This window comes from Microcebus murinus, chromosome 3 (assembly GCF_040939455.1).
Source record: "Microcebus murinus isolate Inina chromosome 3, M.murinus_Inina_mat1.0, whole genome shotgun sequence".
Lineage (NCBI taxonomy): Eukaryota > Metazoa > Chordata > Mammalia > Primates > Cheirogaleidae > Microcebus > Microcebus murinus.
The window spans coordinates 110,300,022-110,444,200 of record NC_134106.1 but is presented as its reverse complement, the minus strand read 5'-3'; the positions used below and the strand labels follow the sequence as shown (position 1 = coordinate 110,444,200).

Below are 144,179 nucleotides of genomic sequence, written 5' to 3'. Positions count from 1 at the left end.
TATGAATTGTGCTGCTATAAACATTCGAGTGCAGGTGTCTTTTTTGTAGAGTGTCACTGGATCATTTGGGTAGATGCCCAGCAATGGGATTGCTGGATCAAATGGTAGATTCACTTGTATCGCTTTAAGGTATCTCCATATTGCTTTCCACAGAGGTTGAACTAGTTTGCAGTCCCACCAGCAGTGTAGGAGTGTTCCTCTCTCTCCACAACCATGCCAGCATTTGTTATTTAGAGACTTTTTGATAAAGGCCATTCTCACTGGAGTTAAGTGATATCTCATTGTAGTTTTGATTTGCATTTCCCTGATGATTAGGGATGGTGAGCATTTTTTCATATGTTTGTTGGCCATTCTTCTGTCTTCTTTAGAAAAGTTTCTGTTCATGTCCTTTGCCCACTTTTTAATAGGGTTATTTGATTTTTTCTTGCTGATTTTCGTGAGTTCTAAGTATATTCTAGTTATCAGTCCTTTATCGGATACATAGGATGCAAAAATTTTCTCCCATTCTGTAGGTTGTCTGTTTACTTTCATGACTGTTTCTTTGGCTGTGCAGAAGCTTTGTAGTTTCATCATGTCCCATTTATTTATTTTTATTGCTGCTGTGATTGCCTTTGGGGATTTCTTCATAAACTCTTTGCCTAGGCCGATGTCTAGGAGAGTGTTTCCAACATTTTCCTCTAGAATTCTAATGGTTTCATACCTGAGATTTAAGTCTGTTATCCAGCGTGAGTTGATTTTTGTGAGAGGTGAAAGGTGTGGGTGTGGGTCCTACAAGTGGCTATCCAGTTTTCCCAGCACCATTTATTGAAAAGGGATTCTTTTCCCCAGCGTATGTTTTTGTCTACTTTGTCAAAGATTAGATGGCTATATGAGGATGGTTTTATATCAGGATTCTCACATCTGTTCCACTGGTCAATAATCCTATTTTTGTACCAATACCAGATTGTTTTAATTACTACAGCTTTGTAGTATAGTTTGATATCTGGCATATTAATGCCTCCCATTTTGTTTTTGTTGCCTAGAATTGCTCTTGATATTCGGGGTCTTCTTTGGTTCCATACAAAGCGTAAAATTATTTTTTCTATATCTGTGAAGAATGCTGATGGGATTTTAATAGGTATTGCATTGAATCTGTAGATCAGTTTGGGTAGTATAGACATTTTAATGATGTTGAGTCTGCCGATCCACGAGCATGGAATGGATTTCCATCTGTTTACATCCTCTGCTATTTCCTTCCTCAGTGTTTCATAGTTCTCCCTGTAGAGGTCTTTTACCTCCTTGGTTAAGTATACTCCTAGGTACTTTAATTTCTTAGTTGCTATTGTGAAGGGTATTGAGTCTTTGATTTGGTTTTCGATTTGATTGTTGTTGGCATATACGAATGCCTCTGATTTCTGTGTATTGATTTTGTATCCTGAGACTTTGCTAAATTTATTGATCAGTTCCAGAAGTTTCCTGGTTGAATCTTTGGGGTTTTCTAGATATAATATCATATCATCAGCAAACAGTGAAAGTTTGATCTCTTCTGCCCCTATTTGGATACCTTTAATTCCACTTTCCTGTCTGATTGCTGTAGCCAGGACTTCCAGTACTATGTTGAATAGAAGTGGAGATAGTGGGAAGCCTTGTCTGGTTCCGGTTCTAAGTGGGAATGCTTTCAGTTTTTCCCCATTCAGTATGATGTTAGCTATGGGTCTGTCATAAATGGCTTGTATCATTTTTAGATATGTCCCTTCTATGCCTATTTTCTTGAGTGTTCGTATCATGAAAGGGTGTTGAATTTTGTCAAAAGCTTTTTCTGCATCTATTGAGAGAATCATGTGGTCTTTGTTTTTGCTTCTGTTTATGTGGTGAATTGCATTTATAGATTTGCGTATGTTGAACCATCCCTGCATTCCTGGGATGAAGCCCACTTGGTCATGATGGATTATTTTTTTGATAAGCGTCTGGATTCAGTTAGCTAAGATTTTGTTGAAAATTTTTGCATCTATATTCATTAGGGATATTGGTCTGTAGTTTTCTTTTTTTGTTGGATTCTTTCCTGGTTTTGGTATCAGAGTAATATTCGCTTCATAAAAGGTGTCAGGGAGGTTTCCATTCTTCTCGATGTTGTGGAATAGTTTCTGCAAGATAGGTATTAGTTCTTCTTTGTAAGTGTGGTAAAATTCGGGTGTGAAGCCATCTGGACCGGGACTTTTCTTTTTAGGGAGATTTTTAATTGCTGTTTCTATTTCAGCTGTTGAGATTGGTCTGTTCAGCGAATCTATTTCTTCCTGGTTGAGCCTAGGGAGGCTGTGTGTTTCTAGAAATTTGTCCATTTCCTCCACATTTTCCAGTTTGTGTGAATAAATATCTTTGTAGTACTCATAAATTATATCTTGTATCTCTTTGGGATCGGTTGTGATATCTCCTTTTTTATTCCTGATGGAGCTTATTAGAGATTTCTCTTTTCTGCTTTTCGTTAGCTTAGCCAGTGGCGTGTCAATTTTGTTTATTTTTTCAAAGAACCAACTTTTTGTTTTGTTAATCTCCTGAATAGCTCTCCTGTTTTCAATTTCATTTAGTTCTGATTTGATCTTGTTGATTTCACTCCTTCTGCTGGGTTTGGGGCTGGTCTGTTCTTCTTTTTCCAGCTCTTTGAGTCGTTTCATTAGATTGTCTATTTGTGATCTTTTTGACTTTTGATTATAGGCATTTATGGAGATAAACTTTCCTCTCAGAACAGCTTTAGCTGTGTCCCAGAGGAGTTGATAACTTGTCTCTCCATTGTCGTTTTCTTCATAGAATTTTTTTATTTCCGTCTTGATTTCTTCATTTACGAAGTAATCATTTAGTAGGAGGTTGTTTAATTTCCACGTTTTTGTGTACAAATGTGAGTTTCTGTTAGGGTTGATTTCTAGTTTTATTCCATTGTGATCTGAGAAGATACATGGTATGATTTCTATTTTTTTAAATTTCTTGAGATTTACTTTGTGTCCTAGGACATGGTCAATCTTAGAGAATGTCCCGTGAGCTGATGAGAAGAATGTGTATTCAGTGGATTTGGGGTAGAATGTCCTGTAGATGTCAGTCAGACCCAATTGTTCTAGAGTTTTGTTTAAGTCCATTATTTCTTTATTAATTTTCTGTTTGGAGGATCTGTCTTGAGCCGTCAATGGGGTATTGAAATCTCCAGTCATTATGGAGTTGGTATTAATCCATTTGCTTAGATCTAGTAAGGTTTGCTTTATGAAACTGGGTGCACCTAAGTTGGGTGCATAAATATTTAAAATTGTTATCTCTTCTTGTTGAACTGTGCCCTTCACCATTATGTAATGACCCTCTTTGTCTTTCACTACTTTTGTTGGTTTAAAAACTAAATCGTCTGAAATTAGAACAGCCACACCAGCCTTCTTTTGGCTTCCACTTGCCTGGAATATTGATCTCCACCCTTTTACTTTTAGTCTATATGCATCCTTGCAGGTTAGATGTGTTTCCTGAAGACAGCATATACTTGGCCTGTATTTTCTTATCCATTCAGCCAGCCTATGTCTCTTGAGTGGAGAGTTTAAGCCATTCACATTTATTGAGAGAACTGATAGGTAAGGTAAATTACTGTTCATTCTCTTGGGTTGGATGTTGTTGCTTTGATTTCTCTGTTGAGCCATAGAGATATCTGGCCTTTAATCATTGGGTGTTGGTTTTTTTGTTGTTGTTTGTTTGTTTTTTTTTTTATATATTCGTGAGTTTCTATTATGGTGTTCGATGTGTAACACTGTTTTGAGAACTTCTTGTAGGGCTGGTCTTGTCTTGGTGAATTCTCTGAGGCTTTGCTTGTCTGGGAATGTCTTTATTTCTCCTTCATATATGAAGCTTAGTTTTGCAGGGAATAGGATTCTAGGCTGGGCATTGTTTTGTTTCAGAAGAGTGAGAATGGGGCCCCAGTCTCTCCTTGCTTGTAAAGTCTCATTAGAGAAGTCTGATGTTATTTGAATTGGCTTTCCTTTATATGTTACTTGCTTCTTTTGTCTTACAGCTTTTAGAAGGGCCTCTTTAGTTGATACTTTGGTCAGTCTGATGACTGCATGACGAGACGTCCTCCTGTTTGCATTGAATCTCCCAGGGGTCCTCTGGGCTTCTTGAACTTGTATATCGAGATTTTGAGCAAGGCCTGGGAAATTTTCCTCTATTATATCTTCAAAAAGCTTGTCCAGCCCCTGAGTGTTGTCTTCCTCCCCTTCGGCCAACCCTATGACCCTCACGTTAGGTTTTTTCACATAATCCCACAGCTCTTGTAGGCTTTGCTCTTTTCTCTTGTTTCTCTGCTGTATTTCCGTGACTGATTTATTTAATTGGAAGGTGTTATCTTCAAGCTCTGAGATTCTTTCTTCTGCTTGATCCACCCTGTTCTTGAGACTTTCCACAGTATTTTGTAGTTCCCTGAGTTGATTCTTCATCTCCAGGACTTCGGTTAAAGTTTTCTTCACTGTGTCAATCTCTTTGTTGAACCTTTGTTCCATTTCTTGGAGGTTTTTTGTGTTTTCTTTGTTGGTTATTGAGTTGTTGTTGCAGGTCAGTGAGTGTTCTTATGATCCACATTCGAAATTCCTCTTCTGTCATTTTAGTTGCCAGGTTTTGGTTGTTGTCTGTTTCTAAGGGGCTGGTGCTCCTCTTTGGGGGTGTGTTTTCCGTTTGTTTCTTCATATTTCCGGAGTTCCTTCGCTGATTTCTTCCCATTTTGCTCAGTTGTTGTTTCTTTGTTTTAGGTTTTCGTTTGGATATTCACACGTCTTATTTATTTTCTGAGCCAGTAGGTGGAGTTGCTCTCTGTCAGCAGCCTTCGCTGGGGTGGTGTCTGCAGGTCTCTCAACCCGCTAGGGATCCAGCAGTCTGAGATGTAGAGGAGGGGAAACAGCTAATTACCCTACCCCTCCTGCTGGTCTCCTTAATTACACAGGTGGGAATAGATGGCAGGAACTGGAGCAGTTCCTCTCTCAGCTCCACCCCCAAGGTGGGGCTAGAGACATTGGAACTGAAGGCCCAGCTCCAAGTCACCAGAGTGTGTGGGTAGTAACGTCTCTCTGTCTTGTATTCGCTGAAGCCTGCTTCCTACAAGGCTCGGCTCTGCCCAGGCAAACTCCAGGGCCTGGACACCGAGCACAGAAGACCTGTGCAGACAGAGATTAGCCAGAAGCCGGCAGGCCCGTAGCCAAACCCAGGGAACCCCGTCTTCTGTCTCTTTAATTGCACAGGTGGAGATAAGCGGTAGGAATGGGAACAGTTCCTATCTCAGCTTTGCCCCCAAGGCAGGGACAGAAACTTTAGAGCCAAGGGTCAGCCACAAGAAACAGGACGGTGGTAGATGTAAAGACGCTCTGCCTTATAGCAGCTAAGGGTAACTTCCTTCGTGGGTGTCTCCTGCCAGGCAGGTTCTGCACTCTGGACACAGAGCGTGGGAGACCTGTGCAGTGAGAGATTGTCCTGAAGCCAGACCCACCAGGCCCCTTGTTCTGTCTCTTTAATTCCACAGGTGGAGATAAGCGGCAGGAACGGGAGCAGTTTCTATCTCGGCTCCACCCCCAAGGCGGGGATACAAACTTTGGAGCCAAAGGCCTAGCCCCAAATCCCCGGATGTGGGGGTCCGTAAAATATCTCTGCCTTATAGCCACTGAAGGCTGCCTCCTGCAAGGCCCAGCGCTCCACACTCTGGGCGCAGCTCGCAGGAGACCTGTGCAGGGTGAGACTGACCAAAAGCTGGCAGGCAGTCAATGGGACCCACCTGTCCCTGCCTTTTGTCTCTTGAATTACCCAGGTGGAGATAAGCGGCAGGAATGAGAACAGTTTCTATCTCAGCTCCGCCCCCAAGGCTGGGGCAGAGACTTTGGAGCCCAGGGCGGGGCACCGGGTCGCAGGAGAGTGTGGAAGGCACCCTTTCTCTGCCTTAAATTCGCCAAGGGCAATCAATCTCCCCTGTAGCTCTGCCCCATCCAGGCAGGGTCTACTCTCTGAGCACAGAGTCAGTGCCGCTTGTGCAGCAAGTGACGGTCCAATATCAAATTGGTGGAGCAGCGGCGCGTACTGGCGCTTCCTCTGCGCAGCCTCTCCAAACCCCGAGCGCAAGTCCGCGCTGGAATGCCGAGTCAGCGCCGGAATGCAGGGGCGGAGCGGTGGTGCCGGAGGGGCAGAGGGAGGGGGGTCCTAATGGATCAAGGAGTCTAACTTTGTGCACTCTGACCTCTCAGTGCTATCCCAAACCTCCTCCAAATCCAAAGTCAAAGCCTCCTGCTGTGTAAACTCCCCTTACTCTTGACCTGGGAGTGTTCGGCAGGGCTCTGGTTCCTGCTGCGCGGAGAGCGGTTGCTGCGCGCGGACCCTCCCCCGCCTTAAACCGTGGCCCGTTGTGTGCTCTGGCGAACTCAGCGCGTTCCCTACTCTAGTCTCTTCTCCACACAGCTTAATCCCGCGCTGCCACTTCTCACCAACTTCAGGCACCTCCCGGCCTACGTGGGAGTGGAGCTCGGTGTAGGAGGGGTGTTTCTCAGCACCGGTTAGAGGCTGGCGCCACTGCCCGCGGGCAGCGGCTTAAGCCGCGCCTCGCTCCCTCCCTGATGTGTGCCTCCGAATCCCCGAGTTTTGCGGAAGAATGATCGGTTCACCTTTGCTTTAGGCTGTAGATGGTCTTATCCCTCTATTTCCTGTAGAGTGTCTGCAGGCTGGCAAAGCTGGTCTCGTGGAAGTGTAGATCGCTGGAGTGTGGCTATCCGCTTTCTTCACTATTTGCTCTGGGAGCAGAGAGCCAGGAGGGCACCCCTACTCCGCCATTTTCTCCTCCAGCAGTCTCTTTTTAACAATCAACTCTTCTGGGAACTAGCAGAGCAGTAGCTCACTCCTTACCACGAGGGCAGTGCCAAGCCATTCATGAGGGTCTGCAGCCAGAGCACAGACACTTCCCATTACGCCCCACCTCCAACAGCAGGGATCAAATTTCAACATGAGGTTTGGGGGGTCAAATATCTAAACCATAGCAATGCTGCTTCAGTCAAAATTCAGCATTAACTGCATACCACATTGATCACATCCCTTTTTAATCACCCTTATCATTTTGTCAGCAGAGATGATAGTATTCAAAGAACAAGACTTTGGGAAAAGAAAAATCTGGACTTAACTCCTGTCTCTAATTATTAGCTCTTGCCCTTGGAACCTTTCTTCAACTTTTCTGACCTTCAGATTTCCTCATGTGCAAATTGGAAATAATGACTACTTCTTTGCTTTAAGTAAAACTACTGATTTAAATAACAAAAGAACAATGCCTGACCTAAAGAAAGAATTGCAAAAGTCTAAGTTTCATCACATTCCCAATTCGAATTGCCGGCAGTGCATGTGGCTGTCTGCTGGAACGACTTGCTCTTGCACTTCAGAGTCCAGATGAGGAAAAATTGAGGAATTTGTTCACAGCCTTTTTAACAGAACAATCCCACAGTGCTCTCTCTCTTTCAAACTTATTCACCATCTCCCTATTATAGCGTAATAGTCATTTATCCCATGTTGTAATGTGTGTGTCTTTTTCATTAAGTATCCTCTTTTAGAGTATACTATCTTTGCAAGTGACTATTAGGCATCCTCCTGGTGTTCCCATTATTTCACCCCGTACCTTGAACAGGGAATTTAAATATGTATTAGGAAATGTGTTTGGTTGTAGAAACAGATCTCATGTTTTATTGTGCTTGTTTTATTGTGCTTCACTTTATTGGACCTGGAAGATAATCATGGTTTTTCATAAACTGAGATTGGTGGCAATCCTGCTTTGAGCAGGTCTGTCTGCACCATTTTTAAAATAGCATGTGCTCATTTTGTGTGTCTGTGTCATATTTTGGTAATTCTCACAATTTTTCAAATTTTTTACTGTTATATCTGTTATGGTGATCTGTGATCAGTGTTTTTTTTGTACTATTGTAACTGTTTAGGGAAGCCACTAGCCGTGCTTGTGTACAACGGCAAACTTAATCTGTAAATGTCCCGTGTTCTGACTGTTGCACCCACTAGCTGCTCCCTCAGCTCTCTTCCTCTCCTCGGGCCGTCCTATTTCCTGAGACACAGCAATATTGAAAATAGACTAATTAATATCCCTACAATTGTGGTCCTTATGTAAGGAAAAGTCACACATCTTTCACTTTACATCAAAAACTAGAAATGATTAGGCGTGGTGAGGACGGCATGTCAAAAGCTGAGATGGGCTGAAAACTAGACCTCCTGTATCAATTAGCCAAGCTGTGAATGCAAAGCAAAAGTTTCCGAAAAAAATATAAGTGCTGTTCCAGTGAATATATGAATGATTTAAAAAAAAGTGAAAGAAGCCTTATTGCTGATAGAAACAAAGTTATGAATAAATGATATAAATGCAAAATTAAACCACCCACAAAATTCCTTTAAACCAAAGCCTAATCCGGAGCAAGGCCCTAACTCTCTTCAATTCTGTGAAGGCTGAGAAGGGAGAAAGCTGCAGAAGTTTGAGGCTAGCAGAGATTGGGTGATGAGGTTTAAGGAAAGAAATCATCTCCACAACATAAAGCCCCAGGGGAAGCTGCAGCAAGCTTCCCACAAGCGCTAGCTAAGATCAGGACGAAAGTGGCTACACTAGCAACAGACTTTCAATGTGGATGAAACAGCCACTATTGGAAGAAGATGCCATCTAGTGCTTTCACAGCTCGAGAGGAGAGAAGTCAGTGCACAGCTTCAAAGGACAGGCTGACTGTCTTGCTAGTGGCTACTATAGCTGGTGACTTTGAGTTGAAGCCAGTGCTCATTGACCATTCTAAAAATCCTAGGGCCCTTCAGAATTACGCTAAATCTACTTTGCTTATATTTTACAAATAGAACAACAAAGCCTAGATGACAGGACTCCTGTTGACAGCATTGTTTACTGAATATTTGAAGCCCAATGTTGAGACCTACTGCTCAGAAAAAAAAAAAACAGATTTCAAAATATTATTGCTCATTGACAATGCACCTTGTCACTCAAGAGCTCTGATGGAGACACACAAAGATATTCGTTTCGTTTTCATGCCTGATAACACGGCATTCATTCTGTAGCCTATTCACCAAGAAGTAATTTTAACTTTCAAGTCTTATTATTAAAGAAATATATTTGTCAAGATTGTCGCTGTCATAAATAGTAATTCCCCTCATGGATCTGGGCAAAGTCAAGTTGAAAATTTTCTGGGATGGATTCACCATTCTGGATTCTACGAGGAACATTTGTGATTCATGAGAGGAGGTCAAAATATCATTAACAGGAATGTGGAAGAAGTTGATTCTAAAACTCATGGATGACACTTTGAGGGGTCTAAGAATTCAGTGGAGGAAAAAACTGCAGCTAGATTAGAAATAGCAAGAGAACTGGATTAGAAGTGGAGCCTGAAGATGTGCCTGAATTGCTGCAATCTCATAATAAAACTGGAATAAGCGAGGTGCAGTGGCTCACGCTTATAATCCTAAGGACTTGGGAGGCTGAGGCAGGAGAATCTCTTGAGGCCAGGAGTTTGAGACCAGCCTGGGAAACATAGCAAGATTCCATCTCTAAAAACATTTTTAAGCCAGGCACAGCGGCTCATACCTGTAATCTCAGCACTTTGGGAAGCTGAGGTGGGAGGATCATTTGAGCCCAGGAGTTCAAGACCAGCCCGAGCAACATAGTGAGACCCCATCTCTACCAAAAAAAAATTAGCTGGGAATAGTGGTTCATGCTTGTAGTTCCAACTACTCAGGAGGCTGAGGCAGGAGGATCTCATGAGCTCAGGTGTTTGAGGTTGCGGTGAGATATGATGATGCCACTGCACCCCAGGCTGGGCAACAGAGTGAGACCTTGTCTCTAAAAAAAAGAATAAAAAATTAGCTAGGCATTGGGGCACACTCCTGGAGTTCCAGGACTCAGGAGGCTGAGGCATGAGGATCACTTGAGTCCAGGAATTCAAGGCTGCAGTGAGCTATGGTTGCACCACTGAAGCCTGAGTAAGAGTGACACTCCATATCTATACAAACGAAAACAAATACAAATTTGAACAGATGAGGAATTTGTTTTAATGGATGAGCAAAGAAAGTGGTTTTTTGAAATGGAATCTACTCCTGATGAGGAACTATGAACATTGTTGATATGACAGCAAAGGATTTAGGATATTTATGTAAACTTTATTGACAAAGCAGGAGCAGGGTTTGAGAGGATTGACTCCAATTTAAAAAGAAGTCCTACTGTGGATAAAATGCTGTCAAATGGCACCACATGCTACAGAGAAATCTTTCATGAAAAGAAGAGTTTATTTATGTGACAAACTTCATTGTATTATTTTCAGAAAGAGCCACCTCAATTCCAGGAAGAGCCACCTCAATTCCAGAAAGAGCCACCTCAATTCCAGGAAGAGCCACCTCAATTCCAGAAAGAGCCACCTCAATTCCAGAAAGAGCCACCTCAAGCTTCAGTAACCACCGCCCGGATCAGGCTGCAGCCATCAATATTGAAGCAAGACTCTTCACCCGCAAAAAGATTACCACTTGCTAAAGGTTCAGATGATCCTTAGTAATTTTTAGCAATAAATTATTTTCTATTGAGGTATGTACATTTTTTAGACAATGCTACTGTACACTTAATAGAAACAACTCTTATATGCACTGGGAAACAAAAAAAATTCTGTGAATTGCATTTTTATAATATTCACTTTATTGTGGTGGTCTGAAATGAAACCCACAGCACCTCCAAGCTATGCCTATATATCAGTCACCTGCCTGCATGTCTCAAATCGGGAGGATATTCCATTTGAAACAACACATTAAAGGCCAGTGCATCCCTAAGTCCCAGGAGAAGACTACAACCTGTTTGTAAATTAGGTAACCTATTTTTCTCTTGCAGTAATAAATCTGTGTATCTGCCATGGTTTCTATAATAAGGTTTCAACATGAACTCCTTGTGGAAGAATTGTCACTAAGGAAACAAATTTTAAATTATTTGCAAACAGAAACTCTCTTTGAAAGGATCTACAATTTTAAATTTCAGATATCTTTAAATAAATACTAATCTCAAAAGATGATTCATCCAATGACCTGGAGAAAATTAATTGGTAATCCAATACTTAAGTTTTTCACTCTTCTGAAATATGCTCACAGAGGGTGCTAATCAAAAGTTTTTTTGTTAATTCATTTTCTACGAATTTTCTCTTTACTTGTGTCAATTCCAATATCAATTAAAGATGGAATTTCTACAGGCTAATGTCAAGATTAGCAACATTTTAAGACTATGGCTAGGTTATTGTGTCTTTTGATGTATAATGGCTATTGCTTATTGAGGAAAGAAATTGGTAAAAGTCAAACAAAGCATAAGAATATAATTCTTTTCAAAATCAAGTGACATAATTCTAAGAGGAAATATGATAAAGAGTATTGAGATTGCATGCCACTTAGAAAATGTTTTAAATTAATGATTAACATGAACTAATGTGTATTAATACCTATATATGCAATATATAATTCCTATGCTTACGTAGATTCACTTAGGTCCTACTATGGTTAGTTTATGCTAGTTGAGAACATTTTCCCTGATGATTTTGTCAACTACTATTTTCTTCATTCTCTTGGCTATCTTAATTTATTCATTTTTTAAAAGCATTAAATATCAACAATAATGATAATAGTACCATTTAACAATGTCACTATTATTTCTTTTCTTGTTTTTTTTTTGTTTTTTTTTTTTTACTTTTTTTTTAAATGGGAACCTCATCTGAAACAGTGGAAGGCCATATATAGACATTCATTCTGGAATTGGTTCCATTTGTTGTTCTGCTCACTCTGGATGCAAGTAAATGGACTGCCTGATCCAGATATTATTCTTAACAGTATAATGATTATTTGATGGTTATTGGAATCACACTAAAGAATAAACCAAATTCAATTTAAGAAATCATTAACTTTAATATAAATCTATTTTAAACAGACTACAAAATAATGTACAAATTCCATTAGAAATCCCTTCTTACTTATGAGTTGATAAAACCCATAGCCATGACTGCTTAAGCAATTGGTTCTGTTCTTGATCTAGCACTTTGTTTTATCAGCTTTCTCTTGTTTATGTGTTTGTTCCCTGCTTTTCTTCAGTTCTGGTGATGGTCCCTGTGTCAGGTTAGTAGAGCTTAGTCTCTTGTAATTTCCTCTGTTAGGAGAGCTCAGTCAATGATGTGCATAGTTTCATCAAATACTTTTCTAATGCCCAGCTATTCCTATTCACATTTTCTGCTGTACAATCTGTGCAGATGCTGGAAGTGCAGCACTCCTCCAATTCCTCAAAAGTCCTGGAATGCCTGGCTCTGAAATGCCTTCTTCACTGTGAGGATGGCTGTTTTAAGAATTCTTGTGTTTCAGAGCGGAAAGGACATTGTTGAATACATTCCCACTGCTTCTTTTCTGTTATCTACTATAAAATTAACTTACCTTTTCACCAAGTGTTTACTAAGCATTATTATATGTCAGACACTGAATCAGATACAAAACATGTAGCAATAAATCAAATAGAAATCCCTATCTTTATGAGACATAACTTCTAATGGTTAGGATATACAATAATAATTAAAGAAGGATTTGGGTGGGTGGGGTGATTAGTAATTACTGTACTGGGTGTTTTCTCCCTGTGCTCCATGCAGACTTACCTGCTGTCATGTATTGCGTAATAAGCAGCATGTTTCTCCCTAGCCTCAGGGAGGAAAAATGGGGAAAAAAGCTCTTGATTCCTTTGATGTCATAGTATATTCTTACTTCAAGTATATTTGCTGCAGTGAAAAGTCACTCAACTTGAATCTGATAACTACCTGTATCAAAATCATCTGCGATATTTAAATCAGGATCTCTCGTTGCAGGGAGGTGAGCTCACGGGGCCTACATAAGGAAGCACCTGACCAGGTGAATCTTGTGCACGCTATTTAGGGGAGGTAAATGACTTCAAAAGGACCTTAAAGCAATAAGGGCCCTGCCCTTGGCCTGCACTTTAAGATGCCTTTCCCTGCTGGGTAAGGAGCTGAACTCTCTGGGAAATAATCTGAGGCGGAGCGTAGGACGCCCTTATTAGGCAAAGCCCTTGTGATCAGCACCTGTGGGAGGAAGGCGAGATTGGATAGAAGGGAAGTCGGCTTCCATGACAGCCTCGGCCCACCACAAGGGGACTCTGGAGCTTCAATCACTGTTGTTCTGCTTCCTGCCTGGGAAGGATGAAACCCTGGGCTGGCTGCCTCTCTGGAGCCCAGGCAGTCTCCGGAAGTGCTCTAGACACACTCTGGATAGCCAGGGATTCCCTGCTCAAACAACTCTCCAACCCACATACAGGACCTGTGAGTCCCACTCTTCCCCGGAGCTGACAGCACCGGCGGTGTGCGTCCCCTGGAGCAGGAGTGGTCCAGGTGCGGCTACTCACGCGTGTTGGCAGAGCTCACAGCTGGGTCTGCCGTTGCTCGGTGCTTGTGTTCAAGGACCTCCCAGGGCTGAACTGGGATGGGAAGGGCCTGGGGCAGGCTGCCAGGCCAGGAGTCCAAAACTTCTCAATTCAAATGTGGACTTCAGGGTTGTCATGTGGAGTTATATGTCCAGGAAAGGTGCCAGAACATATTTTATTGAGTACTTTACTAGCTTGATTTATAATGTTTTATTATTTAAAAACATGATTTATGGATCCTGATCTTTTGCCCCATTCCCTGCAAATATTTGCAGGCCATATAAAAGAGCTTCCTGTGATGAGAAGAAAATAATATATTTGAAATTCTTTCTTTCACTTGTATTCTTTAAGTTATTGCTGTTCAGGAAAGGTACTATATTAATGGAATACTTACTCTGGAGGAATAATCTATCAAGTAGAACCAATGTAGACTTCCAGCTCTAACCTGCTAACTTAAAGCAAAGAGATATTTGCCTTCTAAATATTAATTATTCTGACTTAATTTATATCATGAGCCATGTCTGACAGGTTGGAGGACTGAGAGAGGCCTATTAATAAATATTTCCAAGTGCTTCCTAAGTAATTGTCCACAGAATTTCCCCCAACATTTGGGTTTAGTTTAATGCTGCAGGATCATATTTGTGCAGAGTGAGAAAAATAGAAACAGTAAGATTATATTTCCCCAACAGAGCCCAAGATTTTGAGTTGAGAAGACAATGCCAATTCCTGAGTGGTGACCTCATCTTATTTTTTAATGATGATGATTTCAAATTTGTTTACTTAAATCTCAATTTTTAGGATAAAATTTCTCATGTTAGGACATTTGAAAACACTACATCAGGCTGGCATGGTGACTCACACCTATAATCCCAGCACTTTGGGAGGCTGAGGTGGGAAGATAACTTGAGGCCAGGAGTTCAAGACTAGCCTGGGCAATGTAGCAAAATCCTGTCTCTACAAAAAGTATATAAAAATTAGCTGGGCATGGTGTCACGTGCCTGTAGTCCCGACTACTCAGAAAGCTGAGATAGGAGGATTACTTGAGCCCAGGAGTTTGAGTTTACAATGAGCTATAATCAGGCCACTGCCCTCCCACCTGGGTAGAATTGAGAGACTATGCTTCAAAAATATAAATAAAATAAATAAAAATAAAACACTACATCAATTGAATATGAAACAGGATAAAAAGAATATTTATAATTTCTTAAAATTCTATCATCCAGCACATCCACAATTAATATTTTAGTGACTACTCTTACAGATAAACATACACATAATTATATCTATTATTTTATAAAAATAAGATTGTACTATATATATTTTTTCAATCTTTACTCAAAAATATTATAGACATCTTTCCATAAATATATATAATAATGTAAATATGCATTATTCTTTTTAATTGCCATATAGTATTCCATTATATAGCTATAAATGTAGCTTTTCTTGATTATTTTCCAAATGCTTTAGAAAATATATTTTTCTGATTCCAAGTAACATTTGTGTCAATTTCAGTAACTTCATAGAGGAGAATAGAATAGCTAAAAATCTGGTTTTCAAAGCATCTTTATTGGTAAGATGCTGGATATTTTTAAACATTACTTTATTACTTGTAAATATTTTATTATACTATAAGAACTCAGATGAATTCAATTTTTAGTTATAGGCTGGTAGTTTTTCTATTCATTTTAGAATTACTAAAATGAATAGAAAGTGTTAATAAAACTTCTTTTTTAAGTGTCGAACTTACTTCTGGGCATAAATCTTAGGCTGAAGGGAATTCTTGCTAAGTCATCACATTGAATTCTAAAATAAAGAAACCACTTAGACAAACAAATTGAGTAATTTTTTGGTGCATAGAAATTGGTGCTTTATGTTCATAATGAAAGAGAAAAAAGTTCTCATAATCAAAGCTTTTGTAGGCATTGTTTTGTCATTAGCTTAGAGTCAAGAAAGTAACTCATTATCTAAATTACTGCTTGGAAGAAAAAATGCAAGACTATACTGAGATTCAGTAAAGATCAGAAAATGAAATGAACTTGGTTGAATTGTAAGTTACTTTTGACTGTTTTTCTTCTTGCAACCCATTTTTTCCTCATTATAAAAATACTAACTTCACTGCAAAAATGTTGGCTCATTAACATGAAGTCACATCCATCAAAAGATTTAAATTACACCTGCATAATTATTTAGCTTTAAATATGCCACTTGTAGCTGTTTCAGCCAGCTATTTATTTCAAATGGAAGACTGTGTGAATGGCCCCTCCCCATAGAACAAGCGCCCCGGCCTCTGCTCCGTCTTCAGGGAGTCGCTGGCGCGGTGCAGAGAAGCCGGCCGGAAAGAACAAGGCACCTGTGGGCACCCGCTCTGCTCCCTGCGGCTCTCGGCTACAACGTCTGTGGGCTGCAGTTTAAGAGATTCTGTAGTGTTTATAAACGGTCTTTTGGTTGATTTCCCCAACGTGCTGCGATGCCCTCCAGACGACCCACCGTCTGTAAGCCGCCGCGCCTGCCCTCGCCTTCCAGCCCAGGCGGAGGGGGGGGCGCAGCCGTGCGCTCTGCGCCCGCGTCTGCGTGCACGCGTGGCCGGGCGGTCAGCGCGGGTCCCCTGCCCGGCCGCCGCCCGCGAAGGTCGGTCCGGTGGGGCCGAGCAGAGCTCGCCGCCCACGCCCGCGACGCCCCCCACCGTGGCCCTCGTGGAAACACTGTCTTCCATGAAGCCTAGGGCAGGAGAGCGCAGCAGCGGGTGAGCCAGCAAAGCTTCGTCTGTGTTTCCAGCTCCGCCACCGGCGGCATCGCTGCCCGAGCTCCGCCTGGCCACCACGGGAAGCTGTCTTCCAGGAAACCAGTCCGTGGTGCCGAAAAGATTTGGGACCGCTGAGTTAATGACTTCTTTGAATTCCACCACTGCTGCATCCCATTGCCTGGCTGTAGAATGATCACAGTACCTGGTTCCAAAGCAATGACATCTGCCACCTGTGGTTTCCCCCCAGCCATGCCTTTGGGATGGAGTGAAAGCTCACACTCTGCTACGCTCGCTAATCTCACATGTCAAACACTAACCTGAACTCTGCTTGTGTTTGCACCATCCCTTGCCGATTATTGGACTATTCATGCAGCTTAAGTGAGGCTTGCAACCGCCCTTTCTACAATCTTTGCTTCTACTGAGTCTCTGTTGGCAAATGTTACTAAAGTTCAGCATTGTTACACTTGAATCCCCTCATGTTGTGAACAATACCTATGCAATAATAAATATAATGGATAAAACTAAGTACCTTATTAAATTTATGATTAACAAGTTGAGAGTAGGACCCCGAAATAAAAGAAATCATGTATTTGTCTACTTGTTTGGGCTATGTTGATGTGTTTGTGTTGTTTTTAGGATGATGAGGAACAGTTTCATGGAAATCTCCCCAGAATGAGAAAATATGGTTGACAGAAAAACTGAGTGCTTGGGCAACCAAGGTGGTGGCATGAAGTCAGGAGGATGCAAGGGAAGAGATACGGATGTGCTGGTGAGAAAAAGAAGTACCACAATGGACAATACTATGCATCTATCCTTGAGCTTTTCCCCATTGTTTTCTCTGGCCAAAGTTCTGATTAAATCTGTTTGGAAATCAATTGTATTCCAGTAAGAGTCTTCCATCCTCTGCAACTAGGTGACTGCTGACCCATTTCTAGGAGACTGAAATTTTAGTCCGTGAAGAAAGTATTGCACAGGACTCCAGTACTGCAAGGAAAGAGATGGAGACACACCAGCTGCATTCCGAACGGTGACACTGCTCTCGCTTGTCTTGCCCAACTGGGTTCCTGGGAGTCTGCTAGCTCCTTTCTCCCCTGTCCTGGAAGTTCCTCCTCTGAAGACTCTGACAAATCCAATGGGAAAAGCCAATTATACATGTATATAAATTAGTGAAGGTTGGTTGTTTTTGGATCATACACTGCTTTTCTCCTTTATATTATATCTTTGTATTCTTCTGATTTTGTGTAATAAGCATGTATTTATTCATCTGTAATCATAAAGATTAACATTCATTGAGAAAAAACTTGTGCTGGGCATTATATTAAGCAATTCAAATTCATTATCTTATTTAATTCTCACAGTAATTAGGTATCATTTAATTTCAACTTAATTAAGGAAAGAGTCTTAAACATTAAGTAATTTGTTCAACATCAGGTAACTAAGCAGAGTTGGACTTGAACCCAGTTCATCTAATTCCAAGCCAAATTCAGTCCCTAAAATGTCTCAAATAATTTTAAAACTTATTTCTAAAAAGTAAGGGTTTTAGACACCTCAAATTGTTCATTCTCTTTATCCTCATACTTGATCCTAGTAGAAGTATGAGAATACCTGATGTGTGATACTTAGTTCTGCTTTGACTGGTATAAATGGGCAGAGGTGTTGTGGGTATTAAAGAAACTGTTTAGGCGATGTCTTGAGAAACGCTCATTAGAATATGGCTAGTGTATGTTGGGAAAGGAGAGCTCAAAAGGATGCAACTAGTAGTTGTGACTTCCTCTGCACCTGACCCACCTTTAAAGCACATATATCTGCTTCATACAATGTAATACTGCAGAGCCATTAACTATCATATTTCCATATCTGAATGATGTTACAAAATTCTCATAATATAATGTTACTATTGAATATACAAGGAAAAATTTTAATATGACAGGTAGGAACAGAAAAGACAAACAAGAAAAGCAATTTAACCAGAAAAAAACAGGAAAATACTAATTTGGAAGCAGAAAATAACAACAAAAAATGAAAAAGAAAACAAATTACCATTAATATCCTGAGAGAAATAAGAGATATTGCATCCATAAAAAAGAATACAGTAAAATGAAAAGGATAAATTCAGAGGACAAAAGAGGCCTTGAATTGCGGAAATATAATGGTAAAATGAAAGACTCAATAGGAGATTAAAGGATAAAGTTGGGGAATACTGCCAGAAAGTCGAACCAAAGACGAAAAGATGAAAAAAGAGAAGAGAGAGAAGAGAAGAGAAGAGAAGAGAAGAGAAGAGAAGAGAAGACAAGAGAAGACAAGAGAAGAGAAGAGATCCAGAAAATCTCTCTTAGAGATATCAGAAATAAAGAACAGAAAAAACAGAGCACATGAAGTCATCAAAAAGTTCAGGATTATTTTCAAGAACTGAAGAATATGAATTTTCAGTATTAAAGAGCTCATTTTCAATGTCCATAAAAATAGACCTGACCCAAAGCAAAAATGTAAGAAAAAAATGAGTTTCAAGAGAATATTCTCTAAGCTTTGATAAAGAACTAGTGAGAAGAAAAGGGTTATATAGGAAAAAAAAAACAAGCTACAGAGAAACCTTAAACATCCTGAGGACAAAATATTTTCCAGACATGCAAGTCTAAAAACCTCCCACATATCCTTTCTTGAGAAGCTGCTCGGAGAAGCCCTCCCAAAACAAAGGAGGAAATCAAGTAAATGGAAAACATGAGATACTGAAAAGAGGGCATACATGAGAGAAACAAAGAAAATTTTCATGATGGTGGTGGATGGGGGCTCCCATGTTGACAATTGTACTTCAAATATGGAGGCTACCAGTCCAGATCAATGCAAGTCAGTAAATAGCCTCCAAGAGTGAGTTCTAAATTGCATAAAATGCAAAGAGTACCTGATGCATTTGAGTATATTAAAAATGTTTTGGTCAGATACAAGAAATTTCTAATGAATCAGGATAATGGCCCTTAACTTCAAAGTGTTTGATATCTAGTAGGGAAGTAAAGAAGTTTGATTAAAAATTAAAAATGACCTTAATATATAGTTTCACATGAAAAGATGGTAAAAGAAGAAATAAAAACAAATAAAAATAGCATGGGAAGAGAAAAAATGTCACAATGAATAAGAGATGGGAAAATCCATAAATTCTATTTCCATATTTGACTCTGAAAGAATATGATGCTTTTCAAAAATCAAATTTATTCTCAAAGATGTTCTATGTCAAGATTTCCAAAAGAATTTACTGTAGCATTTGAATAAATTTCAGAAGAGTGCCAAGCATGCTTTGGGCAGTATTTGCCGTTAGAATAAATGTGCAAAAGGACTGTTCAAATGAGGGGAAGCATCTGGATAGATTAGGACAGGCATGTTTGCTTAAGAAACTGTCTTACCCATCTATAGTAAATAATATAAAAATAATGGAATCCCAGAATTTTAGAGATGATATTCAGTAGATTGATTTCCTCATTTGTTGAAGGGGAACATAATACAATCAGTTTCCATAACTTTTATAATTCACTCAGAACTCTGAAGAAGATGCATGTAAGAGCCTCAATTAAGAAAAACAATTATCTCATTTCTTCTATTCTCCCACCTTCAAATTCTAGAGAAGGATGGGATGTGAATGGAACTACATCTTAGAAAAAATAAAAGATATATATTTTACATTCAAAAGATTAGCTACGAGGCAGAACATGTTACTAAGCTGTAGAAATCACAGTAGATATTTTGCAAATAATTACACATCAATTATTTAGTAAAAATAATTTTATAGCACGGACATTTACCAAATCAAAGAGACAACAAAATCATAATTAAGACACAGTCTCCCTCTAGAAGTTTTTAGAAGATGATGATATTTTTATATCAGTAAGGTAGGTGATAATATTTTGTTTGCTTCACATTATGACTAGAAATGAGCACATAAACACATTTAATGAAAGCCATTTAACTATTTAATGAAATATTTTTTTTATAGAGACAGCCCACAAGTTTTCCAGTCCAAGGACAGTGTTCCTTTTATCTAAGTTAGAATTCAGGATTAGAGAATCCCTTGCGTTTGTCAAGAAAGCACTCAAATTTCTCACATTTTCTTCAAGAGCTATCTACTAGGTAAAGCATGTTAAGTCATGGGGAAAATTCAAGCTCTTATATGAATATCAGCTCTTAGTTGCCTTTCTAGATTTTCTACATAACTGAAGAGGAAATGGAAAAGGAAAAAAAAACTGAACACAAGCCAAATTTCTTCTTTGTACAATACTTCTAGAGTCAAGAAGAAATAAAGGGGAGAGAGAGACAATGTATTTTCAAAAGATAGCATTTCTGCCAACTAATTTGAGGAAAGGGTGCTTGTTGTTTGTCTTTCTTGAAAAGAAAATATTAGAAAATACTGGAGATTAATGCAGACATCCACAATAATTCGGTTCCCAAATAACAGATTTGGGAAAGTACAAAGAACTAAGAGTTTCTGAGTTTAAAAGCGCCCCCATGTGGAAAAGAGCAATCATTGCCATCTCTTAAAATTTCATTCCCTTTGCTTACTATCATACTTGTACCTTGGGATTTAAGAGCACCACATGTACTCACCATCAAATTGGTATTGGCTGATCAACACTTAAGTGCACACATAGCAACAACATTCATCGGATGTCGGGCAGCTGAGAGGGGAGGAGGGCATGGGTATATGCACACATAACGGATGCAGCGCGCACCGTCTGGGGATGGACACGTTTGAAGCTCCAACTGGTGCAGTGAAAAGGCAATTTATGTAACCAAAGCATTTGTACTCCCATAATATGCTGAAAGAAAAAACAATTTTTTGATGAAAGCTGTGCAATTAATCATGCCAACAAAATAACTGATTGTTCCTAGCCAGTCAGCTTTATTTGATGGCGCCACTGATAGGTGCGAGCTACAGATTCAAAGGAGCACCCTTCTGTTTCTCGCCGCGTCCCTAACACCACAGTTTCCGCACAAAGCGGAAGGTAAGTATGTCTGAACTGACAAAATCATGATTGTAAAGTCATATAAGCTGGAACCCTAAAGGCACATTCATTCTTCTTCTTCACACTCGGTATCTAGTAGCCAAGTCCCACTGACTGCACTTCCGACATTCCCTGAGTCCAGGCCTGCTCGGTTTTGCTGCCTGGAAGCAGGCCCAGGCTGTCTCCCTCCGGCCACTGGCCAGTGCCCTGCCCGGGCCAGCCTGACCCGGTGCTCACTGCTAGCAGACGTATTTTACAACAGAAAACTGACTGACTGGCCTTCTGGCCTTTAAAAAAAAGTGCGGATTGGTGGGTCTTCTACTTTAGTGAAGAGGATGGCACATTTTCTCCTCACAAAACAGCTGTAAAACTTAATAAAATATTTTAAAACAAATATTTCAGGACTATGGAAATCAGTGAATGGTATGAGCTAAAATAATACCTTTCCAGTAGCTGTCAAAGCTTAATGTTCTAGGTGTTTATGTTGGTGAGCATTATTTGAAATAATTAAAAGAATAATGTATGAATGAATTAAAACGTCAGGTTCCTATTCACATTTTTATGAATGTGCTAATCTTAATATATTTGCCCATGTTTTCATTAGATATACTTTGATATTTTTAAAAAGATACAAATACTTTGGTGTTATTGTTGTTGCTTTAATCTTCAACACCTAGGTTAGCAAGAAAGCATTTAAAATAAATGAAATTTTTGTTGACAGACTCAAATTATTTTTCTTTTCTTCCTACCAGATCACAGTTCAAGGAATAAAATTATTTTTAATAATAGAAATTAAGGCTAGATTTTTAGTAAATTATTACTTTTATGTACCTTTTCACAGTCCATTGTAATTGAAATAAATAGAAGCAGGAAAAATTTTAAGCTAAAATTCTATCAGAACTAATTAAATTTATTCTGATTTTATTCATGAGGAAAAGAAGGCAGCTTGGGTATTTGACATTGAGAATTCAGAGTGTATACATTTTGAGAAATTCTTTTTAAATTTTCTGTTTTATCAAAATTATGAGCAATTAGTTTTAAATATGTATGGTGAGGATTGAGAATTGAGTAGAGGAATGAAGCTTTTTTCCATTGCAGTAATATAAAAAGACTTCTCATTGTTTTACTTACCTCATTTCTGCTTCCTGTTCCTCAGTTAAGTTATAATTATTATACAAAGATTGAAATAAACTGATATTCAGCAAATTAGGGCAATAGTCTACACTGTTATTAACATGATATTTAGCAAAAATGTTTAAAGAATTTTCACATCAATATGCCAAAGCTGCGGACAGATATGTATGCTGCACAGTGGCAGCACACTGCTAACCGGTGGGGTTCCTCTCTCCCCACTTCAACAGTCATTCCAAAATTAGCTAGGTTTTAGATATGCATTCTTACTTTTGAATGTATGAATAATTGTTATCTAGTAAATTGAGTTGTTTTTCCTTATGGAAAAAATATTTTGATAATTAAGAACTTTTTGCTCTAGGCAAAAGTTTAATATATATGTATTGTAACTGATGCAATTTGCTTATTTCTCTATCTCATCAAACAAGCTATGCACACCTTGAGATCAAGCACCATATCACCAACATTTAATAAACATCCCAACACCGTGAATTTTAAATAAATGTTTGCTAAAAGAGTTAAAGAGCAAAACTAAGGAAACGGATAACTACGTGGAGGCTCAAGCATAGGAACTAACCAGAAATTCAGTCCTTGTGCGAACTGAGTCTATGGTCAGAGACTGAACCCATGCAGATGACTTAAAGTGAGGGCAGGTGGGCACCTCTGCACACCGAAGCCTTGGAAGGCACCATACTGATCATTTAATGTAGATTATTTCAGTTTTGTTTGTTTGTCAAAATTCAGTCATTGGCATACTCGGTGCCTTTGCCATATTTGCCTAACTTGCATACACAATTTTTACTTAATATTTTTATTTAAATTGTCTCACATTTTACTACCTTTATTTTATTGGAAACTTTGGATCTTTACTACAAATAGGAAATTCAGTGTTATGTTCCAATATCACACATTATACTTAACCACTTTGGTACGGTGCTCACCGGCAGGGAAGCCTCGCCCTCAGCCGGCACTCCCAGTCCGCACGGCGGTCTGTGCTGCGCATTGACCGCGAGTCCGTTCTGCTCTCGTGTGATGAGGGAAGCTGGAAAGCACTGACAGCTTGTTCTACTTTACGGGCAGCTTTACTTGTAACGTAAATCAGAATAGGAACATATACATACATGTTTTTATTATGTTATTTTTAAATGTTCACAATTTTATTTTAATAAATGAAAAATTTAAAAAATATCACTGCTGTCGGCTAAAGTCGCTGTGCATGGTCATCTGTGGCTGTCGACTACAGTCGAGGATCATACCGAAGTGGTTAAATATAGTGGAAGTGTGGCTTTAGCTAATGACGGTAGGTAATTAGGACAAATCCTCCCACAGAGAACGAGAAAAGCTAAACAAGATATTTTTTAAAGTTTATTCAATGCATTGGCAATCTATCAAGACAGGGAAGAATTTAAAAGACAAGATCTGGAGGAATATAGAAAACCAGAGTTGGGTTTCATGCCTACAGTCACATTTTTTTGCCTATAAGTAGTTGTTCTGAGATACTTAAGAACCAAGCAGAGTCTTCAAAATATTTGCATGTCTAAAGAGAAAAAACAAACAAATTTCAAGGCTGGACATAGAGAGAGACTAGTAAAATTTCAGACTTTTATCATCTGAAATCTCTGTCCCTAGGGAAATGGCCCCACTCTGCTCACTTTAAAGAACAAAATTTTGTTTGACCATGGTATTTCTTCCCTCATCCAGATGTGTTCATCCACATCTAAACCTCAATCACCTCCTGGAAAGACTACTACTTTCTACTTTTCTCACACTCTAACCCCAGTTTCTGTGATATGTCTAATTTGATACGTAGAGATCCTTCACCAAAGAAAATTTAGAATTATAGTGATCTTATTAAGAAGGTTTTTTAAATTTTATTTTAAGGAAATATGAGAGTACAAACATTTTGGTTACATTTTGTATCTTTGCCTCTCCCTAGCAAGAGTTAGAGGTATGCCCTTCCCCTCCACAATGCTCACTGCATCCCTCAGTTGTGAATCTATCCCCCAAACCCCGAACCACTGGAGAGCACCCCCACCATGTGAGCACCATAGTGTTTATCAGTCAGTACCAATTTGATGACAAGTACATGTGAAGCCCATTCTTCTGATCTTGTGTCACCTCGCTTTGGATAATGCATTCAAGCTCAATCCAGGATAATATAAGCAGTGCTAGATCACTGTTGTTTCTTAGAATTGAATAATATTCCATTGTATACATATACCAAATTTTAATAATCCACTCATGAATTGACAGGCACTTGGGTTGTTTCCACGTCCTTGCAATAGTGAATTGTGCTGCCATAAACATTTGGGTGCAGATGTCTTTATTATAGAATAGCTTATGCTCCTTTGGGTAGATGCCTAATAATGCCATTGCTGGATCGAATGATATTTCTATTTTTAGCTCTTTGAGGTATCTGCAAATTCTTTTCCACAAAGGTTGCACTAATTTGCAGTCCCACCAGCAGTGTAAGAGTGTTCCTGTCTCTCCATATCCTCACCAGCATTTGTTGTTTTAGGATTTTTTGATACAGGCCAATCTCACTGGGGTTAGGTGATATCTCATTGTGGTTTTGATTTGCATTTCTCTAATGATTGGAGATGTTGAGCATTTTTTATATGTTTTCTGGCCATTATTCTGTCTTCTTTGGAAAAGATTCTGTTCATTTCTGTTGCCCATTTTTTGATAGGGTTGTTTGATTTTTTTCTTGTTGATTCTTTTAAGTTCTAGATAGATTCTTGTTATCAGACCTTTATTGGATGTATAGAGAGCAAATATTTTCTCCCATTCTGTAGGTTGTCTATTTGCTCTAATGATAGTTTCCTTGGCTGTGCAGAAGCATTTTAATTTGATCAGATCCCATTTGTTTATTTTTGTTGCTGCTGGGATTGCTTTGGGGGTCTTCTTCAAAAATTCTTTGCCTAGGCCAATGTCTGAAAGGGTCTTCCCAACGTTTTCTTCTAGGCTTCTTAAGGTTTCATGCCTTAGGTTTAAGTCTGTTATCCATCTTGCGTGGATTTTTGCAAGAGGTGAGAGGTATGGATCCAGTTTCATTCTTCTGCATGTAGCTATCCAGTTTCCCCAGCATCATTTATTTAAAAGAGATTCTTTTACCCATTGTGTATTCTGTCTGCTTTATCAAAGATTAGATTACCATATGCAGATGGTTTCATTTCTGGACTCTCAGTCCTGTTCCAAAGATCAATGTCTCTGTTCTTGTGCTAGTTCCAAGCTGTTTTAATTATTATTGCTTTGTAGTACAGCTTGCAGTCTTAAAGACTGATGCCTCCCAGTTTGTTCTTTTTACTTAAAATTGTTTTGGCTATATGAGGTCTTTTCTGGTTCCATACAAAGTGAAGAATTATTTTTTCTAGATATGTAAAGAATGATGATGGTACTTTGATGGGGATTGCATTTATTCTGTAGATCACTTTAAGTAATATTGACATTTTAATGATATTGATTCTATCTACCAATCCATGAATAAGGTAGATTTCTCCATCTGTTTATGAACTATGAAACAATTTTAAAAAAAGAAGGTTTTGATTCTAACAAAGGTTTATAGTTTTTAAAAAGTCATCATGGTGCATACACTCTGGACATACCTCACCCCAAAACAGGCCCTGAGGAGAATCAGTTGTCATGTGAGACGATTACCTCAGGGAGCCCGTTACAATTTCCATAGGCAAAGTAAAGCTGATTTCCTCAGGCAGGAATGGAAGTGTTTTTCCTGGCACAAAAAACTTGGCAGGGGATGTGTTTTGAAGTCTGTTTTTGTCTTTGTACTGGACTTGAGCAACAACATCATTTGGGTTTGTTTCTCTTCTCTTATTTACTTTCCTTTATATTTGGTACATGCACCTGTATTTGAACTGTCAAAGACTGGTAATGTAGCAAACATAGCAGTCCTTAGATGGCAGCACAGATTAATACACTTTCCATAGGCAGTTTTTTTCCCTAAAATAGTAGGTTACACCTTGAGAGAATTTTACTTTAAAGTCCCAGGAACTCCATCATCTTTTATTACATCAAAGCCACTAGGCATTCTTTATAATACTCTGAATTCTAAACTTTAGGAGAATAAAAGTGCACAATGACTATATTGATCAATGAAGAAAGGCAATTAATTTTAAAAAACAAAGAGGAAACACCACTATAGCATCTGTAACAGCACAAGGATAATGCAGTTCTGCAGTTTGTTAGTCAGTCTATTGGCTGGCAGGAGCTATTTCCCTGGCAGATTCAATTATGTTAAAGGTAAAATATGACATCCTTTTAACACATTTTATATCAATTCATCTTTCTCTGTAATCTTGTTTGGTCTTTGTCATGTTCTAAATAGTTCTGCAGAAAGACTTTAAACCACTATCTCCATTTACACTGATTCATTTTCCAGGAAATCTCTATGCTGTCTCTTTTCATTAGAAAAGAAATGACTAACCAGTCAACCAGCAATTTTTAGTGTCCTTGGCAAGAAAACAGGGTGACTTCGTTTTAATAAAGTCTGTAGGAAAAATCACCTGCACTCTGAAAACAAATTTATTTCAATTCTTTTTATAAAAAAAAAAAGGGGGGCCGGGCGTGGTGGCTCACGCCTATAATCCTAGCACTTTGGGAGGCCGAGGCGGGCGGATTGCTCAAGGCCAGGAGTTCGAAACCAGCCTGAGCAAGACCCCGTCTCTACCAAAAATAGAAATAAATTAATTGACCAACTAAAATATATATATACAAAAAATTAGCCGGGCATGGTGGCGCATGCCTGTAGTCCCAGCTACTCGGGAGGCTGAGGCAGGAGGATCACTGAGCCCCGGAGATTGAGGTTGCTGTGAGCCAGGCTGACGCCACGGCACTCACTCTAGCCTGGGCAACAGAGTGAGACTCTGTCTCAAAAAAAAAAAAAAAAAAAAGGAAAAGAAAAAGTAATACCACTCTCCCAATTGAATCACATTGGATTCACCTGTGTGAATTCACCTGTGTTTTTAACACCTGTTAAAAATATGAAATCCAAATCACATTTAAAAGAATAAGTAAGTCAAAATAGGAGAAAGATATGCATAGGAAATAACACAGAGGACCCACTTGTTTGTTATTCATGAATTATTAAGCAGGTAACATTTTTCTCCTTATCTCAACTTGTTAGGCTATCCTTCTGCTTTTTCCTTTATCATCGTCATCAAAAACTAATTGGGAAAGTTGTTCTATATAGAATTGCTTCCCTTTTTTGGAAAAAAAATTAATAAAAAATACTAAAGGGGTATAAGAGATACAGATATTCTAAGAATCATTGGTCTAAAAGGAAAGACTTTCAGACACATGATCTCAAAGTAGTTGTGGAACAAAATCATCTGTATTCAATTAGAGTATTTTTATCTTTAAACGTAAAGACCTGGGTGGTGCTTCCTGGCCAAGATGATGTCTGAGCTGGTGTCCTCAAGGAGACACTATGTTCGTGTCTCTGAAACAGAAAACTCCCCAGGCTTGGTGGGTGAATCTGGATTTTACATTAATGTAGTTCTTTACAGTTTATAATCTTCCTCTTAAATTATTTTATTTAATCATTGAATCCTCACAATAAGCCAATAAACTAGGTACTATTGCCTGTGTTTTTAAAAAGAATTTATGCCTTTGAAAAATTTGGTATCTTGTCCAACCTCATGCAGCATTTACCTAACTCTGAATCCCATAGATCTTTCTATTAGAATAAACTTACATCTTAGAGGATGTAACTCGTGCAATGCTTCCTTCCCTTAAAGAAGTGAGAATCTATATGTGTTTAGTATAGACTCAAAGATTTTCACAGTCTAAAGGAACTTATTTTATGGAAAAATTAAGAGAGGCCCAGATAGATAAATTAACATATAATAAACAACCAAGTAGTGGTAGAATCAGGACCAAAATTCCATCTTCTGATTTTCATTGCAGTGCACTTACCACTAAACAATTCATGCCTTATGATTTTATTGTTCATAGATAGTTCCACTATGATACATAAAGAAGGCAGAAGGTAGATTCAAACTAATCAATTCGGAAGAGAAATCCAAGGAAACCAGTGAAATTGGTCCAAGTTGTAAATTGATCCCAGCCAATATGGCCCTTGGCAATTGCTGGCTTCACCTTGGTATCACAGCATCCAATCTTTATAGGTAGCTATGCACTAATGGCTCTTTTCTGGACACCTACCACCAGGTATCAAAGCATTCACTAGAATGAATTTCATAGATATACAAATGTTTATTAACAAATAGGAGTTAAGAGAGTCATGCGACCTATTCCCTGAACTCAATGAAATTCCAGTTCGCTGTCCTTTCAAATTCTTTGACCATGCTTTGCATGAAATCTTTCCTAGATACAAATGTTAAAATGTGCTATAGACAGGAATCTTCTTATCTGTTTGCAAGCAACAGGTAACCAGATTCTTTCAAAATAGTGACTGAACACCAGACTCCTTGGGAAGAAAAATCCGGAAGCCTCCAGGAACATATAGACTGCAGGGGTCACTGTGTAATTGCCAGTGTCTCTACAGTGTTTCTAGTCAATTCACAAACCCTGATCACTACTCATTGCATCAATGAAGCCCCCTTTGCAACATAGTTAAATATCCTGTGGTGTGGATTAGGGATAAATAAACCAAAATTCTAGAGCAGCCATTTCTATAAGTATGTGCAGGGTCTTTCAAATGGTGGCTTAAATCCTCCAGAGAGTACGCTATTGAGTCGAGTAATTAACCATATCCTCTGAGAATTAACACATGCATTGTATTGTCTATAATGACATGTTTTATAGTGCATAATAGACTACGTAACAAAGAGATAAAACAGTATTCGTGGGTGGAAATACACATACTCTGATTTGTGAAACCCAATATGTTGCCATTCCCTTTCTCTCTCTCTCTTTTCCTTTTCCCACTTAAAAAAAAAAATCATTCTCAGAAAGTTCTACAGCTTAAATTTTCAGACATGCAAAAATCTATCCAAATGTGTTGAAAATGATCATCTGTGAAAAATGATTTTTAAAGATTTTTTAATCATACAACATTCATTTATTATTATTCTAATAAAAATTTATGGGAAAGTCTAAATAATGGTGAGAATTCAAGTGGAAAAATATCATTTGTTATTTAAACAAACTACTGATGTTAAATAGTGATTATTATATTAATCATTATTGGCAGACTTTATAGAAGAAGGCAGTACTGATGAAGCCAGATCATTTCTAAAATTGTGGACACTGTATAAAAATCAGCAGCTGAAAACCTGGGAGGCAGGTTGGAACCCAGAGCTACTTACTCAGAATTCCTTAGATGAGTGCCATTAATTTGTATCTTTAAGTACAAATTAATAGCTATAGTACAAATAGGCTGTAGCTGATTCCAGGGTACAGCCCAAGTAGGGAGACCACTACTAAAAATATTTCTCCTTCTTGGATAATTTTCCCTGGATGCTAGTACCTTGACTACAAGTATGATAATAAACTTCTCAATTTATACTGACAGTATTTGCAGAGTCTCTTTATTATCTTTTATTTTAGACTAGAAACTTTCCTATACCAACAGAAAGAAAGTGCTGACAACAAGTCAAACCACAATGTAAAATGAATTACATAAATTTGACCCAAGAGTTGCTTTAGGCAGAGGTCCCAACTCACTGTATGCTGACCACATAAGTGTTTTCTTTGAACTACAAAGAGTTCTGTTTTTGCTTTTAAGTTAACTCAGTTGCAAACATTTCAAAGTAGCACATAAAATAATTTTTCCATTCTCTTTTGAACACCAGTTGAAGATACGATCCCACCAGGGCCACTTTCTCCAATGGCAACAGCAGATGTGTCTGCACAGCAGCCGTCCCGTTGGGAACGGGCATACTCCTAGGGCCTCAGTCTTCCCGGGCCTGTGTTCAGTGCTTGCCCATGGGGCTTTGATTTTATGATCCATGAGTTAATCAAATCGCAGGCACACAATCAGCTAACTAAATCGTAATCTAAAGTAATTAGAGCTATGTATATACAGCAATGTAGCAAAGTCTCAGAACCATAATCATCAGAGAACAAAACAACCTGCAAATAAGTACATAATGATAATATTCATGCAAATTTTAGAACAAACAATGTTCTACTTTTTAAAAAAGTATACATTTGTGTTGTTTTTGGATACATGCATAACTAATAAATAATAATAATGAACATTGAAAGAGACACACACTAGTAGCAGGATCATAGGAAAATGACCACATCCTGTCTGTTTATTTTCTTTAAGAGAGAGACAGAAAGAGGGATAGAGAAAGAGGGAGAGAAGTAAACAAGTACAATAATATGCTACAATTTCACAGATCTAGGAGATAGTATTTATCATTTATTTTTATAATTTTCTATATATTTGAAATGTTTAATAGTTAAAATTAATATATGTGATTATGATTCTAGAATAAATTCATTCTTCTACATTAAAAAGGTAGTAAAATACTTATCCAACAGTGAGTAAATAAATGTCACTCCCTTCTGTTACCATGCTGGTACCGTCATCCGCAGAGTCTGCCTATAGTCTGTGTCCCTGCCAATTAAACCCCACACTGGGTTGTGCTAAAAGATATATCTTTCTACCATTCCAGGTCCCTTATGTTAAATATGCTCAGTTTTCATTTGAAACTCAAATCAGAAGTGCACACTCCAAAGAAGACACCATCTGATAAGCTTCAGCTATTTTTGGCTTTTATCAACACCAGAGGTTTGGTTAATTAACAAATGACTGTCTGTGGTGGGTTGTTCTGTTTCCTGAAGGAATAATGAGCTCCTGGACTTTAGTTGCTAGTGAACTAAGATGTCATATGTTTCACTAAATAATAATTAATTACATCTTCTAGTTTCCAGTATGGCATGTAAGGATCTTAGAAGTCACCACTCCATCCTAACAAGTAAAAAGCTAACAAACTGAAAAATCACCAACTCTTCTGAGACCTGTAAGAGAAGAGAGGTCACAAGACAAACTGCTACCTTCCAAACTGGAGAGACAGAAAGGCAAATACAGAGAACCCTAAGGTACTGGAGCAGGAACCAGAGCAGAAACCCAAGTGGGAGCCAGTGCCAGAGTAGGAAAAACTGAACTGTAATTGAAAAATTGCTGGAAGCTTAGAGTGGGAAAGTCTTAGAGTTAAAAACTCCAGGGGGAAGTCTAGTCTTGGGGAATGGCCCACACACACACTTTTTATGTCTTTACCTCCAAGAGATCAACCAGGTTCTCACAGTGAACATCAGAAAAAATCTCCTCCAGCTTCCACCAGGCGTAGAGAGGAATTCTGTTCTTTACAAATCTTAGCCTCAAGTGAAACTATTTTACCAGAGGCTGATCTGGTGGGGTTTTATAAGAGCCTAACAGACATGGAGGAAGGGAAATACCCAACACTGGTCCTCTCTCGCCTTCCACATGGGGTACAGGAAATACTTAACTCCATTGCCTTTTAGCCATCCTGTCCCTCCTAAAGAGAGGATAAAACTGAGAATCACTTGTGAATTTCACAGCCCAGGGACACAGGCTCACTACAAGACTAAGACCTAATCACAGTACTATAGAATGCTCACCCTCATCCTACTCTTTACCAACACAACACTAAAGTCCTGTTTACCAGAGCTCCTTTTATAAACTACACCATATCCAGTTTTCAAAAAGAAATTACAAGGCATACTAAAAGGCAAAAAAAACCGCTGTAAACAGAGAAAGCATCTGAACCACACTCATAAATGGCAAGGATGTTGAAACTATCACAAAGGGAACTAAAAATGGTGATGATTAATATGCTAAGATCATGTAAGGACAGGTGAGTAATGTAAGCAGAGAGATGGAAATTCTAAGAAAGAACCAAAAAGAAATGCTAATGATCAAGAAGAGTTTAACAGGAACAAAGAATTTTTTGATGGATTCACTAGTAGACTGGACATGGCTGAGAAAAAAAATCTCTGAACTTGAAGATACATCAATAAAAACTTATAAAACCAAGATGCAAAGAAAAAATTTTTAAAAATGGTACAGAATATCTAAGAATTATGAGACAACTACAAATGATATAACATGTGTAATGGGGATACTAGAAGGAGAAAAAAAGAGAGAAAGGAACAGAAGAAATATTTGAAACATTAATGACTGAGAATTTCCCCAAATTAATGTCAGACATTAGCCCACAGATACAGGAAGCTCAGAGAACACCAAGCACTATGAATGCCTATAAATATTCATTTAGGTTTAAAATTGAAGGTAAAAAATAATCTTAAAAGAAATCAGAGAAAAAAACAGTTTACCTATACTAAGCATGGTAAGAATTACATCTGTCTCATCAAAAATCATGCAAGCAAGAAGAGCGTGAAGTATTTAAAGTGTCAAGAGAAAAAAATCCACCAACCTATATTCAATAACCTGCAAAATTAACCCTTTGAAAGTGAAGGAGAAATGAAGACATTCTCAGACAAACAAAATTAAGGGAATTATTGCCAGTGGACCTGCCTTACAAGAAATGTTAACCACTTTAGTACTGCGCTCACCGGCGCACAACCTCGCCCGCAGCCGCACTCGCAGTCGCTCGGCAGTGTGCGCTGCGCAGGGACGACGCATGCGCTTTGCTCTCGTGCGATGAGGCACGCTGGAAAGACTGAAGCTTGTTTTCCTTTACAGGCAGCTTTACTTGTCATGTAAATCAGAGTAGGTAACATATACATATATGTTTTCATTATGTTATTTTTAAATGTTCACAATTTTATTTTGATAAAGGAAAAATTAGAAAAGTCATATCACAGCTGTCGGCTACAGTCGCTGTGCGCGTTCACTGTGGCTGTCGACTACAGTCCATGCTGGTCCCAAAGTGGTTAAAAGAGATTCTTCAGAGAAAAGGGAAATGATATAGGTCAGAAACTCAGATCTACATCAAAAAAGGAAGAGCATTAAAGAAGGAATAAATGAAGGTAACACAAAAACTTTTATTTTTATTATTCTTAATGGGTCTAACAGATAACAGTTTGTTCCAAATAATAATAGCAACAATGTATTTGATGATTACAGCTTATGCAGAATGAATGACAGCAATGATAGAAAGGGTGGGAGGGTGGAATTAGGCACATTTTATTATTATAAAATACTTGTACTATCCACAAATTGGAATGATGTTGTTTGAAAATATTAACAGATTACTCTGACCACTCTTGTTCAATCTCTTTCATCTGTATCAGAATGCCCTCCTAGCTTCTGGCCTAGATGGAAAACATCTCCCTGTCCTCTAAAACCTTTGAGAAACATTAGTTTGTCTCCTATATGAAATCTCTCTTGGCCATCCTTCCCAATTCACTTATCATGTAGAAATACTTTACCTTCATTTCCCCCTATTGTACGTAGTTGTCTATATTAGTGCATATTCTCTGTATTGCGTTTATATTTTGGGACATACTACTCATCTTTATACCCAAGACATTACATATATATGATATCAAACACATATACAAGATATTATTCTTACACTGCTAAGATTCCACTAGGGTTTCTTAAGGATACCTCTTTGAGACAGCTGCCAATGAAGTGCTAGATACAAAAGCAAAGCTCAAAGCCCAGTTGCCTGAATTATGAAAAGTGCTACAATGATGATTTTGGTCATCAGAGGGCACCACTGACTCAGCAGCAGGTTCTCAAATCTAAGACATTTTATCACTTGATATGCATTTAAAGTTCCTTGACTTATTCAAAAAAGTATTTATTGAGCTCATACTATGTGCTAAGCAACTTTCTAGGTCCTTGGAGATAGAGCAATAAATAAGAGAAACAGGGTCTCTCTCTCTTTAAGCTTGTTTAGGTTTCATGCAAAACTGAGGGTGAGAAACAGCCTAAATCCTGATAGCTTTAAGAATCTAAGCTTGCCTAGGTTACTTCCAGAGTGGGAAACTGGATTAGCTTTCAGTTCTCCTCAGTCACTTAGTCAACAAATACCTGTTAAAAAGCCTACTCTGTGCTATATTTGGGTTGAGCACTCAATAGTGAACAAGACAAGGCTGTCTTAGCTTTCATGGAATTTACAATATAGTAAGGAACACGAAATTTTAAAATGTCCAACTGCAACCAGTGATAAAAAGGAAAATAAATCATAAGGTGATGTCACAGTATACAATAACGTGACCCAATTAGTTTTTAGAATGTAAAGGAAGCTTTCCTAAGGAAGGGAAATGTAATCCACCAGAACCACCACCACCCAGAAAGAGGATGAGTAGAAATAACTTGAGAAAAAATTTCCAGGAGGATATTCTAGAGAGAAGTAACTAAAAGAACCCAGTTAAACATGGCATGATATCAGAATGAGGGAAGAGCTGTCCAGTCACAAAGAGAGTTTGGTGTAGAATCGTAGCTGCACAGGAGGCTGCACCTACTTTTCTTTGTCTGTGGTGATCTGGTACATGTCTGCTCATCTGACACCTGTGTAGTTTAACCTCAGCCTTACAATATCCCCAAGAAAAATCTAGAGCCATAAAAATTTGAGACAAGACCTCGAGTATCACTGACTAAAATATAGTAAATTTCATTAAGTTTAATTAGAATAAGACTAGCTTTGGACCTGTAACAAGCTACGTGGTGATACACATGATTCGTAAATATCCAATAAAATAAAATTTATGCAAAGAGTCAAGAACAAAGATGCATAATACACCGGACAATTCAAATTAGTTCCATTTTAAATGAGAATGGCAATTAATCATTTCAAAGTTACTGGAAATTAGGGGTAAGACCAACGAAAAACAAAGTGCTCTCCTGTAAATGAGGGAACAAAGCTTGAGATTTTAGGTATATTTAGTTGGCTTGTTGAATGAAAGAAACAATTAAGTTTGTTATAGTTTTGCTTTTTAAAAAAGTAGATCCAAGAGGTCACCCCCTTGTAAATGGGGAAGTCTCTGTTCTAGACAAAACATTAAACTTACCTAATTTTTCTCATTTGGCTTCCTAGGAAAATGGTTTGAGAAGTTGATGAAATAAAAAGACAAATTAAAAGGAAATATAATAAGAAAGTATTTAAGAGAGCTGGATAGAAAGATAAAAGAATGCCAAAAATATATGTGGAAAATAGACTAACTGTACATATAATAAATTAGTAGAATTATTATTCATCTATTGAAGAGCTACTAAGTGCCAAATAGTGGATTAGACCTTGAAAAAATAATGACAACAATTTTAAAAACTAATAATATAGGCATTTTGTCTCTAGTATGTTATGGATTTGATAAGGGCAAGAAATACAAAAAGAACCACAATGCAACATGAATTTTAGAATCCAGGAGCGTATACTCTAAGGTCAGGTATAAGGGGAACCTAATATGAAGAAATATAATACAATTATTTTTGTCTATTTAGCATTTCTTCTCCTTCCTTTTTCTGGTGCCCAAATACCTCTTTTCTGGGGAGAAACTATTTCATGTGGTTCTATGGAGGCACAGGGATATTTTTGTGCTCAAAGACTAGCCAAACAGGACTCACAATGATATCAGTTCAGTGGTGATCACGCAATCTAAGCCAAACTAATTTACCTTTATATGGACATTTCTTCAAGGAGTATTTTGAAAGCCTATCCTTCCACTGAGGTTATTAAGTTTGAAAAATGCAACTGTAGGGCTTCAGGTAGCCACTTGAACAGAAAAGATGATGAGAGAGAGAATCTGAAGCATCAGTATCCCGCCATGCCTGAAATCTGCAGGATCCCATGACTACCAGGAAATTTAGTCTGAGGTCATTTTTCCCACTTGCAAGTGAGAATAATTCTGACTTATACACAGGATATCACTATATTATAATCAATTGTTTGAGTGCACATTTTTTAAAAATCTTGAATTTCAATCTTGAAAATTTTGCTAAAGAGTAAATTAAATCATAGTATCTGCATTAATAAGCTAATGAATTCTGATTTTTTGTGTTGTTGGTTAAGCATATCTAAAATAGTTCAGAAACACAAAAAGAAAAGCTAGTTTACTAGATATCAGACTACTGACTGGACTTTGGGGATTACACAAACAACACAATGGCTTCTCTTGGTTCTGAGGTCATGCGCGTGCCATATAGATAAAAATACATGAAGGAAATAAGATGGATTAGTGAGTGAGTGTGGAAAAAGAGAGTCTAATTTAAAACCCATTATAAAATTTACCTATTAACAATTAGAATGCTACACATTCAGTTATAAGTGTGTCTTAGCGGACTACAAAATGGAAGAGAAGTTATGAAGTGCTTAGCTCCAAGCACAAAGCTGCTGGAGATGACAAGTTCATTTTAATATTTGATTTGAAAATCTTGGGCACAGCAGTACTAAGTTAAGGTGCAAATTAAATTTTTCAGGAAACAGGAGAAATGTACATTTTAATTCAATTTCCCATGAATAAAAGGTTATAAAGTCCCCACTGGAGGAGAAGCATCTTGGTTTCTCAGCCTAAATTTCACTTGGATGGTTTGGAGGAAGTCATAATGTTCTTCTCTTTTTCCTAATTTTCTTCTCCAGTTTGTGTTAAGATTCTCCCCTGCTGTCTCAGATGTTGTCAGAAGGACTAGCAGGACAGAAGCTTTATTTAAAAAGAAATCAGTTAGTTACAAATGAGACCAGTGAACCCAAGGCATGAGCTACATGTGACTTGGGATCAAAGGTAAAAAGCCTTTAAAAGGCAGTTCCCTCCAAGTTGACCTGCCCAGCTAAGTCTGGGCTTGGACTTGCACTTAAACACAATCTGAGGGGGGCTGAGGGGATGGGTATATTCACACCTAACGGGTGCTGTGCACACTGTCTGGGGGATGCGCTTGAAGCTCTGTCTCAGGTGGGGCAAAGGCAGTATAGGCAACCTAAACATTTGTACCCCCACAATATGCTGAAATAAAAAAATAAAAATAAATAAACAAACACAATCTGCAATATTTTGCTTTAAGAGATTTCAGTGAGCCTAAAATGAAAAGTAAACCCCTCCACCTTTAACCAGCCAAGGGTAATCAAGCCTTTTCTCCTGATGTACGTGTAGCTAGTCACAGTTTGTTCATGTTCAAGTTGTAAGATAAGTGTTGTGATCTGACAGAATTCACTGGTTAAAATCCTAACTCCCCAGGTGATGGTATTAGGAGGTGGGGCCTTTGGGAGGTGATTAAGTCATGAGGGTGGGGCCCTCACATATGAGATTATTGTCCTCATGAAAGAGGCCCCACTTGGTGGCCTCTTTCCACCATGTGAGGTTAACAGTGCAAATATGGCCATTTATCAACCAGAAAATGGCCCGTGTGAGACAGTGCGTCTGTTGGCACCTTGATCTTGGACTTTCCTGTCTCTAGAACTGTGAAAAATAAGTTTCTGTTGTTTATGAACTCTCTAGTCTAAGGTATTTAGTTATGGCAGCCTGAACAGACAGAGACAACAAATAATGAATTTTAAAAAAAAGTTATTACCAAATCTATTGCTGCTGCAGTGAATGGCCGTATCCCATTCCTGAGAAACGCATAGGCTCGCACATGGCAGACCGCCATTCCATGTCCAGTGCATCCCGTAACACAATGAGCGTAAAGATGCATAAGAGCTTGCAAAGAGCACTAGAAGGAACAATGGCATTAGGAATTAAATTTTCAAAGGCAAAATATCTCATTGATAACTGTGATGAGATTGCAGAGTGCAAGTCCCAAAGCAATATCAACTGAGAAATTCCAGGATCAGAGGTGAGAGTATGTAGCTTGTGCCCAGGACCTGGGTCTGTCATATTGCACCTGTGTCAAGTCAGTCCACGCCCATGCTGAGCTTGTCTCCACAGTGGGAGGAAGGACAAAAATCAAATAAGACTGAGAGACTCTTACATGGTGCATAAGAAGTGTCCGGTACACAGGGACTGATAGAAAACTGAGCTCCAAATTTGTAGGCAAACACTAATCACTGCAGAGAATTTACACCATACATTTTATATATTAATTCCATTTGCTTTTATTTTACCTTTTTTGGACACTTCCAAAACTTATTTTTCTTTGCCTTGAAACACGCAGGACTCTATAATGTTAACCAAATTTATAACCAAAAACAAAGGAAAAAGAAAGCACTATAGATAATACTGCACTATATATAGTATAGGAAGGGGAGGCAAAATTCAATGTCACATATGATAAACAGAGAAAAATTTACATTTTGATGTGTTTAAGATACTTGGAATTCTGCCAATGCAAACCTCCTGGGATCAGGACCCTCCTCTTCCTTTCATGATCAAAGACATGTAATATATTGGCAATATCTTTCAGAATTTACCTTTATATTTCATTTTTATTTTATAGACACTTAATAATTATTTCATAATGTCTGAAATGTTTATAGTGAAGTTTTTATTACATGTGTATAACTTTATGTAGAATATATGTATGTATACATAATTTATGTACAGAGATAATTTAAATATATATATGGGGAAGAGAAAAAGAAGGTTGATGCAAACTTTATAATTTTGTACTCTGATGGAAACATGAAGTTGGTGTTTGTATCATTTAATTAGTCTAATGCATATCTTAACACATTATATTAAACAGAAAGTCAGTTACACTTCAGTAATGACACTGTTCTCATTAACAATGATCCAGAGAAGAAATTATACTTCAAGTTAGTCTATAGCTATTCCTAGCATTACTCCAGGATTTTTGCATATTTAAATATTTATGATTGGTTTATAAATATTTATAGTTTAATAACTCCATGTATTAAAAGTAAATGAAAACCTCTATAAATGTGTACTAGAATTGATCAATTAAGTAAATGGATGGCAGGTGGTAGGAGCAAGATTTCTGACTGTTGTAGTGGGAAGTTATAGATAAGCAAGGGGAGGAGGCTGGAATGGTCTACATGGTGATGGATTAGCATTGGAGACTTCAGTCTAAACTCGCTTGTGTTTAACCTAATCTAGATTCAAATGGTCACATACGGAAATACATATAGTTATGAGTATATACACACAGGATAGTATATACACACGTATCTCCTGGGCTTGTCAGCTGAGAGAGCCTAGAAGCAACAACAGCCCAGTGGCAGTGAGCACATCTAATGCTCAGATCTTGGCTGCTAATGCCATTCTTCAATAAAGGAAACCAGGGCTGCTTGGATCCTTGCAGAATGTCTAATATTAAGACAGAAAATACACAAGATGAGCCTAGAGCACTGGAGTACTTTTAGTGTCAGAAATTAAGAAAATGTTAATTTAAAAAAAAGAAAGAAAGAAAGGAAAAGAAAGGCAAACCGCCCCACAACCACACTGATGGGAGAATGTGACAGGGACACAGGAGCCAACTGAGAGCACTCCTAATGGCCAACACACTCCTGAGGGAACAGTTTGAGCCACGAAATAAAGTGGTATTGGATTATAACCCAAAGTATAAAATATGTACCAATGAGTATGTACGGATATTACAAATGATCTACTAAACAAATAAATGAGAGTCGACTATCCCACACAGAAGAATTCCAAATACTTGTCTAGATATTCTGCCCTTAAGGAGGCTGACCATCACTCCTCACTGTACACGGTGTGTAGGAACTGTTACGGGTTGAATTGCATCCCCACAAAAACGTCATACACTGAAGGTATCATAGCACCTCAGTACCTCAGAGCGTGAGCTTATTTGGAAGTAGTTCCAATGCATATGTAATTAGTTAAGGTGAGGTCCTATTGGAGTAAGGTGGGCCTCTAATCCAATATAACTGGTGTCCATAAAACAGGGAAATTTGGACACAGACACAAACATGGGAAGAACATTGTGGGAACCTGAGGATAAAAATTGAGATGACAAATGAAAGAACTCCAAAGGTTGCCAGTGAGCTATCAACACCACGAGCTAGCAGGAAGGCCTGAAACAGATTCTCCCTCACTGATCTCACGAGGAAGCAACCCTCTGACACTCGGTCTTGGACTTCTAGCCTCCAGAACTATGAGAGGATAAATTCCTGTTGTTTGAGACACTCAGCTGTGGCATTTTGTTATATCCAGCCCAAGCCAACTAATACAATGACTTGCTTCCAGAGAGTAAAAAAGAGAGGGGGAAAAAAGAATAACTTTGCAGTGAGAAACTTGACAACCATTATCTCAGCCAGAGAGCAGGGTCGATACCCACAGGGTGAGTCACACACGTGTTACGTGCCCTTGATATGATGCAGTGACAAAGGCAGTTTACCTCTGTGGTCTTCCTCAAGACAAATCCAGTCTAGTCATGAGAAACGTATCAGAAAAATTTCAATTAAGGGACATTCTACAAAATGCCTGACCAGTAACCCCAAAACTGCCAAGGTGACCGACATCAAGGAAAGTCTGAGAAAGCTGTCACAGCCAGGAGGAGCCAAAGGAGAAGGTGATACCAAAATGGAATGTGGAATTCTGGATAGGACACAGCAATAGAAAAAAGACATTGGGTTAAAATAAGAAATTGAAAAAAAAGATGAATTTTGGTTAATGCTGTATCAATATTGTTAAGTGATCATAAAAATGTATAATATTAATATAAGATGTTAATGATGGAGTAAAATAGGCATGGAGTATACAGGAATTCTCAGTATTAGCTTCTCAACTTTTATGTAAATCTAAAACTTAGTTCTAAAACAAATAATTTATTTAAAAAAAGATTTAAACAATGGTTCAGCTCCTCATTTAGTAGTGTACTTAAAATATATAAGACAAAGTACTGTAAAATATAGGTCTATTTTATAAGGAATGCAATTCACAATAATCCCCACATGCTCATAAAAGTTAAATGTGCACATTAAATTAAAAAAATAGCATGACTATAAATTGTTTATGTAAATTATGCAGTTCAGTGAGTCATAATGTATATTTCAAACATAATATCCAATTTTTATCCCATTAAAAGTATAACTAATAAATAATTTTCCTCTATCAGTTTAGTAGGAATTATGATAACGTTTGACATATTATCCTTAGACCGTTACATAAACCATCTGTGGCTCATTTAATTTCAATTGAGCAATTTTTTATGTTCTATGCTAAGGACTTAAAAGAAAATAAAGGAACAAAGTCAAAGATTTGTCAGTAGTTGTTTTTGTCTTCTGTATCACGTGCAAAATCGAACTCGCCTGGGGACCTGGTGCAGAGCTGTTCTGCCATTTCTTGCCTTGTCAATTTCAGGCCATTGCTTCTCAAAATCAACATAAGACAAGATAGACCATTTTTTTAAATAAAAACATCTGAGGCACTAAAATACCAAGTCATGCATAATATATAGACTTTCCCATTGGGACAACACTTTTTAAAAAGAGATTAGAAATATTTTTGCTGAGAATTCTATATCTGGGAATAATTAATTACCGTCTTGCTTCCCATTTCACTAGTTATTAGCATGTATCTTTTATTGTTGAATCAACCCAGTTCCATTCTGTGGAGAACTGTCACTCTGAGAGTTTTTGGATAAGGAATTTATTATAGGAAGTAGATTTTACACAATTGTGAGAAGCACTGGTCCCGAAGAAGGATTCAGTCAGAGATTGAGTCACCAAGCAGTCAGTTAGAGAGCCATGTCCTCCAGCCTCAGAGATGGAACCACCAAAGGGGAGTTTGTGGAGAAGGCTGGGAGACACTGGTGCTTCTGAGTAGCTATGGCCTGAGCTGGCCAGCAGATCCAGAAGTAGGAAGAATAACTGAACATACAGGAAGCGTCCCTGTGAATTTCTGCCACCTCATCCGGCTGGGAAAAGAACTTCAGAGAATAATGGACACTACTATATTTCTGTTTTCCACATTCACACAAGTGCTTTTTACTAATACTAACCTGAAATCATACAGGGAATTATCACTCTTATCATAATTAATTAACTGCAGTGGGTCTTGTACATCCTGTCCTTGTAAAAATCACATAATGCTATGAAATGTGTCTGTGCTTGAAATCTTTTAGTCTACACATATGCAGGACTTTGTTAGAATACTGCTTTGGCCATTTGTGTACCATATTATCCCCTTTGTTAGACAACAGAATGGACTTAGACCAATGATATTTTAGTAAGAATCCCACAAAATGAGGTTTCACGATGATATTGCTTGACAAAATGCTCTCGTCAGAAAAGAAAGAAAGAAAATAAGGGGCAATAATGGTGCTGTATGATTATGCCTATGCCTGGGTAGAATCAGCAAATATATTATACCTGGAGACCAGGCCTATCATGGAGTGGAAATACTGATGGATAGATAGGGCAGAAGAGACAAAACCAAACTGGTAGTCTGGGGTTAGAGGTAGAGGCCAAAAACTCACAGAACACAAGTGAGCATTAGACCACCGGACTTTGGAGTCAGGATAACCCTGGCTCGGACGCTCAGCTCGCTGGACTCTGGTCAGTGATTCAGTCCTTTTAAGCCTCACAGTTCTCATTCTGTACTTGAATACTTCTAGTCAAAAGAGAAAGTACTTCAACAATTTTTACGAGGAATAACAATAATAAATGTCTATGAAAACTCAGCACACAGGGCCTGATACACAGTAAGTGCTCCATAAACATTAGTTGCAGGAAGGCAGAGTTTTTAATCTGTTTTGTTATTGCTAGATCCCTCAGCTCCTGGCACTGCTTACTAGCTTTTTAGATTAATTAATTAATTAATGGATGCTGCTTGCATTGCTGTTCTTGTATTTGTTAGTATAAGATCCTGCACAATATTCATAAGGAGAGATGTCATGAAGTTTGGTTTGTTTTTGAATTTCCAACACACACAGACATATATAGTTCTCAAAATGTTTAAGGAAGACAGATTTGGTCTTGGGTTTCCAATATAGCAGGGGTCTCTACATTCTGAATTTGACCAAGAGAACCAGTCTTTTCTAACATCCTCATTGCTCACCAGCATTTTTTTGCCCCACAAAATCTTCACATGAAGATTTTCTTAAAAGCTTGTAGTGATCACTTCTGATTTCTGCTTCTGGCCTCAGGCACTGTAGCGTATGTTTGCTGAACAAAATGCAGTTATTTCCCAGAACTACTTTATAACATTTGAAGTCATATGTCATACTGTCTTCCTTTTTTTCTTCTTAGCTCCTAGGAATAGCAAATGCCACTGTTGTTTCCTGTAATGTTTGCAGTGTCTTGCATATAAAGTAGGGACTAAAGTGTGCCATTTCAAAGGCTACAGCCATTTCTAAATTCTAGGGGGTGAATGCCAACCTTGTGCCTTTGTTCCTAAAGGGGCCTCTTTGGTGACCCTGTTAGCCATGCAGATAAAAGGCAGTGCAGAATCGACAATGCACATGCTCCAGACCAGGCTGCCGACAATTCTATTTAAGCATTTAATCATGTAAAGTCTCTATTTACTTTGAGTTGAGTTAGTCCTGCACAGATTATTATTTAGTTAAGGCATATTGTTTCCTTCTGGCTGAGAACAGGTAGTGAGGGTGAATAAAGAGCTGACAAAGGATGAACTCATCCCAAAGAAAGAGAATCAGGCCCGAATAATATGGAAATAAGCCAGCAGCTGAGAAAGACATGTCCAATGTCCAGAGAACGTGAATCAAGCGAATAGCCAACACGTCAGAGAAAGAAACTTATCAGATGGCCAGTTTCAGCCTTTCCTTGTCTACATTATAATTCCTTTCCCTTTGACAGAATAGACTTTACAGCCAGACTGCCTGGGCTTAAGTCCTGAGTAACTTATCACTTGTTAGTTACATGTCCCTGGGAAATTTTTATAACTTCTCAGTGCTTCAGAGTCTTATCCATAAAATGGAGATAATAATACAAAAACCATAGAATTTATGGGGTAATTAAATGAATATATATTTATATATACATATATTAGAAATAATATTATTAGAACAGTGTCTAGTTTATAGCAAGTACTGAATAGGTGATTGTTATTAATATTATTACCAACCATATTTTTATCCTCAAGGGTTAGTAAAATGTTAAGCATGAGAGCATTGTAATAGCTGTGTTTAGGCACCTGTGTCCTTGCTTTGGGCTGCTCAGAAATGAGAAGTGGTCATGGGAAAGCTGGAGACAGCCTGTAAGAGAGAGAAAGAGATGACAAGGAAAACAGGATAGATTTCTAGGACATGCAAGGAGGGATCTCAGAAATGCGTGGGAAAAGAACTAGAATTCCTACAATTTTCCTGTCTGGGAGCGTAGATAATGGTTGCATGTATATTTAAAATATAGGTTGAGTATTCCTTATCCATAATGCTTAGGCCCGGAAGTGTTTTGGATTTCATATTTTCTTGGATTTTGGAATATTTGCATATAAATAACAAGATATCTCAGGGATAGGATCTAAGCCTAAACATGAAATTCATTTATGTTTCATATACATATCATACATGTAGATGGAAGCTAATTTTACACAATATTTTTAATAATTGTGAGGCCCACGATGGAAGCCCACGATGAAGGATTTCTAGGAAGAAATTATGATAACAGTGACAATTTCTGATGAACCAAAGTTGATGTACACTGAACCATCAGAAATTGTCACTGTTATCATAAGTTCTTCCTAGAAACCCTTCGCCGTGGGCTTCCAGGGCACCACGCTGTCCTAGCATGTCACAGGCGCGATGGCAGAGAGGGACTTCTGAGCATACACTTTACACAAAAGTATCAGGAAAGGATTTTCTGAAGTATTTAGGCTGAAAACTAAAATAGGAGAAAGAAGAAACCAATAAAAATCCAAAAGAATAGTTTACCAGGCATGGGGAATAGCAAGGTCAAATGCTTTGCAGAAAGAAAAAACTGAATGTAGTCGAGGCACAGAAGGAAGGCCAGTGTGACTGGAGTTTAGTGTGGCAGGAGAGCAGTAAGACAGGGTGCAGGTAAGAGGCAGAGTCCGGTGAGGCTCAACTTTAAAGGCAAGGGTAGAGACTGGATTGTGTTCTAAAGCAAGGAGAAGCCACCCATAACTTTTAAGTAAGGAAGTGAATTCATGTCTTTTAACTTAAAAATACCCCCAGAGCACGCTGGTTATCACTGAAGAAGGACTGTTCACATTTCCACAGCCATTCTCTCCACCTGTGCCCTGAATCCCACCGGCCTTGCCTGTTCCGGGACTTCACGCCAGCATCTCTCCCCTCTTTTGAATCACCACATTTTCATCTCTTGTATATTTTCCCCAGCAACACACAAATATACTGTTTGCTTCCAACATCTTTTTAAAACCCTCTCAACCCCTTTTCTCACTTTATCCTTTAGTTATCACCCATTTCTCTCTTGTCCTTTACATTTAAAAAACAAAGTAAAGAAAATGACTTTTAAAAGTCGTGTAAACTTTCTGGCTGCAATTTATCCACTTTCAGTCTTTCTTTAAACCCACTCTAAATAGACTTTCAGCCTCACTACTCCACAGAAATTGATCTTTATGGTGGTCACCAGTGATCTTTGAGTTGCTAAAGCCTTTTGGTCTGTCCTCAACCTTTATCGCAGTTGAGCTAAGAGCAAACCTTGCCACCGTTTCTGATACTCTCCTCCTGGACACTCCTTCACCCTGCCTTCCCGGACACACGTCCTCCTAGCAGGTCATTTTTTTGGACTCTCCTCAGTCTCCTGGTGGCTACTCCTCTGCTCCTCAATCTCTGCCTGTTCTCATCTACCGGACTCTTAATCTATTCCATCTATACTCTTTAGATTACTTTATCCAGTGCTTGGCTTTGGATAACCATCTATATTATGACATTTCTCAAATTTATATCTTCATCTTGGACCTCTACACTGTACTTCAGATCAATACATACAACTGTGTAGTGACACCTTGAGTCTCTAATAGATACTTGGGAGTTGACAGATTCAAAACGCAGCTCCCAAGGTTCTCCCTCATCCCAGCAAAAAGAAACAGCCATGCTCTCTTGGTGGCAGCTTCATTAGTCCAATTGCACACCAAACACTCAAAGTCATCTTGACTCATTTTCTCTTCTTTCACCTACATCCAATTTATTGGCAAGACTGGTTGATTCCACCATCAAAATATAATTCTACTGCTTATTATTACTTCCATGCTATTACCCCAGAGAAGCCACCATCATCTCTGGCTTGGATGAGTGCAACTGGCCTCTGACTGGTATCTCTGTTTTTGCTTTTGTTTCCCTAAACATTTTCAAAATATGGCAGCCACAGTGGTATTGTTATAAAAAACTCATCACATCATACTTTATAAAAAACTTTTCAGCCGCTTCCCTTTCCAGTTGAAATAGAAGCCAAAGATTTTTTTTTTCTGTAAGTTGCCTGGCCCTGCTATGTTTTTGACATCGTTTTCAAATAATTTGCTTCTCATTTACTTTGCATTAATCACATTGCCCTCCTTGCTGTTTCTCAAATATTCTAAGCATGTTTCTGCTCTGCACTTGTTCCTCCCACTACCTGGACAATTCTCCATTTAGATGTTCACAAGGCTAGTTCACTAATGTCCTACTGATTGTTATCAGTCAGGAAACAGAAACCACATTTGGTACTTCAACAGAGAAGATTTGACACGGAATCATTTAAGCGGGTGTTGAAGGACAGGACCATCAAAAGACGGCATTAAGGTTAACATGAGAGAGTAAATGTAAGAAGAAGCTATCTCCTCTACAACTGGGAGAAACTAAGGTAAGAGTTTAGGGTTATCAGAACCGGTGACTCAGAAGAGTGGCCATGGAGGTGTGACTCAGAATCTGAGGATGGCATGCTGCCCATCTGGTGTTGAGACCTTGGGAAGACAGGGGAGGAGTTCAGCAGGGTTTGGTCTCATAAGAGGAAGAACCACGTTATGCACTGAATTGTGTCCTCCACAAATATATATATTATAGCCTTAATTCCCAATATGACTGTGTTTGGAGGTGGGGCCTTTAAAACGGCAGTTAAGGTTAAACAAGATCACAAGGGTAGGGCCATGATGCAACATGACTGATATCCTTGTAAGAAGAGGATGAGACTGCACAGATGTGTGCACACAGACAAAAAGCCAAGTAAAATCACAATGATAATGTGCCTCTCTGAAGAAACCTTGATTTTGGACTTCCAGTTTCCAGAACTGTGAGGAAAAAAAAAAAAAAAAAAAAAAAACGTGTGTTATTTAAGCTGCCCAGCCTGTGGTATGTTGTTACAGCAGCCAGAGCAGACTAACACAGACCACCACCCATTGGTTCTGATGCCTCAGGGTATCAAATGAGGAGCTGGAGAAGTAACTCTAGGCTTGGGGACTCTGAGGAGTCAGAAGATGACTGGTTCAGAAAGTGCCTGAAAACTAGGGTCATCTATTTCTTCCAGGGTAAAAGGGGTCATTTCTAGAATGATGCTGTCAGGAAGAGAATGCAAACAGAAAATTCCTTTCTTCCTTCTGCATTCCAGTCTCCCTCTAGTGAATTCTACTTGTAGAACTTAAGAAACCAGCTGACAATGGAAAAATACAGTTTGCAGAATCCCAGCCATCAACAAGCAGAATTCAAGCAGAGTCACTTGATTACTAGGATCTGTTCATAGAGAGAATATATAATAATAATAATATATAATATAATTCTATGAGTCTCAAGTGAGCAATAAGCATCTTTTTTTTCTTTTTTCTTTTATTTCTTTGTTTTATTTTGTTTTCTGAAGTTCAGCTTTGTTTGGAGACCCCTGACCTAGAACAAACCCCTCATTCTGTAGTAAGAAAACTGAACAAAGAGCAGTGAAGTGTCTTATGGTCTGTAACTCTGAAGTTCTGGCTACATGTAAGGAAAAACTTAACACTTAATATTCTAAACATTTACCATTAGCCATCACTGCCTGCTTAGCATAGGTCATTTGTGTTTCCATAACTGGTTTATTCATCAAACTGTGTGTTTTGCATTAGCTGAAATGAAAACATAACCACAGATAATGATGCATGATATTTTTTTACAAATAGCTAGGGGATGGTCAATGTGGCAACATAAAACCCAGCATTAGCTCAGTGATGTCTAATTAATTGTTAAGGATCTGGAAAAAATATAATAAAAATTTGATAAAATATATAGGATAATGGGTAAAAATTATAAATTATCTATCTGATAGCTAAGTGAAAAAATGGAGTTAACAAATCTACAGGGAGTTTTATTAATACAGAATGAACACAGTGGGATTCAATCTGGCAAAATTCCCATATCAATGCAGTATGAAATAAAAAAAAATATTCCCTTAAGACATGAGCAGTGTTAGACCAGGGTGTGGCTATCCTTTTCTATGTGAGTGATGAAATGACTCTTTTTGTGTTGAATAAGCAGATTTGGTGGTAAATAATAGCATTTCTTAAGTCTCAGGCACTGAATCATAAATCTTTATGATTTAATTTTTAAAAATACTCCAGATCATTTATCAAGGGAGGAAAATCAATGTTAGTGGAAGACACTCTGAATTTACTGTGTCCTCCATACATTTTAAAATAGTACAATTATTAAACAATGCAATGCAAGAATCTAATAGAGAATAATTAGAGTGTTTTATATTTAAGATTAAGATACAATCCTGGCAATATCTGATTACTTGGCTTCTCTTTCCCTCAATGTATTAAAATAGAAACTAATTTTTATTGAACTTGTTATTTCTTCTCAAAGACAAAGGAGATATTCCTGGTGTTAGAATCCTATGAGAATTTTTCCGTGAATTTTATATACTATCCTATAGCAATAAGCAGAGAAACACATGCATAGGACTTTGCATGACATCTACTGGTTAAGTGTACATGGTGCAAAAGCTCATTTTTCTTTTCTGCAAATATATCGGTGGATAACTTCCCCAAGGCTACCCATGTGAGGACAATGCTCACAGGACTAGAAGTCTTCCTTTCACCCAAAGTGTTCTGTAGATGCATTCTTTAACCCATGAGATTTCATTTTGCACAAATCAGCACTAATAAATTAGAGAATGAAAGATAGTCTAGCTGAAACATCTGAATCTCCCTGTCTCCTGTATCTAATTATTTTCTTAAGCTCTGAAGTTTTCCCTCTGAAATACATTAATTTGATAGATCAGCAAATGGAACAGGCTTGTAAGTCTGTGAATGACCAAAAGAAGCAGCAAGTTCTGGTAACCCAGAAGGTCTGGGTGGGGTTGGTCCCTTGTTATACATTGGCAATCAGCTGAGGGTCAAGAGGAAGCCCTCATCAGCCAAAATACTTCTTAACATTACCTTAAATACCACTATTAGAAGGTTTACCTTTATACCTTAAACAGATATATATCTTTGGTAATATGCAAATCATATATCCATTTACAACATAATTTAACTATTTTTGTGCTGATAACTCTCCACTGTATTTGCCTCCTTTCCAGATCCATCCCTTCTGAACTTCTCCGTGCCCCAGGTGTGGACCACAGCAGACTGAACCACCAAGGTTCTGCTTCTGGTCTAGGGTTCTTCCTTCTGAGTCCAGGAACTTGCTGTTGTTAGTTTCTAAATGCCCCCACTATCCTCTCTTTGTTTCATAGCTTTACCCACGTCTCTTTAAGTACTGGCTTCAATAACGACTCTTTCTTTGAACCATCTTCTTATTTGCCAGGACCTTTAGTGATACCTTTCTAGATCAGACACAGTTTACATAAAGGGGAAGGAAAAAAGATGTGGAGGGCTGGCAGGAGAAGGAATAAGAGGAATGACAGGCCAGAAGGCTATACAGAGGGATCCTAACTCTCTTATTTGGCCAAAAACCTCCCCACACTGACGCACTTGGGTCTATGAAAGCCCCTCTCTCCCAAAATTATTGCTGTGTGCCTAGGGGTAATTTCGTGTATTGCTCCATTAGAACTTAAGTTCTAATGTGAACATGATATTTTTGTCATTTGTTGTTGCTTTTTGCCTGTTTTGTCTACTGATAACCAAATATCTAGAACTTAGCATACAGTAGTTCCTTATTAAGTATTTGTTAAATTAAAGAGGCCATTGGATCATTGTTTGAATCCATAAACTGATGGATGGATGGATGGATGGATGGATGGATGGATGGATGGATAGTCATTGTCTGATTCTGTATTTCTTAAATACCCTACATGTCCTTGATCTTATTCTGTTTCTCGGAGATGTAGTGATGTGCACTAACTAAGGTGAGCTCAAGAAAAATAGCGGGTCCTGAAGAGATGTGCTGTGATGCAGAAGGTTTCTACCTAAATACATTATATGTCAAGAAAGAAAGAAATTAAACTTCTTGGTTACTGCAAAGATTGAAAACTATCTTATATATTCACTACAATAAATATTTATTTAAAGACAATTGAACCTCTATTCTGTCTTTCGGACAAGTTATTTAACCCTTCCATGTTTCCATTTCCTCATCTATTTAATAGAATACAGCATAATATAATGGTTAAGAATAGTGATATTCTGGTAAATGTTTAAGAACTGTTTCTCCAGAAAAAAAAACAAAACATAAAATCCAATTTATAAGATTTGCTGATTTCTTTGTTATAAATATTCCCACTTAAAATTCTTAGTCTTCTATTGCTACTATAGCAATTTCCTTCTCATGCTGCATCTCTATGAACCTGCTCCTGTTTTCCCATCACATTCTATGGCCATAGGTGGGAAAAGTTCCTTCACTTCTAAGGAGCCATATGATTGGATTGAGTCCACCTGGGTAATCCAGGATACTCTCCTCATCTTAAGTCCTTAACCTTAATCACACCTACAGTGTCCCTTCTGCCATATAGAGTAACATGTTCACAAATTCTAAGGATTTAGATATGGAGATCTTTGTTCATTGGACCATTATTCTGGCTACTACCCCATCATGGCCAATTTCAAGATACCAATATACCATCAACTGGCTCACAAAGTTCCTAAAACTATATTGTCTCTGTGAGCCAGACAAAACCACTTCTGCTAACAGAAACTCAGAGCATGAGTTTCAAAATTAGAATGCCTGGATTTGAATCTTCACTCTGCATTGTGACTTTGAGCAAGTTGCTTAATTTCTCTGTATCTTAGTCCTTATATGTGTAATGGTGATAAAAATAGTACTATTTCATTCAGTTTTTATAAGAATTGACAACAGAGATAATACAAGAAATTAGAAAATGTAATTATTCATTATACAGTAACAATTATTTTTATGTTTGTATCATCTTTTCAAATATGTTTATGTTTGATAGGAGAACAAATGTTTCTTATCCCAGTAAACTAAAATATTTAATTCCCCTGTAAATACTGATTAAGTAATTAGAAAGCTCAAAACACTTCTTTTCTTCCCAAGGCACATGTAATTTATGTTCATAATGATTATTTTAAAATGATATTCTAAAATGTCCAGAGGCTCCTGGACTTTCTGAAACTTCAAAGAAAGATGTAGTCAATGTAGTAGTGTTACTTCTACTTTGTACTAGCCAAATTCTTAGATGTTGCTACTAGATTCTAGTAACTACAATATCTAGGATTAAGAAGAGAAAAGCACCGCAAAGTGAACAGGAAAGCTGGAGTAAAATGGTCTTGCAGTATAGCCTTGAAACAAGAAAAAAATTGTTGTGGATACACTATTCTCAGTAAAGACAAGGCTGGCGAGTGAAGGAAGAGCTGGAGGAGACGGGAGAGAGTCCGGCAAGACATCATTTTGAGTAAAGCCTAAGTTACAGCATCTTGTGATCCTGTGTATTTGATACAAGGGGTTGCAGAGGTCACTCTTTATCCTTCTTAAGCCTCTTACAAAATAAATGTTCCTCAAAGATTTTTTTCATCTGACAAAATAAATGTTCCTCAAAGATTTTTTTCATCTTAAGTATCCAAAATATTCCATATCTTTGGAACCACAACAAGACTACCAGATGGGACACAACTCACTCGTTCATTTATTTAGTTGTTCAACAAATATTTATTGTGAAGATCCAGAAATTATTTGTAAAAGAAGCCAGAATTGGACAAAGGATATGTGAGGCCCAGATGGGACGTGCAAGTTTTCTTGCCACTTCAGCTGGTTTCTAAATCCACTTGTTCCAAATGTCGAGAGTGGTTCCTGAGTTTCCTAAGGTCGTGAAGCGTTTCAGGTATTGATCCTCTATAGCCCACATAAAGGCTATAGAAATATGTGAGGAGGAGGATCCTTGATTCCAAAAGTTTATGATTGAGGCGAGATATGAATACATGGAAGAGCTTAGTAATACAAATGAATAATCTAAAAAAACACAAAGAACTGTATTGCTACAGAAAAAAGAGTAATAGAGACAAGAAGTACAAGGAGTCCAGAGGAGACCACTATAAACTGGAAAAGCTTTCATGGAGGGAAGATTTGAGAACTGTATCAGTTGGCTAGAGGTCTGGAGGAAATTGTTTTCCAGTAGAGACAGCAGGCCAGTGTTGTATGTGATGTGTTTGTGCGACAACGAGGACAATGATCGGGCTGACCTCCCCTCTTCCTAGAATTTTCTCTATTAAACTCACATAATGGATTTTTATGTCAGTCATCTCACATCAGATGTTTTGGCTGTTTTTATTTAAAAAATAAGAAAAAGCCATAAAAATCAGCCTCAGTTCTGTGTTATTTTTTTTCACTTTTTTCATGTTACTTTCTTGATGTGGCCTCTACTTGAAACCTATGTATTTATTTTTTTTTAATCTCTAGCCTCTACTTTCAAGTATAAGATAAAAGAAACCTAAATTTTAACCTCCTGGTCAATGAAATGGGAGAGGACAAGACAGTCTGGTGGAAAAAGGGTTCTATGTCAAAAACTTTAGCTTTGACACTTCCATTTTCATTTAGGCTCTTGTTCTATTTCATATCATTTCCATGGGAAAAACAAAGTATCCTGAAAACCATATATTGACATAAAGGGCATCAAATAAAATCAAGGTATAATATTTATTACTGGTTCTCTAAATTTTTTCATCAGTTTTATGTTGATAATTGTACTTCTCAAAATTTAGTTTGCATTGACCCTAATATATGTTTCAGCATAATATACCAATATGGTAAATGTGTATCTGATTAATCAGCTCATTTAACAACCTTCATTTCTAAGGCAAAGATTAACTGTCACTTATCCCCCATGTAGTAAAGAAAAGTGTCTTCTTTTTTCTTTCTTATCCTGATCCCATAGTTAGAATAGAGAAGGGTAGTCTACTGAGAGCACTTGGTCTGCTCCCCAAACCTCAACCACAGAGAACATAATAAATTTTATTAGTATTCTCAGTGAAGGATTAAAATGAAAACTCCAAAAGAATGAGGGCAGAGAGTTGGCTGTGTCTTGCTTTGTTTACTGTTATAGCCTCAGAACCTAGTAGTTCTATATGGCATATAGTAGACACTCAAATAATATATGCTGAGTAAAAAATTAATGAATGAAAGCTTCTTAAGGAAAGAGACTTGATTTCAAGTCATTGGAGTCACAGCATTTAGCACTATATTTGACCCTAAGCTGAATGGCATCAATAATTAGTTAATGAAAAAACAATTATAAATAACTGAATGAATGAATGAAATCATTTCCACTTAAAAAATGCACTACTGTTTGAAAGGGATGGACACCACCTAATATTTTCTTCTGGTGTTTTCCTTGATTAAAAAAGTATCCAAAATTTCAACCTAAAAGATATCCAAAATTTCAACCTATCTGCTACTCTATTATCCTGTCAACCTAGATAACAAAGAAAGGCTGTCTAAAAGAAAAGATGTTTATTGGAGAATAAAGCATTGTAATGGGAATATGCATACATGCACACTAAAAGAGAGCAATGCTCTATTCCCAAATAAACATCTTTTCTTTTAGACAGCCTTTCTCTGTTGGTTATTTGGATCTTTCTTTCTTTGCTATTTGGATTGACATATGGTGTCAGAGTGGGATCTGTACAAGATCACTATAAGAAATCGGCAGTTCTTGGAACCCATATGTCGTACCCACTTGAGCCCCTTGAGTTCTAGAACTTCATGGCTTGTCCTTTTCTGCCCTGGTGAGTCTTCTCTCAGGTTGAGCTGCCCTCTTTTTGATAGAGGATTTTTTTTTTTTACTTTATTTGAGATCTAGTTTGGATAAGGTCACCTTAATAAAGGACCATACATTCCTCCTGGGATGCTAAAAGACTTATCTTTTCTGTCAAGTCCTTTCTAGTATAAAAATAAGTGTCTTTCTGAATTGAGGGCTCATGGTTTCTGCAGAATTTATATTCTGTCTGTGAGGCATGTCTTCTCTGGTTTGCATGCCTGGTTTAATATTTCTTCTGATCCACGTGCCTAGGTTAAAATTTTTGTGACCACTCTTATCTTGGTTTCTTTTGGTTTGGTTTGACTCTCATTCTTTGCTTTTTTCTGAAAATCTTCTGGGAGCAGAAATAAACATTTTGTACTGTGAGCATAGGATAGCTAATGAAAAGCAGTAGGGTGGTTGCCACCACCTAAAACACACATCTAAACTTCTGACATTCCCTGACAGGATTTATAGGGTTTTCTTTGCTCTTGGGAGATTAGTAATAAATGGAATGGAATTCTCAAACATTAAGGCATGCCAGCGGTTCTGAGACCCTAGCTGGCTACATATTATGGTCTGTTCTTATGCACATTTTAACTGATAGATAAATTACATCAAGAAAACTTCAGAGTGTAAATAGTCATTATTCAAAAAACCTTCAACTATAGTTACCATGTAAAGTCTCCTAGGTTCTCTATCTCTATTTTTTTCTGCCTACTTAAATCTGCTGACTTTTTCACTGATATTGAGATAAAACTCACTGCTCATAACATTTCAGACAAGATTATATATATATATATATACACACACATATATATAATTTATATTTATATTTTTTTATTTAATCCTTCAAAGGGCTTTTAAATTAATGGCTTTAATAATTAAAACAGCTCCATTGTAACCAACAATCTAGACACCTTTTAGAAACATAAATTTGGGTTTAACAATTATATATGGTGATAAAACACTTAATTAAAAAACTATTGATAATCATCTAAAAGAAAAAAAATAGATAAATGTTAGGCTCTCAAATCAGACAGACCAAAATCTTGAGCTCAGAACAATTATCTAAGGGATATCTCTGTCCAACATATAAATTTTGCTTTCTTTGCCACACAGAAGGTAAAAAAAAAAGAAAAAGAAACAGCAAACAAAAGATACAGTCCAAGGCTCCTTGGAGATTTTGTTTTTCTTATACAATTTAGCCACTCCTAGCAAAAATGTAAACATTGATAATGTAACCATAAACTCATTTGAAACTAAGGAAAAGGGGACAAAGGGGTTAAAGAGGTTTTCTAAAATCAAACTGCCATGGAAACTGCTTTACCCAAAATTTTAGTCCACAACCTTTCTTAGATTACCATCACGGAAAATAAAATTTAGCCATATGAACAGGTTCTAATTTTGTCTGACATATAGTTTGGATTCAACTGTCTTATATAAACAGTGGGTTGATATTACTAAAATTTTAAAATGAAAGCTATAAAATCTTTACAGATATGCATGTTTATATGTTTCGATGTGGTTACACATATGTACATGTATTACATGTTATATCTACGTGGTATGATCTGATGTAGCTGCCCAGAAATCCCTTACAGATAAATGAAAACTCATATAAAATATAAAATTAGTAATTAATCCAAATGCCTTTTAGTTCATATGATGTAAGTAAATCTTTTGATAAATGAGCTAGTTTAAAAATTATTGGTAAAATAGAAATGTCTTCGAAATTGTTAGCATACATTTTTGCCTGCGTTTACTGTTCAGATAGTTTTATATTTGTCTCTGCTAGATATTTTAAGGTGCCAGGGTTTGACACAAAAGTTGTAAATCTATAAGCCCAGTCTAAATCATAAAGATCTTTATTTGTAAAATTTTTGGTAAGTAAGACTAAGATTTTTTTTAGCTTTTTTGGTAACCTCCTTTAAAGAAAAAATGATTTTATATTTCATCAAAATAACTCCTGGGTTGTCTTTATCAAGTTTTTGATTACTTAAAAAAAACTGAGCTTTAAAATGGTTAAAGTTTTTATATCCATGTAACTTTTTGTATTGTTTTTTAAGTCTTCTGATCATCACTCTGGCTAAATGAACAAATATTATTTAATGGTGACCTGTGATTCTATTTTGATCAAGTGTTTTGGACCTTTTGACATCTTTGGCAGGATTCCTCAGTATTAAAATCCTAAATTAAGTCTTTTCGACATAAAATTAACTTTTGATTTTTTCAGTTGGGCCCCTGGAAAGATTCAAGGAATGTATCTCCTATCTGGTATAGATATTAAATGATTAGACTTATAATCTAAAATGACTAGACTTATATGGTAAATTGTATGGGAGGCATTGGCAAATGATAAATGATACTAGATCTTCTTTCAGTTACATCTATGAGTATATTATTGATATAAATGTTCTAAAAATGATATAAATATATCTTCAATAAGTTATTAACCATAACTGTGATTGTTATGTTAAATCTTTTCAAATTTATATTTGTATCATTATCTTACTACTGTGAGTATCCTAAAGATTATATGAAATTTATAAAAATTTGATGGTCTTAATGTGATGCTGTCAGTCATGATTCTGGTTTTTATTTTAAAATGCTGCATGTAATAGAAATAATCAAATTTTCTTGTCAATGGAAAACATTCATCAGATTTTAACCATGGCTATTCTAAGTTTTTGCCATCTGCAGTTATTGTTTCAAATGCTTCTCTAAAAGCATTTGCAATCAGCTGTAGTAAAAAATTGCTTTACATGGGAAAGACTCTAACAAGCACTCTTGAACACATATTTCTGGTAACTTCAAAGTCAATGGACTAAATAAAAATTTCTAAAACTCTAATAAAGAAACTAATGGGTTCTTAAACTTGCCAATTAAGATCAAGCAAAACAAATATTATATGAAATTAATAAAGATAATATTTCTATAACTTTTATTTAAAACATTGTTGGTTCTTTACTTAAATGTTTTGTCCAAATCAAAGGACATTTTTCTCTCATAAGTTATCTATAGTTTAAAACAACTTGGTATATTTTTATGGACAAATGTGGAGGCATTTGCTTTTTCTCACTACTTGATTTCTGCAAAATTTAGAAACTATTTGTGAGTATTCTTATTTTTATTTATGTAATTTTAGTAAAAATATGTTCTCTTTTTAGAAGCAGGATACAATTAGAAACAGTGGTTATATTGTCCAGGCTTTGACTGAAATGTCATATTTTAAAATATGTACTGAATGCCCAGCTTCAAATGTTCCTAGCTTTGCAATAAATGAATAAAAATTGTCAATTCCTGGTAGGCCCAAGAACCTTAAGACTACATGACTAGATCCTGAATTCTCCTGATTTTCTATACTATTTGGATACAACTCTCCAAATCAAAACAAAAGCTTCTCTTTTCCTAAAGCCCTATAAGTTGAAACTAGATGAATATTAAGGAAAAAGCCCCATGCCTGATGCATGGACCACATAAAGTGTTTACAAAATGCCTGATGTCATGATCAGAGACACTCACATTACAAACCAGGAGAAGTTTGTATTTTCACACCATAGACAGCTTTTCTCAAGACATGAGAGCAAGACTCCATATCATAATGAGACATTTGGTTCCCTTAATGCTGCCTTTTTTACTTGGCAGGATAATGATATAATTGAAATTTCATAGTCAATGCCTTCTTCTGGTAACTTAACCTAAAAATTTCCTTTAGTATCCATCACTAAAATAAGAAAAATGGCTGTGTTATTGCTAACACTACAGACTGTACCTGAATAAATTCCTCTGGGAAAATTGGGACCCCATATACACCAAATAAGTAAACAGGCCACATGGTTACAACAGGTCTCACCTAATTTTTTTTTTCATCATTTTATTTATGCAATTCATTGTCTTTAATCCTAAATTCATGGCTCAAAAACCATTATATAAATTGTAATTGTGATATTACTATTAATTTTACTTTGTATTTTCCCTTTTTAATTTTTTTGTATTTCAGCATATTATGGGGGTACAAATTTTAAAGTTTCGAATAATGCCCTTGCCCCCCCCACCACACAAGTCTGAGCTTCAAATGTGACCATCCCCCAGATGGTGCACATCTTTTTAAAATTTGTGTCGCATTACTTGTTAAATTTTTGCAGAAATATGGCTCCTAACAAAATAATGCTGGCCTAGCACTTTAAGATGATAGCAAAAAACTACAGACAAAGTTGAACTTAATAATTAATGGTCTCCAGGGAGATTTAGGTTCAGAATTACTCCCTTCAAACCTCTCTTGTTGCTCAAATGTGGCTAAAATGGTTTTGACACTGACTCCTGATCCCAATCATTCCCCTCAATGCGGGCTGAGACCAGCAATGGGGACAGGCCCATCTGACATCAAAGAACATCAAAGCCTACCTACAGGATGATTGATCAGTGATGCTTTTGGAGAAAGATCTTGATCAAAGGGGGGGAAATGTGAAAGTTGTCAGAATCAAAATGGAGTCACTAATGTCAAAAAAAAAAAAAAAAAAAAACCTGACAAATAGAGCTGGCAAAGGCCATGAAGAGAGTGTTCTCACGCTTACATGCCTGATAATGAACAAAGACTCTACAAAAACCACAACCTTGCACAGAAGCCATCACGACCTTACACAAAAAATACTTCTGCAAGAATATCTGCCCAGCAATTGCCTGTCTAACCTCTGACTGGTATCACCTTTATTATAGTTCTTCATAGCCAAGGATAATTATCTCAAACAATTATGTAATCCTCCTCATATTTTCCTTTAAAAACTTCTGTCTTCCTTTACCTCCCTGAATGTGCACATAGTTTACTGGGGTATGTGTGCAACCATGGCAATGCTCTGTTCACTAATGAAAGTCTTTTCTTTCATCGAGGCTTTTTCTGTCTGTTATTTAGGTTGACAATCCTAATATAGCTAGACGAACACATTCCCAGTTCGTGTAGTGAACAGAGTGCTATGGAAACCCCAGTCTTCAAATTAATGAATGGAGACACATTTCCCCATTGACACTTGTATCTGCATGGCAAGTTTGAATCTGCATCTGTTACTGTCTCTCATGATGCAAATGTCAGCACAGGTAGGCTCCTGACCTTTGCCTGCCAAGGAAAGTACCTTTGCAGAGTCCGGGGAGAGATGGGTATGCTTTCATGCAAGTCTCTGTTCAGCTGTCAGATTAATGAACAAAACAGATAGTCAAGTAAGAAAAAAAATGATAATGTAAGTGTCCTTCTTCAAAGCAAGGGCCATAACCCATCAGTCTCATGGTTCTCCCAGGGCTGAACGAGGCTCCCTCCTGTTCGTATTTACTCAGCTTCAGCACTGGTCCAGGCAGTTCCATCTAGACAGAAAGCGTCATTCTATTGTCGTGCTCTTTATAGTCAGCCTTAAGTTCCCTGTACTTTAACTCCCAATTTATATGAAAAGCCTTCCCAGAAATGACATTTCTTGTAAAAGCATTTACATTAAGGTTTTTTACTTTTCAATTTTTTTTCTCTGAACTCTAGGCAGATACTAATTGCATTTCTGATTTATCTACAGAAAACCGAAGTACAAGGAGAGCTATGCTCTACTTAGATGCCTTTACAAGTTTTGGAGTATTGTAACACCCTAATATACTGCCATGTTGTCCTGAGGCTCTGTGCCTTTGCGCAGGATGATCCACCCTGTCTGCCTGGGTGGACTCACTGCACTGCGTTCATGTTCACTCTGTGTACATGATCTGCTCGATACAAAAGGTGCCGCTCCTCTCATGTCTACCTGCAGCACACCTTGTACCTGTCTCTAGCCTAGCACTTGACATTTGGAACATGTTATAATTCTCCCACCCTAGAGTGTGATCTTCTTGAGAACAAAAACTGACATTTATTTCTTTATGTCTGATAATCGTAGATGCTCAATAAAACAGTTGTTGCTAAGTGTGATGGATGGATGAAGAGAGATGGATGGAGAGGAGGGGCCAGCATATACCAGGCTCGTATCCCTTGGAGACTGAGAGGAGGAGAAATCCCATTTATTTGTCCCAGGCCCTGGAGATGCAAACATTATTAAAACATTTCTCCAATTCTTAGGAGCTTACAATCTAGCTGATCAGTAATGCAGGGAAGAGTTGGCCACTCACTAGCTTTCTAGAAACACTTCCTATAAGCAGACACGCTGAAAACCTCCCAAGCACTTGTACCTGATTGGTCGTCCCAGCAACATCTTTCTCAGCCGGGGAGAAGCAGATGAGGTGAGATGGGGGTAATTGATTGCCTTTTCTCCAGCTCACTTGGGACCAGTTGAGGTGACTTACATTGCCATATATGATAAGTGATTCAGAGCTTTTCCAGAAATCAGGCCTGAAATCATTGCCAGACTAACTGGGAAAGATTTTTTTTTTTTTAATTTGAGGGATTACCATTTGGCCTCTCCTGTTTCATTAAAAAAATCCTAAACTATGAAATATAAAATTTTTTACCTTCGGATATCATGTGAATTTATTACCTTTTTCCATCACTATAGATAATAATATTTTTACTTGTAATTTTTATCTAAAAGCTCAGTTTTGCATAGATGCCTAAAGGCTTTTGCTGAAATGTATGAAAAAATTTCCCAAAAGAGCAATCTCACAAGTAGGCAAATTTTATAATCTTTTTTATGGCTAGACTTGAGAGAGGCCAGGAAAGTCTCTTGCCCAGCCCGCCATCTGCCTCCCGTCAAAATTTCCAGATTTGCACATGGAAGTCTGTACATTTTAATATTAAAATTTTCAAGCTTTCAGAGGCCGCTCATGGGTGTGATAACACTTATTAGTGTCAAATAGTCTTCAAATTGCAGTTGCCAGGTATGTGACTCATGAGCCATCACGGCGTCATCCTCCTTTCCTTCTCCCTTAGATTGGTCCCAGCACTGCTGCCCCAGAATTCTCCCCCAGGGCAGATTTCCAGGCAGCCATTGACAAGGGATTGGAATTGGCCTGCAAATGATACCTGTGTACTTTCCCGGCTCAGCAAGCAGATCTACTGGCAGCTGGCAGAGAGCAAGAGATTCACCTATCTTGATCTCAATGTAAGGCAATGTGAGTGATCACAGAAAAAATCCCTGTGACAATTTTGTGATTATCAGTAATCAAAATGTTAGAGGAACTCCAAAGGAAAAGATAATAATCTAGGCTGCTCAACATTGAGAGTTACCAGTGACATAAAATTAAGGTAATATGCAAGGAAGTCTTCATCTTCATACTAATTGATTTTGTGAATCAATCAATTACTCCACATCCATTTTGAACATTGTCATGCGGAACCCCAAGAGACACTTGAAAAAGCATATTGTCTCCCCTCAGGAAGTTTTCAATCAGAGGGAGAGTTACGTTGTGGAGCTAAGGAAGCATAGAGCATCATTAAGGAATTAAGTAAAAGTACAGACCCCGGACACACATATCACAATTTTATTTTTCAAATAAATTGCAAAATACCATAGGATGGTATAATCACTTGATTGTTTTAATTCAATATTCTCCAAGTCTCAGTTATTCTCAGACCACCTTTGCAGTATATCATTTCTACATACTACCTATATACTATTTAAATTGAGTTTAAAATCAATTTGTTTATTTTTAAACCTTTTTATTTTAGAATAGTTTTCAATTTAAAGAAAACTTGTGAAAATAAGATGGATAGTTCCCATATAACTTATGCCCAATTTTTCTTATTAATATCTTACATTAACATGGTATATTTGTTATAATTAATGAACCAAGACTGATTCGTGATTATTAACTAAAGGCCATAGTTTATTTATAATTCCCTAGTTTTTACTTTGTCCTTTTTCTGTTCCAAGATCCCATCCAGAAAAACATTACATTGAGTCATCATGTCTCCCTTGGCTCCCCTTAGCTGTGACAATTTCTCAGACTTTGTTTTTGATGGCCCTGATGGTATGGGTCAGGCATTTTGTAGAGTGTCTCTTAATTGGAATTTCTCTGACGTCTTTCTCCTGCTGGGACTGGGGCTGCAGGTCTCTCAAAGAAGGCCTCAGAGGCAAATGCCTTTCTCATCATGTCACATCGGGGTCATTCGCTGTCAAGACGATTCATTGCTGTCTATGTTGACTTGTTTATTTTTCATTTCAGCCTCATCTAAGTCATAGGGCTCCGAACACAATTTTGATGGGCTGTTCATATTTTCTAATACATTTTTCACTCTCTTTTCTCTTTGTGTTTCAGTTTAGGCAATTTCTGCCAACCTGTCTTCAAGTTCACTGATTCTTTTCTCAGCTATTTCAAGGCTGCTGCTGAGCTCATGAAAGGCATTCCTCATCTCTGTTACTGCATTTTATTTCTAGCGTTTTCATTTGACTTCTCTCTATAGTCTCCATCTCTCTGCTGAATCCTCCATGTGTTCATCCATGTTGCCTAAATTTTCCATAGAGCCTTTCACATACGAATCATGATCTTGTAAAGTTGCTGTCTGACAGTTTCAACATCTGGGTCATATCTGAACATAGCTTTATGTAGCTTTGCCATGGACAGAATGTCATGTTTTGCTGACTTCTTTGTGTGTCTCAATTTTGTTGAAAGTTTAACATTTTATGTAGGACAGTGGAGACAGAAGAAAACCATATTTCTGCCTGGGAATGGCACACTCTTCTTTGGCTAGGCCTCTAGTGTGGGGGGATGGAGAGGGAGAATGGAGACAATGCAGTCAAGAGTTGAGCTGGATTTGAGTTTTGTTGTTGCTATGATACTTCGGTGCCTCACTGGCTTCGATTTTGTCTTGTGCCACCTTCGGCTTAGGGTGGAAGCGAGTTTGCGGGAGGGTTTCTTACCAGGTTCCTGCTTACCCTCAGCTTTAGGTCTTCCCTGTGCTCCTGCGCTTCAGAGAGGCTTTCTCTGCAGGCTTGTGCTCCTCCTCTGGTAGAAGACCACTGTTGTTTGTTAGTAGGTGCTTGCTAGTCTGACAGTGGTGACAGCAGGATTTTCTGTTGCCCTGGTTCAGAATCACATCACTGTATCTTGGGGTACTCTCAGCGATCCTTCTCCCTCAGGGGCAGAAGATCCCTGTGGTCTGACGCAGGAGGTGTCACGCCCTTACCCATGCGTAGAGAGTGTTTTCCTTTCCCATGGTGGGTCTTGCCCTGTGACTGGCTGTGGCAGCGTTTCCTGCCCTTCCCCCAGTGACATAAGCTTGCTTCTTTTCCAAGAGAGGAGCATCCAAGTGGGCATTCTGTCTTTCCCTGCTAGCGACCTCTCTCCTTTTTCAGGCCTAAACCATGAGAGAAGCTTTTCTGCTTTCCCACCTGACCCCAGTGCTGTGAGCACCCCGGGGAGAGCCGTGGACAGCTGCCAGCAGGTGCCAATCCACTGTGTCAGCAGCTTCCAGGGCTTCTGCATTCTCACACGTGCCTACGCTCCACTTTTAGCAACTTTTCCTTAAAACATTTTAGTTGAACTCTCTCTACAAACTTGCATGGAAGCTCCATCTTTCAGGAGAGTAAGTGCGTGTGGCTTATAGCTCCCTCCTGAAAAGAACTTATTTTCCTTCAACTTCCGGCTAGTCAGTGGGCCTGCGAACTCACCTCTCTGATGTGTTCAAGGAAATTTATCATTTTATAGATTATCTTGCTTTTTGTGGTTATTAGAATGTAAGCAATGATTGCTTTTCCCACTTTTTATTTGCTACACAAAAGCCAGAAGTCCTTGGTACATTTTTAAATGAAAATATAATAACTTTTCAATGTTCATCCTTATCCACCTGCAATCATCTAGTTTACTACTAGCATTCTCAATATCAGATTTTGAGAAATTCTACTGTATCAGGATAAAAATGGACTGGACATCAAGAAGGTTGGATTGTATATCTGCTTTGCCACCAATTAGGTGTTTCACCAATGGAAAGTTATTTGAACACTCTGGGCTTCAGTATTCTTATCTGCAAAATGAAGGTGTTAGCTCTCCTTGATCTTGAAGACCCTTCTTAGCTCTAACTTTGGTTATATTTCATATTTGTGAAAGGAAAACATATGTTTTCACATGCTTTGAATTGTATGTATATTCTTTACACACAATTTATAGAGAACTGAAATTAGAACTCAGAGAGACAAATTTTTCCTATAAGCAAACTATTTTCTGGCAGTAAGTTAAGTACTTGATAAATTGCACTGAATGGTGAGTGTTACTTTGGGAAGTAAGAGTATTAAGTAGCCCACAAGGAGGGTCTGTGCTTTACTGGCTGAGAAGTACATTAATTTTATCAATTGATCAAATTATTGGCTAAATGTAGATCCAGATGCCAACTGTGACTCCACACATTGGAAAAAAATGAGTTTTTCTCTAAATAATAGCCATGGAATTGTAACCCAGATTTCCAGGAGAAAGTTGAGTTTATAAGTCACATGAAAAACAAATTATACAAGATCTACATATTTCATAAAATATATGTATTCATATGTTCACTTTATTATTTGTTATTTTATACTAAAGGGAATATTTAAATAAACACTACATTTAGTTAAGTGTTGATGTTAATGTTTATCTGTTCAAAATTTCATTTTGATCTAAAGCATAAACAAGCATAAATAAAAATTACTTGTTGAATTTTTATTTTGTAGAAAAACACAAGCTTTAATATAATTTTTAATAGTGAAGACATGTGCTAGCATATTTATTCTTTGTCTCGTCATCTTACTGGTTATCGCCAGAAGAGTTATCGATTTTTTAATTTACTTGTTTCTTCTTGTTTTCTAACTTTATCTGATAAATGTTGACATAGAATTTATGCATGTGTTAAATATTACATGTTAGAAATATTTCGTTTATGTTGGTAAAATACAGGCTTTAAACTGACTACAGTGACAGAGCAGGGAGTGCTTCCGACTGACCTGCAGGCTGGCTCCAGGTGACAGGTGAGGCACGGGTCCCTTGCTCCCGAAAGCAGTCTCAGACTCCAAGGGGCCTTTCAGACGTGCTGCACCCAAACTTCTATTCCTCTCCTCTGTGGTGTTGTGTCAGACCCAAGGAATTTCTCAGTCAATTCATCTTTTTGTCCTTTGACTTAACTCATTGCAATAAAATTTGTTGACTGCACATTATGCACAAAATATCACATGAGGGTATAGTGAGGCACACACAAATATAAGAAGGGCAATTTTGCTTTTAACATGCTTACAATTTCAGAGAAAACAAAGACAACTGAATACTAAACGTTGCAAGGATGAGCGTCAAACCCAATAATCGGGCCACAAGCTCTGTGGTTTCAAATGTTGTGCCGTACACTTTTACAGCGCTTATTAGCAATGATTCCGAACCCTAATGGATTGCCAGAATTATCTCAAGAACCTACTGAATTTGAAGTCCGTAGGCCTAGCTTTGGGCCTAAGAATTTGAATTTTGAGAAATCAATGATTCTGATGATCAGCAGGTTTGGCAGCCACCTCTCTGGAGTTTAACAAAGCAAAGAACATTTTCCTTATCCGATATTTTTTTCTGGTAAAATAAGCATAATTTTATGGAGGGAAGTAAGTGCCTTAACTACTGCTCAGGCATAGAAGGAAGGTGACCCTTGGTGGCACCGGAGCTCTGAGTGGAGACAATGCTCCTGTCCGCTCGGTGGCCCTGTTGGCTGCCTTGCTCCTCCGCTGGGTGCGCCAGAACCCGCCTAAGCCCGCCGGCTCCTCAGCCAGAGGCACTCTTCTGGCCATCAGGGCAGATTCAGGATGGTCCCGATACTGCGATGGGAAGGTTCTTGGTAATCGGCTGAGATTTCTTCTCTTTGTGTACATAGAAAGAAGCTACCGTGCTATAATCGTGGGCGCAGGCAGCCTGTGGAAAAACAACTCCTTGATAACATCAGTCACGTGGGAATCACTGAGAATCACTATAGCTTTAAGCTCCTTCCTTCAAAGAGACAATACTCCAAACCTCTCCCTACCTGTGCCTTAGTTTTATGAACTAATAGGTTCACTCTGTTATCCAATCTAGTTTAACTAAATATTGTCCTACCTGCAACCTACACCAAACTAATCAATTTACTCATTATATATTTATTGAGTACCAATTATGTGCTACGTACTGTTCTCAGTCCTTGGGACAATATAAATGAACAAAACAGAGAAACTCCCTGTATTTTGTGGACCAGTTGCCCACAGCTGTACTGCAAGTCACTAATAAACGGATACAGTTGCTTCTTTAGGCATGGGCGGCTATGGTGCCTGCACCTGACAGCAAGTCTAGGCATTTGATTAATGTGGTCGTTCACTCAGCAATGATATGTGAGAGCTATATGAGCTAATCATATGAATTAATCCATATTAATGTATTTTTAAGTGATATGCCTCTTTTCCCAGCTAACAGACTATTGTAACATGGTTCAAACACTTCTTTTTCCAGGAGAAATTTAGAATGACTGTGAGGAGTTTTACATATTTCAACTTTCTAAAGAAGACTGCCTGCCATGTGTGTAAATGCAGAAACCTTGTCTTCACCCTTAGTCATGAGTAAGACTTACCAAGATTTGCCCGAAACATTAGTGTGGAGCAGATGAAGGCTGCCTGGAACTTTGCTCTTTCCCCTTGTCTGGTGTCTCCTTCAGGTCCCGTTTGCCATCTGCTACTCTACTCTCTACCAGAATGTTCTCTTTGGGAAGGACTGTAAATATGTGTTGCCAACGGGAAGACTCTAGCCAGGGTCTCTTTGGCTTGGTCAGCATTTGAATGCAGTTCAGTGTAGCTCACGGCCCGAACTCCCCGCACTGGGGCTTTGCCCTTCTGCATTCCCTGCCTGCCAGCAGGTGTGGGGCTTTCTCCTGCCCCAAGGCAAGGATCTCATAGAAGTTATTAACACATTCCTGAGAGTTTCACTCAATATGTTTTCCATGCTAAATATTTGTACTGTACTTTTATTTCTTCTCAGAATGACAACAGTGGAGACTTGGAAGGAAAACATCCAACTCAAACTGTATGTTCCAACAGTGCTTCCGTTACACCATGTCACCCCCTAAAGCTATTGGATCTTGCTTTCTGGGAGTCCCTGAAAAGGTGTCAGGGACCCCACAACCACCACTTTTGAGAACTGCTGCCCTAAGTGATAATCAAGCTTAAATATCAGTGGCATCTTACTGTAGCACCATCTAGAATAGCAAAAATGGCACATAGAGTTTCAGAATGAAAAAGGTAAAAATTAAATTCATATTTTCATTTGTGCAACCATGTAGCTTGATGTTTACCTTCTCGGGTATAAAGGCAACAGGAGAGAACTTCACCCAGCATATCCAGTTCTGTTGCTTCAAGGTCCTCTGACAGTGTTTGCATAAACAGATGGAACTGCTGAATGGAGTGCGACTTGGCCTTAAAGTCTTTCTTACTCCCATCCTGTAGGAAAGGAGTTTATGTCTCCTGCACGAACCCAGGCAAATTGAAGAAGCCTATAAATTCTATTCAGAATAATATCTTCAATGTTATATCATGGAGTGCTATTCAGCCATAAAAAATGAATACCTTTTGCCACAATCTGGGTGGAACTGGAGACCATTCTCCTAAGTTAAATATTGCCAGAATGGAAAAACAAACACCACATGTACTCACTATGAAACTGGAACTAACCTGTCAGCACTCATGTGCACAGATGGAAGTAAAACTCAGCAGAAAACCAGCAGGTGGTGGGGAGAGAAAGGGATGGGTGAAGTCATACCTAATGGGTACAATGTACACTATCTAGGTGATGGGCACACGTATAACTTGGACTTAAGCAGTACAAAAGCAATCCATGTAACCAAAACGTTTGTACTCCTATAAGATTCTGAAATAAAAAATTAATTAATTAATTAAATAGATAAAACTACAAAGGAAAACATATCAAAATGTAATTACCACATATATTTATTATATATTTTATATATTAATATATATTATAATATATATTTATATATTATATATAACATATTATATATTATATATAATAATATATAATATATAGCTTAATATATTTTTATTAAGCTATAGTAACAAGTGATCTTTTTAATAACCCCATGAAATAATCAAACCTAATGACAAATAACTAACAATATCATATCAGAGTAGTGATGAGCATAAACCATATTTCAAGATATCAGAAACAACTGTAAGGTGATATGAAAATATCAGGTACTCCTATTTGTGTGGTTTGTTGCCTACATTCATAGTAGGTTACTACAATACAAATGTAATTTTTTAAACCATCTTTTTTCATAAACTCCCTAAAATCTATCCATAGATCCCTTAGAAATCTATGAACTCTAGGTTAAGGAATGTTTTAGAGAGCAATGGTTCCGAAAATGTTATCATCAGACCAGAAGCATCACAGTGACCTGGAAACATGTTAGAATTGCAAATTCAAGAGTCCTGGAGGGTTTTAGTTAAATTTGAATACATGAATGAATGGATGGTGCCATGCTCAACTAGGTGAATGTAGGGACAGGAGAAGAGTAACACTCTCATGCAGTATACCTGCTATCCCAAATACGTGCAATCCTTTTATCCTTAAGTGAAAAAACAATGAGACAACGTTATTAAGGGACTTCGGAAAGGTCAATAGCAGATTAGTTGCAGAGCCTAAACTAGGGACTCAGTAATCTGATACTGATGTTCTCATATGTGTCATGATGCACCACAGCCTGTACGATGTGATTTTATATGCTCTGATCCTAGAGTCTTCTCCAAAAGACAGACTGCTTCTTTCCAAGATTTTATAAACTAGGTAAATAACTCCTTTACAGCTGACTACAGCTTTCCATTTAATGACTAGGAGTGGCAATTTACCATCCTTACATGCTATTCCACAAATAGAGAAGGTATGAACAACTCCCTTCTAGAAAGAAAACTTAGGCATTAATTGAAACAATATTACCGAAGCCAAAGATAATTTCATTCTCAAATACTTTTTTAAAATCCCAGAGAAAGGAGGATTGCTGTCTTGAATGGAAACATATAATTCAATGTAACAAGTTAAAATGAAAGACAAGGAAATTGAACCTGGATGGAGGGCATTCTGACAGCCAATATAATACTAATGAATACAGGAGCACCATTTAAGGGAGTTACTTAAATGCATTTCTCAGCAATAATTTCTCATTGCAAGATTTCATTTCATAGAGCTGTAGATTGGATGACCTACTTGCTATTTTTCTACCTTATTTTCGTATTTGTATACTTAGCACATTTTCAAGATCATGTTGTGTAAGCCCTCTTATAGAAGGTTGTCCAAACCTCTCTAATGATGCCAAGTAACATTTAGCATAGATCTTGAAATGGGCAAGGGATTTCCTAAAAATGAAGATCATTTATTTCCTGTGTATTTTAGTTGGGATATTTTATTATAGATACATCTTATGTATAGGAAAAATTCATGAAGCTTTTGCTATAGAACATACTAAGGTTAAATAGAAAAAAATCTTGCACAAAAATCACGCAACTTGCCAAAAAAATCTCAATGGAAAATCTCAATGGTCAAAGAATATTAAATCTATGCTATATAAATAACTACAAAGGAAACAAAACATAAGTGAGGAGAGGTCAAGGTTATTGTAGTAAATATGTACACAGAAATAAAAGACTGTGATGAAAGTGCCCTCGTAATTGTTCATACTGTTCTTATCAGGGGAAAAACTTTTGAATAGATTTCTGAGGCTCGCATAAAAGAAATAATTAAGAATTCTAGTCTAACAGCCACATAGACTTGTGTAGTCATGACAAATTTTCAAAAATGAAAATATCTAAATTAAACAACTCACAGCCTTGGAAAATATCTCATGTTCAAAATTGAGTATTATGGGTGGACCACAACTGCCATAAACCCTCACCCAGATTAAACAAATAACTCAATTAGCATGTATTATAAAATTGATAAAATTCATGGAATTACTTTGCAAAGAATAAGTTTGAGAGGTCATAAAATCATAGAAAATAAAATCATAAGCTCTGGGATTTAGAAAGAAGGTTAGTAATCCTATAGTATAATAATTCCTCAGCACTTTTTTATTGCCTTGCTCTTTATTGACTGAACATATTTCTAAACTCTACCACTATACTTTCCTACCTTCCAAGCAAATAAATCTGAGCATAAATTATGCTTTTATTAATGATGAAGTTATCAGCCTAAAAGTATATTAGTTTTATATGCTTTATAACAAAGTATCACATACTTAGTGACTTGAAACAAGACATATTTTATGCTCATAGTTTCTGTGGTTCAGGAGTCTGGTACATTTCGCTAGTCCTTTTTTCAGGATCAATCTGAGAAGACTGAATTCAAAGTCCTACTGGTTGTGGCCTCAGCTCACAGCTGTGGCCAGGGAAAGAAACACATCCAGGCTCCATTAGGCCGTGTCAAAATTCATTTCCTGCCGGGCGCGGTGACTCATGCCTGTAATCCTAGCACTCTGGCAAGCCAAGGTGGGAGGATCACTTGAAGTCAGGAACTCAAAACCAGCCTGAGCAAGAGTGAGATCTGAGCTCTACTAAAAAGTGGAAAAAATTAGCTGGGCGTGGTAGTACATGCTTGTAGTCCCAGAGACTCGGGAGGCTGAGGCAGAAGGATTGCTTGAGCCCAGGAGTTTGAGGTTGTTGAGAGCTAGGCTGATGCCACGGCACTCACTCTAGCCTGGGCAACAGAGCAAGTCTCTTTCTCAATAAATAAATAAATTCATTTCCTTGTGGTTGTAGGACTGATGCCCCTATTGTTTTATTAGCTGTCAGTGAGGACTGCTTTCTTCTCCTAGAGTCTACACTTGGATTCTTGCCAAGTGGCCCCTTCTATCTCAGAAATGGATAACCTTTCTCAACTGGAATCTCTTTTATGCCTCCTCTGACTTCCCTTGTTTAGACCAGCCAAAGAAAGGGCTCGGGTGATTAGGTCAGGCCCACGAGAATACTCTCCTTGCTTTAAAATCAACTGTTAGCAGCTTCCAAGTGGAGGTTTTTCTAGGTTCTTGGTGATGGTTGGGAGAAATGAATTTTAGGACGCACCATGTAAAGCCAAGCAAACAGCTTCCTATCGAAAGATTGAAAATCAAAATATGCCCTCAAGAGAAGAGAGCAGCCAGGCTCAAAAAGCAGCTGCCCTGGGAAGAAGTGGCTTTTTGTCTTTTGAAGTCTTACTAATTGAGAGGAGGAATATTCAAGGGTACAGAGTTGGTTTTTACTAAGCATTTGGGTAATAATTCCTAGAATTGGCTCCCCTCCCATTTTCATACTTTATATGATTGTTTTGGAACTGTCATGGTGATTTCAAGGGTGGAAAAATTTTAAAACCACAGTGCAAATGTGATCTTATAATTAGTCAAAGTTCAAGTAAGGTGGCAGATTTAGCTGAAAGTCTGGTGTAAGCCAGTTCTTGCCTGCGGTTAGCGGTCCCCTTAGTGAGCTTCTGCCAAGGGTCGTTTACTTTAACACCTGCACCCAGTCCTGGAGCCCTCTCCCCGGGGCTCAGCCCTGTCTCCTCGTCTCCTGTTTTAACACAGCTGTCCCATGTAACATTGCCTGTGAGTCCCTTATATTCATAGTCTTGAGAATTCTACAGTGTGTGTGACAGGAAAGTGGGGGATCTTGGGAATCATCTTAGAACTCTGCCTGCCATAGAGTTTTATGGAATGGAAAGAACATAAGGCTTTGACATCAGAAAAAGAGGGGTTCAAAAACCTAACTGCACCACCTGATGTATTTATAATAGGTGCTTATTTGAATTATGAGTGAGTAAATATGTAAACAGATGAACAAGGGACTGTAGTGTAAAGGGATGAACTTAACATTTCATCATTGTTTCATCATTGAGAAAGAAAAATAATCACATTGCATTGAAGACTGCCTATGAAAATAAAATGAAATAGCACACAAAAGGATCTTGGCACAGAGTTGACACTGAATAAATTAGTACCTATTAATTTTTCTACAGTAGCATACTATCTAGGCTTACAACTCCTATAGTGACTTCGAATGCTGCAGTGGTCTGGTCCTAACACCAACAATGATTCCAGTCTTTGCTGGGTACATTCATTGTATCAATCAGGATAACAGGGGGTCACAACAATAAAAATCTGTTTGCACATGTTTTCAGACCATATATCACAGGAAGTCTGTGGATCTCTTACATGCTCCAGGACCCAGGCTGATGAGACGCCCCTCACTGAAATATTGCTGGTCTCCAGGGAGAGAGAAAAGGAACATGGTGGAACCACTCAATGGCTCTTAAAGCTTCTGTTCAAATATGGTGCTCATAATTTGCTGGGTGCTCTAAGTCATACACCAAGCCTGGCATCAGTGGGGCAGCAAACATTTTAATATGTATAATCCTCTACAAAAAGGAGCAGCAAACATTTTAATACAATAAATCACATTTTAGTGGTCATCCTTATATGTGCGATTATTTTCAGTTATGCTGCTCATTTTCGCTTTATGTTCAGGGGCTACTTTTTGCTGTCGCATTGTTGGTTTATGTGCTTTGAGATGTATTATGGAAGGAGTGATAATATTCAGCTTTTCTTTTTAGAATTTATCTCACAAAATAATTATTTAAAACTTATAACTAAAAATAATACTCTAAAAAATATCACCTGATTATTTTAAAATAATAATCCTAATTCAGAAATACATTTTTAATATATGTTGGCCACTTTTATTTACTGACAAACCATAGCAATACCCCTGTTCAGAACATTTCAAGAATTAGAAAGTAATTCTTTAGAAATCTTGACAGTCAGTATCATTTATTGGAAAGTGAAGTGAGTCAAAAGTTCATTTATTTTATAATGCTATTAATAGTTTATGCTTTCAGTTTCTATTTCTGAGCAATTTTGGAGAAATTGCCCGCATCACTTCTAGTGATCAATGAGATATTGCGTTATCATTTCAATTGCTTTGATTACAGAAACAGAAGATACAATGTAATATAAAGACTTCTACAAATGCAGCAGTTTCTGCGTATAATATTGTTCTTCATATCAAGTGGAAATTCGACATTTCATAATGTTAGAAGTAAGCCACAAAATAATATAACATTACATTAACAGTATATTAACTATAGATCAAATTATTCCCTATACTCTAAAAAAATTTCACAATTTAAAAAAAAAAACGTATCACGCAAAACAGATCTTTCACTACATGAGGGCTTCAATGTTTCCTTAATTTTATCTGAGACGCGGGCCCCCTCTGGTGGTGGAATCTAGGCATTTGCAGAGACTAATTCTAAAGAACAGTTCCAAATTGTTATAAACAGAGCCTTTCAAGGGGAGAGAGATTTGGGTCATTTCCAGTTTTTGAGGCTCTCAGTACATGTAAAAAGTTTCAAAGGGATATACTATATTACAGTGCATGTTAATTTTTTTAGCACGCACAAATACAATGGAATATGATTTTACCCTTTAAAGTGAGAGAAAAGATCAAAAATATTAATTCACAGTATATAGATAGGTGTGTCATCTATTAACAGAATCAGATTTACAGGTGTACAATAAGCAGCTCTCAATAACTAAAACTCTCAGTTTGAGTTCCTCTGTTAGTGGGGGACTAGGCAGAGTGTTCCTCCTTCCCAACTCTTCCAGTTTCCTGCCTTGGCTCCCAGCCAACCCTGCTCCGTCTTGTGAACAGACAAATCATCTCAAATGACTCTAAACTAGGAGAAAATCCTTCATATTCAGCACGGCACAGAGCTCGCTCTGTTTCCTTTTCTTCTCTCTTGGTTCAGTGTTAACCATGAAAAGTGAAAACGAAAATCGAGAGAGTGCTCTGGACAGGAAGCAGGGTTCAGTGAGCGCTCTTTAAGCCACGTGGGCGTAGACACGACTTGACGAGCACCAACCCTGCACACTCCTCGAGTCTGCTGCCAAAGATTCTGATTTAGAGGGCTGAGTTTGGTCTTGTGAAATTGAATTTTAACACCCATTTCAGGTTTCTCTGGGTCTATTTGGCTAGAAAAAAATTATTCTTCACCCTGGCTACAAATTAGAATCAACTGGAAAACTTTACAATCCTCATTACTAGACTAATTCAATCAGAATTTCTCAGAATTGTCCAGGCATGTCTGGATGGCTCGAGCACGTGGCCAGTTTGAGAACCGCCAGGCTGGTTCTCGTCGGTGGCACGTTGGTGCCCCACTCAGGCCAAGACCACCAGGGACACAACTGAAGTTCAACAAAGTTGGGTTTTTGACTCATTGCAATGAGAGAGATTGTACACCAGAACTGTGGGTTGGGTGTCTCACTAAACAAAGGCAAAGGTAGAGTTATTACAGCACATAGGAATAGGGTAGAGGTTAGTGTTTTGCTAGGTTCAAAGCAAAGTAGAGCTGTGTATGAAGGGGTCAGCATCAGGTCTGCACTGCAAAGTGGACCCAGAGTCCTTTCCATTCCTTGTAAACATTAATGTGGAGGCAAGCCTGCAACGCTGTATCCAGAAACTCTCCATCTGAAACTGCCACCTGGGTTGTATATCAAGAATGCTCCTCTGTGTCAAAGTGACTTAGATCATCCAGGGGAAGAAATGGATATTTCTTTCTTACCGATAGGATTTCAAACAGCAAAAGTTCTGATAGCCTGTGATTTGGGAGAACAAAGTTTCTCAGTGTGTATGAAAGCAGTAGTCACTCAAAGGAAGGGACACTGTGCAGCTGCAGTGTGTTCTTGGGGAAATAGTGGGTCCTGCTAACTTTGCGGCTGGCTGGCTCTGAGTCTGTCACCCCAGCTTGAAGAACTGTGGGGCTGAGCTAATGCTGAGCTAATTTTATAGTCTGAGCTGGTTCTTTACGTTCTCAGACATGATTTCTGACCCCATGGCGTTGCTTCCAAAAGAAAGACGGAACAGAAAATGAGGGTCCTGGTAGCATGTCAGCATGTAGATGTTATTTGTGAACTAATTCAGCAGAGACTTACTGAGTGGCTAATGTGTGCTGGCCCCTGTGCGGGACACTGGAAATTCACTGACGGACAAAACTCAAGTCTCTGTCCTCAAAAACTTAAGAACTAGTTGGAGTAAAGCACAGAAAAACACAAATAAATAATTACAACAGTGCATAGCAGTGCTACAACTGGACTTAAGAATAGGGTGCTATAGACAATTAATTCAGTCCTTGGTGTTCAGGAACCTGAAAAACATTACCCAAGGTTGTGGAAAAGAAAGAACCGGTAAGGGCAGGTAGAAAATTGGAAGTAGAAGAAAAAGGAGTTTGACAATAGAGTCATTTGGCTTCCAATCCAGGCTCCACCACTTACTGGGTATCACCGCAATTCAGTTACCGTGTTCTCACTTGTCAGGTAAGAATAACAAAGCAGGGAAATATTTACTGAATGCCAGACAGAGTTCTAGTAATAGGAATGCATCAATGAACAAAAGAGACAAGCACTCTAGCCCTTGTGTAACATGAACTAAAGTGGGTGTTTATTTGCAGAAAATAAAAGCCATACATAAATGAATTATTTAGTATGCTAAGTAATAAATGCTAGGAAGGGGAGAATTGCCAGTGGAGGAGACCTGGGAGAGGAGGGATTGAGGGTTAAGCGATGTGACCAGCCGCCCGGGCCACGCTCGGGTAAGCCACGGGGAACCCCAGCCTGCGTGAGACACAATTTTGACCCCACTCTGTATTTGCTTCCTCTTCTGAACTACTTATTAGCTTTCTTACTTCAGAAAGCCTGATTTTTGTACCTTAAATAAACTTCTGATTCTATAGAACAGCTCAAGACTCCTCACTGAGAACATTTCTGGGCAAGTCAGATGGTAGTTGACTTTTCTTACAAACACATACGGCAGTTCAAGAGTTGAAGGCAAAGGCAGGGCCCTCTTTTGCCTACAACGTTCTAAATTTCCCTTACCTTTTTCTTCCCCCTCTCTTTCAAGCCAAATGTAGATTAAAACAGAGGTTCTCAATACCCACCCTTTCCCCCTACCCACATGGCCAGAACAAGTCGGAAGGAGTTTTGCTGCCGCACTTGCCAGGGTGGGGCGTGCTTTGTGCACTTGGTGAGCAGAGGTCAGAGATGTTGGGTGGCTTGCAATTCATGAACCGTCCAGGTTAATCTTTAAAAAAAATTATTCCATTCAAAATGCCAATAACATCTTATTAAAAAACACTGGGTTAGGAAAAACAAACAAAAAAACTTTGCCCCAAAATTTAGCTATTTTGAAAATTGGATTATTATGTTCTAGAAACTTATTTGTTAAGGTGTTTCTATTTTACTCTAAAATACTCTAGAATATGCAATCTGATATCATGTATGTCTTCATGTATGCTACTAGGGATAGTCAGTTCATCTAAACAAAACTTTATACTCCAGATAGTAAGTATATAATCAAGATGACTATGATTCAACACCATAGGCTTTGTTAATTCAAATAATATATATAAATGTTAGAACTTTTTATTTGTAAAACTGGTTGCTCACAAATAATTAGCAAAATTATGACTGTAATGGGTGATGGGTTTTTTGACAGTGAAATTGATGTTATTAAAGATATGTAGGTTTACTCTGCTCCCTGCGTGGTAGAGCATTCTTGCGCCTCCATGGTCTAAAGGAAGTACCTCAATAATGATGTTCAAGGCTTATTTCCTAAATGGTCCTAAATATATAACAAGGTTAAATTAATTATGGTAAACTATCATTCTGCTCTTAGGTATATACCTCAAAAAATGAATAATATAGTTACTAAAAGGTATGTAAATAATAATAACAGCACTATTTATGATAGCTGTGGAAGTGAAATCTATTCAAATGTCCATCTACAATCTATTGATTTTTATTATATGCATGTAATGGAATATTATATGTTAATGAGAATAATAAACCATTGCTCCACACAACAGGGATGAAAGTCAGACATAAGAGAATATATACTGCATCATTCCAATATAAACATTTTCAAAATCGGTAACACTAAAATTAGTTATGGTATGGTTATGAAATGGGACATTATGCAGCTAATAAAGCTTTTAAAGACATTGAAAATGCTCATAATTTAATAAGACAGTAATTTTTAAAACTGTTTATATAATATCTGACTCTCATTCTGGAAAAAACATACATGTAAAATTGCTAGAACCATGGAAATGTGTGCAGAGATGTATCCATGTGGGTCTCAATAAGAGACATATGATACACTCAAATTAGGATAAGTAAAGGAAGTGTTGTCTTAAAATAAGAGGGCAGGGTACAAGGGAACGGGAGGGACAACACGTTTACTCGGACCCATAAAGGAGCGAGTTGGAGAGGAGGGCGGCCTCGGAGAGGGACGGAGCCTGGCCAGGCGCGAGGAAGGGAGAGAGGGTGACATGTGCTCGCGTTCCTCCCTCCTGCGGGCTGCCGGCCGCCCATTCACAAGCCGGAAGCCGGAAGCCGGAAGCCGGAAGCCTAGCCGTGCGGTCCACGCGGCCCAGCGCGGGACCGGCGGGCAGGCGGAGGCTGGGAGCGTGGTGGGGCAGGTCCCCAGCCCGCGCAGCTCGGCGGATTCCCGGGTCACCGAAAGAGAGAAGACGCCAAGGAGACGATCAATTCTTCTTTATATACATTTATATTGTTTTACTGTTACAATAATATGTGCATTTTTTAAATTCCGGGGGAAACGCGTGTCAGTGTGAGCGAGGAGGGCTGCGTAGGGGCGTGCGAGGGCGTCCTGTGCGCATGCGTGCGAGAGCCTAGCGGGGGAGGGGTGTGGGAGACGCGGTGTCTGGGAGAGTGTGTGTGGGTGTCGGGTCCGGGGCGAGGAGGGGGCGATAGTGAGCAGCGTGTGCCCGGCGTGTGGAGCGGGGGCGTGGGAGACGGCGTGTTTGTGAGCGTGTGCGGGAGCGTGTGGTGGCTGTGAGACCACGTGACGGTGCGTGTGCACGAGCGCGGTTAGTGTGCGGGCGAGTGTGTTCGTGTGCGGTGGCTGTGAGACCACGTGACGGTGCGTGTGCACGAGCGCGGTTAGTGTGCGGGCGAGTGTGTTCGTGTGCGGTGGCTGTGAGACCACGTGACGGTGCGTGTGCAATTACTTGCACAATTACAAGTAATTGCCTTGACAGTTTTGCAAATGTCCCATTTATATCAAACTGCTTCAGGTTTTCTAAAAACTCAAAGCTTAAACAAGACATTAATAGGGATTATCAGTGGATAGAGGGGTTTTGGTAAGTTTTTTTTCCCTTTAGTTTTGTATTTTTTCACAGGTTTTTAAATTTGTTTTTAATGATGAACATGTAGGGCTTATGTAATAAGGTTTCTGTTAACTGATTTTAAAGCAGGTTGTTTTCCTAAGTAGGTGAAATAGGCCCTGAATTCTTTCACCAATAACTTCATTTTCTCTGCACTACCTCATTTCATTAAAAATATGAAAGTTTCCTTATTCCAAGTTACATTTTAATAAAAGAAAAGCTTGTGGCAGCAAATGACTGAAGTGATATTCTATTTTTAATTTATTTCAAGACTTTCTGTTTTCTTAAAGTGACTTGCTATCACCAGCATGAGGTCTCCCATGTATTGATGCATTCTGTATTGTTACCCGTGGGCTCCATGGTATCTATGAAACTTGAGTTGCTTGCTTGGGGGCATGGATACTGGTTTAATTTTATGTAGATAACAATAAAAAAAGTGATTCTGCATATCATATTTTTCTTTGCACTTAGAAAGCAACCTCAACTATTAAAACGTAAACAGGGCAAACTCTGTTGCAAATTCTATCAGGTCTACCTGAACTCAAAACAGTCATGGTTGCAGAAAATACAGCCTTCAACCATGAAACACCCAGGAATGCCTTTTGCTGTTTGATCAGTGCTTTTCCATTTGTTTCAATTGATTTCTCAATAGCATATCTGTTAAATAGACTCACTTCACACAATGTTACTTGGAAACTTCTAGGAAAATATTGACAGAAACAATCTCAAAAACCCACCATGTGCCTTTTTCTAGAGCAACAGGAAGAGCGACCGTCTTCTACTCAGCAGCCGTATCAAACCACTGTTGTGGTTCAATGAACACTTTATTTTCCCACTTGAATTTAAGAGCTTCTGCAAGATCACTCCTGCCAATCTTGCGTAGATGACGAGCCAGGAGGCGCAGTTTGTCAGTGGAAGTTGGGAGCGATTTTTTCCAGAAGCAAAGAAGTTCGTGGATCTGTTCCGTGAGATTGTCAGGGCTCTTGAGTGTGATGAGCTGAACGGTGCTGCGGCGCAGAGGGAGGGAGGAGGAAAGAGACTCCGCTTGTCCTTGTTCTTCGGAGAGCTCCTCAGCCAGCCAGTGGAACAAGTTATCCCAAAGGGCTTCTGTCCGGCACACGGGGGAACACTCAGCATTAGCACCCTTTCTTGGGGGGTGACCTAGTCTAAGCTTTCACACCTGTTTACAGGAAATCCACCAGCTCTTTGCTTTGGCCTCTGAGCAGAAAAGATCTAGAACCGCCCAAAAGGACAGTTGCAAGACTTTGATCCCTGCCATTGCTGGGATTCCAGCTGTTGCAGAGGGTTAAAAATGCTTCTGAAATTTTAATATATTTGAGAATCAGAAGGGCATGTTAAAAGGGCTTTTAGGCTTTGCCCTATATAATTTCACTGATTAGAGTAGGAGCAAAACAGCATTTTTAACAAATTCCCAGAGGATGCTGGTGCTGAGGTCCCCAACCGTACTTTGAGTAGCACTGTGATTTTAGAGGATAAAGATATTTCTCTTTATCAGTACTAATCTGATGCATCAATTATAACAGCAGCTACTCAGTCCTCACACTCATCTGGAGCTGTACACACACTCAAACACACGCCAAGACCCACCACCCGAAGAGCAGTTACGTGCAAGATCGTTTACACCAACATTTCAATTAGGACTCTGGACTATTCAGATGTGCAGACAGCTCCTCGAAGTATGTCCTGTCTACTGAGTGTAGCCTTTCCCTTACTCTGTGACTCCCAGAAACCTCCTATTGTTATGGTTGTTACTGTTTTTGTTGTGTAATTTAGACGTATTATTCTGAGTGACACTCTTGTGCCCTGTGATCTCTCCCCTTCCATGTTCCAGCTCTTTCCTGCATCACAGCCACCTTCGTCCCCTCTCATGCTCACCCCTGCACCAGTTGCCCTGGGCTGGTGTGAACAAAGAATTATGTCCGGCCTCTGTCACTCAACTTTGCCCTTCTACCTCCCCACTCCCATAAATTGCACCCTGATTTTATAAAAACACTTTTCTGTGAAAGCTACTCAGGAAAGGGGCCAAGATATCCTTGTTCTCCACTGTCACTTTCAAACCAGTGTTCTGCTGTCACCATGCAATCCATTCATCTTGACGCCCGTGCTACCGGGGTAGGCTTTTCTGTCCCCACCCACAGCGTCAGCAACCATCCCAGGCAGCTTCATCAGCAACCCAGTTGGCAATCACGCACACCTCTGACCTCTGATCACATGGTTCCTTAAGCCTGTAATGCCAGGGACCTGTCTCGTGACTCTAGACAAGAAACTGTCGTGGCCAATCCTCATGTTTCATCATCAGCCAGAATTATTCCACCTCCATGGCCTCAGTTTCTCAATTTTACTGCTGACCTCTAGCTCCTAAACTTCCACAGCTTCTATTCCTTTGCATCGTAATCATTCACTGCCCCCTGCAGGGTCTCCTAGTCCAATGTACCCGCACTGCTCCCAACATCAGCTATGTACACCAGTGATGGTCTCGAATCCACCCCAAAATACGTTCTCCTCTTTAGTTTTCATTGTTCTCAGTTTGTCAACCTGAATTACTTGGGCTGCCTGAGACGATGAAAGTATGTTGAATGTGATCAACAAACAGTATGCTATTTTATACCATTGAAGCCCTTATTAGCTTGAAAATCCATTAAAATTCTTTTTTCTAAACTCAATTTAACGTTTTCCATAGCAATCACCCAAATCTTTTCTATTATCCTTAAGCCTCAATCTCACTCTCATTCTGTTTCACTCAGCCAATGTCTACTTCTCCCACTTTACCCAAAGCCACGAGACCTGAGTTCTCCTAACCTTATTTTCATTTCTAATTACTTTCTTACAGAATCTCACTCCTCCTTGTTTGTGGGATTCTAGCCCCCACAGTGTTTTTCATCACGTGTTTTCCTTCACACCCGTCCCTGAATCTCCTTCTCCCCGCAGGCTCCTTCCGTGTGTCGCAGGCACTCAGGAGCCTCCCTTCCTCGCCGGGGCTACTGTGTCAAGCTATCTCTTTCCTTTCCTTTTACCAAAAATCTTTTCATGCCTGATGATGACTTGAGTCCTCAAGTTCCTCACTATCAACTCACTACTTAAATATTTGCTTTAGGGTTCTATGCCCTCCTTCAATAATTCTCTCTATTGAAGCCTTTCTTTCAAATCTTCCTAGAGGCTTCCTAATTATTACTTACAGCAACTGATTCTTAGCCTGCATCTTCTCTGAATCCCATGAAGCATGTTATTCCTTTCATTGTATTCTGCAGCCTTTCCTGGTTTTCCTCTTCCTGCTCTTGCCCTTAGCTGGCTCTCTTCCCTCAGATACTGCTTCATTACTGCATTATGTCTCAGGCCACTTCTATTTCTGTCCCCTCCCCTCAGTGAATTCATTAACTCTTACTGATTTAACCATTACTGTTAACTGTGCGAAATATCCCAGATCCACTCACTCTATCTTCATCTTTGGCTTCGTTCTTAAACCCTGATATAGCATTTGCAATATTCATATCCTAATTATCTTTACCAGTGTATATGACAGCCAATACAAATGCCATATTTCTAAAATCAAAATCATCAATGTTTGCCTTTCCCTCTTTCCACCTGATCTCTCTTCACTCTATTCACTTTCTTAGTTAATATGACTACTCAGCATGAGTAAGCTAAAACATTTGATATTATTCTTATTTCTCAAAACCTATTTCTTATCCCCTGCACCAGGTCCTAATAGTCCTAGCTCCAAACATCTCACATATTTCCCCTACTTCTCAGCCTTACCCATGTTCTTCCTGCCTGTTTCCTGGAGTATTGCAGGAAGCAGGGTTTTAGCCTGTATCCCTACTATCCATTTTGACTCACTTTGCTCTTCCACACAACTAACAGAAAGAAGTTTTGAAAGCCTAATCTGATCTCGTCAGTCCCATTAATAAATCTCTTGTGAGGTCTTCCTATTGTCTAGATTTCTCAAGTTGGCATTTAAAACTTTTCATAGTTTTATCCCACTCAGTGCTCAACCTCGTCTACCACCATCCTTCCTACAGCAGGTCCTACGCCACTGGTCACATGGGAGGAGCCCTGGGGACCAGCAGCTCCAGCCTGTGCAGCAGCCTGGGACTTCCCGGCACACACGAGAAGGGTCCGTATACTCTTGTGCTCTCTGGACTGTGCTTTTATCTGAACATCAAATCCTTCAAAAGTTAATCGTACTAAATGTACTGAGCTTTCATCAACTACTATTGTTGTTTTCTGTATCATCTGCTTGTTTAAAAAAAAACAAAAACACTTTTATTATCCCTGAGAGGGTGTATAATGCTAGAATTTATTCCCACCCTACTCCTAATGGAGTCCAGTAAAGCCCGTGTGGTGTCTGCACACACCCATAAGGGTAGCTCCCCACTGGAATTCCATACCATCCCTAGTGGGCCAGACGCACTCACTGATGTCTTTTGAAGACTAGTAGGTTATCATATTAATGGCTATTAACTTGCAAATGAAATGTTTCAAAGGCTAAAACAAAATAAAAGTATCAAATTCTACGCTGAACCTGAAATCTGCATTCTTGTTATCTTACTGAATTATGATTAATTACAACCAAATATTAAATGAGTTTTGTGGTATCATACCAATATATACTTCTACTTCAAATCTATTGACCTCAAATGTTGATTTGAAGTGACAGCACTTAAAGATTTACAATTTAACAATCAACATTTCAGAATAAACTGCAGTCATCCATCTACCAAACTAAGCAATTACTAGTTGTGTGAACAAAATAATACTTCATCAGCCTCATATTTCTTATAGAGTTCAATATACCTCTAACATGCATATTTGAGAATGCTATTTTTGTTTATATGTGCATGACTCCCCAAGGAAAATCCATTTAATAGGCTGATAAAATTAATGATTATTTAATTGGAAAGTTACTTCCATTTCTTTTTATAAAAGAATTCACACATATATATAACATAAGAGAGAGAAAACAGCACTATAATGATGACAAAGTAAATATTCCTTACCTAGAGGATCTGTAGAAATTCTTTTGGTACTCTGTGGACGGTTGATTAATTTTTTATGCTATTGGAGAAAAGGTACACAGAATAAGCAGAAGAAATCATTAATTTGTGAACAAGCTACAACAAAAATCCATCTTGACCTCACTCCTATTTAGAAGAAGTCCTGAATTGCATACCTTGCAGAATTAGATCTTGCATTTTTACATGCATGCTCAGCAATGCTTTCCTAAGATAAGGCAAAATGTATTAACCCAACTCTTTCAGCAAAGTTAAATTTGAGAATACACATTTAAATATTATTATATCACTCATATTAACTCTGAATGAATATTTTCCAACTAAAATTTAAAGTTATTAAAGCCAACTAATGTAGAGCAAGCCATCTGTATGCTGCAAACACAGTATTTTGTAAAATCCCTGTGGAGTAGCCCTCTTGTCTCAACACTCAGCACAGGGCCTGGCACCTAATAGAAACTAAAAACAACCAAGTCATTGAGCAGCTATTATTCTAAAACCAATATTTTATCAAGAAGTAATTATATATATATATATATATATATACATATGCATACACATATATATATAAATCATTATTTTTCTACACTGTCTGCAGAACAATTTACTCTCAGTTAATATGGGATAGTGGAAACAGCAAAGGAGATAAAGAAAAAACTGGGTTCAGATCCCTGTTAAGTGGTTGACTAGCAGTGTACTTTGGAGAATTTATTTAACTCTTCTGTCTCAGCTTTGAAATGTGTTTATTAAAGACTATATCACAAAAACTTGGGCACAAAGTTCAAAGCAGCTTTATTTGTAATATCCAAAAACTGGAAACAACTAAAATGCTCTTCAACAGGTGAATGGTTAAACGAACTGTGGTACATCCACACTATGGGACACTACTTAGTAATAAAAAAATAAAAAAAAAAAGCAAATCACTGATACATGCAACATGCAACAACGTGCAAGGGCATCATGCTGAGTGAAAAATGCTAGTCTCTAAAGGTTACATATTCTGATTCCATTAGATCACATTCTTGAAATCACAGTTATAAAGATGCAGAGCAGATTAGCTATTGCCAGTAGTTAGGATGGGGTTTGGAGGCAGCAATAACGAGGCAGCACAAAAGAGATCTTTGTGGTAATGGAACAGTTCCGTATTTTGAATGCTGCGGTGGTTACACAAATCTACACATGTGATAAACTGACATGGAATTATATATATATAGTGTGTCAATGTCAACTTCCTGGTCTTGATATTATATGATAGTTATCTAAAATGTAACCACTGAGGAAATCTGGGTGAAGAATACATGAAACCTCTCTTTAGTATATTTTCAGCTTCCTGTGAATCTATAATTACTATGCTCAAAATATTTTTTTAAAAGCCTACTTCACAGCAATGATACAAAGAAGATGTGAAATGCTGTGTGTTAATGGCTAGCACACTGGCTCCCAGTGAGCACCCAGCGTACGTCAGCTGAATCTGCTATCGCATTTTGTAGGCATCCTCAGCGTAGGCATTACATAAACATGGAAGCATGTAAAACTTCCGTGTAAAAGTTTTAATGTGAAGGAATTATCATAAGAAACACAGTGCAAGTATATTATAATGTAACACTGAAAAAAAGCTTTATGATTTCTGAGGCATCAACTATGTGCTTGAATCCCTCAAAAAATTTCAGATGAAATACCAATTTAAATAGTGCAACAGATTCTATTGCTCCCATCACAGGGCACATGGCCTGGATCAAGCCTGGGACAAAAGGTTTTTATCTTTGTATCAGTAGTTTCCCCCCCTCAGTCACTCTTCATTCACAGATGTCTCATAGCATTTTGATGCACTGAGGGTGGTTCTAGTGTTGATACATATTTTTGCACACACTTGAAAATTCAATCGCGTGCTTCATCTGACACACAACCATAGAAGCAGTGGACTGAGGCAGCAGAGGCCGTCTCAGACTCCAAGCACTGCGTCATGGCCTCTTCATCAGGGATTTTCAATGCTGACTTCTCTTTTCTTTCGTCTTTCATTATTTCCCTTCTCTTCTATTCCTTTTTTTTTTTTTTTTTTTTTGCATATTTTTTCTGTGCACTATTTTTGCCTTGCACACTAGCTTTTGAACCTCACTGGTGCTCAGCGTCAGGCCCAAGCCAAACTGAGGCCTCCACTTGTCCTTGTGCAGTCTCCCTCCGCAGGCCCCCAGCGTCCCGGGCGGCTCCCTGGATGCCCTCCTCTGCAGAACCAGCTTTAATCTCTCTCCAGTTCCCTCTCTTGCCCTCTTCCAGTCAAAGGGTGCCCTTCGGTTACATCTTTTCAGGTTCTATTTGTTAAAGGAAGTTTTCTTATTCTTTCAAGTAATCTGTGTTTTTATGTTAATATTGTAGATTAATATTTTAATTTACCAAATACAGTTTCTTAAGTGCCACTTCCAACATGTCACTGTTTGGGAAGATTGTTGGGAAAAATCTAAATGTGGCTCTCAAGCTCTCCATGAACTATTTCCCTGCTAAACAATCTGCTTTGTAAAAGGGTGTGGTGGAGCAAATGCAGCAGTTTTTCCCTCATTATAAACCTCTCAAGGGCCTCACTATAAAACTATAAATGATTGAGATATGGACAAATGTGTCATGTTTATGCTGCTAACCACAATGCAGACCTCATCTACTTGAAGTGGTTAAAAAAAAACTTGAAACCAAAGATAGCCACCTACACCGGACACAGGTGCGACCGTGGAGTTTCACAGCCACTGTCGCTAGGACTCCTTCAATTACTGACTGTTCTTTCCATGCTGCCTAAATACAACCCTGTTATTGAGTTCTGGCAACTAAGTAAACCACTTTTAGTTGAACTCATGTGCGACAGTTTGATCTTTGATGTGCAACCCAACACACTGGAGTTGGGCACATGCATTCTATTACCCAGCACTGTCCTCCACAGCACCGGCAAACTTCCCCTCCTTGGATTTTCCATTGCTCCAGAATCCAGTCACGGTTAGTCTTGGCTTTACTTGTTAGACTAATGTCTTTGAGGCCAAGAAGATGTATCTTCCTCCTATACATGTTCTTCACCATGGTCGACATGGTGGTGTTCATGTAGAACAGTAAAACGTATTTAATTTGTGTGACAATATCTTCTCTTGACTTAAATAATATGCCCCTTCAAATCCTGCCATATTTGCAAGGCACTGATCAAATTCCACCTCTTTTATCAACTATACTAGTCCTTAGTTTCTTATTTGGGAATCTATGCACTATCACACAACTATTATTATCACAATATAATACAACTGTTATTATCTGACAAATTGATATTTATGTTATTAACGTTATTCATATATGCTTGTTTTTCTTCCCCAGTTAGGCTTTCAGTTATCTTATTATGTCCTTTTCTGATTCTTCTTTTATGTTAGTATTTATATTTGCCACATAGTAATGATATCATACCCTTAATAAATACTTAATACTCAGGGAGGTCTCCCACAGACAGTCACAAGGATTGTCATCATCATTCATTTTAAAGTCGACAGTTTTAGCTGTGCACCAAATCTGCTCAGTAATGCTTTTAGGTATGATTAAATTTCTTTCACCATTCCCTACAGAAGGTGTTTCAAATCTTTACCACCTTTGCAAAACCGCTACCTTATCCCCCTTGCCACCGCTCAGCAGGGAGTTTTATCTTCTACTTATTAAGTAAATAAAGCAATAGTTCTTGAAGAAAAAGTTCTTGAGAAAAAAGCAAAAAAGAAAGCTCACACTTTGATTCAGTTGATCTCAGAAAAGGCCACATTTGTGATAAGCAAACTGAATGATTCTGGAACTGAGGTAGGGTTGCTGCACACACAAAAACCCTGTCTAATATGACGTGGGTGGCACCTCTATAGATCCCAGTGAATGCATGGAAAAATGTTAAGAAATCTTTATCCAATAAGCGATAAAGATTCCAAGTGTGATGTTAGGACAAAAATAAAATTCTGAATGCTTCTTACTACCTTAATACTACCAGAATATAGAAATAATAATATTAATTTCTATTAAATAATTTCATAAATTACGAGACAAATTTCATAAATTCTGGCGAAAGTCCTCTTCACGTACTCCTGGCAGTTCCGTGAGCGGTGCTCTCTGGAAGCCACCCTGCCCCCAGGAGTCACAGCGCTCACTGGACCACACGACCCTCCGCACGGCTCCCGAGGGCACGGCAGTCCCTCTCCCGCACCATGCCCACCGCCGTGGGTACGGCCGTGACAGTGTCTGCCCTTCCGCAACGCTGCTACCTGCCGCCGCACAGCCCCACTGTGTCGTCCGTGATTGCCCAAGTCCCATGCTGCCACTGCCCTGCCCCTGTCCTGCCCAGCCCCTGCCCTGCCCCTGCCCCTGTCCTGCCCCTGCCCTGCCCAGCCCCTGCCCTGCCCCTGCCCTGCCCCTGCCCCTGCCCTGCCCCTGCCCTGCTCCTGCCCCTGCCTTGCTCCTGCCCCTGCCCTGCCCCTGCCCCTGCCCTGCCCCTGCCCTGCCCCTGCCCCTGCCCCTGCTCCTGCTCTGCTCCTGCCTCTGCCCTGCCCTTACCCCTGCCCCTGTCCTGCCCCTGCCCCTGTCCTGCCCCTGCCCTGCTCCTGCCCCTGCCCTGCCCCTGCCCTGCCCCTGCCCTGCCCCTGCCCCTGCCCCTGCTCCTGCTCTGCTCCTGCCTCTGCCCTGCCCTTGCCCCTGCCCCTGTCCTGCCCCTGCCCTGCTCCTGCCCCTGCCCTGCCCCTGCCCCTGCCCTGCCCTTGCCCCTGCCCCTGTCCTGCCCCTGCCCCTGTCCTGCCCCTGCCCTGCTCCTGCCCCTGCCCTGCCTCTGCCCCTGCCCTGCCCCTGCCCCTGCCCTGCCCCTGCCCCTGCCCCTGCCCTGCCCTGCCCTGCCCCTGCCCCTGCCCCTGCTCCTGCTCTGCTCCTGCCTCTGCCCTGCCCTTGCCCCTGCCCCTGTCCTGCCCCTGCCCTGCTCCTGCCCCTGCCCTGCCCCTGCCCTGCCCCTGCCCCTGCCCTGCCCCTGCCCCTGCCCCTGCCCTGCCCTGCCCCTGCCCCTGCTCCTGGCCCTGCTCCTGCTCTGCTCCTGTCTCTGCCCTGCCCCTGCCCTGCCCTGCCCCTGCCCTGCCCTGCCCTGCCCCTGCCCCTGTCCTTGCCCCTGCCCCTGCCCCTGTCCCTGCCCTGCCCTGCCCTGCCCCTGCCCTGCCCCTGCCCCTGCCCCTGCCCTGCCCTGCCCCTGCCCCTGCCCCTGCCCCTGTCCTGCCCTGCTCTGCCCCTGCCCCTGCCCCTGCCCTGCCCCTGCCCCTGTCCCTGCCCTGCCCCTGCCCCTGCCCTGCCCCTGCCCTGCCCCTGTCCCTGCCCTGCCCCTGCCCCTGCTCTGCCCCTGTCCCTGCCCTGCCCTGCCCCTGCCCCTGCCCCTGCCTTGCCCCTGCCCTGCCCCTGCCCTGCCCCTCCCCTGCCCCTCCCCTGCCCCTGCCCTACCCTGCCCCTGCCCCTCCCCTGCCCCTGCCCTGCCCTCCCCCTGCCCTACCCTGCCCCTGCCCTGCCCCTGCCCTGCAGGTCTGCCAGGCTGGCCCTGCTCGGCCTGCTCCGAGTGGAGGCTTCATCTCGCCGCCTTCTCGCCCGGGGAAAGCAGATCGTCGTCAGTGGCCACGCCGGCTCTCTGGAGTGCGAGCTGCAGTGAAAAGTGGTGAGAGTGAAGGAAGCCGCTCCCTGGCCCTCATGTCACATGACCTCAGAGTGATAGTGACCGTGCCCTGAAGTGCAGCGGATGGATAAAATGGGCCTTCCATTTTCAATTAAAATCTTTCCCCTTAGGACACAGCCGTACATCTAAGGGCCTGAACTGGAAGACAGATTTCACTGATAGCCACAGTGCTCGAGTCTAAACACCTGCTAGCCCGTGATGACTGGAACTTTACATATATAATATATATTTATATATAATATATTTGATGTATATATTTAAGATATTATATGTCATATATTATAATTATGTATAACTATAATATATAATATGTAATACAATAACAATGTCACATAGTATAACATGTAACATGTAATATTTAATATATTTGTATATATTTAATACATTTATATACTAAATATATAAAATATGTACTTGTGTTTTTACATAAACTCAACCTAACTCCCCTGCAGATAGAATTCTGTCAAGTCATATTTCATGTATCCTATCAATTTCGGTCTCTCGGGTTAATTTCTTACCCCAGGAAGCACCTTAGCTTCCATGCAAATAACCTTCCAGGCTGGTTATTTCCCTGCCCTTTATCAGGCATGTCTGAAGCTCTCAGAATTGAGTCTGCATCAGAGCTATTTAAAAGTTGCTTTATTCTTGATTAACTCATCTGTCTTCCACAAAAAATAAACATAAAAACCCTATGTGAAAGATGGGGGAGCTCTTACTGCTTTCCTTCGTGACAGGTGAGAGTATCAAGGCTCGAGAGTGGCCAGGTCCCCGGCCGGGACCCCCGGGTGCGTGAGTGCCCGGGCAGAACCAGGTGCAAGTCCTCCACAGCCCACACCGTCCTTGACACCTGACACCACGCCGCCTGATCCCGCGGGCTCCGGACGGCCTGAGGCCAATCTCACAGTTGCAGGTTCCTGAGTCACGTCACTTCTTAGTTTCCTGAACTTTAAAATCACTGTCATTATATTGTCTACTGCTTAGGTTTGCTACAAGCTTTAGATAAAGTAAAATGTGTAATGCCCTGTAAATGAAATAAAATGAAATCGTGTAGTTCAGTTCTTGGCGCATAGTGAGTGCTCAGTAACAGTGAGCACTCAGCAACACGCAGTGAGTGCTCAGCTAATCGGTTTTACCACACTAGTGTTGACAGAACTAGAGTTTCATTTGCTTGCAGAGGGGCTTTCTACACCCCTCAAAGCTCAATATATGGATCACTGTCCAAAGATCCATAGGCAGCTAAAGCTGATTTTGCAGGTGCAGTTTTATGCAGAGCGAGCCGCGAGCCACATGCTGCCGTGAATGACAGCACTGGGGACAGGAGGCTCCCTGAGGTCTCACAGCAGCCCCGCTCAGCCGCTGCTGCCAGCAGGTCTCTGCCACTGCTTTGCCCTGGAACGAAGCTCAAGAGATTCAGTCTTGGCCAGGACTCACCCTCCTTGTAAGTGGCTTTCAGGAGCTGTGGCTTTAACTAAGCAGACACTGCAGTAGAAATATGTGCATGGAAAGGAGAAAAGAAAACAATGACGTGGAAACAGTTGCCATTGTGGGTTGGCTTTAGGGCTGATTTGTTTGCTAGCATCATGTCATGGTTGTGCTTTCCCCTCTAAAAGAATAAACATAGGTCATGTTAGAAAGCGCAGCAAAGATGACAGGTGAAATGCCTCCAGAAAAGTCAAAAAAATTATAAATTCTTCCCATTATTTCACATATATTTCGAAGTCCTTAGTAGAATCAATGAAATAAAATGATGACTTTGAATCCTAGAGCAATATCCTATTTTAAATTGTACCTTGAGCGGTCATTAATTTCAAGGGCAATCCTAACAATACTATTGCCATTTGTCAGATACATCTACAGACATTTCTACAGAAATGATGAGTGGTAAAGTTTGTCCTCTTTAACTTCTACTGCCTATCAGTTCTTGTGGTTTCTACGGCAGAGCAAGTTTCTGTGTAAAGTAACATGTTAAGGGCTTTCTGGTATTTCCAGCATCATTTAGCCTGGAAGCCACGTAGCCTTATAGCTAAACATCAGCTTTATACAATCAACAACAGAAAAGGCCGTAATGATGTTACCACTTTTATCATTTACCTGGGGCACGCGAAGAGTGCATGCCAGATTTTCACAGGTGATTATTATAGCAACTGTGGCAACAATCCCCTCATCCAGCCCTAACCCTAAACCTCTCCCACCTCTACATGCATAGGTAGATTTTTCTGGTAAATAGGTCATTTATTTTGTAATTAGAAGACATATGGGTAAAAGTGTTATGATTAAGAATAAACTAAAAAGTATATATAATTGATATTTTTCTATGCATCTTTAGTATGGATTTTTGCCAAAAACATTTTGAAGTATCTTACATCCTGGCTTTTACTGCTTACTCTGCTCTGTATTTATTTTGCAAAGAGGTCTCTTCAACTAAGTAACAGTTGCCATTTGCTTAACTTGAACTTATTTATTGCATAATAGTAAACTATATGCTCAAATCTATAATATATGGCTCATATAGAATTCTTAATGGTTTTATATTATAAAAAGCTAGATGGAGTATTGATTGAAGAAGTAATCTGGTACAAAAAATAATGTTACCATAAAAACTTTGTGCTGTGATTATGGGCACAACATAACCTCACATCAAATAAGAGCTTATATTAGCGTCAAGCAAGGACATACATATGACTATTTTATTTCATTCCAAATCCATAACAATGGTTTGAAGTATGATCATCCTCATTTCACAGATGCAGGTTCTCCAAGGTAATATGACTAGGATATAACAAAACTAGTCATAAAACTCAGGTCTGCCTAAAGCCCTAACTTAACAAGTAACACTGCCTCCAGACAATAACACCAGCTACTATTTTTAAAATCACCATATACCCGTGGTTGCCAACCCTGTTAGGGGCTGTGCTGCAGAGCTAACCCTCCCCCGCCACTGCAGTCCACAGAAAAATTGTCGTCCAGGAAACGTGGGAACCAGCCCGCACAGCAGGAGGTGAGCAGCAGAGCCAGAGAGCCGGTGAAGCTTCATCTGCATCTGCAGCCGCTCCCTGTGGCTGGCATCACCGCCTGGGCTCTGCCTCCCAACCCCCACCCCATCTGTGGAAAATTGTCTTCCATGAAACTGGTCTCTGGTGCCAGAAAGGTTGGGGACCATATACCAAACATTACTCTAAAAATTTAAAGTATATTGTGTAACCTTGACAGATTGATATGGTATGGTATAGCATATATATAGATATATATGCACGCGCACACACACACACGGCATATTCTTGTGAGATAGTTGTCATTATGCCTATTTTACAAATGACAAAACAAATTTAGACAGAGAAAATTATTTGACCAATGACATACACACTAAGTGACAGATACATTTAAATTAACATTTGTAAGAGTCCAGATCCTTTATTTGTAACCATAAGTAAAACTTGCTAGTAGCATGAAGGTTGTACCCTGGACCTTCCACAGCATGCCAGTGCTCCAGCACTGTGCACACCATTCACACATATCAGCTTTACTTCTCTGGACTAAATGTGTGACCTTAAGAAATTGTGTCCCTTTGTGCCTCAGTTTCCTCATTTAAAATGAGGATAACAGTATCTGTTTCATACTCTTATTGGAAGGAGGCATTGAGCTATATTATGTATCCTATAGCAGAGTATCATATGTAATAAGTGTTCACAGTAATAGCAATTATTACTTAATATTTTTCTTTAAAATTACTATTTGTCACCTACATAAATACATGTTTAAAAGAAACCCTTATATTTCAACCACAAATGGAAAAGCAATTACACTTGTATAAACACAAGTACATCTCAAAAATCAATACAATAAAAACAAAACAGTGTATTAAATGCTATTGCCAGACAACATCTCTGAACCTGAGAGCTGCTTTCTATTTGTTAAAAATGGAGTTTTCAAGTGTTAGAGAGATGTGAAAATATGTTAACACCAACCTGAGATTTATTCAGAAGATTAAAGAAAGGTTTAAAAAGAGAACAACTGTTTCACCATGTGAATTTATTTTCATTTAAGGCCGGTATGTGTATTTTCCTAAAAAATTAAAATAAACCACCTGCAATTCCAAAATTTGGAAAAAGCAGTAAAACTGAGTATTCCTTTTATTTGCTTGGAATCATACTTTTCAGTACATTTGTGGAAAGTATTTTTGTCTTTCCAAACTATAGAACTAACACTTTAAAGGCATCTGAGTGATAAATCACCAACAAAAAAAGCAAGGGGCATAAACTTACAACCTAAGTCAGAAAAAGCTGGAAATGCCCTACTTAAGGAATGGCTATCATTCCTGCAGTGAAATTGAGCTAAGAACTGATGTCACCATGTGAATAAACAGAAAACCTGCTCAAGCTATTCAGAAGCAGCGAAGCATTCAAAACTAAGATGACTAAGGAAGCCAGCTTCTGATTCAGGAGCTGAAAAATTCCAGGTAAAGAGAGAAACCACCATCCAAGGTGATGGCAACTCTATTCCAAAGCTGAGTTTCAGCAAGAGGCACAAATGCCCTTCCCAACTGGCTCTTTGAAATATCTAGATTTGCCAAAGGCCCTGAGAGCAAAGGATATGAGAAGGCAGTATGACATTGTAGTAAAAGTTAAGGACATAAAGTAAGAAAGAAGCTCTTAAGTAAGTAAGGAGTCTCTAGCTGGGACACAGAGACGATGGTCTCTGCCTCTGCGGTCTGCAGGCTGGGATGATGTCTGTGAAGCACATGGCCTACACTGGGAACTCATCAACTGAACCCACATGCAATGTTTGGACCTTGTCTAGACCCTGCGTTTGAACAAATCACCTATAAAAGAAAAAATTCAGTCAGTAGGTGACTACAGAATATAGGATGGGTAATAGATGACATTAAGTAGTGATTGCTAATTTTATTTGGTGTACAAATGGTATGGTGGTCATTTTTTTGTCCTTACATTTTAGAGAAGCATTCTGAAATATTTACAGATAAAATTATATGATATCATGATTGCTTTAAAATACTTCACCCCCCTAAACAACCAAGGGTATTAGATGAAATAAGCATGTCAGGAAATGATGGGAGATGGATCATGTAGGTTTATTATATATTTTGTTTATTTTTTAATGCACTGAAGTATTCACACACACATACACACAAACACACCCAAGGTTTTTTTTAAATAAATTAATTAAAAGACACCAGCATCAGCCAATATACTGTTGTCATCAAGGAGTTTCTTACGATTGCATAGTCCGTATAGGACTTCCTGAAGACACAGCGGAAATGTTTGTCCCTCACACATAATAAAAGGAAGTGCCTCCACAGAGAGAGGTCTAGAGATCAGCATAAACCTACAGAGAAGTAAGATTATTGTGGAACAAAATAAGAATAGAGTTTAGAGCAAGAAGTGTTGACCTATAGTGGCCTCACATGGACATAAATCTAGAAATTAGGAATGGAAATGAAATCAAGCTGCTACCAATCATGGAAGCAATGTAGATCTGTATCTGTGTTTAGCTCAGATCTTTCTTTGTTTTAACCAATGTACATTTTTATGTAGTCAATGTTATGTTTTTCCTCTTCATTATTTTTTCAATTGCTTACTTCTTAGAAAATCACTCATTCTAAGACTTCAATCTGATTATGGTTTTGTCAAGAGGAAGGGATTAACAAATCTCTCAGTCCTTGATAAGCTCAGTCACAAAAGGAGATGGCTTTAGGCCCCTCGTAACCAGATGGGTCAATTTAAGAAACTCCAAAGATAGAAGGAAGGGGCATCTAAATATGGCTGCAGATACAAAGTGAGCAAGGATCTAGGTATAATAATTCAGAAAACATATATGGAGTATATGTGGAGGCAATAAAGAAAAGTTGTCAAAAGCAGTCTGGAATAGATAAATCTAATTTCTATATGAATCTCTCTAGTTTCATTTTTTTATCTACCAAATGGCCAAAGCAGTAGATACACCACATGAAGTTGCAAGAGAATTAAATGACTGCAATGTATACAAACACTTCAAACATGCTAGTGATCCATAAGTGTTAACAACTCTTCTTAATATGCTTAAAACTTTGCTCGGTATCTAAGAAATTTTGTCAAAAGAAGATGCCTTTGATCCATAAATGCACCTAGGTGGAAGATGATATTAATTCTTAAAGCAGCTCCACAAATCAAAGAAAAATACACAACCCTGTTAAAACTTGCATTAACTTTAACTTCCTGTCTTGATTGTTCTACTTTTAGATTATGATCCCAACAAGTCTGGTCAATCCATGAGATCTGTTTAGGTGCCTATTTAATTCTGAGAATTATTCTTTCTAAAATATTCTGACACCGCAGTCCCCACCCCCTAGGCAGCAGACCAATACGGGTCCAATCAGCTGTTAGGGACCGGGCCACACAGCAGGAGTGAGGGGCAAAGCCTCATTGTGTTTACAGCCAGTCGCATGGCTCACAACCACCAGATCCCGCCTCCCGTCAGTCACAGGCCAGCGGGCGCTGGATTCTCACAGGAGCGCCCCCTGCTGCACGCTGGCTGGAAGGCTCCAGGCTGCGCTCCTTATGAGAATCTGAGCCTGGGGTCTGGGCGGGCCGAGGCGCAGATGCCAGCGCTGGGGAGCGGCTGCAAATACAGAGTATCCTCAGCAGAGAAGTTGGACTGCACGATAGAGGTAATGTGCTTGAACATCCCAAGCCATCCCTTCCCTGTTCTCCAGCCCAAGCAAAAATTGTCTTTCATGAAACCGCTCCCTGGTGCCAAAAATGTTGGGGACCACTGTTCTAACAGATCTTTTTTTTTTTTTAATTTTCTGGGTTTTTGTTGTTGTTGTTGTCATTTTGGTTTATTTATTGGCTCATAGTTAGCAATAGTCTTTGTAACTGAAAGGGTGATTGATATGAATGTTGCTGGGAAAAGCCTGGGCAGCCACAGTGCCTCCCTCTCAGGTCTTGCCAGGGTGTGAAATCCCGTTAGTCATTCCTTTCGAGGCATGAAAGGCTTCTGCTAAATGTAACTTCTAGCTGGGAAGGAAACAGGTCCAATTTTTGCCAGCTATGAAGACTCCACCTTCAATTGCTTTATTAATTTCCCCAGCATGCATTCGTTTATTCATTCAATGTTCAACAATATTATTGAATGCATCTTAGAGGAAGGGATTACCAAATTGAATGAGCAACGCTCTCAGCCCTGAGGAACTCAGTCACAAAAAGAGACAGCAGAGTACAATGGTTAGGAGTGCTGCCATTGGAATCAGATAAACCTGGGTTCCAGCGGGAGCTTTGCCATTCTCTGGCCATTTCCCTTAGGGAAAACCTCTCTGTACCTCAGTTCCTTCAACCATTCACCTTTTAAACAAATGAGTTAATATGTGTAAATGCTTTATCAAGTTACTAACAGGGAATATTTGGTAAGTATGTTATTACCATTCTTATTATATAACTAAAGATTGTAATAGACCATATGTTAATATATATTTGAGGTGCTTAATTAGAGATAAAGTGTACTGCCTAATTTTTCCTGGGGAATTTCAGGGCTTCACCTAAGGAAGTGACAATAGAGCTGAGTGTGGAGTGGATGCTGTCCCGGTGGCAGCTGTGGAGAGACCCTCAGAGGCAGCTAAGACTATAATGTGTAAGAGAAATGAGACCTCAAGTAGGACCTGAGCAAAGATGTTAGTTAGGTAAATGTGGCATGAAAAAGTTGTGGGGTAAGTTGTGATGGTTTGTGAAGCGTCCTAGATGCCAAAGTACCTGCCTTGGAATTTGATCAACAGATATCCATTGCCAATTGAGAAGTTTTAAGAGAAGAGTGATAAAATCATATTTGCTTTTGAAAAGAACCATATTGTCAGTTGTGTCAAAAATGGACTAGGGCAGAAAAGGGGACCGGTGAGAGGTCTCCAAGGGAAAAGTTGCTATCATCTATTAGGGCAATACCATGAAGACTAGAAATGAAATGCAAGTTTAAGGGACACTTCCAAGGTAAAGTCAACCAATGCTATGTTGTATCATAGGACAATAGCTCAAACCAGTATCCTGAGACTCACCCTTGAAAGTCCCTTCACAACTTCCTCTATCTTCCAGTATCCTCCTACCTTCCACTCCACACGCATTCCCTTATCACCATGTCCTGTTTATCCCCAATCCTAAATCTCCTACAGTTCTGTGGTCTTCTTGCCATTTTTACTGCCATGATCTCACATCAGGCCATCATCATCTCATGCATGGTCTATTTATTAGCTTCTTGTTTTACTATTGCTAAGCTCATCTCATTCTAATTTATCCTTATAGCTGTCATAGTGACATTGCTAACAAAACTCGATCCTATCACCCTCGTGGTTAAAACTTCCCAATGGCTTGCTGTTACTTAAAGGATAAAAGATAAACTTAATTATAACTAACTAGATACCTAGTTCTTAATCCCTAGTTATGGCCATGCTCATTCCAAAAATATCAGTAGATGAGACATTTATTTGTTTACTCATATGCCAAAGGTCTCTGGTTTGAATCTCTACCTTGCACATGACCTCTATGTCATGAAATCAATCACATTTTTTGACAAATTTTGACGGAAGCCTGTGCTTACAACAATTACAGAGACATTTGGTTATCATAAACAAGGCATTGAAAGCCCTGAATAATCTTTCCTTATTTCCAACATTACTTTTCCCAAATCTTAAACCATGCAGGTGTACTCATTGTTCTTTATCAAAAAACAGCTTGTGTTTTGCTACTTCAAAGTTTCTGCCGTCTCTCTTATGTGGAATCCATTGCCTCTTTCTCTCTTCCTCTTCAAACCCTAAACATACTCTGTATCTGTCTCTCTCTGTGAAGCCCCCAGGTCACCTCAGCCCCCAGGGCTCACTCCCTTCTCTGAAATGCCCTAGCACTGACTGTCTCCTTCATTTGCAATTAATCACCAGTTGCTGGCTTTTTATATTGCTATATCATTGTATTCAATAATAATTTATCTCTTGTACTATTTTATAACTTTTTAAGTGTTTATAGTTGATTTCCTGAACTGGACTGTAATTTTCTTGAAGGCTAGGACTTTGATTTGAGTCCCAGGTCTAAAATTCACAAGTCATGGGACCTTGAGCAAGTTAATTAAAATCTTGTATTCTTTTTCTTCTTCTTTTAGACTCCACAATATCATATATATATAAAGCATTTAATTAGTTTTAGCTAACTGATATATCTACAGAAAGAAAAACAAAAACAACTGGAGTTCATAAACTAGAAAATTGTTTGAATTAATGCACATCATCTGTTACTTATTAAATGTTATAAATTTTTAAACAGAATAAATGCAAACACCTCAATTTTTAATTATTACATTTTTTCAAGTAGGCAAGAATACATGTGCTTCCTTTTTAAAAGAATTATTAAAAGCCATATGACAGCATAGTGCTCAATTCCTGCCTTAGTTATACTGCCCTCGGAGCAGAGAAAACCTTCCCTTTTTTGGACAAGGATTTGAGGAGGATGAGGAAGGAGGGGTGAGAGGAGACAGAGAGAAGGAGGAAGGAGAGAAGGGAGAGAAAGGAGAAGAGGGAGGGGAAGAGAAAGAGGAGAGGGGAAAGGAAAATGAAAAGGGAAGGGGAAGATGATGAGGAAGGGGGTGGGGGAAAGGGAAGAGAAAGAATCTCTTCTAATTAAATTGGTGGGCAAAGTACTTTCCAAAGAAGAATACTGGATCCTGTTTCTGACTAAACCAGCTTTGTTCATCTCTCTCCCATGTTCCTCTCAGTGACATGGTCAAAACTGTGTCTCTGAAGGTCATTCTAGTGGCTTCTAGGCAAGTGAGACTGCAGCGTGATGGCATGTCAAGGGAGAGGCACCGAGAGCCAGCATTGAGACACTGGGAAGAGTGAGAAGGTTTTGGAAACTTTCCCAGGTTAAAAAAATTAACATAATATTTCTACTTGCCAAGATTCTAGTGACTTTCTTCTGTAACTGATAGGGGGTGGGACATGAAGCAACAGACATTTTACTGGAATGAACTCAAGTGTAGAAAGCACAAAACTAAGTGACAGAAAATTTTAAAATCACCATATGTTCACCATTTGCACAAAAACAACCACAGCAAAACATCAAAACAAAACAAAACAAAACATCCCTGATTTCTCTTATGGGGCCTTTTAAAAAAATGTGGTTTTTCAAAACTGCTTTTTAAGAAGCTAGTAATAGGGTAATAAGCTACATTTTATTCCTGAACCCTAGTACAATTTGTAAAAATTATTGCAAACTGAAAAGTCTAAATAGAATTGAAGTGCCTATGGATATAAAGATGAGCTTTCATTTGAATCTGAGTTTCTCATTTATCTAATCAAGACTGCTTTCGCATTTCATATTGTTATTAAAATAATCATGTAGGAAAAAGGCATGCCTTGCAGGGCGGGGGCATGGTAATGAAAGTCCCAAGTGATGAGAGTGGTGATTCTGGTGGCCTGAATCTCGGGCTGCCATGTGCGCACTTTCTCCCTGTGACGTGCAAGTTACTTAATGTGGTGAGAAAGGCAGTGTTGAGGCAGTGTCTCTATTTACTAGAAATCACATGTCATGAGCTCAGTTAAAAAAGAAATTAGGAAGTTCAGGCTAAGCAAAGCGTGTGTCAACAGATGGCTTACGTAGCTCACAGGTTAATGTGGCCGGGAAACCCCAGCCTCGAACAGACCCCGGCCACCACTCGGGAGCGCTTCTCTCCTCCGCAGCCAAACCTCCACGTAGTGGAAAGAGGCAAAGGCAGTCGCAGCCCACCGGGCGCAAAGAGCCAAGCGCAGGGTCGCCTCCCGGCGTGGCTGCAGAAGCACGCGCAGCACACACACAGACACTGTCTCCACTTCCCCCACTGAATGATGCTTTCAGAGTTTTTTGAAACTTGCCTTGTTCCTGCCAAAGTACAACTATATATATAGTATGTGAACTGAATTTACTTGAACATTTTGTGAAAGGAGAAAGTCTGAGGCACACAACTTAGGAGGGATTTAGAGACAACTCGTCCTTCTTTTCAGCCATATATTTTCAAATATATTGCTTATGTGAGCACTTTCAGAAGGCCGTGTGGAATGTGAAGAATCATCAGGACCTTCCCTACCTTTCAGCCTCACCACCTTGCTGTGGCCCTCCCGCGCACGCTAGTCACGAGCCTTCCTTTGTGTCCTTGACTCGAAGCCCTTGCCCACGGCAGAGTCTTGGCCCGCCATTTCCCTCACCCCAGTGCTCGCCTGCCTCCCGGGAAGATGGTTCTGGTCCCGACTGCTCCTCAGCCCAGAGATCACCTCCACAGGGAGAGCTCCGGCCATTCCACATCCACAGGCACCACCAATTCTGTCTGTTCTCAGATGCTAACTTATTTCCTTCCTTAGCACTTCTCGCTTTCCTCCTCACATTTTTGGTATTTAAAATGTAAGCTCTGGCCGGGCTCGGTGGCTCATGCTGTAGTCCTAGAACTCTGGGAGGCCGAGGTGGGAGGATCACTCAAGATCAGCAGTTCAAGACCAGCCTGAGCAAGAGTGAGACCTTGTCCCTACTAAAAATAGAAAGAAATTAGCTGGATGACTAAAAATATATAGAAAAAATTAGCTGGGCATGGTGGTGCATGCCAGAAGTCCCAGCTACTCGGGGAGGCTGAGGCAGGAGGATCGCTTGAGCCCAGGAATTTGAGGTTGCTGTGAGCTATGCTGACACCACGGCACTCTAGTCCAGGCAACAGAGTGAGACTCTGTCCCTCCAAAAAATATAAAATAAAAAATAAATACAATGTAAGCTATATGTATGAATGTACTTATTCATTCATCAAACATTTATTGAGCATCCAATGGACACCAGACACTGTTCTGGATACTTATGACTTGGCAGTGAACTGAACAAAGTTCCCCACCTTCCTGGAGCTTACGTTCTAGCTGTGGAGTAGGAAGTATTCCTACAATAAACATCATAAATGAAGAAATACATGTTAGAAGGTAGCAATGCTTTAGAGGAGAGAAAAAATCAGGACAGGTTAAGGGGGATCAGGAGTGTCAGGTTGTCAGGGTAGGAGTGTATTACAATATTAAGTAGAATCTGGGTAGGCCTCAGAGAGAAGGTGAAGTCTGAGCAAAGAATCGAAGGGAATAAAGGTGGTAGTCATGCAGGTATCTTATAGAAGAACATTCCAGGCAGAGGATCCTTACACAAGGACCTAAAGCAGAATCCTGTATGGCATGTTCCAGAAACTACAAGAAGGTCATTGTGGTTGAATAAGTGAGGAAACTACAGAAGAGAACGTTCTAGAGACGAAGGGGGGGGCCAAGGTTACTCTGAGTGAAACCGGGTGGATCGCGGGGTGTGGAGCAGGGCATGGGATGATTTGAGTGATGGCTCAAGAGGAAACTCTGCCCTCTGAGTTGAAAACAGTCTACAAAGAGGCAAGGGAAGAATAAGACCACACATACAGGAACACCACTCTGTGTCAAGCCCTTAAGATCACTAAGTGCTTGTTGAATTAATTAATATATGGTGACTGAACTACAGAGGCTGAAGGAAAAGAGATACAGACATACATGGAAGAAGTAAAAAGTGATATGTCTTCACGTCTTTAGGAATCAGGCATAGTATATTAATATCATACCTTATAAGTATGTGTGTGTGTGTGTGTGTGTGTGTGAAAGTGTGTGTCTATTTCTATACATACATACAAATATATATGCTTGTCTTCTGTGTGTAAGATAAATATCTTCACCTATTTTATGCTACATGTATAATTGTCTGCATAGTTTTTTGTTCATTAATCCAAACTCCTATAATAAGGGTACTTCCGTTTCCTGTAAAATCACACTCTAATAGTGCTTAGCTGAGGTGGATATTTTAAATTCTGAACTCAATGGAGGAAGTCCATTCTCACAGAAATAAAGGTCATGGTTTCAATTTCCATTTGGGTATAAGTTTTAAATGAAGAAAAAAGTTTTTTCTCCACCACAGATGCTTTTTCAACCCTGGCAAACTTTCTGTGAAGACTTTGGACACAAGAAAGGGCTAAGAGAGCGAATCTGGAAAGCCTCCGCAAAGCCCTCTGGAGAGAAGGGAAGTGCAGCCGGCGTGTGGCAGGATGGCCATCTATGAGAAGCAGAAGACATGTAAATTGTACTATTTTTAAACATGCCAATATAGTTTCAAGACTATCAATTTCAAGCTTGGGCAATGCTAAGTTTCGCAGATATTTATCAAGCACACACTAGCTACCCGGCGCTGGAATGCGAAGCTGAGCGGGCGGTGCGCGTGCCTGCGCAGTTTATTGCATTCATCCTCAACTGGGGAGATGCCACCCCCAGGGAGAGCAAATTTGCCCTTGGGTGAGATAAAACAACAATGAAAAGCTTATTCTTTTAATGTATAAAACACAGATACACGTGCTGTACATAGACACACAGTATATCTGTGGTGATAATATTTCATGATAAGAAGGGACTAGGACAAAAAGTCTAAAAAGACCCCTGAGGAAGGCAATAACAGCAACATGGCTCAGACACCTGTGTATCAGGAAGAAAACAAGCAATTGATCCTAATGCAGTATGCTAATGGCAGTGACAGGGGAAGTACAGAAGGTCATGGCTGTACAGCCCAGGGACACCTAGCTTGGCACAGAGGGGATGTCAGGGAAGGCTTCCTGGGAGAGGTGGCACTTAGGCAGAGATGTGAGGTGTGACCAGTAGGAATTACTCAGGCAAGTGGGTAGGGAATGGTGTGCTAAAACTTTTACTAAGGAAAATCTATATAAACTCCTAAATTATCTAGCTTGGCTAATTTGGCTAACTAATTTACAAAGTTAAGCAACAGAGAAAACAGTGACAACTGAAAGCTGCCACAGTTTTGCATTTCATGTGTATCTTCTCTCAGACAAGAGCCTTCTTTCCCGTTGTCCGCCATCGGCCCAGGAAGGCCTCACTGCCTCCTGCCAGAGAATTCCAGCAGCCCCTCAACTGTGTCCCTCCCATCTTCCCACGGCAGAACCACACGGAGCTCTCCGAGCGCTGTGCCCAGCGGAGCCGCCAGAGCAGCCCGGGTGCAGGTCTCCACCCCACACCTGCGGCTAATCCAAAGCGGCTCTGTAGCCGGCCAGTTAAGAGCTTGTGGAGTCAGGCTCTAACCCGCGGAATGGAGAGAATTCAGATACCCCCTTAAGTTAATAGTTCTTAAGCCTTAGAAGCTAATGAAAACCGTAGAACCCCCTCGTTCCTCCAGTCACAAAATGCACAGCGCCTGCTGCGAGTGCGCCAGGCCTGCCCTAATCACCGGGGACAGAGCCACGCAGAACAGACAGGGCCTGTCACCACCGAGTTTCTTTCTCAAGGAGCAAACGCAAATAGAAAACACATGAGCCAATAAATAATTCTAATAATGTCATTCATGATGAATGTTATAAAGTCCGTCTAAAAAGGGCATGACGGGTATGACGGGACGAAGGAGTGACTTCAGACAAGGAGGTGAGGGAACAGAGCGACCTCGAGCTGAGACCTGCATGGCAAAGAACCAGCTCCCAGAGGGTCTCAGGGAAGGGCACCCCACGCTCAGAAAACAGCCCTGCGGTGCAAAGGCCCTAAGGCACAAAAGAAAACGCACACAAGCAAAGCTCGCAGCGGACGCGCACCTGCGCGGCTGTACTGCCATTGACAGGTCACCATTGTCGGCATCAGTGGTTTGATGCGTTTTGCCATCCTATACCTGGCTCCCAGGAACCCCACAATCTGTGATGCGGGCGGTGCAAAGGCAATATATGTAACCTAAATGTTTGTACCCCTGTAATATCCTGAAATAAAAACAAACAAGTAAATAAATAAAGGTTGGTACAATCATAAAAAACCTAATGTCTCTAGGAGCCTGCTTCTCTGGACTATGGCTGGTTCCAAGCTGATTAGTTGGTGTCCATGTCCTATCATTTGTTAAATATTTCTAAAATGACCTCTACACCGAAGCCTTGTATATATGAACTTGTCATACAGTTTTAAAGGTCAACCTGATGCCCTCAAATCCATCCTGTAATCTTGACTAAGAACCGTTGCTTTGTCCGCTACTGTGGAGACTGGCGGCGCAGTGACTGCTCATTCCAGCAAGTGGGAGGCAGCTTTCCTCGTTCCCCCCAGGAAACTTTAGTTCTGCCACTCATTTAGTTTGGGGCCATAGGCAAGTAGCCTAGAATTTTTGTGCTCCAGTTTCCTATAAAATGACAACAATGATAATATCTCATAAGATTTTTGTGAGGATCTAATGACACAATGCAGGTAAAGCCCTCGAAAGACTTTGGCACATTAGAAATTATTTCATGAGTTAGTATACAAATTGTGAATTCCTGCAAAGCTGTGCCCACTGCCCCACTCAAATGCATTCTGTTTCTTCACCCTAACTGGCTTTTTTCTCCATTTCAATTGGCCGAATTTCCACCAACTTATAAAGCTCAGATAAAATGCCACAATCACCACAAAACTTCTACTGGTTTCAGCTTCCAAAAAAGCCATTTCTGTCTTCTGAACAACTATTAAGACATTGTTTATACCATTAGTCTAATCAGTTACTGCCTCAGAAGGAAATTTTGTATACTTTGCTGGAATATAAATTCATTAGAGAAGTACTATCCCATAGAAATATAATTAGAGACATACATAATTTAAAATATTCTAGTAGCCACATAAAAATGTTTTTAAAAAGGTGAAATTAACTTTAATAATATTTTATTTAACCTGATATAACCAAAATTAATTAATTACTTAATTAAATTAAATTAATTAATTACTGATTTACTTAAAATTAGTACAAAGTCTAACCCCAGGGAAAACATATTTTTGCTGTTTATAAGACAAAAAGTAAAAACATGGAAAAACAGTTTTAGCTTTATTTAAAGAAGTTTGCTTTTCCTCAAGAGTGGTAAAATAAATTTTTTAATTCTATTTCTCATTAATAATACAGTTTAGGGCTGGGCACGGTCCAAGCATTCTGGGAGGCCGAGGTGGGCAGATCGCTCAAGGTCAGGAGTTCAAAATCAGCCTGAGAAAGAGCGAGACCCCATCTCTACTAAATATAGAAAGAAATTAATTGGCAAACTAAAAATATATATAAAAAAAAAAAATTAGCCGAGCATGGTGGTGCATGCCTGTAGTCCCAGCTACTCAGGAGGCTGAGGTAGTAGGATCACTTGAGCCCAGGAGTTTGAGGTTGCTGTGAGCTAGGCTGATGCCATGGCACTCTAGTTCCGCCAACAGAGTGAGACTCAGACTCAAAAAAAAAAAAAAAAAATACAGTTTAGATGTACTAAGCCCTGGACCACTGAAAGAAATTGTGTATACATCAATAAAATGTATATATTTGTATGTTGACTTGTCCTAAGAAATAATTTAATCCTACTTTCTGACATAAATAAAAAGTTTAGGTAAGAATAACTCATAAAGCAAACAGCAGGACTTGGTAAGTCTCAGTGAAAATATTTTGCTGTCATTTTCCTAGTCACCATGATTTTTTTTTAAGTGCTGTGCTCTGAAATGTATTCAGCGTTTTCACAAATGATTTCCCAGTTACTCAGATGTACTCATGATAAATGAATGCCATTATTCCCATAGTCATTGAATTGCTCTTGTTAGAAAGGCTGATTTGAAAAAGATAAAAATCCTAGCATACATTCCACCACTCTAAAATTGGACTTATCTGCTCCTTCCTTATCAACTTTATTTGTGTCTTTTCTTCCAACCTTATGTATCCATATTTCTGCAAAACTGATTGTGGTAGAGAATTATAAAGAATTAACAGAATATGGTAATTAGAAAAGAAAGATGAGGCATGGTGGCTCACACCTGTAGTCCCAGCTACTCGGGAGGCTAAGGCAGGAGAACCAAGTTGCGGTGAGCTATGATAATACCACTGTACTCCAGTACCTGGGTGACAGAGAGACCCTGTCTCAAAAAAAAAAAAAAAAAAAAAAGAAGAAGAAGAAGAAAGAAAAAGTAAAACAACAACTCACCTTTGGCAATCTCAATGGTAATTTGCAAATTGGCAACTCATGGTTTTCATAAAGTATGAGAGATTGATCCAAGTTGGGGATTATCTTCTCTTTAGGTACTTTATAAACGACAATGGTACCCTTATAATGAGGGCAACTATAGTTACCAAATTCATCCACCTCTTTAATTTGGAGTTTCAGCCTGGGTTTTCTTTGCAAATGAAAAATAAGTTTGTAGTCCTTTCCATAATCCTTCCCATTGCCTAAATATAAGTAAAATGCATTTGTTACCATTAAGTAAGACACAACACTTTGAGTTACTTAATTTTTTAAAATCCAAATAATCATTTTAATTGTTAAATATGATTAAAGCTTTTTTTGTATCATTGTCTCTTGTCAAAATATAACCTGATAAAGCAGCAATAGGCTGAGACTATATAGATGACTTAAAAGATTTCTCATCTGTAATTGAGCCAGATGCTCTCTAAATCTTTCGATCCTTTATTTCTTTTTCTATTTTGCTGTAACCAGAAACTACTGGAAATATTCAGATTTTACAATATTTAAAAAACTGTTTTCACCCTTTGAGAATTATCTTTCTCTTTTCTGCTAACTATTCATACATTCTAAAACTTCTGTAACATGTGGCTATTTGAGTGAAAATTAATTAAAATTAAAAATTCAAATCTTCAGTCACTCTAACCACATTTAAAGTGTTCAATAGCTGCATATGTTTAGTGGCTACCTTACTGAACAGTGCAGACATAAAACATGTCTACAATTGCAGAGATGGACAGTGCTCTTCTAGAACTTCCAAGCACTATTGTTAATGGACTCATGTTACTAAAATTTCTAAGAAAATTTGGTGGATTCTCCTAAAATAATGATATGTAAATATTCTCAACTCCTCACTGAAAACACTAGAGCTTTTGTGAACATAACCTTTCACCCGGAGGGGTTTTAGCAGGAGAATCAGGATATTTTACTTTGTTATTTCAATAGTAGAGTGAAAACTACCATGTTTCTTAAAGCATATATGTCTGTACTACACTTTGTGAAATTTATAGACAGCTATAATGTAGCAGCTGAAATAATATGCTTTGGATATGAAGATCTAAATTCAAGTCCGGCCTCTACTATCTGTCTACAGTATCATATTCATCCAGTTATTTCACATCTCTGAACTTCTTGAAGACTTAACTTCTTTATCCTTAAAACAGGAAAAATAAAACTTACCTCCTAGGATCACTCTGGAAATGAAATGAGAAAATATGGATAAAATGACTGCCACAAGGCCTGGCACATGGTAAGGGTAGCTGTTCAATAAATATGTATTGTTACTAGATGTTCCTTATAACAATATATTTTCTTCTCAATGATGGGCATTGAATATTTCTCATTGATGAGATAGAAAGTACAAATGTAGGAATGAATGCTTTTGCTTAGAAAAGTCAGGCAAGGGTTAGCAGAAAGGGATAGCAATATGGAAAACCGGAAAAATCCTATGAGAATCACTGGCTCAGAATATTTCTATATTCTAACCTATTCTCTGTCACCTCTACCTCTAAGCCACTGCCATCTCTGGTTTGCTTTAGTACAATTAAACATCAACTGGTCTCCCTGCTTCTACTCTTGCTTCTACAATCTACGCTCAACACAGTTGTAGTCTAACTCGGGTTACTTCTCTGTTGAAAACCCTTCACGATTCCTGATTTAATTTAGCATAAAAGGCAAAGTCCTTGCAATAGCCTACAAGGCATGAGGAGTCCTCATCTCATCTCCTGCAACCTCTCCTCACTCTCTCTGATCCAGCCACCCCAGCCTCCGCCTGCTCCTCAAACACACAAGGCACATTTCTGCCTCAATTCACTTGCACTTGTAATCTCTCCACCTGGGACAAGCTCCCCTGAGACAGCATGATGGCTTGCTCTCTCACCTTCTTAGAGGCTATTTATGTCACCCTCTCAAAAAGGTCTATCCTGACGACTCCTTAAAACTGCAACCCCCTGCCATTCCCTCTAAGACTCTATCTTTCTTCTGCTTTATTCTTGTATAATTCACTTTTCAGCCCATGTTAAACTGTATTTTATTGATTTATTTGCTTATTCTCTATCCCTTCCCACTTGATTATAATATAAATATATAAAGGCAGGGAATTTTTGTTGAGTGAATAAAAGAATGGTTATTGTAGCATCCTACATATGTATCGTGGAGGAAAATCTCTTCCCTAAGCCAAAGGGCATCCAGGGCACCTCTGAGGCACACAGACCTCCACGGGCATTACTGGATGTTATGGTTGGTGCACGGTGTCAATATATAGAATCTCATAAAAGCACTGCAGAGCCCTTTCTGAACTTTATGTGCACTGGTGGCTTGGATGTCATGCAACAGAAAGTCTAGGTGCCGAACTGGCAGCTTTAACCTAGAGAAGGAAAGCATGCTGCAGCTTGTGTTCAGAAGAATACCAAAGATCAACACAAAAACCAAGGGGAGTGCCTATATATCTTACTTCCTCTTAGAAATAGAAATAAAGTCCATGTCCCATTAACCTCACTCAAAAGAGTCATCATATATTACATAAATGAATAGGGGGAGTTGAGCATTTTTCAAAGGGCAGTTGCCTACATTCATTAGTCAAAGTTGTTAATATTTTAGTCACACTTAGTACTATATTGTTAAGTTCTTAAGCTTTTGACTTCCTTTCTTCCAATAAATAATCACTGAGCTCCTTCTAGCTGCAGGCCCAGTCCTCTGTGCTAGGAATTGAATGGTGCTTCCCACAGGGCAGTCCCTCTTCTCATGGGACTGTAGTCAGAGACACTGGCACTAAATCAAACAATTAAAAATTATGTCTGCTACAGTAGGAGAGAACTAGAGTGAGGGGAGGGGAGGACAACCCTGCAGGCAGAGAATCTCTGGCTTCATCTCTGTGATTCTCACAGACACTACCCCAGGCCCTGATGGAAGGGTGAGGTATCAATTCTGTGCTGAGGGTCTTATTCCTCTTAGGCAGAGAAAAACCCAGTAAAGCTTCAGGTCTGAGCACGGGTCCCGAGGAAAAGCGAAGCATACAGGACCGGGCATCCTGCCTGACTTTTTTGTTGAGTGAAGATGAGCTCTCCTCGCCCCCGCCCGTGGGGGGAACCCCACGCCAGCTGCCTTTGGGCACTCCCACTGTAGCATGCGGCCCCAGTCCGCATTGCATACACAGTGCACACGGCACCCTCCTGTGAACAGCGCAGCGACTCACTCCTGTTTAGGGAGTAGGTAAACACAGCTGCTGTCCCGAGTATTGCAGGAAAAGCGTTTGCATCATTAGTTTGGGTGGGACACTTCTGGTTTTCAACTATTTCTCATTAGAGAGATTTCCCCAGGATGGACACTGGTTTCTGCTCCGGAAGCCGAGTAGAAGGGGATCTCTTCCACCCTTCCTTCCTCTTCCTCCTCTCCCCACCCCCTCCAGCCTTCTCTGACCTCCACGTTGCTCACTCACTGAATCCTGTCAGCTGACTCGGCTGGCTGAGACCCTGCATGTGACAGTGAGAGTGGAACAGGCTTCAAACCAAGACACTTGGGCCAAGCTTATTCCTGAGAGACCAGAGAAAGGGCAGCCTCAGCTTCAAGCCTCATTGTTTTTTGAAGCAAGAAAAAGCCAACGGTGCTTGGAGCCATTTCCTGAATCAGAGAAAATAGATATCATTCAACTCAATAGAATGCATATTAATTGATTGTATGAATAGAGAATACCACCTCAAGTCAAGTGCTCCTAGGCCAGAAATCCCCATTTACCCACCTTTAATTCTCCCCCACAAATCACTGCCACACACTCCTGTAGAAAGGAGTTAGGAAGGGAAAGGGGCTGACTTAATAAAAAAGCAGTCGCTGTAATAGCAACTCCCCAAAGACATTTTGCTCTCTTTTCTCACACAGCTGTTTCTCTCCAGGCTTTTCTTTTTCTTCATTTCTCTCTTTATCTCCCTCCTTTTATCTCTTCTGTCTCAGCCATTCCCTCTCCTCTCCCGCCTCTCCTGCCACCTCGCATACTCATCATCCTTTAAAATCAAGGACATCCCTCAGCATTGTCACGTGTCCAGTCATTTACGACACAGCTGCGAAGAGCCTTCGGTGTGCCAGGTCCTAGTGAGGCTTGGAGGAGCTAGAACAAGACACCACAGCACTGCCCTCATGAAGTTTCACTCCAGCAAAGAATGTAATTATATGAACCAAAAGTAAATAAATAAAATAATTTCAAATTGTGATAAGATTTATAATGGAAACAAACATAACGCTAAATACACATGGTGATAAGAAGAAAGCTGGGTAAGTCATCTAGATCAATTGTTATTAACCTTTTTTGTCACAGATCCCTTTGGAGTTTGGTGAAAACTGTCAATTGCTTATGAGAGTAGTCTTTTAAATACATAAAATAAAATCCATGGAATTGCAAATAAGGTAATTATACTAAAATATAGCTCTATCCACATATCTCTTGAGGCCACTGACCCTAGGTTAGATTCTTTGTAGGACATCCTGAAGACTTTTGATACTATTTTAGGTAGAGTAGGAGATACTAACAAGGTTCTAGTCCGAGGAATAGCATAGCATGGTTTGTGCTATTCAGAGAGCACTCCTGTCACTGGGTGGAAGCAGGTTTCACGTGGCTCACGGTGGGAGCAGGGAGCACTTAGAAGGCAGCTGCATAGTTGTAGGAACAAGATGGTCCTGGCTTGGAGTCGGGTGGTGACTGCAGAGAAGGCTGTTTCTATAAAGAGTCACTTAGAATATGCCCATAAAGGAACACGCATCCCTAGTAGAGAAGCAAGAGCCTGGGAGGGAAGAAGTGTATACATCTTTTCTCTTCCTTCTTCCTGAAGTTTCCCTTCAATCCTCTAAAGGTTTCCTTAGTAACACAAATTATGCGAACTCCTTCTGAAGTTTGTGGCTTATAGCCCATAAAATATATAAAAAGATTTCTTTATACTTACTTGAGGCAAATATATTTCCAGTAAACCGTAAAAGAAGTTGGTCTCCTTCTCTTACTTGGAAATGCGGAGGCGGCTCTGGAGGCGCCCCAAACCCTTCCCCGCGCAAGTCCTTGAGTGCCTGGTGCGCGTCTTCGGAAGGCACGACTACAACAGCTATTCCGTGTGGATTGTCCTTCTGGCAAGACAGCACCAGGCAGGCGGTGGTGCTGAGCACCGCCTCCTCTAAAGATTTCACAAAAGTAACCAAATGGCTATTGTCCACAACAGAAGACAGGCGAAACACAATAAACCTGCGTGGAAGAAAAGAGGCAAAATGACAGAAAAATACGGGCTTAAAGACATCACTGATATTTAATAACATCCAAGAAAAATGCCATTATCATCCAAATTTCCTTTAAAATCAAGTATTCTGATGACCAACAGGTTAGATTCACGAATGACCTTAGTGAAGCTCTTGGCTGTCAGTAAACCAGCTCAAATCAGACTGAATTCCAAAACACATTCTTTGAAAAATCCACACAGTTTCAGCTCAGCTCTACATATGGCAACATATTTTAAGTCTTAATTGCCATTACCAAAGAGCATTATTTAAAAATATATAAGAGAAAGATGATCAAGATAATCCATTACTCCCAGCAGGATGCGGAATGTATAGCCTAGTTAAATGGGGACTGAAGTATCTGTCCCTGTCTCTGGACGGTAAGGATTGTTACACCGAACTCTGCTACTGATTGAATTGCACCCCCATTCGTAGTTGAAGTACCAAACCCTAGTACCTCAGAAGTGATTTTATTTGAAGATAGGGTCTCTACAGAGGTAATCAAGTTAAGGTGAGGTCATTAAGGTGGTCCTAAAGCAATTTGACTGGTGTCATAAAATGGGAAGATTTCTGCACAAAGAAATGCACACATAGAGACCACCATGCAAATACTATCTATAAGCCAAGGAGAGAGGCCTGGACACATCCTTCCCCACAGTCCTCAGAAGGAACACACCCTGCCAACACGCTTTGATTTTGGATTTCTGGCCTACAAAACTGTGAAACAATAAATTTCTGCTATACAAGCCAACCAGTTTATGGTACTTTGTTACAGCAACTTTGGCAAACCAATACAGACAAGTGCTTTTGAAAAACACTCATCACTTAGATTTATTTTTACAGGTTTCTTCTAACTCCAAATTAGTTTTAAAACAGCACTTTCATTTCTGAAATTCCATGGAGATGGTAATTAACTGTTCATTTTATGTTTATCTCTGAGCTAGGCCGCCTATTCAATTCTTCTGCAGAGACTTGCCCACAGAACCTCCTGGTCCTGAGCCCCCACACCTACAGAGCAGCCTGCGGGGTGGAGAGCCAGCCTGCTGCTGCTGGCTGAAACCAGCCTTTTCCCAGCTCCCTCCCGTGCCCTGCAGGATTCACCAGAGCGCCTTCCCTCTCAGTCACTCGCTTCCCATCTCAGACTCTGTTTCTCAGGCACTTGCTTCAAGACAATCGTAGATGGAAGACCTCCCATTATGAAATAAACACTATCTTTACACATTGCCCTCTCTTTTTGAGTGGATACGCCTCAAGAAACTTAAATCTGTCTAAAACTCTTCTCATAAAAAAATGGGAAGTCTGGAAAACATGGAAATGAGAAAGCAAAATGAGGGCACTGAAATAACAAATTCAGTTTATATAGGCATAGTTATGAGATAAGCATAATATGAATGACTAATTACTATCTCCATGGAATTTCAGAAATAAAGGTGCTATTTTAAAACTATTTTGGAGTTGGAAAAACTTGTTAAAATAAATCTAAGTCATGAGTGGTTTCCAAGAGCACTTGTTAAACTATCAGGAATGAAATTACAGATAGCATATTCATGTCAATTCTGGCTTGCATTTTAAGCATACCCTAAAGAACGGTTCATATTCCTATGTGAGGGATAAAAATTTAATCCTATGACTCCATTTTTGTAAACATCAATTATGGACCATCAGGAGGGAATATCATCAACTTTGTTTGCTATTGTATTACCTCTCTAAATGTTCGCGCAATTCGAATGATATCCAGCCATTCTGTGCGGTTCTCACCATGGCGTCATCAAGCACAAACCAACCACTGTCTCGGCTTCTGAATCCCAGTAATTTCAAAGATTCACAGGCATTTTTCCCAGATTTTCTTATAGACGTGCTTTTTGTCCTATTTAATGATAACAGAAGGTAAATTAGTAAAATTTAATAACATAATTAATATTTAATTGCAGTCATTCCTCCATTAAGTGAATAATCCAATAACAATTCATTGAGTATAATATATACTATGTGTCAGTCTAGGCCTTGCACCAGGAATATAAAGATTAGCAATATATGGCCTTTGCCCTACAGAAGCACACAGTATCACAGTATTATCTGATTGTAGCACAAGGTGATCTATGTGGTAATTAAAGAAATGCACAGAGTGGTTTAGGAGCGGAAGTGGCAAGGTGCTCATGGAAGTTTGCAATGTGAACATGCTGATATGTAAGCATTTCACTAGTGACAAAGGTTTAAGGGAACACTTCAAAACATTAAAAAAGTTGCTGACATAAATTCAGATGCTTTAGGATAACAAAGAGTGGTTGCATAGCATAACAGGTAAGATGACAGACTCTAGACCCAAACTGCCCAATTTCAAATCCTGGGTAGCTGTGACTCTTATTAACTGAATCACTTAACCATGGGTAAGTGATCTGATTTCTCTGAATCTCAGTTTTCTTATCTATAATATGAGAATATTAATACTACCTACATAAATTAATGTAGATACTATCCTTAGTACCTACATTGCTAATAGTTGTCAAATTATTAAATGATTTAATATTGGTAAAGCACTTATAATTGCAGTGAGTATGAATAGTATTAATTTTCTCATCATAATTCCTACTGCAGACATAGCCAATTAGCTTTCTTGTACAATTTTCCTTCTTACATTACCTGCCCCACCTGAAGGCCCAGTGGGCTGAATATACCATGTGATACTTTTCCCCAAGCAGAGTTGACTTGACTAACAGTAGACCAGTTTCTAACAGCCAGCCAATTTAACTCTCTTTCTTCAGAATTTGACTAAGAGTCTCAGAGACTGTAATTTACCACTGTTCTTTTGTTATAGTACAATGAACTATAAAAATTAATAAACCGAAAGAATATTCAGAAAGAAAAAATAGATACTAAGAAAGAGAAGGAGAAAAATCAAGATAAAAGAATCTATATAGTGCTAGAGATGGAGAAAGCAGAGATTAATTATTGTAGCCCTGCAATAAACTTTTTTCTTGAATTCATTTAAGTGGGTATCTTTTCCTCACTACTAAAGGAAGAAAAGTCCTTGACCATGGGGATCTTAAAGAAAAAAATAATGCCTGGCCTAATGATACTACAATCTGCAAGGGGACAGAACTGTTCTAGCCAGGTCCTAAGAATAAAGATGCAACTGTGAATTTCACATCTTTTTTTGCAAAGTGGACTAGAGTTACAGGCTTAAAACCATCTTACTTTTTCATAGGTTGAGCTGTTGTATGACCCATAGATTAGGCATTGAACTAGATCTAAAACGCCTGCTCTGAAACCTTTTAGTATGTATTGCTTACTTCAGGGTACTAGCCAGATTAAAATCAGGAGCATAGGGTGAAAAATAACATTTAGTTTTTGGCTGCTGGATTATAACTACAGATATAGTACATTTTGTAACCCTTGTTAGTTAATAATTTATTCACGCAGGAAGATATACTCATACTGAATCCAGAACATTGGTCATTTACTAGATACTGACTTAATCGTAGTGTTGACTTTTTTTCTAATTCACCTTTTTCTGATAATATCCCAGATTTTCTGTGGGGATCTATGGGCTCCCAAGTGTGGTGGAGCCACCCCTATTCCCACATCCATGTAGGCACATATGCTAAGGCAAAGAGTGCATTTGGCTGTCATTAATGCTGTTCACCAAAACAATCAAATTTCCATTTGTTCCATTTGAGTATAAGATAGCGTTATACTTCCTGTTTCCTATGGTTGGATGGGTCATGTGACTAGTTTTGATTAATGAATTGCAAATGAAATAAATATGTCTCACTTTGAGTCCAAGGATTTAATTACTAATGTGTGTCTACAAATGTCTTTCTTCTGCCATCATAACAGCAACTAGACAGTTGCTGCTCTGTCAGCCTCAGTCCTGGAGTGAGAATGACTAAAAGGCAACCTACCTTCGATGGCCACACAGTGTGTGTGAGATACAAAGACTGGCATTACAAACCCATGGGATTTTGGACTTTTCCTATCTGCCACACTGTAGGCTAATGTGCACTATATAATATATTTTCCTTCTGATTCCAGTAATCTATTCAGTGATGGGTTTGTGACACATTTGGAGTGAGAATCAAGCCCTGGGTTTGTGCATATTCATGGGATAAACAAGCTTCCTCTTTTCCGCTGAACTTGGAGCAATGAAGATGTAGCCATATTAATTGCATGAGGGACAAGCATGTCAGAGAATGGAATTGGCACAGCAGAGGCAGATAGAGATGAAGAGAGACCTGGTTCTTTCTGGTTCAAGAAAAAATAGAAAGATAAATATATCTCCAGATTTTTAATTTAAATAGATGAAAGAACTCTTTTATTGCTTAAATATATTAGATTTGCTTTTCTGTCACTTAACTCAAAAGAGTCCTTAATGACATAAAGATAAATTTTAGACTTAAACATGATAATAGGCACAATCCATATGCAAATTAAATAATTTGATGGTATACTTTTGTCTCAGCTGTCTCACAGCTCTGCAACTAAACTATTCCCTCACAGTCCCTATTCAAACCAAATAATGTGATGGTATACTTCTGTCTCTCAGTTGTTAACAGCTCTGCACTAAACAATTCCCTTTATAAGTGCTATTAGCAAAGTTTGACAACTAATATTGTCTGGCAGTGAATAACACTTGATCAGACTACACAAAAGACAACGTTTTGATATAGTGATAGTTCCATAAAATATAGTAAATCTTTATTCTAAAAATTTGTTTATTTAAAAATGATCAAATTGTGCGTAGGACTCTCTCAGACAGTGCTAAACTCTCTGAGGATACTGATGAAAATGTGCATGCTACTTTATATGTAGAATAAATAACATATGATGCAGAATTTGACAAGTAATCATATAGTCGAAATTCTCATATTACATCATATTTTACTTTCAGGATACTTCCTTTGTGACATACATAATGCAGAGATATTTAAATGTGAATGTCATTAATGTTTTAGGATTAACTTTTTCTTAGAAAACTATAATTTAGTCATTAAAGTATCAATTTTAAATGTTATGCTGCACTCAAAAAATTAAGGTTTTTCCTATTTTATGTATATTTATTTTTATCCCATTATGTATATTACATGTATATTTATGTATATCACATTTTATGTATATTCCCAAATTATGTATATTGATTACAGGACTATTTTAAAATAAAAAGTATATAGAAGAAGAAAGTACACATAATCACATTGTCTAGAGCCAAATACTACAATATACTGATGAATTCCTGGTAACCTTTTTTATATGCAGATTTTTATTTGGTATGTAAAACGGTGACCATATATACTATGTCAAATTGCACTCCTAATTTTAACATTTGTAACCCATGTAATCACTTTTGGATATCAATTCAAATGACTTAAGTTCCTATCACACTAGTGAGAGAAAAATTCTCTCCTAATTCAACGATCGTTTCTGGCTATAGGCCCATGAGCCCTCGGAGCTTTACCCAGTTTGAGGCGTCATTGCTTCCAGTAACGATCACTACACAGAGGGCACACTGCGCATCCACGCAGCCCGTCTGCACGCGTGGTCGCGTCCTCCCGCTTTGCGGCTGCGGCCGCGTCCCTGCTGCTGCGGCAGAGGCTGCGGTGGCCTGGTGCCCGCCCCTGTCGGTGGCACGTGCCGCGTCCCTGCTGCTGCGGCAGAGGCTGCGGTGGCCTGGTGCCCGCCCCTGTCGGTGGCACGTGCCGCGTCCCTGCTGCTGCGGCAGAGGCTGCGGTGGCCTGGTGCCCGCTCCTGTCGGTGGCACGTGCCGCGTCCCTGCTGCTGCGGCAGAGGCTGCCGTGGCCTGGTGCCCGCCCCTGTCGGTGGCACGTGCCGCGTCCCTGCTGCTGCGGCAGAGGCTGCCGTGGCCTGGTGCCCGCCCCTGTCGGTGGCACGTGCCGCGTCCCTGCTGCTGCGGCAGAGGCTGCCGTGGCCTGGTGCCCGCCCCTGTCGGTGGCACGTGCCGCGTCCCTGCTGCTGCGGCAGAGGCTGCCGTGGCCTGGTGCCCGCCCCTGTCGGTGGCACGTGCCGCGCCCCGCAGCAGCTTTTCGCAGTGTAAAGAGGAAAAGCCAGGAGCTCTCTCCTCAGTGTTATGCTATGCATGATTCGGTTATTTCACCCGGAGCGTGAGTTCCCAGTGAAACTGCACCGCAGCGGACCCGCTTACCCAGCCCCCAACACGCACACACAGTCCTTTTTTCAAAGAAATGTCCACGGTGCTGGAACTACCTTGCATTTTGTCCAGAGCCAGCCTTATCGGTGAGCCCAGGCTTTCCATTCAGATTCCCTCCTCCCTTACGCTATTTGTTTTATAGTTGGCTTAAGAATATCTACTTTAACCCAACAGAAATGTTACAATAATGTTGAGACTAAGGGAGAAAAAAGGAGTTATGACTCCAATTTCTTCCTTCTCAGAGGCTGTTTCCACTCTACAGACTTACTGCCCAACCCCAGAGACAGTAAGTTCCTACACCAAGGACTACATCGATAAGGTAGATTTATTGGTTAAGACTCTGTGGGGTACAAGAAATAGAAAAACAAATCCATTTTATTTAATTATAAAATGAATCAGTTATTATTAACATAACACTTTATTAATGGAGTAAATACACAAATGAGGAGAATCCCAGATAAAAACTATATCTAGAATTCAAACATTATCTTTATTTTTTTCTCTTCTCTACACCTTTCTTTTTTATCTCTATTACTATTGAAAATTTTCCCTAAACAGCTAAACATGACCATTGACAACTTCTGAGTTTTATATCCTAAAAAGACTACCCAAGAAATTGACCTTGCTATTTATAAATCCAAGATTTCCTATGTCCAAAATAATAGACATTAGGAAATTATGATTAGCCCATTTTGAGTCAAGTGTTTAATTATACATAGGGACAATGGTGAACATGAAAGTACCCATTAGATCTACATAGATAGAAAGGGAAATCTGCAGATATCATAGTACAATTCCCAAAAAATAAGGTGCTCGGTAGGAGAAGAAATAGATGTAAACTCCATGCTGTGTTTTCTCAAGTCTAACAGTGCCCTGTTACATCTTTCCCGGATGAATGCCTTAATGCCACACAAAGGATATTCAGAAGATTTTTTCAAGATAAAAAAAATCTACTCCAAAGGACCTCAATATTTTGTCTCCACAAGTGGAAACAGACAGTATTGAGAACTTTTCAGGGGTAGTTTCTTTTTGATTAAAAAAAGTAAATTATTTTTTATCTGGCATTCCAATTCACAGGGAACTTTATATTCTTAAGTATAATAATATAGATATGAATTTAGAACGATTCTAGTATGCTATCCTCAAGCTTAGGAAATGAGAAAAATCTTATTTTCTCAGTAAGCATTTGCTTCAATGTTTCACTGAAACCATTTTACTTTATTAAATGAGATTTGCTTGTGTTGACAATATAGTACAGACTGGAAAATACAGCATGTGTGATTTTACTATCTATAAAATTACCATTTCTTTCTTAGTTTGACTCTGTAAGACCTTATAAATTTAATGCACAAAACATACTTCTTTCTTAGGTTGAATCTCTAAAATATTATAAATTTAATACACAAAACACAGAATTATAAATAACGAATTGAGAATAAATAATCCGAGGCCCCTCTGTCCCCAATGCAAAACAACTAGACCATGATAAACATGCTTTTTGACACATATTTTTTGGCTTGCATAAATAGGAGAAATTTTTAAAGACTTTCCCAAACTCCTCTCCAAAACAATGTGTGGTCAGGGTTGCAGCTGACAGGGCAATCAGAGAGGCATGATGGGATTACTAAAAGAACAAAGGCCCTTCCAGTGATTCAGGTACAGGAGAACAAAACTGTAGGTGGTAATCAAGAGAGCAGAACGCGGCGTTCTGGGATCGTCACCATGTGAGAAAGATGAACTTGAGAGTGTCACCAAGGCTCTCATGGAGGCTCACGAGGTCCCAGGGAAGTAGCAACTGGTTCTCAGCAGGGGCAGAAACAAATGCCACCTTGAGGAAAACAATTCTATTTTACACCTGAAAAAATTCCACATATGCATGCTCACAAACGAAAGTTCCCAAACAAATTAGGAGCTAAACACCATCAATGACAGCCAACAGAAGCAATAGGCAATGCATAGAAACACTCCAAAGACTGCAAATATTGGCATTAGTAGATACAGGATGAAAACAGCTGTATATGAAAAGTTTTATAAAATAAAAGACTGTATCACAAAAAATAAGCAGGTAGCAAGAGACTATCAAGAATAATTCGGGAGATTTAAATAAGAACCAAATTGAACTTCAAGAAATAAAAGATATAATTGTTGAAAACAATAACGCACATAATACATTAGAAGTAGATTTTTAAAGTATACAAAATTTTTGACATTTTGAACTAGAAGGCAAAGACATTGCACAGAATATAGCACACAGAGACAGGGAGATGGAAAATATAGGAGAAGTAAAGAAATATGGAATTTAGAAAGGGGCAGTTATATATACATCTAACTGCAAACTCAGAAAGACACAGTGGATAAAATGGAGAAGAGCCAATATTTAATTTGAAAATGAGACTTTTTCTGAATCCTGAAGATACATAAATCCATTTATTCAGGAAGAACAATGTATTGTATTCAGAAAATGTTTTAAAAATTTATATCTAAATATGTCATTAATAACTGCAGGACACTAATTACAAACAGATGTTCTTAAAAGCAGCTGGGAGGATGAAGCAGTTCACCCACAAAGTTATGAAAATTATATTTATTGCAGTCTTCACAACATTAATAATGAAATCCACAAACAGTGGTATAATATCCCCAAAGAGATAAGAAGAAAAAATCGTCAACCTAGAATCTTATGCCAAATGTCATAGGTGGTCTCCAAAGATGACCTCCAGTGGACTATCCTCCTAGTATTCCTGCCCTTGTCTCATACTGCCTTAAAATGAACCACAGCCAGCTCTGTGATTCAACCTTAACCCGTAGAGGGCTACAAAAGAAGAAGAAGGCATTGTATATGGATCAATACAAATATATGTGATCAAACAAAAAATAAATAAAAGCAAAGGGAAGGTGATTGAAAATTTTGGAATAGTAATAAACTTTGGTGGGCATGAGAACTATGGTGGAGAGAAAGGGGGTGGGATATGGGTGGTATAAATAATGGATACATGATGTGATTGATGATGTTCAATTTCTTAAGTTTCATAGTAGCTTTACCAATTGTCCATTTTATTATGCAATATGACTTACATGTATTTTACAACTATTCTCAGGTATGACTCACAGTTTGCATTTGAACAAGATAATCTTAAAAACAATAGCAGAGGCTGGTTGCGGTGGCTCATTCCTGTAATCCTAGCACTCTGGGAGGCCGAGGCAGGTGGATTGTTCAAGGTCATGAGTTCGAAACCAGCCTGAGCAAGAGCGAGACCCCGTCTCTACTATAAATAGAAAAGAAATTAATTTGCCAACTAATATATATAGAAAAATTAGCCGGGCATGGTGGCACATGCCTGTAGTCCCAGCTACTAGGGAGGCTGAGGCAGGAGGATTGCTTGAGCCCAGGAGTTTGAGGTTGCTGTGAGCTAGGCTGACGCCATGGCACTCACTCTAGCCTGGGCAACAAAGTGAGACTCTGTCTCAAAAAAAAAATAGCAGTATGTAGGAAATGCCATTTTTCATGAACAAAAAAATTTTTCCATATAACTCTCTACAATATTTCTTGCATAATATGGAATATTTTTCTATTTAATAAATTATTTTTCCCCTTTATATTGGTATTGAGAAATATTTTCTGGCTCACAATGAAATGACTCTCATCCTTTCTGTAGAAAACATGCAGACATGAGGGAATGGAATGCATTACGGACCTTTTATTCTGAGTATTCAGACTATACTTTGACCACAAATAGTTACCTTTTTCATTCTGAGGAAAGAATTGCTTCATTGTGCTTTGGTTTCCATAGAAAATGTTCAACTGGCTTTCACTCTCTGGTGAAAGAATGTTAAATAAACAGTTGAGAAAGGTTCTCATTCACTGGTTTTATGCTCTGCTAGATGGAAAAAAATGTATCTACCACTCTGGCTTTAATAAGAACAGAGTGCATTATAATATATCAATTTAGCACTGTCAAAAATTTAGATGAATTGGGAATATAACTTACACTTCCACAAGTTTACTCATTACTTCATTTAATTTACCTAATTTTTTGAGCACCTACTATGCTGCAATTGTGCTAAGTGATGAAAAATGGAAAAGGGGGTATGTATTATTTCTATAGTATAATATAGGACATGTGCCCACATGTGCCCACATAGGACATGTGCCCATAAGGATGGGGCTGGCCCAAAGGGAAGAATGCTCAGTTCCTGCTGGACAGCTTAGGATATCTTTACAGAAAAGAAAAGAATTGGACTTCAACTTACAGAATGAGCAAGAGTTCTTCAGCTAAATGTGATAGGAAAAGGATTTCCTAGGAGAGAAATTATGTACTAAAGCAAAGAAATATAAATTTCTTACTTGGCCAGTCTAACTGATGACAAATAGCTATTTTCCAACTCCACTGAAATTCTGGACAAAATATCGTGCGCACACGTTATATGAACTCAAAAGCAGGAATGAAAATCCCTTGGATCTGAGAATCAAGGATCTTAAAAAGCAAGCATTCTCTTCCCTCGCCAGGGAACTTCAGACACTGATTCCATGGGTTCGCTTTCCCCCGTCAGCCTCTTGTCCCCAAGCCCAACCATGCACACACATCAGGTGCTGGAGGCTACAGTTTAATGTCTACTCCCAGACGTTAAATAAACCCTGCAGATGCACAAAGAGGGAGCTGAAACTCAAAGCTGAGATCTCAGAAGGGCATCACTGGCCATGAAAGCGGGAAATAGCTTTCCCAGCAACAAAAACCCCTTTGCCCATTGGCTCGAGAAAGTAGCAAAGAAGTACTAAAAATTGCCTTGGTTTGGAGGAAAGAGGGGAAGAAGAACTGATGTTTGTATCTGATCAAAAATTACAATCAATACTTGGAAATGAATGTGTAAGGGTAGGAGCCATAGAATAGAATTAGTATGAAAGGTGGTCTACAAAATAACACTATGCTGATCGGTAGATTAGTATAATAGTAAACATCATGTTAATAGATAGATGATAAAGTAATCTGACTGAGACCATAGAATAAGTATGTTTAGAATAATTCAAGGAATGAAGCAAGAAATACAGTTGACTCTTGAATAACACAGGGTTGAACTTCGCAGGTCCACTTACACCCAAATTTCCTGCCCTCTCTGCTACTTCTGAAACAGCAAGATCAACCTCCCCCTCCTCCTCAGCCTACACAATGTGAAGACCATGAGAATGAACATCTTTTAGATGATCCACTTCCACTTAATGAATTGTAAATATATTTTCTCTTTCTTATGATCTTCTTAATAACATTTTCTTTTTCTAGCTTACTGTATTGTAAAAATACAGCATAAAAGATATGAAATATGTTACTCAAGTGTTTATGTTATTGGTAAGGCTTCAGGTCAAGAGTAGGCTATTAGTAGTTAAGCTTTGGGCGTGGCAAAGTTATACATTTATTTCCACCTATGTGGGGGGTCAGCTCCCCAACCCCCATGTTGTTCAAAGGTCAATCGTATAAATCATAATGAAAAAAACATAGCAGCTTAAAAAAAAAGATTATATATAACAATAGCCTTTTAGAAATGGAAATTATAGTGATTGAAATGAACAATTTAAACAACTGATGAGAAAACTAATATGTATAATCTAAAGAAATCACACTGCATGCAGCATATAGAGTATTTAAAAATATCAAAGGAAGACTAAAAAATATGGACAACAGCATAAATTGTGTTTAGCCCACTTATATTATTGTCATAATTGATAATTTTATTTATATTATCTTGCTTTAGCTTTCTCTTAAAAATAGACACATGTCACCATGCGGAGTTTTTTCTTTAATTTGTTTTCTTTCTGTTATATCTCTGCCATGTGAACTTTTACTTTTGTCATTTTTTTCTTTTATATTATTTATGCTCAATACTAGATTTAAAAAATAATAATGCTTTCCATTTTTATATTTTGAATTTTATTTTATTAAGTCAGTCTATTAATTTTATATACATACTTATTTGTTTTATTAAGAACATGATATTGTACATTTTGTGAGCCCTTGTATTTAAAAAAACAAAAACAATAACAAAAACAAAATGGCATCTTTTTGGGGTGAAAACTCTAATTCTACAACCTTGTCCTTTCAGAACTTTGAAGTTTTGGGTCCATTTTTTCCCCCGATATTAGTGCTACAAAGAATAAGACTGAGGCCAGACTGACTTTATTCCTTTTTACTCAACCTATTTCTGTGGAATAAATGCTTGTGGAATTGTGTTTTATTTAAACCTACATTTCAGTTTGCCATGTTCTGTCTTAGTATGGGTCTTTTTCATATATTTTGTCTAGTAGTCAATCAGCACTTTCTACCTCAAGGCTTTAATCAACATCAAAAATTAAATTCAATTATGCCTTTGATTATTGCATCTTTTAGGATTACCTGGTCTTTTCGTGGATGGTACCTATAATTATTAGGTTACATCGCTTTGAAATGATTCCTTATCATATCTTGATCCCTTTTCATCTCAGCTTGTTATCTGTATATCTTATCCTGCTGTCCTTTCATCATTTCCTAGGCTAACCTAGGAAAGATGGTTTCTGCTTTCTTGAAATTATGCTTACTGGATACTACTAAACTTACAAAATAGGTTTCCATAGTATTCTCCAGGTAACCGTAATTCTCATTATTCAAATTACTGTGAAATGTCAGGACGATACTCTCTTTCTGTATTTCTACACATTTGTTTTTTGTTGTTTTTGTTCTTCTTTTGTAATCTTGGTAGCAATTTCTTTTTTCTTAAAATACCATATAGGGTTCCGGTTTTTTTTCTTACCCTTTAATGGAGGCTTATTCACCACTTTCAGGTTGGCAGCTGTTGGCATCTCTTTCTCAGATCTGAGGGCAGACCCACGTGCCTGTATCTGATTCAGGGCTCAGAGGCTGGCCGTTCTCACCGAGTGTGATTCCTGGGGACTGGGGACGGGGGACTGGGGACGGGGGACGGGGGACGGGGGACTGGGGACGGGGGACGGGGGACTGGGGACTGGGCGGGCGCTCCCCTCGCCTGTGCCGACTGGGTTTGCAGGGCCCGGAACCCACCGAATGCGGGGCTCGCTGGCAGCGCGCTGCTGTAGGGTCCCACGCCTGCGGGATTCCATCCCGACAGTCCATCACACTGCTCGTAATCCCTCTCTACAGTCCACCCCGTTGTTTTTGAGATGTAGAAATATAGCAAAGGAGAGGCAAAGGGACAGTGATCTAATCACTCTAAAATGATATCTGTGCATTGGAGAGATAAATTTACATTTTCATTGATATGTATAGGCTATGAGATCAAACAATAGGGGACAGGCAAATTGGGGTTTGTTTGCGTGTTTGTGTTGTTAACCATCTCTTAGGCCAATGTAGCTGCTTTGTTTTACAATGTCAGTGTTCCGGCAGGTGGGTGGCAAGTCTAGGCAAGTGTGAGGGCGACTGACCAGGGAAAGAACCCAGCGGCGCAGGGCGAGTGGGAGGATCAGCCTTTATTCCACCAGCGGTTCTGAGGGGCTCAGAGGGGTTCAGAGGCTCAGAGGCGCTCAGAGGGGCTCAGAGGGGCCCAGAGAAGCGAAGAGGGGTTCAGAGGCTCAGAGGCGCTCAGAGGGGTTCAGAGGCTCAGAGGGGCTCAGAGGGGCCCAGAGGGACCCAGAGATGCTCAGAGGGGCCCAGAGAAGCGAAGAGGGGTTCAGAGGGGCCCAGAGGCGCTCAGAGGCACTCAGAGGGGCTCAGAAGGGCTCAGAGGGGCTCAGAGGGGCTCTGAGGGGCCCAGAGGCGCTCAGAGGGGCTCAGAGGTGCTCAGAGGGGCCCAGAGGGGCTCAGAGGGGCCCAGATGGACCCAGAGGGGTTCAGAAGGGCTCAGAGGTGCTCAGAGGGGCCCATATGGACCCAGAGGGGCTCAGAGGAGCTCAGAGGGGCCCAGATGGACCCAGAGGGGCTCAGAGGGGCCCAGATGGACCCAGAGGGGCTCAGAGGGGCTCAGAGGCGCTCAGAGGTGCTCAGAGGCGCTCAGAGGGGCTCAGAGGGGCTCAGGGGGCTCAGGGGGGCTCAGAGGGGCTCAGAGGGGCTCAGGGGGCTCAGAGGGGCTCAGAGGCGCTCAGAGGGGCTCAGGGGGCTCAGAGGGGCTCAGAGGGGCTCAGAGGGGCTCAGAGGGGCTCAGGGGGCTCAGAGGGGCTCAGAGGGGCTCTGGGAGGCTCGCAGGTACTCAGAGGGGCTCAGAGGCGCTCAGAGGGGCTCAGGGTGCTCAGAGGGGCTCAGAGGGGCCCAGATGGACCCAAAGGGGCTCAGAAGGGCTCAGAGGCGCTCAGAGGGGCTCAGAGGGGCTCTGAGCACCGCTCCCTTGTTCTCCTCTAGTTTTTATACCCTTGGTGGGATTCAAAAAGCGTCCAATCAGCAACAAGGTTTACATCCAATCAGTAGTGAGTTCAGCCTTGGGGGGCCGGGGTGAAGTTTTTCCCTATCATCAGCACAGACTATTTTTATTAATTCGCTGCCATCCACCCTCTCGATAGTAGAAATACTTACTAGACTCTAGCAATAGTTTACCACACAGAATTCATCTTTTTTTAAAAAAATTAAGTATATGTATTTTAAGGGGTGCTTGGGCTAGAATAAATCTTAATCTATTAGACCGCTACATTTTATCTTGGACACTCCAGGGTATTTCCGGTCGGCGGTTTTTATCACTATCATTCACAGGCACGTGGATTAGCTCCGCTGCCACAGGCCCGTCCCGCCTAACACCGTTTCAGTCAACGACCGGCCACATCTACGCCAGCGGTCCCATGAGATTATAACAGTGTTTTTATTGTACTTTTTCTTTGTTTAGATATATTTAGATACACAAATTCCGCTGTGCTCCAGTTGCCTGTGGTTCAGGACGGCACGAGCGGAGCAGGTTTGCCCGCGAGCGCCAGGCTGCGCCGCGGTCTGCGCACGCGCACTCCCCCTGCTCACGACGACGGGTCGCCGCAGGACACATTTCTCAGAATGCATCCCCATCGCTAAACCATGTGTAACCATATATCATATATATTTACTTTTGGTAGCAAAAGCACATATAACCGGGTCACGTCTCTATTTCTACGTTCTCTCTCACTTGCGTAACTCCAGGAAAGCTTGACTTCTCCTCCCAGCCACGGCGCGGCATGCTCCTGGGCTACCGGGTGAGGGAGTGCACCTAATGCACCTGGCACACAGCAGCCCTTCAAATCACAGCAGTTGTCATTTCACTTATGTGCCTGACGTTGTTTCTCTCTCTTCTGATTTTTCACTGCATGTAATAAAGTTATTTACAACAAGAAAATCCAGAGAAATAAAACACAAACTTTGCCCACAAGGAACTCAAGGCCGTAACAATGAAAGACGCTAAAATGAAAAAACATAGTCCAGTGTCATAAGTGGTATAATTTAGGTATTAATTAAAATATATACAAAACGAGGCATTTAGGCCAGTGTGGTGGCTCACGCCTGTAATCCTAGAACTCTGGGAGGCCCAGGTGGGAGGATCATTTGAGCTCAGGAGTTCGAGTGCAGCCTGAGCAAGAGCGAGACCTGTCTCTACTAAAAATAGAAAGAAATTAGCGAGACAACTAAAAATATATAGAAAAAATTAGCCGGGCATGGTGGCACATGCCCGTAGTCCCAGCTACTGGGGAGGCTGAGGCAGGAACATCACTTGAGCCCAGGAGTTTGAGGTTGCTGTGAGCTAGGCTGACGCCACGCACTCTAGCCCCGGCAACAGAGTGAGACTATGTCTCCAAAAAAAAAAAATGAGGTATTTAATAGTCTCACAGGAATATTGTCATAACTGGTGAGACAATGTATTTTAAAAACTTGGAGTTACCTTCATGAATGTGAAGGTACATTCCTGCTTGTGGGGATATGTAGCTACATCATAGGTTTATTGTGTGGAATAATTAAGTTACTAGAGATAAGGCATTTAGGATACTGGCTGGCACGTGTGAAACTGTCGATATGTGCTAGTTATTTTCAATGGTCATTTCTCATTGCTCTGAGCTATTTCAAAGCTATTTATAAATAGGCGCTATATTGCCACCATTTCCCAAGTAGGGGAAGGGCCTGGTAATAGTCATTCCAAGTGTATAAAATATTAATGTGTTGTGATGAAGGATCATGCAACCAAAAACTCCAGAGTTATCTAATAAGAACTAATAAGAAAAATCCTTAAGGTTTACCCTTCAGAACTAAAGAATAGAAAGCTCTCTTCTACTTTTTCTATTAGGAAAAAAAAGATAAATATTAAAGGATAAGAATTAAGGTCAGGACTATTATCATTCATTGTACCCTATTTGTTGTTAGCATATCATTTCTGATTTCATTTCTAGCTGGTAACTTAGTATGGATATCTGTCTTATTGGTGGGGATTTTGTTTAATTATAAAAGTTGGGAAGAGGAATCCACCTATTAAATTCAAATTCAGTTTATTTTGTAAAAGGTAAAGTTACTCTTTTTCCAGCATTAATAGAACACTTTTAAATATAGAAATTAAAACCACCATACTACACCTTTGTATGTAACCATATTTTAAGTTCTTTGACAGGAAGAGTTAATTTTACCTCTTTCATATCAACTTATTGCTAACACCTAGTACACTTTGGGCCCCATTACAGCTAGAATCTTACCTTTAATGGATACACAATATTTCTAGATTAAAAATATTTCATAGTATTTTAATACTGATATTTAAATACATGACATTTGATTGTGATTTTTAATCATGTAAGTTTATTTGTGTAACATTAAGTCAGTTTGCAATTAGGATCTTACTCACCAGTTGAAATATGGCGGTGTGACCCTGTTTGCCGTGGCACTAGCTGTTCTTTTATGCTCTATCTCAGGCCCAAGATTCTTTTTATCAGGATGTGGAGAACAAGGTAGGAATACAGTGACTGGCTTCTGAAAAGGATGAGTTGATAGGTGCTGAACATGAATCAGAGGACTGGTGGATAGTACTGAGTAGGAAGTATCTTGCTGTGTTTTTAAATATGCCACCAGAGATGGGTCAATTGGTTGGATCTAAACAAAGAAAAATATGTATATTTGCTTATATTTTAATAGCAAAAGATGCAAAGTATCAGCACATTTCTAATCCAATTTTCTGAAAGTTTTACAGAGTGTAGATTTCTCTATACATTTTAGCTGGAATCAACACTGCATTTTATAAAATACATATAATTGATAAAAGAAACAGCAATTGAGTCTCTTTTTACAAAGTCTTTCTGAAACCCGTGTTCTTTGTCTTATGTTAAAAATAACTGAGAAGAGAGGAGGATCAAGATGGCGGACAAGAAACACCGCCAGAAAGAGTGTCTCTGCAGAAAAGACAGATTCTAGCAGAAATTAGAAAAAAGAAGCAAGAAGGCGAGCATACAGCAGACGAGGGCCGGAAGGAGGGGTACCTGAGACCCCGGGAGACTCCACGGGAGGAGGCTGCGGAGGATAACTGGAAGCTGAGACCGCTGGAGCAGCCCGGAGACCAGCGGGAAGGGTAGGTGGATAAATCACCTTTCCCCTCCCCTGCATTTGGGACTGCTGGTGGCTCCCCAGCGGGTGGAGAGACCTGCGGACATCAGCCCAGAGACGGCCGCCGCCAGCTAGCGGTGAGCCTGTAGCGGACGCAGCACCAGACTCCCAAATCCCTCGGGGCACCTCCATATGCATAGACCTGAGCCACGAGGCAGGCGCCATATTGCCTCCTTCTCCCCTCTGGCAACCCTACCTGCGGCCGCCCAGAGAGACAATACAGCCACTAGCCGGAGGCACCTCCAGGGAACGGGACCTTCCCTTTTGGGACCCTACAGCTGACTAAGGGGAACTCAGACTATGAGCTCCCTACCCGCCAGCCCTCCCAGGTGCTGCTGGCACGGTGTTCCCAGGAGAACGGTGCCTACTCAGAGGCTGAGAGACACAGACACAGCCTGGGCTCCCTGTGGGTGAATTGGGACAGGAACTCCTCTCCCTGGTGGGGATACAGTTTGAACTCTGGGACCCAGAGGTCGGACCTGCAGACCAGATCCCCTGCACCGAGGTCTAGCATTGCCCGGGGCACAGAAGGGATATTTGTGAACAGCCTGCGGAGGTGTGTGTGCCTCCAGGGGCAGATCAGGGTCCTACAGGGCAACCCTCCCACCAAAGGGAGGCCGTGCGCCCAGCCCAGGCAGCATTTCTGCACAGGGAACCTCCCCGTCGGCATCACAATCCGGGGAGGCCTGGTGGCCTGTGGTCTGGCCTGCTGGCAGAAGCCCAGGAGTAGCTGCGGAGTTGGGGAGGGTGGAAAGAAGCGAGGCCCGCTCCAGACTGCGGGTCTCAGACAGCCCCACACCCACACCCAGACTTTCTGGCTGAGTGGGACCATTCCAGCCCCGCCCTGACAGCTTTTCCTGGAAGTAGAGAACAGAACTTTGCCCCCTGCTAACGGCATTGGTGGTGCCTGAGGGCAGGCTTACCCAACCCAGCTCTGCCCAGAACAAGAGCTGATAACAGGACACAAAAACAACAGCATACCCTGTTCCTCCAAGCAAGCACCACCTACTGACAGGGACGGCATCCTGCACAGCCTTTTCATGGCACCCACTGACTCATTATACAGGGAGTGGTCGAATCTCACCCACAGACACCACCTACCGGCTCAGAAACTAAACAAGGCATGTGAATACCCAAACAAAAACCTAAAGGAAAGAAACAACTGATCGACATGGGAAGAAATCAGCAAAGGAACTCAGGAAATATGAAGAACCAAACGGAAAACAACCCCCAAAGAGGAGCACCAGACCCCTAGAAATGGACACCAACCAAAATCAGGCAACCAAAATGACAGATGAGGAATTTCGTATGTGGAGCATAAGAACACTCACCGACCTGCGACAACAACTCAATAACCAACACAAAGAAACCATAAAAAGCCTCCAGGACCTAGAACAAAAGTTCACTAAAGAAATAAACACAATGAAGAAAAGTTTAACCGAACTCCTGGAAATGAAGAATCAATTCAGGGAACTACAAATTTCAGTGGAAACTCTCAAGAACAGGGTAGATCAAACAGAAGAAAGAATCTCAGAGATTGAAGATAACACCCTCCAACTAAATAAAACCATCACAGAGATAGAGCAGAGAAACAAGAGAAAAGAGCAAAGCCTACAAGAGATGTGGGATTATGTGAAGAAACCTAATGTGAGGGTCATAGGGTTACCAGAAGGGGAAGAGGACGACACCCAAGGGTTGGACAAGCTATTTGAAGATATAATAGAGGAAAATTTCCCAGGCCTTGCTCAAATCTCGATATACAAGTTCAAGAAGCTCAGAGGACCCCTGGGAGATTCAATGCAAACAGGAAGATGTCACGACATGCAGTCATCAGACTGACCAAAATATCAGCTAAAGAGGCCCTTCTAAGAGCTATAGGACGAAAGAAGCAAGTAACATACAAGGGAAAGCCAATTTGAATAACACCAGACTTCTCTAATGAGACTTTACAAGCAAGGAGAGACTGGGGCCCCATTCTCACTCTTCTGAAACAAAACAATGCCCAGCCTAGAATCTTATTCCCTGCAAAACTAAGCTTCATATATGAAAGAGAAATAAAGACATTCTCAGACAAGCAAAGTCTCAGAGAATTCACCAAGACAAGACCAGCCCTACAAGAAGTACTGAAAACAGTGTTGCACACGGAACACCACAATAAAAACTCACGAATATAAAAACAACCAAAACCCAAAGATTAAAGGCCAGATAATACAAAGGCTCAAGAGAGAAATCAAAGCAACAACATCCAACCCAACAGAATGATCAGTAATCTACCTTACCTATCAGTTCTCCCAATAAATGTGAATGGCTTAAACTCTCCACTCAAGAGACATAGGCTGGCTGAATGGATAAGAAAATACAGGCCAAGTATATGCTTTCTTCAGGAAACACATCTAACCTGCAAGGATGCATATAGACTAAAAGTAAAATGGTAGGCAAGTGGAAGCCAAAAGAAGGCTGGCGTGGCAGTTCTAATTTCAGACGATTTAGTTTTTAAAGCAACAAAAGTAGTGAAAGACAAAGAGGGTCATTATATAATGGTGAAGGGCACACTTCAACAAGAAGAGATAACAATTTTAAATATATTTGCACCCAACTTAGGTGCACCCAGTTTCATAAAGCAAACCTTACTAGATCTAAGCAAATGGATTAATAGCAACTCCATAATCACCGGAGATTTCAATACCCCACTGACGGCACAAGACAGATCCTCCAAACAGAAAATTAATAAAGAAATAATGGACTTAAACAAAACCTTGGAACAACTGGGTCTGTCTGAAATCTACAGGACATTCTACCAAAATCCACTGAATATACGTTCTTCTCATCAGCTCACGGGGCATTCTCTAAGATTGACCATATCCTAGGACTCAAAGTAAATCTCAAGAAATTTAAAAAAATAGAACTCATACCATGTCCCTTCTCAGATCACAGTGGAATAAAAGTAGAAATCAACCCTAATAGAAACTCACATTTCTTCACAAAAACGTGGAAATTAAACAACCTCCTACTAAATGATTACTTCATAAATGAAGAAATCAAGATGGAAATAAAAAAATTCTATACTCCTACACTGCTGGTGGGACTGAAAATTAGTTCAACCTCTGTGGAAAGCAATATGGAGATACCTTAAAGCGATACAAGTGAATCTACCATTTGATCCAGCAATCCCCTTGCTGGGCATCTACCCAAAAGTTCCAATGACACTACAAAAAAGACACCTGCACTTGAATGTTTATGGCAGCACAATTCATAATTGCAAGGCTGTGGAAACACCCCAAGTGCCCATCAATCCAAGAATGGATTAATAAAATGTGGTATATGTATACCATGGAGTACTACTCAGCTCTAAGAAACATAGGTGATATAGCACATCTTATATTTTCCTGGTTAGAGCTGGAACCCATACTATTAAGTGAATTTTCCCAAGAATGGAAAAACAAGCACCACATATACTCACCAGCAAATTGGTATTAACTGAACAGCACCTAAGTGGTCACATAGGTACTACAGTAATAGGGTATTGGGCAAGGGGGAGGGGGCCGGGTATATACATACATAATGAGTGAGATGTGCACCATCTGGGGGATGGTCATGCTGGAGACTCAGACTTGTGGGGGGAGGGGGAGAAATGGGCATTTATTGAAACCTTAAAATCTGTACCCCCATAATATGCCGAAATACAAAAAAAAAAAAAAATAACTGAGAAACACTCTTAATTGTAGGCACCAAAATGACATAAAAAACAAAATAGACACTTTATATAATTTCTAATTAAAACTAATGTTAGGTAAAAGGATCTTTAGAAATAGTAAAACAAGACTATATTTACTTAAGTGTTTTCTTTCACATAAGAATGGTTAATAATATATCTTCTAAAATGTACCTTGATACACCATACAACTTCACAAATGGTATTTGTATACATGAAGTCTGTCTGGAAAGTACTCAGCCATGTACTATGTTCTCGCTATTTTAACAATGGCTGGATATTTTCTAGGTAGACTTCATAGTAAATCCTTATTCCCAAAAAAGGGCTAATGTTTCATAATGAATTATAACCAAATATTCATAGTAATAAATATTTTAATTGATTATCCTTTTTTAGCCATTCTTTCATATGAAAATCTTGAGTTATATGGATGTCCCAAAGTCTTTCATCAATTCATTCATTGATACTCAACATGTGTTTTTGTCAATAAATAGTATAAACAAAACAACATGAAAGACTAACTGGGAAAAATTTTCAAATAAAGTGGAAATTTATTTTGGAATGAAATTTAATATGCTCAAAATCATCACAATCTCACTGATATCACGATAAGTTAGGCCACTACAAATACAATAGAAGAATCCATTTATTGTTATATTAAATAGCACTATCCTCTTTATTCTTTTTTTTTTTTTTATCCTCTTTATTCTTTAGGACCATGCTTGATGACCCACAAAATCTATGAGAAGGAACTCACCAATTTTTAATATTTACCTTTAATTGTACAGCCACTGGTGAGCTGAAGACTCCTGGAGGGTAGTTCAAGGATATTCTGGAATCTATGTTTGACTTAAGAGCAAGGCCTTGCTTAGTTACTGTGAAGGACTCTTTCTTTAAACAAGACACAACTGAAAAGATACCCAACTTGTAAACTTTCACAGCAGCACAGCTCCCCTGTATGGATTAAAGAACATCAAAACAAGCTACAGCACTGTTTGAAAAGTACATGGTGTATATACTTTACAGATTGTGAAAAAATCTATATACCATCCATGTAATCATCCATAATTTGGAATGATCTATTAACTTAAAATGAATGGTCCTTTCATGAGATAAAGTAGAAGTAGATAATTAAGAGCTTCTCAAATTTGGACTTCAAGGTAGAAAAAAGAGAAAAAAATATTTTGAAATTTAAATTTAATCCCTTCCAAAAATGTATATATACAAGGGCTGTCTGGAAAGTATCCAGCCATTGTTAATATAACAAGAACATATTACATGGCTGGACACTTTCTGGACAGCCCTCATATACTAGGCAATGATATTCAGTGTTTTCACAAACCTTAATTGCTTCTGGAATCCTAGCCTCTTTTAGCTAGAATAGATTTTTTTTTTTTTTTATAATTTTTTTATTTTTTATTTTTTATTTTTTTTTTGAGACAGAGTCTCGCTTTGTTGCCCAGGCTAGAGTGAGTGCCGTGGCGTCAGCCTAGCTCACAGCAACCTCAAACTCCTGGGCTCGAGTGATCCTTCTGCCTCAGCCTCCCGGGTAGCTGGGACTACAGGCATGCGCCACCATGCCCGGCTAATTTTTTATATATATATCAGTTGGCCAATTAATTTGTTTCTATTTATAGTAGAGACGGGGTCTCGCTCTTGCTCAGGCTGGTTTTGAACTCCTGACCTTGAGCAATCCGCCCGCCTCGGCCTCCCAAGAGCTAGGATTACAGGCGTGAGCCACAGCGCCCGGCCAGCTAGAATAGATTTTGAGTATTGACCTTTATCCAGAACAATTCAACACTATTTTAGGGAATTCTAAGGACTAGAATCTCATTGTTTGGATAGTTTACTCAAATGCTATAGCACCTATACTGTCAGCAAATTCTTTCTTCTGATAATCTCCTAGGCTCCCAAAATAAAGTCATTTTATCTATTTCTTTCTTCTATGCAATGGGTGTAGATGACTGCAAAGAGACACATTTGTGTTTCTTTTTCATACAGTGGCATTCAAATTTGTAATGCATATATGCAGGCACACATTCAAGCTTTTTTATTGCACAAAAGGGAACTGAGTACATAAATGAAAACAAAATGATCTACTCATATAATCACCAAAGCTTAAATTGAGGAGGCAGACTTAGAAGTAATCTGGTCTATTCATGATTCCCCAAACAGCAGCCCTGAGCTCCACCCCAGTATGAGTGGATAATCATGCATATACACACACACTAATATTCAGGGACAATCACAAGGGAAAAGTATCATTTGAAAGCTGACTAAGGAAGAGATTTCACAATACCACTGCATGAATCCCTGGTTGGGAAAATTCAGGTCATGGTGAATTTTCTTAATTGGCCAGAGGGAAAATGGTGAAAAATCTTCCAGAAACCAATGGTGGTTGCTGTGCATTCAGACCGCATTTGGCGGATACTAAGAAACCCAAAAAGGTTTTAAGAATTAGAATTTCTAAATATCATATGATCCACATAACAATTTGGAAGGAATCCAGAGTTTAAATTTTCTTGAGTGAAAATTAGGGATGACTGCCAGTAGAATACTATAAAGAGAAAAGTTTATGCCTTTACTTTTTATATTAGACAATCATTCTTTTATCTTTTTTCTTTTGCTTTGATTATCCATTTGCTAAACATCGTTCAAACCAATTTTGTGAAAAGTATGTGTGCTATGAGCAGTTTTTGTTTCTATTGTGACAATCACACAGACTGGCTAAGATTAAAAAGCCCCAGTCAAGGGCAATGCTGTGCAGACTATTACATGCTTCTGAGACTTATCATCCCAACTAAATGACTGAGGCAAAAATCTCAATCAATGGAGGTTTATTAAGCCAAAGTTGAGGACATACTTGGGAAAAATACAAACCACAGACAAAGCTGTGGGTATTTTTCTGAGGGGAATTTGGAAATTTTAGCATTGAAGTCATAAAGAAAGAAAAAAGAGCAGGGAGACAAAAAGGTTACGTTTTTTTGTGATTCTCAAGAAAATCTAAATTTTACATGAGAATAAGGCCAATATTAGAAGAGAAAAAGGAGTGAAGGAGGCATAATTATGTAGATGTCTCTGGGTCAAAGAATGCTTTATCATTTCTTGTCTCTGTTTTGTGCCTGTAAAGATAAACTTATAATTCATTAATAGTGTGAAATCAGGACAGATTTTAGGTTTTAGGAGCTACACATAGTCTGCAGACATAAAGCTACAATTAGCAAGTCCTTGCTTCTGGGAGACCAGTAGGAATTCCCTCAGTGAATGATATGTGGGGCCAGTTCCTCACAGGTACCTGAGGCCTTTACATCCTCTTTTGTGTAAAAAGTTGGGGGTTGTGGGGTTGTCCTAAAATTTTATTTTTTTTTTTACCCACTAAATATAAAATGTATTAGTTGCATGAATTGGAAAAAATGAGTAATTAGAATAGGCTTAACTTTCATATTCAACTGTATAACCTTATTTGAAACTCAGAAAAGAGAGATTTCAACCAGATTTCAAACCTAACCAATCTTCCTTCACAGCCAACATCCTAACTAACCCATACACGATCTTCCATGTACAGACTAAATTCCACTTATAGACGTAATTATTATGATCTCAAGGCATATACATACACAGTTATTCTTTATTTTTATATATTTTCCCAATTCACAAATTATAAAAAATAAAGCTGCTATCATCTGACAATTCTAACAGTCTTAATTTAAACAGGATTCCACCACATTAGAAATGTTGGTCTAAAGCTAGTCTATAGTATTAAAGTAATTAAGCTATGATGTTGGTTTTGTTTCCCAGGTGAAAAAATAACATTTGCTAGGTCCTAGGCCCAAGTTCTCTATTCCTAAATTTGGCCAATCATTTCTGCTCTATGGATAGCAACAAAGTGGGAATGCACTGGCACAAATCTATCAACCTTTCCATTTGTTACCAGTGGAGCAATTATATCTATACTACAATCTGTTACTCTGAGTAATAGTCAGAAGAGGAGCCAAGTATTTACCAACCTTATAACTTCCTCTCATTCCTTCCAATGAATTTGGGTTTAAGTAACTTGATTGAAGGTTTACATCAAACACTTTCACCATGATATCTCTGTAATTTCCCCTATAATGTGCAGTAAATGGAATTGCAATGCATATTGGAAATGGAATTTTCTTTTCCCTATCTGAACATTCAATAGTGATGACATTGCTGACCAACTCTTCATAATCACTCACTATTAAAGAACTCATGTTATTAATTATCTGGCATTTTAGTTGCTGTAGAACATATAATGGTGCTGTAATATAACAAGACACTTGAGGGTCAGTGGCATCATTCAGCACATCAAGGTACCTGCATGGGAAACAAAAAGAATGTAATTTTGCCAATTATTTGATTTATATGCTTTATAGCTAAATGCAGAGGGGCACAAACTCTAGCGCTAGGGTTTGAATGTGAATCCTTGTTCTCCCACTTGTTGATCCTATGACCTTGGGCAAGGTACTCAACCTCTTTTTGCTTCAATTTCCTCTACTGTAAAATGGTGACAAAATAATACCTTTCTCCTAGGAAAGTTATGTGAATTAAATGAACTGTTATATATTAATTAGGGCTATGTCTGGCACATAGAGGTGTTATATATGTGAACTATAATAACTATTGTGATTACTATTATTATTCACGTTATTTAATTCATTCTTCAGTTTTGTTCACTCCACAATAAGAATCTGGGATTGCTGAAGATTCTTGATAAACCAACTACTAAATATCTGAATAGTTTCCTAAATTGAGAGGAGAGAGAGTAATCATCTATGATGTACTGGAATTGCCTAAACAAATGATCAAATGATAATGATTACTACATTTTTTTAGAAAAACTGAGAAAGATACAAAGAACTATGAATTTATGATTAATCATAGTAATTTGGACCAGATTATTTACAATCCTCAAAAGAATCAATCAAAATCTTATTTGCCAAGGATTTTTATAGTCTTATAAATCCAAATTCAAATTTGAGATTAGTCATGTACAATTTGTTTGGCTTTACACATTAATAATTATTATCAAAGTAGCTAATATTTTAGTGCTTTATATGGACTACACATTATTAGGCTACACATTATTTTATTCAATCTTCACAATTATTGTATCAGACAGGTACTACTGTCATCACCATTTTACAGACAATAAAACTGAGGTCTAAAAAATTTAACTTGATTTTAAAGATGCCATAGATAGTAAGTTTTAGAAGCAATAATTGGCTCCATCCATCTTTAATATGAAAGCCGAAACTCTTAACTATAATATTATGCTACCTCAAATCATTTGAAAGTACTGGCTACTTTATCCATTACAAATTAAAATGAATATCTAACCCATAATAGTGTGAAGATCGAATGAGATAAAACATTTAAACTTATGGGTTGGCATAAGATAGGTGCTCAGTAAATGTCGAATTAAAATTACCATCTTGAGTTTCTCTTCATCTTGCTACTTTTCATTTATGCCAGTGAAATGATTGAAATATAGGCAATGTTGAAGAGAAATAAGAGGGTCTATATATTATATATCATTAATGTCTAGTTCTAGAAGTATTATAGTTTAGATTAATGCTAAGTAGAGTTTTAAAGTGTACTTTAACATAGAAATCTAAAAAACTATGTTGAAATTACACAGAGGGTCATTTATTTATATTTGCAATTCTGAACTCATAAAGTTGGAAGGAATAGAAGATTACCCAGCACATTGGTCTGCTTGGGTATTCTCTGGGGATTGCAATGGTGGTAATTCAGAAAATATGAAAAATTGTTTAATAGAGGATGTGGTGACCCAGCAGTGTATAACTTAGAATGACTCCCTTCTGTGCCTTGGAAAGCATCTCAATACACTCTTCTTTTAGCAGGCATGTTTCCCAATGGCAGATGAAGTAGATGAGAAGACTGGTAAATGGTTCCATCCCCACCAGCCCTCATCAGTTAGATTCTAGTCCAACCACTAAAAAAATATAGTCATTCACAACATAATGGCTTCTCGGTCAACGATAGACCACATATACAATGGTGGTCCTATAAGATTATAATATCATATTTTTATTGTACCTTTTCTGTGTTTAGATATGTTTAGAGACAGAAATACCATTGTGTTACAATTGCCTGCAGTATTCAAGGAAGTAGAAGCAATAGACTATACCATGTAGCCTAGGTACATAGTCAGGTACACCATCTAGGTTTGTGTAAGTATATGCTATGATGCTTGCACAATGACAAATCGCCTAGCTGTGCATTTCTCAGAATGTCTCTGTAGTTAAGTGACACATGATTGTAATCACATTGTTTCCCCTTCATATATATACTAGGACAACAACACTAGAAGAGATAGGCTTCTTTCAGAAAGCTGTCCGGGGATTCAACAGATTCTGCATGAGTTTTGTTTATCACACACATCTTTTATGTGGCATAATGGCTTCCTAGGCTGAGAGATTGTAACGAGTAGTCTTCTTAAATATGCAAGCCAAGCACAATTGGTTTGTATGCCACAAAGAGGAAATAACTAACCAGAAAATACCTAAAGGAGGTGTTAGAGGGTGTGGTTCAGGCAATGACTCATTAACTGATGCTTTGAGTCATTTCTGAATGTGAGAATATGAAATGTCAATGTCTTTCTCAAGTGAAACAGGTAACCACATATTGACTAGTAGTTGTTTTGCAGGAGCAGTAATTCTTACAAATTGTGGAGGCCTTTCAAGCACTGAATATACCCAATCATAGAATTCATTAGATTCTCTGACCAGTAGGAACATAACAGCTAAACTAGCCCAACCTCTTCATTTTATAGAGGAGATAACTATGCTTATGGTGAGCAAAATGACTTGGCTAAGATCATTGTTTTGAAAATGGTATTGTACATCTGAAAGGGCATCAACATACCATGGCAGAGAAGCAGGAGATTGAAGGGTGGTAGTGAGTGGGAGGTGGAGAAAGTGAGGGTTGTTGAAGGTGAAATAAACTAACATACTAACATTTACCTGAGTGTGAACATCTGCAGAGTGGCACAGTGCCAGGCCCTTTACATGATTTTCTCATTTGACCTTACCAAATAATCCCAGGGAGTACATATTATTTCTACAAACAAGAAAATGACGCTAGGAAAGAAAACAAGTTGCCCAGTGTCACAAAATTAGTATGTAATAAAACAGAAAATAAAACTTGAGTCTATCTGACTCCCAAAATAAATGATTTTTTTTCACTGTTACCCATTGCCTTCTAAGGATGTTATATTTTCCTGGGAAAATAGGGTCTGTGAATATTTTATTTTATTTGGACAAATGGGGAAATATTACCCCCTTATATAGGGGAAATAATTTACAAAACTTATCAGTCTCTCACTTTTTGAAAGTCATGGGCACTTAGAGAATCTGATGATAGCTCTGGACCATCTCCAAGGAAATAAAATGGATATAAACATACACATTCAATTTAAGCACCTCCTGAAGCTTATCCATGAGCCCTCTAGGGTTTTACAGACATAGGTTCAAAACACATGACGATTTTCTTGGGAATATAAATGAAATAAATCTGATGCTAAAAAATTCTCTCCTAATTTTTGTAATACTCTATAGCCTCCTAGTTTATCTTATTATAATTGAAAATGTAGTGGTTTAGAAAAGTATCTATGCTTTAGACAATTGTTTACTTTCTTAAGTACTCAATTCCTTCCTCCTTTAAAAAATATTTAATATGTTTGTTTCCTCAAGGTACAAGAAACAAGCAATATTAGTAACAGCAGCCATATAAATTTTTATAGGAGTAATTTAAACTGAATTAGTGATTTATAATATCTTATATAGGTATGAAATGGAAATATAAAATTATATTATATTCATGTACAAATACTATGTATAACAATAGTCTGAATGTTTCTGTCCCCTCAAAATTTATATACTGAAATCCTATCTCCCAAGGTGATGGTGTCAGGAGAAGAGGCATTTGGGGAGGGGATTAGGTCATGAGTGTAGAGCCTTCATGAATGGGTTTGATACCTTTATAAAATAGGCCCAAGGGAGCTCATTCACCCCTCCACCACGTAAGAACATGGCAAGAAAGCTCTCACCAGACAAATCTGCCAATGTCTTAATCTCGGACTTCCCAGCCTCCATGACTGTGAAAAATAAATGTTTAAAAGCTGCCCAGTTTATGGTATTTTGCTATAGCAGCCTGAATGGACTGAGACATGTACTAAGTACAGAAACATATAAGTAGGCATATATAAAAACTTTTCATTTTACATTTACTTACTCCTTTTCCATTATGTTATCCTTTTGCGTCATAGTCTCTGAATCATTGGGAAGAAGACTATTTACATATTTATTGGAGATATCACATGTTACTAAGGATGTAGTAATCTCTTCTCTTTGGCTTTCTGAGGTCTTTTTAATTTCTCTCTCTGTTGTCTGGATTATGTCATGAATCTCTTCCTTGTTGCCATTTGTGCTCTCAACAGTCATGTGTTTGATTTGTTTATCACCTTCATTTTCTGCATTATTTGGGAACATTTTGTTCTGTGTCTCTTCTTGCTCCATTACATTTCCATTCAATGATGTATTGTTTTCTTTTTCCACTAATTCTGAATTCATATGTGTTTTATTTTTTCTTAACTGGACCTGGTTTGTGTAATGACTTTCCTCACCATTTTGGGGAGAAACAGTAGCTGTTTCTATGACATTTAGTTCCCTTCTTGCAGCAATGTCTGTTGCTTTGGTGTCTTGAATGGAGGACATTGTCTGCTGTAGAACACATTCATCACGCATGCCGCATAAATTACACATCTCCTTTTCTTCTCTCTCCAGAAGTCTAGCAGTGCTCCCCAAATGTTCATTTATTTTCATGAGGCAGTCTATGAAAGTAATGATTTCTACACGCACATACACATACACAAAGAATAAATACAAAACTAAACCAAATTATGTTTTTGCAGTGACTTCTAATGAGATATGGCAAGATAATCGTAGAAACTTACAAAAGCCTTTGCTGGGCATTTAAGCCAAACTCCTGAAGGAGAAATCATTTGTATAACTGTCACTCTTTTAACCCTTCTAGGAATGGGAAACAAACTGCTTTTAACATAGTAGCAAAGAGTAAATCTAATACCTCTTGTTCATGAAAACACTTTTAACATTTAAAAACAGATATCATGCCTCATCCACTTCAATAAGAACTGAAGTTAATGTTTCCCTAAATCATTTCTCATTTGGTATGATTTTGAGAATTGTTCCCTTGCCTCTAGATGTGCTACAGTTTATCAATTATCCATTTAAAATGCTGGGCCTAAAATTAACTGAACACCCCAGGTGAGGCTCAGGCAGTAGAAACACCATAGCTGTAGTGTCCTGCTGAGGAAAATGCTATATTTTGGGGGGAGGGGTGTAGCTTGCTGCTATGATAATTGGATTAGGTTTATGTTATTCCTCCTGCTAAGCTTGTGATCATTGGAAATTTTCAAATTAGTCTTTTAAAGAATAGCTATGATTATGCCAATTCTCTGATTGGAGCCAGGTGGCTACTCAAGGATGACTAAGTCAAATCCATCCCCTTCACTCTGGTGTAAACCTTCATCAGGATCTGATCTGATACAATCTCTCATTTCATCTTCACTTCTTACCATTCTCTTATTTGTTCTTCCCTCCTCCCTCACAGCTGGGGTCACCTGATGACTTCTTGCAGGTTCAGCACCTCTCCAATGTTTACAATTCAAGTCTGAACTGAGGAATACGTGACCTAAGGCCCCATAGCCCAGAGTTTTTAGAATCATCACCCAATCATCTTTTCACTAGTTCAGGTTTGTCTTTGGGCTCCAGTTCTGGCAACTTTTTTTTTGCCTTCTACCTGAGACTCTGTCTTATTTTTGACTTCTGTTCTAGGAGCTGAGTCCTTGTTTCCCTGAATAGGTATTTGTCTTGATATGTTGCCTAGGACCATGTTCAATTCTCTCCAGAGACTGGAGGCCTGGTCACAAGCTCCAGCTGGTAGCTTCTGGGTCATGCTGCCTTTGGACAGATTTTCCTGATGTCTGCTATTTGCTTTCTAGACTGAATTTCTTAATATTATCTACACTGGATTCCTCGCACTTGCCTTGACATTACATTACTATATTATTTAGAGTTGGATTTCATGACGACATCTATACTCTTATCTGGAGTAACTGTTGCCTAAGATCATATCCATCAGATACCAGGTTCTTCCTGCCTTACTGTATTTTCCAGCATCCATAACTGGGTTTGTTCCCACGAACCTCCCCCTGCACACACTGTGTGGCGAGATCCAATTCCCTATCCCACCCACTCCAGTCTTCTCAGTGATTTTGAATTAACAAGTCCAAGTTAAAATGACTCTAGAGATACTAGGTTATGTTCTGATGTAGAAAAACTGTATGCTCTGCATCAAACTCAGCCTATAATTTCTTATTTCTAAGTCTTGGATCCTGTTAATAATACCTCAAGACCCCCAATTTTCTGCTGCATAAATCCAATTCATTCTTTAAGCTTTATTTAAAATGCCACATTTTTTCTAGCAAAATGTCCTATTTCCAAACCTAAAAATGGGATTTTGTCTGCTTCTGAAGACCAAAAGCACTTCATTAGTACATCTCTAATGGGACTGGTCTGAATGTTCCTTGCATTATTGTGCATTTGTCTCATCTCCCATATTATATTGTTAGTCCCTTGTGGACAGAAACACTACCTTAGCCTTGTTTGTGTGCTCACAGAATCAATATTTCTCAGAGAAAGAATAAACCAAAACAATACTTGCCTTGTCTCCAGATGCGTTGATTCTCCTTGTCAAGCAGCACATGCAGCTGCTGGCAGGAGGCGCGCAGGGTGCCCGAGGTGTGCTCCAGCAGCTGGTGAAGGGCCCTCGTGAGCTCCTGAGCCAGGAAGCCCACCGTGGCCATCCACGTGGCCCCGCCAGGTCCCTCACAGAGGTCATCCCCCAGGAGTGCCTGCTTGAGCATCTGGTTTTGTCTCCAAATCTGCTTCAGTATTTGGCCCAGTTTACCTGAGCCCACATCCCCTGTATCCATGTTGTGCTCCAAAAGTGATATGCTTCTTTCCTGCCAGCAAAGCCTAGAGATTTAGCAAATTAAAACTTGGCAATGGTTATTTCTCCTAAAATCTAGGAGATGATCCAAACTGGCTAGCCAAGCACTTTCCCACAACATAACAGTTTATTCAGCTTGTTGTTGACTAGCGACAAGTTACTAGGTGACCAAAGTTCCCGCACCTGAGCACTGTTGTGTACAGAAGAGATTAGTCACAGGACGGAGCCCGCTCACACAAGCCACCTCTCCACGTAAGTTTTACAAATCCAATATACTAGGGCAGCCCCAAACACTTCTTGAGTTTTGAGGCAACAAAATATGGATTCCAGGTAGCATGAGAAATTTATTAATCAAAAGTAAACTGTTTGAACAATATTGCTAATGAGAATCCTGTATACTTAAAAAAATACCTGTGAATGAAAT

General features: G+C 39.2%; 1 protein-coding gene across 1 annotated transcript; it reads right to left on the bottom strand.

The window, feature by feature from the left end:
• Positions 1 to 77,977: 77,977 nt before the first annotated feature.
• On the bottom strand, positions 77,978 to 143,865 carry DTHD1 (death domain containing 1). The gene is made up of 10 exons (XM_076001158.1): positions 143,468 to 143,865; positions 140,957 to 141,572; positions 136,684 to 137,014; positions 133,451 to 133,630; positions 128,213 to 128,457; positions 112,979 to 113,143; positions 110,958 to 111,247; positions 105,994 to 106,235; positions 83,310 to 83,367; positions 77,978 to 79,398 (listed from the first exon to the last, which is right to left on the bottom strand). Exons 1-10 carry the CDS (start codon positions 143,736 to 143,738, stop codon positions 79,070 to 79,072), a joined length of 2,727 nt encoding a protein of 908 aa, XP_075857273.1. The 5' UTR covers positions 143,739 to 143,865; the 3' UTR covers positions 77,978 to 79,069.
• Between the last annotated feature and the right edge of the window lie 314 nt (positions 143,866 to 144,179).

Bases quoted from the DNA above. Each gene is read 5' to 3' on its own strand.
- DTHD1 (XM_076001158.1), bottom strand. From the start codon at position 143,738: ATGGATACAGGGGATGTGGGCTCAGGTAAACTGGGCCAAATACTGAAG. The intron at 137,015-140,956 runs GTAAGTAAATGT...TTTCCCATGCAG, and splicing joins GATAACATAATGGAAAAGGA to GTACCTTGATGTGCTGAATG. The intron at 83,368-105,993 runs GTGAGTTGTTGT...TTTCTCCAATAG, and splicing joins TACCATTGAGATTGCCAAAG to CATAAAAAATTAATCAACCG.